This window comes from Tachyglossus aculeatus, chromosome 4 (assembly GCF_015852505.1).
Source record: "Tachyglossus aculeatus isolate mTacAcu1 chromosome 4, mTacAcu1.pri, whole genome shotgun sequence".
Lineage (NCBI taxonomy): Eukaryota > Metazoa > Chordata > Mammalia > Monotremata > Tachyglossidae > Tachyglossus > Tachyglossus aculeatus.
In genome coordinates, this window is record NC_052069.1 from 16,019,223 (window position 1) to 16,163,401 (window position 144,179).

At 44.7% G+C, this 144,179-nt stretch overlaps 1 protein-coding gene across 3 annotated transcripts; it reads right to left on the reverse strand.

Annotated features, from left to right (window-relative positions):
- Nucleotides 1-5,012: 5,012 nt before the first annotated feature.
- Nucleotides 5,013-81,080, reverse strand: BOD1L1 (biorientation of chromosomes in cell division 1 like 1). 3 transcript variants are annotated; one of them, XM_038745949.1, is made up of 27 exons: nt 80,811-81,080; nt 67,051-67,175; nt 61,614-61,804; nt 58,448-59,065; nt 57,735-57,884; nt 56,534-56,697; nt 55,804-55,918; nt 55,263-55,401; nt 49,296-49,368; nt 42,179-48,371; nt 40,411-40,475; nt 36,687-36,768; nt 32,591-32,628; nt 31,408-31,495; nt 30,988-31,061; nt 28,995-29,079; nt 27,674-27,741; nt 25,851-25,935; nt 24,782-24,855; nt 22,129-22,204; nt 22,018-22,052; nt 18,657-18,702; nt 17,798-17,844; nt 17,589-17,673; nt 16,998-17,163; nt 9,388-9,528; nt 5,013-5,324 (listed from the first exon to the last, which is right to left on the reverse strand). In XM_038745949.1, the coding sequence occupies exons 1-27, from the start codon at nt 81,078-81,080 to the stop codon at nt 5,210-5,212; spliced, it is 9,408 nt and encodes a 3,135-aa protein (XP_038601877.1). In that variant the 3' UTR covers nt 5,013-5,209. The 3 variants fall into 3 exon arrangements, with proteins under 3 accessions (XP_038601877.1, XP_038601878.1, XP_038601876.1); XM_038745950.1 differs by having other exon boundaries at nt 27,695-27,741; nt 32,591-32,631; XM_038745948.1 differs by having other exon boundaries at nt 32,591-32,631.
- Nucleotides 81,081-144,179: the final 63,099 nt, after the last annotated feature.

A 144,179-nucleotide genomic window follows, 5' to 3' on the forward strand; every position in this document is an offset into this window, starting at 1 on the left:
CAAAGCCCTATTGAAGGCTCACCTCCTCCGAGAGGCCTTCCCAGACTAAGCCCCCCCCTTTCCTCAGCTTCCCCTCCCCTCTGCGTCGCCCCAACTCGTTCCCTTTGCCCTACCCACCTCCCTGACGCACAGCATTTGTGTATATTATATGTGTACATACCTATAACTTATGTATATACATATATATGTACTATATATATATGTACATATATATATGTATATATATATATAAAATTCTATTTAGTTATATTGATGCCTGTTTACTTGTTTTGATGCCTGTCTTCTAGACCGTAGACTAGACTGTAGTCTAGTCTTCTCGACTGTAAACCCAGTGTGGGCGGGGATTATCTCTACTGCTGAACTGTACTTCCCAAGCACTTAGTACAGTGCTCTGCACACCGTTATCACAATCAATACGATTGAATGAATGAATTAAAACCCAAGTCCTCTGATCCCCAGGTCCAGGTTCTTTCCACTAAGCCATGCTACTTCTTCAATACTAAGTCCTTGCTCCCTCCCTCCCTCTTGGAGCCCCTTTAGCCCTCACATCTGGTAGACCCCTGCTCTCCCCATCTAAAAATCACATCTCCTCGAGGAATACTAATAATTCATAACAATAATGGTATTTGTTAAGCACTTACTATGTGCCAGGCACTGTACTAAGTGCTGGAGTAGATTCAAGCAAACTGGGTTGGACAGTCCCTGTCCCACACTCATTCAATCGTATTTATTGAGCGCTTACTGTGTGCAGAGCACTGTACTAAGCGCTTATGAGGCTCACAGCCTTAATCCCCATTTTACAGATGAAGTAACTGAGGCCCAGAGGCAAACTGGGTTGGACACAGTCCCTGTCCCACATTCATTCAATCGTATTTATTGAGCACTTACTGTGTGCAGAGCGCTGTACTAAGCGTGCATGAGGCTCACAGCCTTAATCCCCATTTTACAGATGAAGTAACTGAGGCCCAGAGGCAAACTGGGTTGGACACAGTCCCTGTCCCACATTCATTCAATCGCATTTATTGAGCGCTTACTGTGTGCAGAGCACTGTACTAAGCGTGCATGAGGCTCACAGCCTTAGTCCCCATTTTACAGATGAAGTAACTGAGGCCCAGAGGCAAACTGGGTTGGACACAGTCCCTGTCCCACATTCATTCAATCGTATTTATTGAGCACTTCCTGTGTGCAGAGCACTGTACTAAGTACGTATGAGGCTCACAGCCTTAATCCCCATTTTACAGATGAAGTAACTGAGGCCCAGAGGCAAACTGGGTTGGACACAGTCCCTGTCCCACACTCAATCGTATTTATTGAGCGTTTACTGTGTGCAGAGCACTGTACTAAGCGTTTATGAGGCTCACAGCCTTAATCCCCATTTTACAGATGAAGTAACTGAGGCTCAGAGGCAAACTGGGTTGGACACAATCCCTGTCCCACATTCATTCAATCGTATTTATTGAGCGCTTACTGTGTGCAGAGCGCTGTTCTAAGCGCTTATGAGGCTCACAGTCTTAATCCCCATTTTACCGATGAAGTAACTGAGGCCCAGAGGCAAACTGGGTTGGACACAATCCCTTTCCTACATTCATTCAATCGTATTTATTGAGCGCTGTGTAAAGAGCACTGTACTAAGCGCTTATGAGGCTCACAGCCTTAATCCCCATTTTACAGATGAAGTAACTGAGGCCCAGAGGCAAACTGGGCTGGACACAGTCCCTGTCCCACATTCATTCAATCGTATTTACTGAGCGCTGACTGTGTGCAGAGCGCTGTACTTGGCGCTTATGAGGCTCACAGCCTTAATCCCATTTTACAGATGAAGTAACTGAGGCCCAGAGAAATCAATCAATCAATTGTATTTATTGAGCGCTTACTGTGTGCAGAGCACTGTACTAAGCGCTTAAGTGACTTACCCCATCAGGCAGGTGATGGAGCCGGGAATAGAGCCCAGGTCCTCTGACGCCCAGGCCGTGCTCTTCCCATTACGCCACGCTACTCCTCAATTATACTCTGCTGTCCTTGGAGGCTCCTAATCCATCGATTAATCTTTCATTTCCTCACACAATTTTCCCACTGTTCTGCATCAATCTTGTACGGGTCCATACCCCTTTAGCGTGTACCCCAACTCCATCCCCACAACACTCATGTACACATCCTCACTTAATAATAATAATATTAATAATAATAATAATAATAATAATAAGGGTATTTATTAAGCGCTTACTATGTGCCAAGCCCCCTTCTGAGCACTGGTGGGGTACAAGGTTATTCAGGTTGTCTCACAGGGGGCTCACAGTCTTCATCCCCATTTTACAGATGAGGTAACTGAGGCCCACAGAAGTTAAATGACTTGCCCAAAGTCACACAGCTGACATTTGGCGGAGCCGGGATTTGAACCCATGACCTCTGACTTCCAAAGCCCGGGCTCTTCTCCATTGAGCCACACTGCTTCTCATTTAATTTTTAATGACATTTCATAAGTGCTATGTGCCACACACTGTAATCAGGATAATCAGGTTGGACACAGTCCCAGTCCCACCTGGGGCACACGGTTTTCATTCCCATTTTATGGATGAGGCAACTGAGGCACAGAGAAGCAAAGTGACTCGCCCAAGGCCACAGAGCAGACACACGATGGAGTGGGATTAAAATGCAGGCTCGGTGACTGCCATGCCCGCGTTCTTTCCACTAGGCCGGGCGGCTTCTCAATTATACTCTGCTCTCCTTGTAATCTACTGCTTCAGGAGAAGCAGCGTGGCTCAGTGGAAAGAGGGCAGGCTTTGGAGTCAGAGGTCATGGGTTCGAATCCCGGCTCCGCCAACTGTCAGCTGTGTGACTTTGGGCAAGTCACGTCACTTCTCCGGGCCTCAGTTCCCTCATCTGTAAAATGGGGATGAAGCCTGTGAGCCCCCGGTGGGACAACCTGATTAACCTTGTACCCCGCCAGCGCTCAGAACAAGGCTTGGCACATAGTAAGTGCTTAATAAATGCCATCATTATCATTATTATTAATTGTATTCTCCCAAGCATTCAATACCCGTGCTCTGTGCGCAGTGAGTGCTCGATACTACTGACTTGTCAATCGGGTATTTTAGGAATGGATACTTGAGTAAGAATTACGATTTTTAAAGATGTACTGACCAAACTGTCTGCAGAAACATTTTGTGAAGTATCTGGTCACAGATAAATAATCTGCAGCTATCTGTTTCTAATCTAGTCTCATGTGCTTGGTTATGTACCCCAACACTTGGCACATAGTAAGTGCTTAATACATACTGTAAGTATTATTAATAATAATGATGTTACTATTTGTGGTATTTGTTAAGCGCTTACTTTGTGCCAGGCACTGTAGTGGACACAAGCAAATCATGTTGCCAACTTGTACTTCCCAAGCGCTTAGTACAGTGCTCTGCACACAGTAAGCGCTCAATAAATACGATTGATGATGATGATGATGATGATGGACACAGTCTCAGTCCCCATCTTACAGCTGAGAAATGAATAATAATAATAATAATAATGGTATTTAAGAGCTTACTATGTACCAAGCACTGTTCTAAGTGCTGGGGTAGATACAAGTTAATCAGGTTGTCTCACATGGAGATCCCAGTTTTAATCCCCATTGTAAAGATGAGGTAACTGAGGCACAGAGAAGTTAAGCGGCTTGCCCAAGGTCACACGGCAGACGAGTGGCAGAGCCGGGATTAGAACCCATGACCTTCTAACTCCCAAGCCCGTGCTCTATCTGCTACGCCAAAACGTTATCTGCCATACGAAACCACCAACTGAAGGCCAAAAAATGGAAAGACGCTGCTGCTGAGAGGCATTTGAATAACCGAAAAATACAAGAAATCTTACAAAGCAAGTGTTGGGAAACATTTTATAATTTATATAGAAATCTCAGTAAGAAACCATGTAAAATGACAGAAATATCCACCTTACAGTAAGAGTCGTCCCCCCCCCCCCCCAAAATCAAACACAGAATGTAAATTTTAATTATAAAACACAGGAATATGAACAAAACAGATTCAAATCATCTCAGATTATTTGGCAACTGATCGCATCATTGCAAGAGACAAATTCGATCATAAGAACGGTTTAATCTTATGAAAAACTAAGCTTGGACATTTTGCTCTTTATGGGAATTAAAACATGGTTAGAAAAAAAAAAAAAAAAAGACCGGCGTTAGCACCAGTTCCATCTTTGAAATACCTGTGTAGAAAACGTAACCTAAAATGCTGAAGCTATACAAATCTGAGAAGAAATGGTTTTAACGCCCAATGGATCGCTCTTCTTTGAAAAGGACAAATACTGAAAGAACAATTAAGTAAATTTCAACCTAACAGCTAGCAGGAGGCCAAACGTCCACTAGAGAAGTTTTTGCCCGAAGTGAGTTGAGTCAGCTAACTAAACTAGGAACTATTTCTTTTTCTGAGGTTGGTAATAAAGTTACAGATGCAAATATAACCTAAAAACAAGTTACATGTTTCATTTAATATAGTCACAACTGTGAACAGAAAAGAAACGGAATTCCTTTCTTTAGCTAATCTACTCTACTGGAATACATGCGAAAGAGCTCCTCCTGCCAGATCAGATTCGGAGAATTTTCAAGACGGACGGAATCCTGGAAATTATTCCCTACTGATGACTGCATAGCATTTAAAACCATTTTCATAAAAAAAAAAAAAAATAGACTGAGATATATAGTAAAGGTCACAGATAAGTCCTCTGTAAAATAAATAAAGTGTCCATCATCGATTAGCATCATACACAGAGTAAAATACAACCTATTTTTACATGTTTATATACTGTACAAAGATTATCAATTTAGGCCCCTTGATGCCCTGTGGCCCGGAAGCTTTTGCCTTAGCGATGTGTCACATTGGGAAATCCCAATTTTGAGGGTTAAAATATACAACTACTTTGTTTAATTCTGGTACAAAGTAAACTTACTTGTTTTATCTGAAATAAATGTACACGATATCCCATATAAACAATACTATATAAAGCTGTTTAAGACACAAAAAGAAAAAGCTTGCCTTTATTAACTTGAGCACATGCGCATCCCTTTTCTTTAAAAAAAAAAAACAAAAAACGAGGAACAAAAAAATAAACAAAAAACAAAAAAAAAAGCAAGCCTATGACCAGAGAGACTCCTCCCATGGCAACTCCACCATTTTTCGAACCAGGGGAGAACGGGTGCTGGGCTTTACCGCCTGGCTTTTTTCCCTGGGGTTTCGTCACCCTTCTGCTGGCCTCTGGTGCGGATGGCTGGCGGGCTGGGCTCTCGTTTGCGTTTGGAGGGGGACAGCTGTGCCTTTGGCCTGGAGGACAAACAGAAGAAAAATGCCTTTAAGAATTACGATCACATCTGTTGATCGCTCATTTACTCATTCATTCATTCAGTCGCATTTATTGAGCGCTTAAACACCATTATTATTATTATTGTGTGCAGAGCACTGTACTAGGCGTTTGGAAAGTACAGTTCGGCAACAAAGAGAGACCACCCCTACCCAACACTGGGCTCACGGTCTAGAAGGGGGGAGGTGGACAACAAAACAAAACAAGTAGACAGGCATTGATATAAATAAACAGAATTATAAGATATATACACATCATTAATAAAATAAATAGAATAACAAATAGGTACAAATATACACAAGTGCTGTGGGGCGGGGAAGGGGGTTGAGCGGAGGGAGGGAGTAGGGGCGATGGGGTGGAGGAGGAGGAGAGGAAAAGGGGGCTCGTTGTGGGATATAAGCGGCACAGGTCCTCTGCTCCATCTCGAGCGGTAAACCAGTTCTCTTGTTCTGTCCTGACAGAGGCTGGGGGAAACTTTGAAAACCACTTTGGTAACATGTTTATCAGTCAGTTGCACTTATTGAGTGCTTAATGTGTGCACAGCACTGTCCTAAGTGCTTGGGAGAGTACAATGTAACAATGAACAGACATATTCCCTGACTACAATGAGCTTACAGTCTAGAGGGGGAGACAGACATGAATATAAATAAATGACAGATATGGGCATAAGTGCTGTGGGGCTGGCGGGGGGAGATGACTAAAGGGAGCAAGTCAAGGCAACGTAGAAGGGAGTGGGAGAAGAGGAAAGGAGGTCTTAGTCAGGGAAGGCCTCTTGGAGGAGATGGGCCTTTGATAAGGCTTTGAATGGGGGGAGGCTAAGTGTCTGTCGGACATGAGGAGGGAGGGCGTTCCAGGCCAGAGGCAGGATGTGGGCGAGAGGTTGGCAGCAAAGCAGACGAAATGGAGGTACAGTGAGGTTAGAGTTAGTGGAGCGAAGTGTGCCGGCTGGGTTGGTTGGCAATGTCAAATGTAATCTGCCTGAAAAGACTTGATTCATATTTACAGTTGGTTTTCCTGGCGTTCGGTAGAGTATAACAGAATCAAGAGGGTAGTGAATTCACTTTGAGCAATGAGCAATATCAATCAAGGGTAATTACTGAGTGTTTCTTGTGGGCGGTGCACTGTACAAAGTACTTGGGGGAGTACAACACAGTAGAATTGGCAGACAAGATCCAGGCAAGGAGCTGGAGGTGCCTATCTGTAGTGTGTCCAAAACTCCAAAGAGAAAATTGGACAAGAATGCAGAGGCCAAACGGAAGCCATTTTTTATCTGTTAGCCTTCCAGACGATGGCTCTAAGATTTGTTCTTTGCACCATATTCTACCCAGTGTTCCTTACCAGGTCTAACCAAGAGGCACCCCAAGAAAGAAGCACCTTCAGTGTCTCCTTTCCTTCCCCATCTGCTCAGTTTTCAATTCTTTAATTTTCACTATATTTCTAGTCAGATTCATGACTTCCACGTGTGATTTGATTCTGTTAAATAAGATGCTACAATGCACACCCTTCTTTTCTGAAGTCTCACATTTCTTCCTGCTTCTGGACATTGCTATTTGGATATATCGCTGATGCCTCAAACTTAACCAGTCTAAATCAAACTCCTCATCTTCCCACCCAAACCCTGTCCTCTCAAACACTTTCCTGTCACTGTTGACACCACCACATCCTCCCACTACTAAACCTGCAACCGTGGCATCATTCTTGACTCATCTCTGGTCACAGTCAATCCGTCACTAAATCCTGTCGATCCACGACATCATAAAAATCTGCCCTTTCCTCTCCACCCAAATTGCTACCATGTTAACCCAAGCACTGATCCTATCCTGCCTTGATTACTTTATCAGCCTTCTTGCTGACCTCCCTGCCTCTCCTTAGTCCAGTCCACACTTCACTCTGCTACCCAGCTGATTTTTCTACAAGAACATTCAGTCTGTTTCCCTGCTCCTCAAGAACCTCCAGTGGTTGCCCATCCACCTCTGCATCAAACAGAAACGCCTCACCATCAGCTCTAAAGCACTCAATCCCCTTGCCCCCCTTACCTCACCGCGCTGCTCTCGTATTTCAACCCAGCCTGCACACTTCATTCCTCTAACGCCAACCTACTCACTGTACCTCCACCTCATCTACCTCATCACCGCCCTCTGACCCATGTCCTGCCTCTGGCCTGGAATGCCTCCCTCTTCATATCCTACAATGACTCTCCCCACCTTCAAAGCCTCCTTAAAAACACATCACCACCAAGAGGCCTTCCCTAAGCCCTCATTTCCTCTTCTCCCACTCCCTTGAGCATTACCCTTGCACTTGGATTTGTTCTTTTTACACCCCCACCTCGGCCCCCCAGAACTTACGTACATGTCCATAATTACTTATATGAATGCCTGTCTCTGCCCCTAGACTGTAAGCTTATTGTGGGCAGGAAACTTGTCTACCAACTCTGTTAGAGTGTATTCTCCCAAGCCCTTCATAAATACATTGATTGATCTCTCTCATTCAATCTGCATATTCAGGCAATTGCCAAATTATCGATTGTCATCATCATCGGGTTTACTAAGAGCTTACTGTGTGCACAGCACCGTACTAAGCCCTTGGGAGTACAATACAAAAGAGTTCGCTGCCCACAATGACCATACAGTCTAGAGGAATTATCCAAACTGCTATCACACCTCGTCCAAGCACTCGTCATATCCTATCTTGACTAGTGCATAAGCTTCTTAGAGCTGACCTATTCCCCTCCCACCGCTTCCCTTTTCAGTCCACACTTCTTTCTGCTGCCTAAATCCTTTATCGAAAAAATCATTTTGCACACACCTCCAATGGCTGCCCATCCATCCTCATGCCAAAAAACCCCTTCACTATGGGCTTTACTTGTACTGATGTTTGTCTCCCCCTCTCTAGTCCGTGAGCCCGTTGTGGGCCGGGATTGTCTCTCTTTATTGCTGTATTGTACTTTCCAAGCGCTTAGTACAGTGCTCTGCACAAAGTAAGCGGTCAATAAATACGATTGAATGAAATGAATGAATACATACGATTGAATTGAAGGAATGAACGAAGGCACTCAATCAGCTATTTCCCTCCTCTCCCACTACAACGCAGCCTGCACACTTTGCTCCTCCAATACGACCTAATTAGGCTGACTTGATCTTGTCTCTTTCTCACCAATGACCCTCTTGTTCATTCCCTCCCTCCTGCTTGGAATTCTCTCCCTCAATAACCGGGAGACTATCTCTCATTAAAAAGCCCGACTGAAATCACACCTCCACCAGGAAGCCTTTCTGAATTTCCTCACCCTACCTGCCCTCCCTTCTGTGTCACTGCAGCATGGGCTAGTAAAGTCAGGAGACCTGAGTTCTACTCCTGACTCTGCAACCCGGGGCAATTCATTTCAGTGTTCCTTGCCTTAGTTTCCTCATCTGTAAAATGAGAATTCAATGTGTTTTCCCTCCTACTCAGACTGTGAGCCCCGTGTGACAGAGGGTCTGTTTCTCACTGAATTATCTACTTTAGCGCTTTGTATAGTGTTTGGTACATAGTAAGCATTTAATACCACAGTCATTATTATTACTGCTAATAATAATTAGACTAAACACTATTCTTTCCACATTAGTCTCACTCCCTTCAGTACATACTTCAGTTGCCCAGAATACTTGCCCCAACCTCGTAGCACTTATATATATATACATTTATCCAAATACTCCGCTGTTTTCCCTACCCGTAGTAGATTCTAATGTGGCTTCGCAACTAGACTGAAGCTCATTGAGAGCACTCATTCATTCATTCAATTGTATTTATTCAGCGCTGTGTACAAAGCACTGTACTAAGCGCTTACTGAGCAAGCACTCAGCCCAGTGCTCTTCACAGTAAGCACTCAATAAACGCCAATGACTGATTAATTTGTAAGGTAACAAGCACAGTAAAAGGCTGAAAAGCTCCTAAATTCATTCAAGAAGACAGCATTTGCACAGAAAAATGAATACTCTTAATGGAAACAGAAGTCAAATATAAGATGTGCCCATTAATTTTGAGACTTACCTTCCTAATGGGGGAGATTTACTAACTTTTTCGGTGGTCGACAGCTTCTCTTTTGATAATTTTTGGCGATTTCGCGGAGACGCTGTTTCTGGGCTACTAAGTTTAGAAGCTGCACGTGTAGTTGGTTTGCTTGGCTGCTTTCTGAAATAAATTTAAAATAAAAATTGAATGCAGTGTGTGTACTGGAGGCATACCATTTACTTATTATTCCAGGGAATTGCTAACCATTCTAACAATAAAAAACTCTCGCCGACAGCCTTATTTAAAATCCCTAAATGGGTCTGGAGAATTCTGTAATAATTAGGAGCTGACAGACGCATGAGAAGTAACAGCATGTATCTTTACAGGAAAACATCAGGCCAGGAAAATTTGATCATTTTCGTAGAATTACAAAATCAGATAAAATGAAATAATAATAATAATAATAATAATAATGATAACAATGATGGCATTTATTAAGTGCTTACTATGTTCTAAGCGCTGGGGAGGTTACAAGGTGATCAGGTTGTCCCATGGGGGGCTCACAGTCTTCATCCCCATTTTACAGATGAGGTAACTGAGGCACAGAGAAGTGACTTGCCCAAAGTCACACAGCTGACAATTGGCGGAGCCGGGATTTGAACCCATGACCTCTGACTTCAAAGCCCATCCTCTTTCCACTGAGCCATGCTGCTTCTCACTGAGCCACGCTGCTTAATTTGATGCCAAGCAGAATCACTAGTGATTTTCATAGACTTAACAAAAATCAGATTTTTAAGAGTCAAATGAGTTCAGGCATGGTCACAGACTAAAAGACATGAAGGTTCTCAGCAGCGTGGTTCAGTGGAAAGAGCCCGGGCTTTGGAGTCAGAGGTCATGGGTTCGAATCCCAACTCCACCATGTCTGCTGTGTGATCGTGGGCAAGTCACTTAACTTCTCTGGGCCTCAGTTACCTCATCTGGAAAATGGGGATTAAGACTGTGCGCCCCACGTGGGACAACCTGATCACCCTGTATCCTCCCCAGCACTTGGAACGGTGCCTTGCACATAGTAAGTGCTTAACAAATGCCAATTATTATTATTATTATCAAATCCAATGTGCGCTCTGTGGCTTGATTTTACATCTTCAGACGAAAGGCAGTACCAAAGCCCACACACAAATTACCAGTTTCTAATATTTAAAATGCAATTTTGAAAAATCATGGGTGGGGGAGGGAGGCTTGAGGTGGGAATGGTCCTGGGAGTTGAGACATGGATTCAAATCCTGCTCTGCCACTTGCCTGTTGTGTGACCTTGGGTGAGTCACTAAAGCTCCATGAGGATTAAACACCGGTACTCCCTCCCTTCTAAACTGTGAGTCCTATGTGGTTCGAGACCTGTGTACACACTAATTATAATAATAGTAACAATAATGGTTTTTGGTAAGCGCTTACTGTGTGCCAGGCACTGTACTAGACACTGGGGGGGAGAAGCAGCGTGGCTTAATGGAAAGAGCACGGGCTTGGGAGTCAGAGGTCATGGGTTCTAATCCTGGCTCTGCCACTTGTCAGCTGTGTGACTTTAGGCAAGTCACTTAACTTCTCTGGGCCTCAGTTCCCTCATCTGTAAAATGGGGATGAAGACTGTGAGCCCCACATGGGACAACCTGATTACCTTGAATCTACCCCAGTGCTTAGAACAGTGCATGGCACATAGTAAGCGCTTAATACCATCATTATTATTATTACTATTACAAGCAAATTGGGTTGGACACATTTCCTGTCTCACCTGGGGCTCCCAGTCACAATCCCCGTTTTACAGACGAGGTAAATGAGGCACAGAGAATAATAATAATGATGATGGCATTTGTTAAGCGCTTACTATGTGCAAAGCACTGTTCTAAGCGCTGGGAAACATACAGGGTAATCAGGGTGTCCCATGTAGGGCTCACAGGCTTCATCCCCATTTTACAGATGAAGGAACTGAGGCCCAGAGAACTTAAGTGGCTTGCCCAAAGTCACACGGCTGACAAGTGGCAGAAGTGGTATTAGAACCCATGACCTCTGACTCCCAAGCCCGGGCTCTCTCCACTAAGCCACGCTGCTTCTCCAAGTGAAGTGACTTGCCCAAGGTCACACAGCAGACAAGGGGCAGAGCCGGGATTAGAACCCACAACCTTCTGACTCCCAGGCTCTATCCTTATCTTGTATCTACCCCAGCACTTAAGCACAGTCCTTAGAACTCCATAAGCGCTTAATTAATGTCATGATCATTACTGGTTTTACAGGCATAAATGACAAGTTGACATGAAGGATGAATGATGGGGGAAATAAAATTGGCTACGTATAAGAACAGCTGAAAACAATCTCAGAGACAAAACGACATCTGCCTCAGTTTGCTATCTCTCCGGCTGCATAAACAGGGAGGGTAGGACACGCAGGAACAGCAACCGCTGGTCCCATCTTCTATTAGACGATTCCAATTAGTTCTGGGGATAACATTCCCTCAACAGAATCGACTGCAGCTGGAACACTCTGCCACAGGGAATTAGAATTAAATTTGGCTCAGTTCCCATTCTCAGGGTTTTAAAAAGGTAGCAGGATTACACCAACATCCAACCATCAAGTAGACAGGAGAGACAAGAATCAGAGACAAGAATAAAGACTGAGAAATTATTGCAGAATCACAAGGACAAACACCCACACACATTCATACTAACCCACCCGCATCTACGTGAAACTAGTGGGGCCTGACATTCCAAGACAGTCAACGGACTGAAAAATTAATGGAGTTACAGCCCCACTGGATACAAAGAGAGGATATGTTTGTACATATTTTTTACTCTATTTATTTTATTTGTACATATCTATTCTATTTATTTTGTTAGCATGTTTGGTTTTGTTCTCTGTCTCCCCCTTTTAGACTGTGAGCCCACTGTTGGGTAGGGACTGTCTCTATATGTTGCCAATTTGTACTTCCCAAGCGCTTAGTACAGTGCTCTGCACATAGTAAGCGCTCAATAAATACGATTGATGAAAGAGAGGACCCATAGCTTGCCTGCTGTGAAGATTTCTCAGGCTAGGCCGGCACATGATGCTCTAAGTGTTGATATTTGAAGAGGAAATATTATTATTATTATGAATAATGGTATTTGCCAAGTGCTCACTCTATGCCATGCACTATATTAAGCACTGGGGCAGATAAAAGTTAACCAGGTTGGACACAGTCCATATCTCACCTGGGGCTCACAGTCTTAATCTCCATTTTACTGTCTCTCCCTTCTAGACTGTAAGCCCGTTGCTGGGTAGGGATTGTCTCTATCTGTTGCTGAACTGTACTTTCCAAGCGCTTAGTACAGTGCTCTGCACACAGAGAAGCAGAGAAGAGAAGCAGCGTGGCTTAGTGGAAAGAGCCCAGGCTTTGGAGTCAGAGGTCATGGGTTCGAATCTGGACTCCACCACTTGTCAGCTGTGTGACTTTGGGCAAATCACTTATCTTCTCTGTGCCTCAGTTACTTCATCTGGAAAATGGGGACTAAGACTGTGAGCCCCACGTGGGACAATCTGATAACCTTGTATCTAAACCGGCACTTAGAACAGTGCTTTGCACATAGTAAGCGCTTAACAAATACCATCATTATTATTATTAAATACGACTGAATGAATGAACGAATTTTACAGATGAGGTAACTGAGGCCCAGAGGAGTGAACTCACTTGCCCAAGGTTACAGGGCAGACAATTGGTGGAGGCAGGATTAGAACCCAGGTCTTCTGACTCCCAGCCTTCTGCTCTTTCCACTAGGCCTCACTGCTTCTCTCAAGCAATAAAGGAGTATTGGGGGGAATGACTGGAACGCTCAGTCTGCTGTGTTAGCCTGGGAAGGCCCAGTGAAAGAAGAGACTTTTGAAGAGGAGGGATGAAGTCTGATGGAGAATGGGAAGGAAGGGAAGGTCCTGGGATGGTGAAGCTTGGTTAGCGTGGCTAGTACAGAAGGCTAGGAAAGAAATGAAGGAAGAGAGGAAGGTGGTGGGAAGCTTGGAAGCCCAACTTTGGGTTCTGATTTGATCCAATTGGCACCTGGACTGACTGAGGACCTCTGGGCAGACAGGACTACAAGTAGGTTGATCTGATCTTGGCAGTTTTGTATTTCCTCCTGCCTTTATGGCATCTCTCGATGGATGCCCCGCCAAACAGAACTCCTTACCTTCCCATTCAAACCCTGTCCTACCCTTCCATTTCCCATCACTATAAGCAACACCATTAAAGCCCACAACTTCGGCATTATCCTCAACTCATTTCTCTCAGGCAATCAGCATATTCAACCTGTCACCAAATCCTGTCTATTTCACTTTGCGACCCGTTCCTCTCCATCCAAACTGCTCCGATGCTGAGCCAAGCCCTCATCCTACGATTCCGCCTTGACTACTGCATCCGCCTCTTCGCTGACCTCCCTGCCTCCTGTCTCTCCACACACCAGTACACATTTCATTCTGCTGTCCAGGTCATTTTTCCTAAGAAAACATTCAGTTCACGTCTCCCCACTCAAGAACCGCCCGTGGTTGCCCATCCACCTCTGCTTCAAACAGAAAATCCTTACCATTGGTATTAAAGCATTTAATCCACTAATCCCGTCCTACCTCACCCAGCCTTGCTCACTAAGCCCTGATCTCATTTATCTCACCGTCAACCCCTTTCTCACATCTCCCCTCTGATCAGGAACCCCCTCCTCCTTCCATATATGCCAGGCTCCCACTCTCCCCAACTTGAAAGCCTAAGATCACATCTCCTCCAAGAGGTCTTCCTCAATTAAACCCTCTTTTAATAATAAGAATTATGGTATTTGTTAAGCGCTTACTACGTGCCGGGCACTGTACTAAACACTGGGGTGGAACAAGCAAATTGGGTTGGACACAGTCCATGTCCCCTGTGGGGCTCACAGACTCAATCCCCATTTCACGGATAAAGAACTGAGGCCCAGAGAAGTGAAGTGACTTGCCCAAGGTCCCACAGCAGACAAATGGCGGAGGCAGGATTAGAACCCATGACCTTCTGTCTCCCAGGCTCGTGCTTTACCCACTATGCCACGCTGCCTAGTTCCCTCTCCCTTCTGCGTCACCTATGCTCTTGGATCTGTGACCTTTGGGCATTTGATCCAGTGCTTAGAACAGTGTTTTGCACATAGTAAGCGCTTAACAAATACCATCATTATTATTTGATATATATATATCAAATATATATATCAGATATATATATACATATATACATACCTGTATATAAGTACATATGTTTGTACATATTTATTACTCTATTTATTTATTTATTTTCCTTGTACATATCTATTCTATTTATTTTATTTTGTTAGTATGTTTGGTTTTGTTCTCTGTCTCCCCCTTGTAGACTGTGAGCCCACTGTTGGGTAGGGACTGTATATGTTGCCAACTTGTACTTCCCAAGCGCTTAGTACAGTGCTCTGCACACAGTAAGCGCTCAATAAATATGATTGATTGATTTGATAATCACTTCATCCTCAACCCCACAATACTTATGTACGTATCTATATATAATATATTTCATATATTTATATTAACGTTTTCTGCCCCTCTAGACTGTAAGCACCGTTGTGGGCAAGAAATGTATCTGAACACTGTATTGTACTCTTTCAAGCACTTAATATAGTGCTCTGTGCATACCAACTGCTCAATAAATACCACTGATGATGATGGTAATGATGAAGAAGAAGAAGTCCTCCCCAGTTCAGCTCTCCTTCCTGAACTCCCGTTCCCCTCTGTGTTGTCTATGAACCTTTGGTTACTTGGAATTCATCCCACCTTCAGCCTCACAGCTCTTATGCACACACCATAATTTCTATTACTACCTCCCTCCTCCTCTAGACTGCAAGCTCACTGTGGGAAGGGAATATGTCTGCCAATTCTGTTGTATGTACTCTCTATAGCACTTAGTAGATTGATCTGCTACAAGCAAGCACTCAAGTTCCATGGATCGACTGATTAAGATGACTCTGCTGCAAGTAAGACAGGCCATGGTTGGCAGAGGCTGGCCATCAGGAGAACAGTGAAAACGTCGCTGAAGTGGCTCAGGGTGAGTTTGTTAGGGTCGAGAGCACGGCACTAGTTGTTTCGGTCTGAAGAAGGGCAGATATTACTGAGAAAAGACAAGCCGGACCAAGAGAAGGATTGTTGAAAGGGGGTCAGGGATGGGGAAAAGGCAGCACTCAACAAATGTGAGTTCACCAGGTCATGAGTGAACAAAAAATCGAAAGGACAAGCCTTCTGGTTGTTTGGGTTATCGGCTTATTCACTTTAGTTTGTCGACTGCCTTCTCGTGATTTCTCTGCTCCTCAGTGATGTGTATTCTAATCATACATGGGTGGAAATGGGCAGCCTACTTTTCTACCCCTGATTTTTCACTCAGGGAAAGGCTGAGGGAAGACAAGAGCGTTCACTGTGCCCCTAGACTGAAGAAGGCCCATCCCAAGAGTACACAGAGGGGCAAGGGCCCAGTGCTTCTGTGGACACCACTGAGCAAGTTAGTTGCTGCCACTCTCCTCCCTCCCCTTGTTGCCGTTTTTAGCCTCACACGCTCAAATGGCTGCTTCCCCTCTGCTTCAAACGTGCCAATCCCCACATCCCCCCCAAAACAAAAAAGCTCCAATCCTGGTGCTATACTCTAGAAACTCCTTATCGGTATTAAGGCTCTCAATCAGCTCTCTCCCTCCTTCTTTTTCTCGCTGCTCTCCTACTACAACCCAGTCTGAACACTTGGCTCCTTTAATGCCACCCGACTCACTGTACCGTGAGCTTGTCTATCTCACCACCAACCCTTTGCCCACGTCCTCCCTCTGGCCTGTAACTCCCTCCTCCTTCATTTCCAACAGCCCACCTCTTCCACCTTCAAAACCCTCCTAAAAAAAAAAAATAAATCACATCTCCTCCAAGAAACCCTCCCTGACTAAGCCCTCATTTCCCTTACACACCCTCTCCTCTGCCTCATCTACCAACTTGGTTCTACACCCCTTACGGACTTTGATATATGTTGCCAACTTGTACTTCCCAAGCGCTTAGTAGAGTGCTCTGCACACAGTAAGCGCTCAATACGACTGAATGATACTCCCCCCAGACCCACAGAACTTACGAACACATCCTTGTACTACACATCCTTACACTCTACTTCTTCCATCTGTAATTTATTTTAACGTCTGCCTCTCCTTGCAGATCATAAACTCCCTGTGGGCAGGGATCGTGTCTATGAACTCTCCTGCACTGTACTTTTCCAGGGGGCTTAGTACAATGCTCTGCACACAGTAAGCGCTCAGTAAACGCCACTAATTGGTTGATGGATTTATGAAGAAAGAACAACATGCTCATTTCTAGATGTTTCAGCTTCAGGTAGATAGTGGAGAGGCCGGTGGGACATCCAAGTGGGACTATACGAATGAATAAATGACTAGCACGAGATGGATCAGAGGTGAACCCCAAACTGCTCAAGGGATGAAAAATAGGATCTGAGAGCAAAAGACTTTAAGGTTTCTCACAGAGAGTTAAAAGGCCAGTTCTCCACCAAGGATAATACAAGTGGAAATAGACATATGCTACAGCCTATGGAAGGTCTGGGATTTTCAAAGCCTTTTTACCTTTGAGCTTCTAATCTTGAAGCTGATCTAGTTGTGGCTCTTAAATGCTTTTCATCATCCTCTTCGTCCTCTTCCTCTTCTTCTTCCTCTTCGGACTCTGGCTCTTTCTTGTCTTCCACTGTCTCAGACACTGACTTTTGGCGTTTTCTTTCTGGCTCTGATGTTTCTGTCGTATAAAATCTACCATGAGCATTGCACATTTCCCAAAGATCCCTCCAAACTCATTCAGTTTGGAGAACTCAAAACTGGCCTGCAGCTAGATTAAGTAGTTCTCAGCTTCCTTTATGTTTCAGCACTTGCAATCCACGTTTGTTTAACTTCATTTTTCAAACACATTTAGTACAGTTTATTCATATGGGTCACAGCCAGAATTCAGAAAAATTCACTTGGACTCAGAACAACATCTGGTATATATCACTTTTGACATGATACTGTAGCAATCTTCACATATTTACGGAAAAATATTACTACTTGTAATCTAGTTTTCTTGTCTCAATGAAAGAAAAACAAAATAAAGCTGATCGTATAAGAGTATGCTATGAAAATGTCAACAATTTTCAGTTCATTACAATCAGTTTCTGGGATGCATACCGGTTTCCTCTGACAGAGTGAAAGAACGTTTAGGCTTTCTTCCTCTCCGGCGCACCGTCACGACGGTCTTGTCTTCCCCGTCATCCTAGGTATAATTAAATTAAACAAAACTAAAGCGGGTGGGCACATATATATGAAAAAGAGATTTGTTTTTCTGTTTACTGGGTTGAGAGTTTTAAGGAAAACTGAAGAAAAAAAATGTGACTTACAGTGGCCAGGTTTCTTTCTTGAAGGTTTATTTCTTTATGAGAATCACCTTTAGGAAATGGGAAAGGAAGGAATTACTGCATTAACGATTTAGTAAAGGACGAGCAAATGCAACATAGGAGTAATTTAAAATGGCAATAAACCGAATCTAATTAAAGCAATATTATGACTTTTTTGTCCAGAAAAGATAATTCTAATGAAAAAAAAAAAAATCATCCTCTGGCTTCCTTCCTCCTCACTCTCTACATTAAGTTCAAAATACCTTAGGTTTCAAGCTTGTCCTATAGATGTTCCTTTCAGATATTCCCTTCCTCTCTCACCAATTCCCACTATATCCCCAATTCTCCCATCGATTCCCTTGGTTCCTTTCTCCTGCTAGCAATTCCAGAGAGAATGGAGGAGAGCACAAACTCAAGTCTGGAACTGTTTCCTGCATCTCATTTACTCCCTTCATTCAATACCTACCTCTTCAATGAAGCCTATCTCTACTAACTGGGAAGGTTGGACAGGGGGGATAGCCTCTTCTAAGTCTAACTGAAAAAAAAAATGCCCAAAGAAATAGGACCTGTCACAAACTAGGTCACAGCAGCAGAAACTAGGTATGAATAGGTTAAAAATCTACAGCAAAGTGGGAAAATGTAACCAGAGAGGAATACGTGTAAAGTGTAAATTTTGCTTACAGCAGAAGGGGTGACATCAGACAGCATTCCCTCAGTTGTTTGTGTTAGCAATCTTGTGATGAGAATTACACTTTTATCTACCCTTTTCATTACAGTAGAAGAACATCTTTCCTGGAATCCCAACCGCCCCTGTTCCCAAATTACATTTGTATTAGGGCAGAGGAATACTGCAGGAACCTACCTGTGGCGGTTATCTTCCCTTTACCACCAGATGGAGATTGTTGGGTCTACATTGAAAAAAAGAAAATTTGAACTAGAACATTCTACCAAAATTCCATGCCCAGGGAAGAGGTAAATCCGATGAAGGTTTTAGATACTCTAACGTGAATGTTCTCTTGTAAAATGAAATATGCAAGAAGCAAATTTTTCATACCAAATTTTTTAGCTGAACACCTCTACCCGACAGAAGTGCATCCACTTTTTGTTCATAAATAGACAGACTGGGTTAAATAATTTAGAGAAACAAGAGAAATGTAACTGCCAAGGTAATCGAGTTAACTTCATAGCCCGGAAGGTCATAGCTGTAGCTCATCAAATTTTTGAAGTTCAACCTCTAGACACCTGGAGGCAATGTGAAAGCCTTGGCTCAGACCTGAGAGACTGTGGCAGTCAGAGTAAGTTGTGGGTGGAAGTGTAGGGAAAGAGGGAAAATGTTTCTTGGAAATTAGCGTTTGCCCTTATTAACCAATGTTTGATGATAAGGGCCGTCTCACTTGTAATGGTGATGGTCTTTGGACCTCCACTAGAAAGCAATCTCCTTGAGGGCTGGGATCGTGTCTACTAACTCTTTTAAGCTTTCTGTCCAGCGTAGTACAGTGTTCTGCACAGAGTAAGTGATCTATAAATATGATTGTGCCTGTGCTCGCTTGCCCATTTCATCTGGTGGAGCTTCGGCAGCTGAGTTTTACACAACTAAACCTCCTCCTCATTATCATCATCGGTATTTACTGAGTGCTTACTACGTGTAGAACACAGTACTGAGTGCTTTCGATCTCCCTCCGTCATCTTCCCTCCTTGTCTGGGTGCTTGTTTATTCAAATTATGCCAACCTGTTTTAGTTAGGCCCTTGGGTATGAAATTACTGTGGCAAAAAAAAAAAAATTGAGAAAATACACCCTAATCAAGCTATTACAGCTCCAAAGTTTCCCCTCAAACCAAAAACACTTGTTCAGACTCCTTTCCTGCCCCTCAAAGTCACCCGCAGCTCCTGCTTCACTTCAACTTTGTTGAAACTCTGCAGTGGCAGCAACTTTTAGATAAGTCTTTATGGCAACATCTATTAATGATGTGAATATATCTATAATTCTATTTATTTATGTTGATGCTATCGGTGCCTGCCAACTTGTTTTAGTTTGTCGTCTGTCTCCCCGCTTCTAGACCGTGAGCCCGTTGTTGGGTAGGGATTGTCTCTATCTGTTGCCGAGTTCTACTTTCCAAGCGCTTAGTACAGTGCTCTGCGCACAGTACGCGCTCAATAAATACGACTGAATGAATGAACTTCTGAAGCTGCCAAACTCAACACAGAATCAGTGGCCTCTGTTGAGGGCTTACTGTGTGCAGAGCACTCCATTAAGCAGTTGAGAGTGTGCAAGAATAATGATAGCATTTGTTAAGTGCTCACTATGTGCCAGGCACTGTTCTAAGTGCCGGGGTAGATACAAGGTTGGACACAGTCCCTGTCCCAGTCTTAAACCCCATTTTACAGATGAGGTAACTCGAGCATACAAAAGTTAAGTGACTTGTCCAAGGTCACACAGCAGATGAGTGGCGGAGGTGGGATTAGAACCCATGACCTTCTAACTCCCCGGTTCACGCTCTATCCACTAGGCCATGCTGCCTCTCTACAGCAGAGATGGTAGGCACGATTCCTGCCCTCAAGGCACTTACAGTCTAGTGTGAGAGGCAGACAGCATAATAAGAGCCTGGGCTTTGGAGTCAGAGGTCATGGGCTCAAAACCCGGCTCCACCACTTGCCAGCCGTGTGACTTTGGGCAAGTCACTTAACTTCTCTGTGCCTCAGTTACCTCATCTGTAAAATGGGGATGAAGACTGTGAGCCCCACGTGGGACAACCTGATCACCTTGTATCCTCCCCAGTGCTTAAGAACAGTGCTTTGTACATAGTAAGCGCTTAATAAATGCCATTAAAAAAAATATGTACATAAGTGCTGTGGGGGTGGGAAGAGGCAATGCCAAAGGGAAGGCCTCTTGGAGGAGATATGATTTTAGGAGGGCTTTGAAGATGAGGAGAGTGGCGGGCTGTCACACATGAAGGAGGAGGGAGATCCAGGCCAGAGAGAGGGGTTGATGAAGAGATGGGCGAGATCAAGGTACAGTCAGATGGCCGGCATTAGGAGAGCGAAATCAGAAGTCAGGGTGCTGAGTTGGAGTAGGAAATCGGCAGCTAAGATTGGAGGGGGCGAGGTGAATGAGTGCTTTAAAGCCAATGGTAAGGAGTTTCTAGAAAGTGGATGGGCAACCACTGGAGGTTCTTGAGGAGTCAGGAGACAAGGACTGAATATTTTTTGAAGAAGATTCATCTGGGCAGCAGGGTGAAGAAAGGACTGTAAATGGGAGTAAGGAACTAAGGACTTGTTTTGTTTTGCTGTCCGTCTCCCCCCTTCTAGACTGTCAGCCCGTTGTTGGGTAGGATTGTCTCTATCTGTTGCCCAACTGTACTTCCCAAGAGCTTAGTACAGTGTTCTGTACACAGTAAGTGCTCAGTAAATATGACTGAAAGAATGTGGGAACAGACTGGAGGCAGGGAGCTCCCAAGCTGTCTCTCCAACAAAAAAGATGTGGTTCACCAACTTTTGGGTGAGAGCTGCATGCATCTAAATGGGTTCCTTATTCATTCATTCATTCAATCGTATTTACTGAGCGCTTACTGTGTGCAGAACACTGTACTGAGTGCTTGGGAAGCCCAAGTTGGCAACATACAGAGACGGTCCCTACCCAACAAGGGGCTCACAGTCTAGAAGGGGGAGACAGACAACAAAACACGTGGACAGGTGTCAAGTTGTCTTACTTCATGCCTCCTCAACAAGATAAATGACAAATGGACTGGAACACGGTGTTATAATAATGATAATTATGGTATTTGTTAAGCGCTTGACTATGTGCCAGGCACTGTACTACATGGATACAAGCAGATCAGACTGGACAGAGTCCCTGTCCCACATGGGGCTCACAGTCTCGATCCCCATTTTACAGCTGAGGTAACTGAGGCCTAGAGAAGTGAGTGACTTGCCCAAGGTCACACAGCAGACAAGTGGTGGAGCCGGGATCTGAACCCATGACCTTCTGACTGCAAAGGCCCGTGCTCTATCCACTACGCCATGCTGCTTCTCTTATACAGTGATAAAGTTACACGTTATGTAAGTTATATAAGATATATAAGTTACATAACTTATATAGTTATATAGCTATAGTGAGTTCCCATTGCAGAGGATTAGTTTCACTGATTTCTGCAGGGATTTTACCTGGCAAATTCAAAGACAAATAACGTTAGCTACCTGAAGAAAATATTTTTGAAACACTTACATTTACAACAGCTGCCTCTGTTTTTGAGTCCTCTTCTAAAAGAAAAAATAATTAACTTAGAAAACCAATTTTAACATTCCTTTGTTGGATCTGAAAATACAGTCTACTTACTAGTTTTCAGGGCATCTTCGAGGGGATACTTGCGAGGTCTTCCTCTTTTCCTTTTAACTACAACAGGCTGATCTTCCTAAAAAAAAGTACAAGAAAAAAAGAGCTCCTAAAAGCTACCCAAATCAGAAATATACTAATTTAAGAAAATGATACATCAAAATTCCTTTTATTTATCATCATCATCATCATCAATCGTATTTATTGAGCACTTACTATGTGCAGAGCACTGTACTAAGCGCTTGGGAAGTACAAATTGGCTATGTAGGTCAAATGTGAGACTTCACTGAATATTTAGAGAAAACTCCTTTTTCAGTTGCCTTTAGGCTGATGGCCTTTGATTAAAACCAATCAGATTTCTTGCAATTTTGGACTTGGATGCTAATCAGTGTGGTGGGGATGAACCTCCCATGTTTTGACTCTGGTCAATCTTTCAGGTCTATGCACCACTGGTAACTGAGAACACCTACCTCTAGACTGCAAGCTCACTGTGGGGAGGGAATGTGTCTGTTTACTGTTATATCTTACTCTCCTAAGTGCTCATTACAGTGCTCTGTGCACAGTAAGCGCTCAATTAATGCCTGGCGCAGAGTAAGCGCTTAAATACCATTATTATTAGTAAACACGGTTGGATGAATGAACAACCAGAACACAACAGGTTCCACAATCAATCGACGCTCTGTAATATATATAATAATATGATGGCATTTATTAAGCACTTACTATGTGCAAAGCACTGTTCTAAGTGCTGGGAAGGATGCAAGGTGATCAGGTTGTCCCACATGGGGCTCACAGTCTTAATCCCCATTTTACAGATGAGGGAACTGAGGCCCACAGAAGTTAAGTGACTTGCCCAAAGTCACACAGCTGACAAGTGGTGGAGACGGGATTTGAACCCATGACCTGACTCCAAAGCCCGTGCTCTTTCCACTGAGCCACGCTGTACTGAGTGATTAGTGCATGGAGAGCACTGAAACTTAAGCCCTGGGGGAAAGTCCAATACAACGGAGTTGCTAGACCTGATTCTCGCCCACGAGCAGTTTTGTATCCAGGTGATCACCTCAGGTTTAAGCTCCTTGAAGAAATGGTTGCACTGTGAATCGCTATTCCCATTTGCCCTCCTGTGCTTTCCTCTATTCCCAGCGGTTTTCCTGTTCCCCTGCCTTGCCTCATCACCTCTTGGCAATTCAGTAATTTTTAACTGACCACAGTGTTCTATTTATTTTGTTAATAATGTGCATCTAGCTTTATTTCTGTTTATTCTGATGGCTTGACACCTGTCCACGTGTTTTGTTTTGTTGTCTGTCTCCCCCTTCTAGACTGTGAGCCCGCTGTTGGGTAGGGACCGTCTCTATATGTTGCCAACTTGTACTTCCCAAGCGCTTAGTACAGTGCTCTGCACGCAATAAGCACTCAATAAATGCGACTCAATGAATGAATGTCAAATGCAGTTGGTGCAAATGTGACTGCCCTTTCCCTTCCTGCTTTGTACCCCAAACTCCCTGCCCCAAAGCTCGGGAACAGAGATGGGGTCTGAGGGGTGGGTGTTGCTGTCAGTCACCCCCTCTGCTCAATCAATCAATCAGTCGTATTTATTGAGCGCTTACTGTGTGCACAGCACAATCCACTCTGTCCCTGTTCCCTGTCCTGTTCTGTGGCTCTGGGGTGGGGAGGTGGGAGTCTAAGTAGGAAGGAAGGGGCGGCGGCTACAATCAGTTTCTGGCAGCGGCCGTGTTCAGTCGGCTGAAGCAGTCGCTGGCAGCATTATGGTTAATGTAAAACAAGCAAAAAATTTTACTGGAGTAAGGGGTGAAAAATAGGGAACTACAGGTCAGAGGGGGTCAGGTTTGGGATGAGGGAAGGCTTGACTGATTATCGGACAAGGTAGGAAGGCGGGGCAAACGTGAGGAGGTAAATCAGCCAACAGTGCAAGATGTAACCCTGGGTTGCATGTATTGCGGAGTGGTTATTACCCCGGGGATGCCTGTCCTAACTCTGTCCAAATTTATATTTTTTAATTATGTACTAATCTCGAATTTATTTATATTAATGTCTATCTCCCCCTCTAGGCGGTAAGCTCGTTGTGGGCAGGGAATGTTCATTCATTCATTCAATCGTATTTATTGAGCGCTTACTGTGTGCAGAGCACTGTACTAAGTGCTTGGGAAGTACAAATCGGCAACATATAGAGACGGTCCCTACCCAACAGCGGGCTCACAGTCTAGAAGGGGGAGACAGACCACGAAACAAAACATGTAGACAGGTGTCAAAATCATCAGAACAAACGTAATTACAGCTATGTGTGTTAAACTGTATCTGTTTATTGTTATACTGTACTCTCCCAAGCGTTTAGTACAGTGCTCTGCACACAGTTAGCATTCAATTAACGACAACTGAATGAATGAATAATTTTAAACATCAGAAGCAGAAGCACTGTTTTCTCTGGAAGCCTTCACTTCTGGAATTTGTTGATTAATTTGGTTCAGCAGAACCAAAGCTTGCTTAATTTCAGATTACGGTAAATGCTCTTAGTTTGACATATTCAATAGCTTTTTTTGCTCTAATACTTGGAGGGTGGTACGCTTGAAGGCAAAATTAAAAAAATCCGAATATGAGGGATTCATTCTAATAATCAAGGAAGGGCAACTGTACTTGCCTCTAGCACTTTTACACTGGTGTCTTCACTCTGCGCGGCTTTTTCACCAGTAGATTCCATGACGATAGACTCACCTGTAGAAATACACAACTTGGAGTTATTACTTCAGTACAAAGCATAACTTGATTTGACTGTTAACCAAAATTAGCCCTCACACTTGGTACTCGCTTCAGCATGTTATGTAAGAAATATTCTGGGGCCTGATTACACCTAAAATCCTATTTCTTCACTGAGACATCTACACTTTAATTAGTGTGATTTTATTTCAAGATGATTTTGTATCAGCACCACTTAGGAGTAGTTTGGATTCTAATATAAAACAATTAAAGCAATCTCAAGAGCACTGGAGCTCATGTATGAGTGACACCGTGGGAGGAAGCAGTATGGCCTAGTGGACAGACCATGGGCTTGGGAGTCATAAAGACCTGGGTTCTAATTCCAGCTCCACCATTCAGCTGCTGTGTGACCCTGGATGAGTCATTTAACTTCTCTGTGCCTCAGTTACCTCATCTGTAAAATGAGGATTAAGACTGTGAACCCTACTTGGGACATGGACTCTGTCCAACAGGATTTGCTTGTATCTACTCCAGCACTGAGTATAGTGCCTGGCACACAGTAAGCGCTTAAATACCGATAAAACACACACACACATATATATATAGATATAGATATATATAGATATATATATGTATATATTTATACACACACACTTATATGTATTTATATATAAATTTGTATGTGTATATATATATTTGACTGTTAACCAAAATTATATATATATAGTACAGTACTCTACACACAGTAAGTGCTCAATAAATATGACTGAATAAATATATTAAACCTCTCTATTAAAGAGAATATGAATATGTTAAACCTCTCTCTATATATAGTACAGTGCTCTGCACACAGTTAAGTGCTCAATAAATACGACTGAATGAATATATTAAACCTATTAAAATTTAGGTAGTTCAGAACGGTGATAAACTGAATAGCTACGGATTGTCCAAGAACCTTTGTTTTCTTAAATTAATTCAAGAATTTAAGACAGAGATAAACATATTCAGCTTACCTTTATCTGCTACAATTTCTGAAACAGTGCTACTTTTCTTTACACTTTCCTGGGAGATTTCTTCTGTACTTTCATAATGCCCTTCCTGTTCAGAGTTGAAAAGAAGGAATGAGAACGCACATTTTTAAAAGTGGGTCACATAACAATTTAGTTACTTCAATTTTTTTTCCCCTCTGTTTTGTGATTCCATTTTGGAAAATTTCAAAGCGCTTTTCTTTCTCCTCCATTTTTGTGTTATATCAATCACATTAATGAGAGTACACAAAACCCAGCTGTAATTTCTGTGAGCAAGAAGTTAAAGTGCCTAGACCTGGGTTCCAATCTCAGCTCTGCCACTTGCCTGCTGTGTGACCTTGGGAAAGTCACTTAACTTCTTGGTGTCTCAGTTTCCTCATCTGTAAAACAGGGATTAAATACCTGTTCTCCCTCCTATTTAGACTGTGAGCCTCATGTGGGATAGGAGCAGTATCTGATCTGCTTATCTTGGCTCTACCCCAGTGATTAGTGAAGTGGTTGGCACAAAGCAAGAGATTAAATATCACAATTATTATTACTATTATCGCTAACTACCATGTGAGCAAAATTTGCCTGAAATGGTGCACTAAGATAAACCAGGCAGCAAAGCAGTATAAAATCAATCAATCAATCGCATTTATTGAGCGCTTACTGTGTGCAGAGCACTGTACTAAGCGCTTGGGAAGTACAAGTTGGCAACATAAAGAGACGGTCCCTACCCAATAGTGGGCTCACAGTCTAGAAGTCACAGTCTATGCCATGCTTTACTAGTATTCACTCATTCAATCACATTTATTTAGTGCTTACTGTGTACGCAGAGCACTGTACTAAGAGCTTGGGACAGTACAATATAACAGTAAACAGACATATTCCCTGTCCACAATGAGCTTACAGTTTGGGGGAGGAGGGGAAACAGATAAAAGTACAAATAAATAAATTAAAGGCATAATAATGATTGCATTTGTTAAGTGCTTACTATGTGCAAAGCACTATTCTAAGCCCTGGGGAGGATACAAGGTGATCAGGTTGTCCCACGTGGGGCTCACAGTCTTAAACCCCATTTTACAGATGAGGTAACTGAGGCACAGAGAAGTGAAGTGACTTGCCCAAGGTCACACAGCTGACAACTGGCGGAGCTGGGATTTGAACCCATGACCTCTGACTCCCAAGCCTGTGCTTTTTCCATTGAGCCACGCTGCTTCGACATGGACATGGATGTAAATGCTGCGGGGCTGGGAGGGGGGAAGAACAGGGGAGAAAGTCAGGGCGACACTAAACGGAGTGGAAGAAGAAGAAAAGGGGGGGCTCAGTCTAGGAAGGCCTCTTGGAGGAGATGTGCCTTCAAGAAGGCTTTCAAGGGAGGGAGAGTAATTGTCTGTGGGATTTCAGGAGGGAGGGTGCTCCAGGCCACAGGCAGGATATGGGCCAGGGGTCGGCGGCCAGGCAGGCGAGATGGAGGCACAATGGGAAGGTTAGCACCAGAGGAACCAAGTGCGCGCTCTGGGTTGCTGAAGGAAGGTAGACAATGACATAGTTGGAAACGAGAGAAAAGAGGCAGGTGGTATGGTTTTGAACCACCAACAATTGTTTCAGTATGGGGATGGTTTCAGCATATGATAAAGTAGCAGGGTGGTTTCAGGTCTTCCGGAAAAGGAGTGGGAGGGTGTTTCACCACATTCTGCCTCTCTCCAAGAACTAAATGGAACTCAGCCTTCATTCATTTATCCTGGAGAAGAAATATTCAGGGGTCACAACGATGGCCCCGAGGCAACCCAAGTGGGGGAAAATAGGCAGTGCGTAGAGAATACCTGTAAAACTGGTGGGCTTACTTCAGAGCACTGACTTTGTCTATCTTCTCTCCTTGAGTCCGGGACATCTGCAAGAAAGTTGGTAGATAATGAGCCCCACCTTCCATCTGGACTCATTTTCCCATTAGCCTGCGTTGACCCGGCCAGCTACCAATACACACTGGAGCCCGGCAGGTGTTCTTGGCCTCCTCTCCATTTGAGGAGTCTAGAGGTGGTCACAGATGGGCACGGGTGGACAAGGAGCCAGAGAGGGTGTACAGACCTTCCTTATCATCATCAATCGTATTTATTGAGCGCTTACTGTGTGCAGAGCACTGTACTAAGCACTTGGGAAGTACAAGTTGGTAACACAAAGAGACAGTCCCTACCCAACAGTGGGCTCACAGTCTATCGTGCAAGTGTCCTTTGGCTGTCTTTGCCTAGGTACAGGGGTTCCTCTGAGCTGAGAAAATATGAAGCTGCGAATTCTGTTGTGGGCCACTCTCACAAAACCAAGAGTTTGGTACCAGCAGATTCTCCGCTCACTCCTGGGTGAATCTAGGAGAGGTGGGAACGCAGGTAGGGGTGCAGGAGGCTCGACAGCCGTGGGGGTGACAGGGGAGGTGAAATGGCCAGGAGGAGGAAGCATCTGCTGGGCCTAGGCCATCCCAGGGGACAGGTCTGGCAGGAATTATGAAAACTCCTGCCTAATTTGGGTGGCCAAGGCTGCAGCGGCTACCGAGGTGGCTACCCTGGCAACTGCTTGTTTGCCAGTAGGCACTCATGCTGAGGTCACTATGACAATGAGTAGGTTTTATATGTAAGATTTTTGCAGGCACTTGGCAATGCATTGTGCCCCCACCAGCCATTCCGCTTGTTATCCTCCGCACCCTAGCAGGAAAGAGAACAGGAGTGGTGCTGCACAAACCCCAGGCACGACAATCCATTTCTTTCACGGGTTCTCCAAGTCTTTGAGACTGGTCTGAGCCTCACCCATTCTTTATTCCCCCATATCCCTAGTTCAGGTCTCTGCATATAGAATGCTGCTCGGTAAATAATACTGATGATAACAGATGAAGGACTGTCACCAGCAAAACAAAGTTAGGGGCTAGCAATTGCATGCATTACCATCATGGTTATCTCGCTGTCACTGTTAACGAAAAATCATTGGCTACAGCATGTGGGCTTGATTTTTCCATATCCCCTTCCTTTAAAATTCTTTTCCAGTTACCGAGACACAACTGCTGAATTTGACATGTGAATCGGGAAAGGGATTTCTTTAAACAAACAAAAAAACCTAAAAACTAAGAGGCAAACAGTCCACGGCAGTAATTTCAATTACCAAAATCATTCTCATCAGAGAGGGTGTGCTTTTTTCTTTTTCGTTCAGGTGGCTGACTTTCTTCTTCCTGGGAGGAGATTTCTACCTGTAATTCACAGAAGAAAAGGAAAGACAGAGATGGAGTACAGAAGGCTATACTAGACATATCCAAAAGAAAGACAGCTTCAAAAATGATTTTAAGTATAGCTGTGAATAATAATAACAATTATAATAATGGCATTTGTTAAGCACTATGTGTCAGCCACTGTTGTAAGTGCTGAGGTAGATACAAGATAATCGGGTTGGGCACGGTCCCTGTCCTACGTGGGCCTCAGTCTCAATCCTCATTTTATAGATGAAGGAACAGAGGCCCAGAGGAGTTAAGTGACTTGCCCAAGGTCGCACAGCAGACAAATGGCAGAGCCAGGACCAGAACCCACATTCATCTGACACGCAGGCCCGTGCTCTTTCCAATGGGCCCTGCTGCTTCTACCAGTAACACTGTGCCACAATTCCTCCCTTGGGCCTGGAACTCTCTTCCCCTTCATGTCTGGCAGACCATCACCCTCCCTATTTCCAAACCCTCCTCAAATCCCACCTCCTCCAAGAGGCCTTTCTTGATTAAGTCCTTATTTCCCTTAGCTGCCCGCCCCTCTGTGTCGACTCTGAACTCCACTGTGTACCCCTTAAACACCCTGATGCTCAATCCAGCCCCACGGTACATAGGAATGTGTGCTTAAACTCTAGTATTCCCTGATCTGTAATTCATTTTAATGTCTGTCTTCCCCTGTAGACTTTTTTTTCACTATCAATCAATCAATCAATCGTATTTATTGAGCACCTATTGTGTGCAGAGCACTGTACTAAGTGCTTGGGAAGTACAAGTTGGCAACATATAGAGACAGTCCCTACCCAACAGTGGGCTCACAGTCTAAAAGGGGGAGACAGAGAACAAAACCAAACATACTAACAAAATACAATAAATAGAATAGATATGTACAGGTAAAATAAATAAATAGAGTAATAAATATGTACAAACATATATACATATATCACTAGACTGCCAGTTCCTTGTGGGCAAGGACGATATCTACCATCTTATTATTAAATGCATTAATAGAGCGCTTACTGTGTGCAAAGCGCTGTACTAAGCACTGCGGAGAGTACAATATAACATCAAACACAATCACTGCCCATAACGAGCTCACAGGCTAGAGCTCTACTGTAGAGAAGCAGCCTGGCCTACTGGATAGAGCATGGGCCCGGGAGTCAGAAGGACCTGAGTTCTAATCCCGGCTCCGCTACTTGTCTGCTGCGTGACCTTGGGCAAGTCACTTCACTTCTCTGGGCCTCAGTTCCCTCATCTGTAAAATAGGGATTGAGACTGTGAGCCCCAAGTGGGACAGGGACTGTGTCCAACCCGATCTGCTTGTATCCACCCCAGCGCTTAGTAAAGTGCCTAGCACATTTAAGTGCTTAACAAATACCACTATTATCATTATTATTATTGTTATTGCTGTACTCTCCCGAGTGCTTAAGAACAGTTCTCTGGACACAGTAAGCACTCAATATACAACACTGATTGACTGATTAGATCAGACTGTATCTGAACGATGTACCTATATTACAGTTTCACTTTGCTCCTGAAATGGATCTGTGTATTACATGAAAAAGAGCCGAATGGTTTTGGGTCCAGAGAACATAGTTCAGTTTCCCAAATTTTTTTCTTTCTTATTTTTTTAAAGACAGATATTTTTCATTGCACCTGCCGATCATGCTTTTAAACATTAGATCCTTTTCCTAGGTGTGCAAATGAATATATTGATGTGTGGATGGATGGTTGCTAAAATAGCTGGCTTGCGAAAATAGTCTATATAAGGACACGACAGAAACTACAGAGCAGATCTGTCAGCATCTACGTCATTTCGTTTTAAAATAAGAAATCTGGTCTCTATCAACAGTTAGTCAATTTTTGTTTGTGAGGCTCAAAATTTCAATTCGAATGCAAACCTACCTCTTCAAGTTTTCTTTTAGGAGTGGGGCATCTCACAGCTTCCTGGATGTGAGCTTTACTGCAAGGCACATATTCTGAAACATGAATAGATAGAAATGACCAATTACTACATTTTGAAAAATATTTTATTTGGTGGGTAAAAATGCTTAAGGAGAGGTAGATAATGTAGAATGAATGTACACTAAAATCAAGTGAAGTTTCATCGAGGCAGAGAATCCAGGCATTTTGGGCATGTTGCATGGGGTAATGATTAAAGCTGTGAAGTGTAAAGTTCATGGACAGGAAATTCAGAGAATATAATTCTAAGAAATTTTAAGGGTTATTGGCCCGAAATAGATCCAGTTCACTTAAAAGAATTACAGTGTTGCTTTAACCTAGACTTTAATGACCTATACAGAAAGCATTACAAAACATAATTACCTTTGACATCTTGTGAGCTTTCTAGAGATTTGGCTTTTTCCTTGCAACTGTGAGTTTCTTCATTTGTTTGTGGGTCTAAGGTTTTAGCCTAAATTAAAATAAAAGCATGACAGAAACTGATCACAAAGCATTTATAGGCAAAAGAGAAAAACACCTGGCATAACTGTTGGTTGCTTAATGAATACTAACAGGCTAATTGGGCCCCAAGCCTCTTTTACCTCTTTCGACTCGATAAGGCTCTCTGTTGAGGAGAAATGGATCATTACTCTAGAGCATTTCTTCACAATAATCAGAGCAAAAAATGATGTAGAATATGGAGCTTTCCTGAGGTCCCTGGATATCTACCCCAGTTTTCCCTTTATCATCCTACACCCTTGAGGTTCTGCCTCACATCTGAGATTCCTCCTTTTGCAGATCTTATGTCAAAACAACCCTATGACCAATCAATTTCTGTGATTTCTTGCGCTCTAAGATCACCTCTGCAACAAAAAGACAAAAGTTGTGGCAATTTTTTTAGCCAGGAAAGGAGATGCTCAGAGAAAAGGGCAGTTGGAGATGGTGACAGTGGGGGTGGGATTCAGAACTTCATTCACAAAGGCGGATTATGAAACGCTGTGCAAATTGGTCACGGGGAGAGGGAGGAGTGAAGGGAAGGTGCAGGAGAAATGCTAGCCTAGTGCATTTCCAATACTTCAAAAATCTATTTTCATCATCAAAGTTTTAATTCTCAAACTTTCATGTGTCCTTTTACAATGCTCTATATCACACCCCAATTTACAATCTTACTGGTGGTAATAAACATTTCAGATTTTATCAAAGGTATCAAAAGGGCAACAACATTCTCTTGACTGGTGGACATATTACTTTTTGCTCAGTTTGATGTCTCAGAAGGCCCAATTAGTCAAAACAAGAGTCAAAGTCTTTCAAAAGAGACTGAAAAATGGAGCCAAGCCAAAGGCATAGAGTGCGCAATTCAAAAGGGTTTCTCGGGTCAATAAATACTTCAGGTGACTAAGTTTCCCCACAGAACATGCAAATTTCAATCTGAACTTGAATGTGAATGTGACCAAAACCTAACTTATTTCTACAATATAAAAGGTGATGCAAAAGTAAGCAACCTTGCCCCTTCCCACAGACTTTAATTCTAAATACCTCCAGATGCAAACACACAAAATGATCTTACATTTGATTCTTTTGCCGCAGCTGGATTCTTCCCTGGTTCTACTGTGTTAAAACACAAACACACAAACAAAAACAAAATTAAATAAGGAAACCTAGCATCATCTCAACCCTTGGAGGTGAACCAAGCCTCAAAGGATTCTGGGTCATAAAGCATATATATGCTGCAATATAATGTGTGTGGAGGGGTGATACTGCAGGGGTGATAACATATATGGTATAGATGCTACAGCCCACAGTGAAGACTGGTAACTTATGATGTCTATTTTTAATGCAAATATCTTAAATAGCAACTTAAGAATTCCACATTCTACATTCGCAGTCACTCCCCACTAATATTCAGAAGACCACCTTTCTCCCCATCTTTGAAGCCCTCCTAAAATCATAACTTCAACAAGAAGCCTTACCTAGGTTCTCATTTCTCCTAATCGCTCTTCCTTGTATGTTACCTACGTACCTGGATCTGCATCTTCTAATCACTTCCTCAGCTACTCCAACCCCAAGCCCATAATGCTGACGGACACATCTTTATACTCTCCCATTTCCCCTATTAGTACATTATTTTAATATTCATTCATTCAATCGTATTTATTGAGCGCTTACTGTGTGCGGAGCACTGTACTAAGCGCTTGGGAAGTACAAGTTGGCAATGTACAGAGACGGTCCCTACCCAACAGTGGGCTCACAGTCTAGAAGGGGGAGACAGAGAACAAAACAGATTAACAAAATAAAATAAATAGAATAAATTTATATTAATATCTGTCTTTTCCTCTAGATTGCAAACATGTTGTGGGCAAGGAACGTGTCTATCAACTCTACTGTATAATACACTGCTCAGTGCCCACAAAGTGCTCAATACCGTTGATGGAATGAAGGATTTTACACTAAGAATAAGACTTTGCTTTCACACCTTTACCCTTTGATTTGCTATTTTTCAACTGGAAAAGTGCAATCAGTTCTTTCTTAATATGGAGCATTGTTAATGGAATTAGGAACTATATTCCTTTGATATAGTATCTGGCTAGAAAGAGAATGACTTCAGGAGAAACAGTTATGTTCATGTGTGCACCAGTAATTAAGGTGTGTTTTCTATAACGTAAGGTTTCTCTCAGTCAAAAACATAACCCCCACACTATAGAAGAATTTGTACCACCACTTAGTTTATATTTTAAGAATCTTATACTACCAGGCTTGCTAGTCATACTTGACAGTGACCAAAAATGCATAGTTATTTTAGATATCTTCCTTTTTGCATGAAGATTTCATCTAAGCAACAGGTATTAAAATCCCACAATGTGTACTAACTTTCTCATCTGTCGCTTACTTTATATACTGAAAGAGTTGAATCAACTCAGCCTTAGATAGTTCTAAAGTTCATTTCAAAAACTGAAAAGTTCCAAGCGTTTTGAAAAGCCAGGACTTGAAAATGCCAGGATTGCGAGTCATGCAATGAATCCTCAGGCAGTGCCAATTCCTTCTTCTTGTGATTGATTACTAAGCAACCACTGTGCCAAATGTTGAGGAAATTACAAGAAAACCAGGCCTTGATCCCTAGTCAACAAGTGGTGGTGGGCAATACACAAGCAACACAATAAAATCAAGTTAAAATTCAATGATAAAATAATTAGAGGACTCAAAAGTTCCTCAGATCATTTCTTGTGACATAAATTTTAACAGTTATCAAAATTGTTCAGTAACTACCCTACTGTCTTGTAATGACCCACTGATGAGCAAATGAAGGAAAAGTACAAAGGAATGGGTAACATTAACCTAAAGGGTGAAGTTCATTCATTCATTCATTCAATCGTATTTATTGAGCGCTTACTGTGTGCAGAGCACTGTACTAAGCGCTTGGGAAGTACAAGTTTGCAACATAAGTTAATTTTTATTTTAACATCAGACATTACTGAAAAAATGAATACTTGGCTCAGATCTGCTTTCAAGTCCATGTCCTCATCACCTTTCGAAATTCAAGGGTAGCTGTGAGCCTGGGTACTTGGAGAGGATAAAAACTAAACTTAAGTATTTAAAGCGGTACAACGATTAGGTTATACAAAAAAACCCTTCAGATTTTAAGTTGATGCTCTTGGGCTCGCTTTTACCCCTCAATCAATAATATTTATTGAGTGTTTACTATGTACAGAGCACTGGACTAAGCACTTGGGAGAATTTAAAGCAACAGAGTTGGCAGACACATTCCCTGCCCACAAGCAGCTAACAGTCTGGAGATGAATTTTATCCCAACAGATAAAATTCAAAGAGAGCTAAATCCCTCAATGCCAGGATTTTATCTACAAAAGGTATACAGTATGGGTTACAACGAAATTCTCCATTTTGAGCTGGTGGGTATACTTTCAGGGGCAAAAATGTAGTCAACTTCACTCAACTTCCCAGTTTCTGCTGAAACTGAACAACTGATGGAACAGAAATGGCATTTTACCTGAGTGAATCTTTGCCACTGAGATCATGACCTCTTTTCATTTTCCTCAGATTATCACGCCATCGCATTAAAACATGCAGAGGAGAAGGTTCATTCGTAACACCATTCTTTCAGATGAACTGCATCTGTCCCGTAACATCTCAGCTCTCAATTACCAGGTGGTAAATACTGCAAATGGCTTAGGCTTAGCAGCTTGGCCTAGTGGATACAGCCCGGGCTTGGGAGCCAGAAGGACCTGGGTTCTAAACCCCGGTTCTGCCACTTGTCTGCTGTGTGACCTTGAGCAAGTCACTTCGTTTCTCCGTGCCTCAGTTACCTCATCTGTAAAATGGGGATTAAGACTGGGAGCCCCACGTGGGACAGCGACTGCTGTCCAACCCGACTTGCTCGTATCCACCTCAGCTCTTAGTACAGTGCCTGGCACGTACTAAGCGCTTAACAAACACCACAATTATTATATTACTTCATAGTAAGTGTAGGCAAATTCCTTTAAATTCGTGAATCCAGAAAGTTAATAAATATAGCACTTGAACTATTTAAAGGTATTTATTGAGCACTTGCTGTGTGCTCAGCACTCGTGCTCGGCAAATACAGTGAAAGACAAATATAGTGGTTCCAGACACAAAAGTGTTTACAATCTGAAGGGTTGAAGCCTACTTTCTTGATGGGAAAATTCGGGAATTTAAAAATGACTGAACAATAACAAAAAAAGGAGTACTTCGGAAATTCTAAAGAGAATTTCCACCTAAAAATATTCCATGCTTAATGCAACAGAATCATATTAGTCTTTCTAGATATAGGCTGAAGGGAAGCAGCATGGCCTAGTGGCTTGGGAATCAGAAGACCTGGGTTCTAACCACGGCTCCACGACTTGCTTGCTAGGAAATCTTGGCCAAGTCACTTCACTTCTCTGTACCTGTTTCCTTGTCTGTTCTTCTCTTACTTAGACTGAGCTTAGTATAAGGATTGCCCCCTAATTATCACTTATCAAATAACATTATTATTGCTATGGTATTTTTCCTCTTCACAGATGATGCTGTCAACAGTGTTGCTTCTCTCATGACTAAGTTTATCCAACAGGATTTTTCAATGCTGAATAGCCCCTTTTCTGCATTTAACAAAGAAACTGGTCTGAATATTTGAAAATCCTGAGAGCCGCTAACTCTATTAAAGGAATAAAGTTATAATTTTGGTCTAATCTGTTTATCAATTCCTCTTTCTCGATGTGATTCAAAAGAGGGAATTTTATTCAGGAAAGTGCTCAATTAATTTACAGCAAAGGCATCAACTCTGCTCAACTTTTATGCAAGGAATAGTATCATCTTCTATTCCCAATTTTAGAAAGTGACTCTCATCAAATATTTAAGCATTGATAAGTACCATGCTCTCTACGTAGTAAATGATCAATAAATACTATTGGTCAGGGACACTGTTTGGCTATTTGGAAGCATCACACTCAAACCCAAAACAAGAGAGCCTGTGAGAGTCAGAAACAGAATAAGGTTGTAAAATTCTAGGAGCACACAGTTTTCTCATGAAGTATTTGAAATGGGAGTGAACAATATATAGTTTTCAGGAGAATGGCTTCCACAAAAAAGGAGGCGTGCATCAAAAGATGAATCACCCACAAAATGCTCCCAAAGGTTTACAGCAAGATTACCTAGTCCATTCCCTCCATTTCCACAGAGATCTTCTGGTGGTTCTTCAAAATGGTCTTCCTCCTTTCCTGAAGGCACCGGTGACTAGAGCCAGAGAATAAAAACATACAATGCATCTGATCTTCACAAATGGAATTCAGCCGTCTCAATGCAAACAGAAATAGCAAATAATTTCTTCACAGAGCATAAAATAATAATAATAATAATAATGGCATTTGTTAAGCGCTTACTATGTGCAAAGCACTGTTCTAAGCACTGGGGAAGATACAATGTGATCAAGTTGTCCCACGTGGGGCTCACAGTCTTAATCCCCATTTTTACAGATGAGGTAACTGAGGCTCAGAGAAGTTAAGTGACTTGCCCAAGGTCACACAGCAGACTTGTGGTGGAGCCAGGATTCAAACTCATGACCTCTGACTCCAAAGCCCGGGCTCTTTCCACTAAGCCACGCTGCTTCTCTAAAAGAGAAGAGCCCATTTGCCAAAAACAGGGCAAAAAATCACTATCATTAATGCTATTCCAGTCCCTATAATATGAATTTATAATGACCACCATTACCTGTTAATTATCAAAAGGTAATTTTCCCAAGTTCCTTGTCTAGGCGCTAGCTTTGGGGTTCTTTGCTCAGGCTCATTGCAAGGATGGCTGACTGATCCTACAAGCTTGTCCTCTAGACTGTACGCTCGCTGTGGGCAGGGAAAGTTTATACCAACTCTGGCTTACTGTTAGGTTGTACTCTCCCAAGGGCTCAGTACAGTGCTGTGCATATAATAAACAATAAATATGGTTGATTAGAATGCGTCTGCTAATTCTGTTGCATTGTAATAATAATAAGAGGAGCAGCGTAGCTCAGTGGAAAGAGCCTGGGCTTTGGAGTCAGATGTCATGGGTTCAAATCTTGACTCTGCTGTCAGCTGTATATGACTTTGGGCAAGTCACTTAACTTCTCTGGGCCTCAGGTACCTCATCTGTAAAATGGGGATTAAGACTGTGAGCCCTCCACTGGACAACCTGATCACCTTGTACCTCCCCAGCACTAGAACAGTGCTTGGCACATAGTAAGCACTCAAATGCCATTATTATTATTATTATTATTAATGATGGTATTTATTGAGCACTTACTATGTGCTAAGCACTGTTCTAAGCGTTGATCCCAAGTGCTTCATACAGTGCTCTGCACATAGTAAGCACTCAATAAATACCATTGATTGGAGCCGCCTGAAGACTTTAGGCTGTCAGTCCACACAGCATTTAGTGAGTGACTAGGACTTGACTTGGTACTTTTAACAACTGACGAGATGTTATTTTCTTTATTCTCTACATTGAAAAACTCAAAAATTGCTAGAAAATGGGTTTTCTCAATTATTTGAGATCTGGAGGGAGGAAATGGTTTAGTTTAAAAAGTAGAATTACCAGATCTATAAAGCTTACTGAACATTTTTTTTTTCTAAAGTGAAAACTTTGAGTAGTATAATACAGCATGGGAATCTTTCCCAGTTAAAGACTGTGAACCTACTGTCATTCCTTGATTTGACAGTGGCTACGTTCCCTTCACTGCAGACAACACCACTACTGGCCCTATCTCACAAGCCCATAACTTTGGCGTTATTCTTGACTCATCTCTCTCACTCCACCCACGTAATCATCATCATCATCAATCGTATTTATTGAGCGCTTACTGTGTGCAGAGCACTGTACTAAGCGCTTGGGAAGTACAAATTGGCAACATATAGAGACAGTCCCTACCCAACAGCGGTAATCAATCTGTCACCAAATCCTGCTGGTTCTATCTTCACGACACTGCTAAAATCTGCCCTTTCCTCTCCATCCGAACGGCTACCAGGCTGATCCTGACGAGCTTACAGTCTAGGGCTTACTAGCTTACTCTGCTCTGCTGCACAAATCGTTTACCCACAAAAAATTCAGTTTACTTTTCCCCCACTCCTCAAGAACCTCCGAAGGCTGGCCATCCACCTTCGCCTCGAACAGAAACTCCTTACCGTTGGCTTTAAAGCACTGAGTCAGCTTGGCCCCACCCCACCTCATCTCACTAATCCACTACTACTACTACTACTACTAATAATGATGGCATTTGTTAACCGCTTACTATGTGCACAGCACTGTTCTAAGCGCTGGGGGGAATACAAGGTGATCAAGTTGTCCCACGGGGGGCTCACAGTCTTAAACCCCATTTTACAGATGAGGTAACTGAGGCTCAGAGAAGTTAAGTGACTTGCCCAAGGTCACACAGCCGACTACAGCTCAGCCTGCACATTCTGCTCCTCAAGCGCCAGTTTACTCACTGTGTCCTGACCTCATCTCTCCTAGCCCGGAACTCTCTCCCCCTCCACATACGACAGACCACTACTATCTTCACCCTCAAAGCATTACTAAGGTCCCATCTCCTCCAAGATGCATTCCCTGAAGCCACCCTCTTTTCCTTGGGTTCGCTCTCCCTTCTGCACCCTCTGTACGCTTCAATCTGTGACCTTTGGACATTTGATCTTTGCCCTACCCCTAACCCCACAGCAAAGAACAGAACATAGTAAGTGCTTAACAAATACCATCATTATTACGTACATATCTTTAAATTACATTTATAAATTACTTCTTCATATTAATGTCTGCCTCCCCATCTACACTGTACGCTCATTCATTCAATCAAATTTATTGAGCACTTACTGTGTGCGGAGCACTGTACTGAGCGCTTGGAAAGTGCAATTCATCAAGAAAGAGAGCAGCGTGGCTCAGTGGAAAGAGCGCAGGCTTGGGAGTCAGAGGTCATGGGTTCTAATTCTGGCTCCTCCACTTGTCAGCTGTGTGACTTTGGGCAAGTCACTTCACTTCTCTGGGCCTCGATTACTTCATCCATAAAATGGGGATTAAGACTGTGAGCCCCATGTGGTACAACCTGATTACTCTGTATCTACCCCAGTGCTTGGAACATAGTAGGCGCTTAACAAATACCGTTATTATTATTATTGATAATAATAATCCCTGCCCACACCGGGTTTACAGTCTATTACGGGGGAGACAGACATCAAAACAAGTAAACAGGCACTAGTATGAATAAATACAATTATATATACACACATCAAAACATTATGGGCTTATCATGGGCGGGGAATGTGTCAGCTAATTCTGTTTTATTGTACTCTCCTAAGCATTTACTATAGTGCTCTGCACATAGTAAGTGCTCAATAAAGACGACTGACTGATGGATTGGTACTGCTATCAGTGCCATCTATGAAGGGTAATACCTACCCCCTAACTGGGTATTGAATATTGATGTTCCTATCAATCAATCATATTTATTGAGCGCTTACTGTGTGCAGAGCACTGTACTAAGCGCTTGGGAAGTACAAGTTGGCAACATATAGAGACAGTCCCTACCCAACAGTGGGCTCACAGTCTAAAAGGGGGAGACAGACAAGGAAACCAAACATACTAACAAAATAAAATAAATAGAATAGATATGTACAAGTAAAATAAATAGAGTAATAAATATGTACAAACATATATAACAAATCCTTTTTAAAATTAACTGAGAGAACACAGTGTAAAGTGAAATGTCATAAAATTTCACCTCAGTCTACTGAATTCCTATGAAATATTGTGGAGTGCAATGACTTCTCAAATATAGCAGAGATCGGTGCGATATTGTCTAAATTTCAAAGTATCACAAGGTAAAACAGAACTTTCACGATTTTCAATTTAGAACTATACCTCAGTTTTCAAATTAGTTTTCAGTTCCAATTCCTCCAAACCTTCTGGGAGAGTTTCTTCATTGCCTAACAAAATCCAAAACATTAAAACGATTAAGGAATTTACTTCTGTAATACGTCTTATAGTAAATAAAAGCAGAAGAGTGAAATTAACAGGAAGCAAAACATTGTTGAAGATTTTCATTTCTCTATCTATGAAAATTCTATGTAAAAAAAATTTTGTGAAAGGAACTGGATAAGAGACTATGAAATTATTCAACTTATTTTTCTGATGAAGTTTTATTTAATGATTGCGCAGCTCACCGCATAGCAGCAATTCATCTTTTTAACTGTAAAACTGATCATGTGATGACTTACAGCTTCAAAATATCACTGATTTATAAACTAGCTCACTCATGACTGTCTGGTTCATTATTTTAAATGCCATTTTGGCTTTTGTCGAGAACAGCTGAAATCTGCACCTGAAATGGTAAACTTTTGGTCCAGGGTTTTTAGAGTTCTCTGACAGTATTGCCACCTGTGCTTGGATCATTAACTTAGAAGGCTGTCTGTTTTTCTATTTGATTCACTTCTTTTTCTTTTTAAATCCTGTATGGTTGCTATGATTTAGCATATGTTTGTCTATTGGGGAGAATCCCAAGAAGTCCTTTAGATTTAGCAGAATTATCTCCTTCCTTACCCCACAACCTATAATAGAGCTACTTCGTGTTTATCCAAGGACCTCCTAAGGCCTCTGTTATGTAGCCAAATGACATCCCTTCCTAGAGGATCTGCAAGGCCTCCATGAGCGAGGGTTCAAATCGAAGGTTTTCGTCCCGGACAGCGACAGAGGAGCAAAGGGCAGATTAGAAATGACAAAACTGTTTACACAGGAGCAAAAATATGGGGCGGAAGGTCTCCTCCTATCTGCCTCTGGGACTGATCAACCCTGCCTAACTTTTGGGTAAGGGAGTAAGAGAGATAGCAACCCATCGATGACTCTTGGCCTGGAATCTCCAATTAATTAATTAATTAATTATTAATTCATGCTCTTCCAATTCAATCCAAATGCAGGGTGAGAATCCTTCTGACATATCTCTGTCACAACAGGAGGGTACAGCTGTGCTTAGAACAGTGCTTGGCACATAGTAAGTGCTTAACAATTACCATCATCATCACTGTGTACTCATTCCTGTTCGGGCAGCTCAATCAATCAACGGTATTTACTGAGCACTTACTACATGCAGAGCACTGAACTCAGCACTTGGCAGAATAATGTACAATGGAATCGGTAGATGTTTTCCCTGCTTGCAAGGTGGGTTTTTTAAATTCACAATCCAGTTGAGTCACTATCCCCAAGTCAATAAGCCATCTTGCTGCATTGCCAAGCAAACCTCCCATTTCCTTCATCTCAGTAAAGGTACTCTCCTGCTAGACTGTCACGGGGAGGGAACACACCTTAACAACTCTGCTGTACTGTACTCTCCCAAGAGCTTAGTACAGTGCTCTGTACACAGTAAAAGCTCAATAAATGCTATGGACTGATTAACTGACTGATTACAAGAACAACAGCATGTTCCCCTGGGGAGGATATGGGCACCAGGGATTTGAGAAGCCAGGATTCTAGTCCTTTGTGACCTTGGCAATGTCACCCGATCCCTGTGGATCTATTTCATCTATAAAAGAGAGATCATATTTGCTTCCTACTAACGTGAAAATGAAGGCATGAGATAATATATATCAAACCACTTTATGTTTTTAGGAAGCTGATTTTCCAAATATTCTCTCACCTGCACTACACACAGTGTTTTCAGAAGAAACGTTAATGACTGGGCCTCCTTCCACGCCAACTGATTTCTTTGTGTCATCACTATTCCGTGGTCCACCAGTACGAGAGTCACTCTTTTCTACTGTAGCTTCAAAAATTAAGTTTTCATTATGATCACTATTTACAGTCACCTCGGTCTCACATTCAGAAGTTAATAAAGGTGGTTCATCACCCCCCGGAGGGGTCCTACTTCTCGAAGTGTCGATTTTGGGCCCTGAACCACTAGTACGCTTTTCATCTTTGCTGCTTAAGTTTTCGTCACGCCACGTTTCTTCACAGACAATACCTGAAAGTTCTAGCGAAATTACTTTGGCAACTTGTGCATCGGCGGCTTTGTCTTCAGCGGAACCCGCGGCTGCAGAGTGGCAAACAGTAAGCACGGAGTCACTCTTTAAATTCCCAGAGATTTCCTCTGAACCACTCAATAGTGCCAGCCTGTTTTCCGCTGCTTCAGAACCCGCGGCCGACTCGAGCCTCCCTGAACTACTCGTCTTATCGCCCTCTTTTTTCTCCCCTTCTTCCCCGGGGTCACTTGTGGGCCCTACATTTACGATACCCGATGAGTTATCATTTTCTCCTCTGCTTGAAAACGGTGCGGTTTTCGAAATGTCTTCAGTCAGCAGACCGCTTTCATCTTTTCCTTCTGAACTTGCGACAGCCATTTGAGCCTTCTCTCCTGCTAGCGTATTGGTTGAAGGGCCCTCATTTTCTTCTTCAAGACTTGCTGAGATCTCAGAACCTCCTCCTCCGTCATCTGTAACTGAGCCGGCAGAGTTACGCTCTTCGTTCACGACAATTACACTGGGCATGGGGATGTCGCAGGTGCCCCCTTTCCCGGCAGAGATCGTGGCCCCTTCGTCTTTCTCTCCGGCACCTACTCCCACGAGCTGGATATTTTTGCGCCTGTCTACGCTGGGCAAGACCAGCGTGCCTTCTTCAGTTGTACTTGTGGAGATGATGGAGGCATCACTGATTTCTTCCATTCTTGTAGCGGCAAGGGGGGGTTCACTCTGTGGCAAAGCGCCCGTCACGATTACCTCACAGTCCCCAGTGGTGCTTGTAGAGATCATGGCGGTGTCATTTGTTTCTTCCCCATTGGTGGCAGAGAGGTGACCTTCACCCCGCGGGATGGCACTAGATACTGGGCCTTCACAATCTCCCATGGAACTTGTGGGGATCACAGAACTCCCACCTTTCTCTCCCCTTCCAGTGGCACGGTACTCCTCTTTTCCCTCACCGACCTCACTGGACACCGGAGCCTCACATTCTTCCACTATACTCGTGGAGATGAGGGCACATTCATCTTTTTCTTCTTTACTGGTGGAAGCAAGTTGACTTTGCAGTTCTGTGACTGCACTAGACATCGGTGCTTCGTAATCTTCAGCCTCTACAGAGAGGGTGTCTCCTTTTACTTCTTCTGTCGTTGCAACCGGAGGTGGCATCTCCTTGTTCTCTAGAGCCGCGCTGGACATAGGCGCCTCAAACTCTTCTACGATGCTGGTGGAAATCATAGCACATTCATCCTTTTCGTTTCCAGCGACACCGAGTTGCGCCTCGGCTTCGGTCGCCGCGCTGGGCGTGGGAGCCTCAAATGCTTCAATTTCTAGAGAAATCATGGGATCTTCGCCACCTCCTTCGGCTCTATCACCACCGCCCTGACCGTCTTTCGCTTCTCCGGCGGAACTCAGCGGAGGGACACGGTATCCGTCCACTGTGCTGGTGGAAATCATCAGACCGTTTCCTTTGCTTTCTTTCCCAGGACCACTTTCAGGGGCTGCAGTGGCCAGGAGACTGCCACCTCCCTCATTTTCTACGGAAGTTATTGCCTGCTCGTCTTCTTTCCCACCTGCTGGAACGAGTGGGACTTGATCTTCTGGGGCCGCCTCAGACCGAAGGACATCGTCATCTTCCCTTGTGCCAGTAGAAATCGTAGCATCTTCCTCTTTCTCTTCAGGAGAGAGCTGACTGTCGCTTTTGTCCGTAGCCGCGCTAGTCATTGGACCTCCGTTCTCTTCCAGATCTGCAAGGATCGCCACCTCTTCTGGCTTTTCTGAAACTGCCATCAGGGCACTCTCCACTGACGCGCTGGTCACGCTGCTTTCGACAACCTCTTTCGCACTCGAGCAGATCGCTCCGTCCCCGACTTCTTTCTCCTCCCCGCTCATGCTATCGACGCTATCACTTCCGTTGGTATTTAGGCCCGCCTCAGATTCCACGGGCTCCGCGGCGGTACAGACCAAACTTTCGTCGTCTTCGGCACTTAGGCAAGCTAGCGCACCTTCGCCCTCTTCTATTCCCGTGCAAGTCGAAGCACTTCCGATTTCATTTCCTCTCCCGGTACTCGATACCATGCCCTCATCTTCCTCGTCCTCTTCTTTGGCACCGGTGCTGGTCACAATGCCCTCGTCGTCACAGGGCCCGACGGTGCTCAGAGACAGATTGGTGATGTCTTTGACTACCGTACTGTCCATTGGGCTCTCACCATTTTCCTCCGGTTCGGAGGATATGGCAAAACCTTCTCTGCTCTCTTCTGATCCCGTACAGCTGGTTGTCCCCTCCCCTTCTTCTTCCATTATGCCAGTGCTGGTCACGGCACTTTCGCCTTCTGCCCCGTCATTTGTGGAATCTTCACCTTCTTGGTTGGAACTCGGACCCATTATGGAGTCATCGCCAACCACCGCAATACTGGCGCCGGTGACACTGTCCTCTCCCTGGGCATCCGCTCCAGTCACCGAACAGATGGCAAAATTACCACTCCTCTCTTCCGCACCCGTACAAGTCACGGCACCTTCCGTTTCTTTCTTCTGGCTGGTTCTAGGTATGCTTCTCTGACATCCATCTGCATCTTCGCTGCTCAAGGATCCCTCTAGGACCTCGGTCCCGGCACTTGTTACAGCCCCATCGCTTTCTACTTCGCTTACACAAGTGACGGTACCGACTACTCCTGAATCTCTGCTTGAAGAGCCCTCACATTTTTCCTCAGATCCCGCACTAGTTACGGCGTCGTCCTTTTCTTCGGTTCCTGCGCTATTTACATTTTCCACGGTGTGGACGCTGACGGCATCTTTACCGCTTTCTTCGGTATTGGTCATGGTACACTCCCCGCTTCCACCTTCCTTGGTACTAGTGAGCAAGGTTTCGCTTTCAGCACATCCTTCGGTGACCCCACCCCCTTCCTCAGCTGCCGCAACAATGGTAGAGTCGTCGGCTTCTGCTCTGGTGCCCGTATGCCCGAGTTGGGCACACGCGCCGGTCGTGAAGCCTTCGTCTGCTTCTATGCTTGTGCACGATAGGGATACTTCACGTTCTTCTGTGACAGTGGAACTTGTGGTTGCATCACTTGACTTAATTGCGCATGTCGTAAGAGACTCATCTTTCCCTTCCGTACTGGTGGCGACGCTAGCAATGCTTGCTTTTTCTTCTGAACTAGTGCCTATTGAGGTGTTGCCGGCCGTCTGCTCTCTGGACTGAATCACAGGGACTCCACCACGTCCTGCGCTGGTGCCTACCTCACTGTTTTCATTCCCTTTCTCGATTCCAGCTCTCAGGTTTCCAGCTTCTTCTGTTTCCGTGACGGTGTTCCGTACGGCTTTTTTGGGAACTTCAAGGCGGCTGGCCTCTTTTTCGGTGCTGGTGCCTATCGCGGACCCTGTGTCACCTTCTTCTTCCTTTTGCTCGGCATCTACATTAGCCCTCGTACCTTGCTCGACACTGACTCCTGGAACGCTGACATCTTTTGCTTTCTTATCCAATTCCATCAAGACAAATTCTTTAGGGCCCATATTCTCATCTTTGGCAACAGTGTCGGTCATTAAGTTAGCCTCACCTCTTCTTTGATCACAATCCTGAAGACTTCTTACAGCAGCAAGGCTTTCTTTTGCTGGCTTGGCCGTTATGATTCTCTTCCTGTTTTCTTCTCTGTTGCTACTCGTCTGAGTGACTTTATGTTCTTTAATATCGGAGCTCGTCCTGGGGCTCTCAGAGAGGTCTGAGCCTGAGGGGTGGGAAGTCTTGCTTTCCAAAGCAGTTTTACCCTCCGTCAAGCAAGGCTTATCTAAATGACGAGAGTCTTTCTGAGGTACATTACCCTCACAGGCCATGGATTCAGAGGAATTTGTATTTATGGAATGCTTAAGGGCATCTCCTCCTTGACTGGAAGAACCTGACAGGGACACGTTCTCTTCACTGGAAATGGCAATGTTTTTCAAATTTTTCTGAGTTCTGGCATTTTCTGATGGGATATTAAGTAAACTTCTCTTACTAGTGTCACAGCTTAGATTAATTTGAAAAGCCCCTTGCTGAATGGATTCTTTCTCCTTTTTAGACACCGGGACATTAGGTTCCTTAATGGGAACATTTTTATGTTCAGCATTCTTTTCAGAATTACTTTCAGTTCTAAAATGACATTCTGGTTTACAGGCAGAATCTAATACTTGAAAGTCACCTGGATTACTCCTCAACTCACTCCGGGAAATTTGGAAAGACGTTTTTAATTTCGTAGTACTTTCAGAGTCAACGTCTGGCTTTGGATCACTATTGCTTTTATCTTGGGTTCTAGAAGATGCAAGCGTATTTTCAAAGACTTGTTCCGAATCAACTTCCATTGGCTCTTGGTCAGGAACTGACGAATTCTCGACTCCCTTTCGCTGTCTCTGGGTAAGAGGAGTCTGAGCTGTCAGCATGGAACTTGTTGCTAACTTGTCCTCGGTTTTAATCATTTCTTGTGATGATGGGCTTCCCCTTCGATTTTCACATAACCGCTTGCTTGACTTCTTTTCCATAACTACACTGTTCCCCTTCACTTTTTCATGGCTACTGTCTATCTCTTTACTATCTTTTTCTTCTGATTTGATATTTTCTTCCTTCCTCTTTATTTCCTTACCACTATGCTTTGAACTTCTGCTCTTATGACAGTCTACTGACAACTTCCTCTCCAGTTTGGAAAGGCTGACATCTTTGTCACTCTTGTGTTTTTCTTTGACAAGTGTCTTTTCTCCCGCTGGAAGTTTAACTCGGTAACTGGAATCCTTTTGTGAACCTGAGCAAGAGTTGCTTTCAAGTTCAGATGTTTCAACACTGGTCTCTTCAGAAGACTTTTCTTCATTTTTGGGTTTGCGTGGTTTATCTGCGTCACTTTCTTCAGTGTTCTTTTCCCGGTCAGACTTCTGAGAAGCCTCCTGTTTTGTGGCACTTTCCTGTACTTCTGCATCACCAGCTCTCGACGGCTTGCTGTGACTTTTTGATTTAGATTTTAATACAGATTTCTCTTCCAATAAGCTCTTTGTTCTTCGTCTGTCTCTGTGAACGTTATCTTCTGCCTTGAGATGCTCTGAATTAGTTGATTCTGCATCACACTTATCGTCTGAATAACTTTCACTCCTTCTCTGGGAGGTGTAACTGTGCTGCTTTGAACCTTGAGAGTCTCTCTGAACTTTAGAATCACTCGACCTTCTCGACTTGTGTTCTGATCTGGCCTTTTCAACCGAAAGATGCCTATCTTTCTTGCTATTTTCTTTACGTAGACTTTCTTCAGTTTTCAGAGTGTTTTCAGAAACAGTTTTTCCGTCTTTGGTAGGTAGTGATATTTTCTTTTCATTCCTATGTTTACTTTTCTTGTCAGCTTTGTCATCTGAAGAAACTTTAATCTGTTGACTTTGCTTCTGACCACTCTCATCGGCTTTCGAGTTTCTCTCGGAAGAATGGAGTTCGGTTTCATCCCCTATTTTATGTACACTGTCTCCCTTATATTTATGCTTTGTTGATAATTTATCTTCTGAAAGAGTTCTCTCTTTTTCAGATTTCTCTCTGTATGATCTCACCTCTTTCTTGGGAACGCTTCGTAAATGCATTTCTGAATCATTGTTGTCTTTTTTGGGATGCTTCTCATTTTTAAGTATACTTTTTGGCTTCTGTGTCTCTTCAGTACTGATCTCCGGCTTTTCCATTTGCCTCTTTGCTTCCTTTGTTTCAGGGTCTGGCTGTGCTCCTTCTAAGGAAGTAGATGCTCGTCTTTTATGCTCTCTTTCCATTTTTGATTCACTTCTGTTTTCATCGGTTGTGTGAAGTGATTCCGAAAGTCTTCGAGCAGGTTTACTGGGTTCGCTTTTTGCATGGATGTGTTTTGGTTCCTTTGAGGTGGGTAGTTTTTCACAATGCTGTAAGAAAAGCAGACAGTTTGCTAAATTAGATATGCTAATAGCAGTCACTTGGCATCCTGGTTTGCTCACTATTCTGAATCTTTCAGTTAGATTATCAATATTGTTTTTTTTTGATTCAGTAACATAATGTGCAGTTCCATGATTAATTAAATTTCCACATTTTTGCAATTCAAATCCTGGGTGTTTCCATTTCTACAACTACAGCTAATAACTTTTTCTCTCTCTGTAATTACTGTCAGTATTTCTTACAAGAATCCAGAATTTCATTTCTAAAATAACAAATACAATAAAAATATTTAACTGTATATTTATTTTTTAGGAAATTAAATAATGATGTTTTTAATGTCTTATTGAATTTAGGGCATATTTTAACATGCTGGGCATAAGCTTTTATTTCTTTTTATTCCAAGAGTGCACGGTCAACAGTTCAATCTTTTCTGATGAACAACAGTTAAAATTTAACTTATTTTTGAACATTACTTATTAATGTACATAAATATGATTAAAGTGAAAGGTAGCAGAAACGAAATAGGGAAAAGAAAACATAAGTCATCTAATCCCTCCTCTACTATTTGCCTGCTGGGTGACTTCGGACAAGTCACCTCAACTCTCTGCGCCTCAGTTTCCTCATCTGTAAAATGGTTATTCAATACCTGTTCTTTCGTCCCCCCTTGTCTGTAAACCCCAGGTGGGATAAACACTGTGATTGACTGGATTGTGTTATATCTACAACCCAGCTTTTAGTACAGTGAGTGGTACAAAGAAAGAGCTTAAATACCACGGTTATCACAATGAATCCAAATTCAGTGAAACTTTAACTTGAGATTCCTTTTATATATGGAGGGGAAGTCATAGCTTAGAGTATGCTAAGGAACATGAACGTAATTATAACACTGATATTAAGATCATATTTCAACACACCTCATTTATTTTCAGTGCTTCTTTGGACTCTTCTTCAGAATGGTATTTCTTTTTACAACTTTCTTCAACATGCCTAGGAAGATTTCAAATAAGGGAAAAAATGTAGTATCAATACAGTCTCAGTTAAACTATGACTCACAGACGAGCAATTTTTCCCTGGGAAATTCATGCCCCGATATTCTAGTACTCTATATGTATCTAGGTTAAAGTATATGGGTGTTTTCAGTTGAAGGAAGGCAAGTACAGTGCTCTGCACACAGTAAGCACTCAATAAATACGACTGAATGAATATAAATGCATTCATTTATTCATAAATTCATTCATTAATTCAATCTTATTTATTGAGCGCTTACTGTGTGCATAGCACTTGGAAAGTACAATTTGGCAACAGATAGAGAAAGTCCCTACCCAACAACGGGCTCACAGTCTACAGGTGGGAGACAGACAACAAAACAAGTAGACAGGTGTCAATACCATCAAAATAGATAAACAGAATTACTTGGTCTCAGGAACAGATGAGCACATAACCCTAAGAGTTTGATGTCAATGCTAAGGACGTTATCAAAATGCTTGGAAAAATTATACCACGGTCAAAGGCTATATCCTAATATGCCTGGATCTAGGGAAATATTTTTTCTCAAAGACTACGCAGTCGAAAGTCCAGCTCCTGATAACCTTACCATCTACTACATTAAACTGAAACCATCAGGTCCGAACTCCCCAAAATGTCCTCTTCACGACTCCAGTTCCTGCCCCTTAATATCCATTCTCTCGTTCCTAGCCATCTCTCAAGAGATCTTCTGCATCATTCTGAAATCTACCCCCTACCTGAGCCTCAATCCACCCTTCTTCCCTCCTTGATCACCATCTTTAACCACTCTCTCCCTAGTGGTCCCCAAATCTACCTCTTCCCTTCTTTGCAATCCCATATTTTCTCCTGCCTTCAGAATGTGTCTACTTGGATGTCCCACCTTAATAATAGTGATGGCATTTGTTAAGTGCTTACTATGTGCAAAGCACTGTTCTAAGCACTGGGGAGGATACAAGGTGATCAGATTGTCCCACTGAGGGCTCACAGTCTTCATCCCCATTTTACAGATGAGGGACCTGAGGCCCAGAGAAGTGAAGTGACTTGCCCAGGCACATGGCTGACAATTGGCAGAGCTGGGATTTGAACCCATGACCTCTGACTCCCAACCCCGTGCTCTTTCCATTGAGCTGTGCTGCACCGTCATTCCAACATGTCCACAAGTGAACTCATCTTCCTCACAACTTTCCCATCACTGGACACCATGACAGTTGTCTGACAAATCCCCAACCTGGGCAGGATCCTTGACCCATCAGTCTCCTTTAACCTGCATATTCGGTTGGTCACCCAAATCCTCGGTCTACCTTCATAACACGTCCAGAATCCAAATTGCTACCATGCTGGTTCTGGTCCACACATTTGTCTAGACTTCTAGACTGTGAGCCCACTGTTGGGTAGGGACTGTCTCTATATGCTGCCAACTTGTACTTCCCAAGCGCTTAGTACAGTGCTCTGAACACAGTAAGTGCTCAATAAATACGACTGAATTTGTCAAACCCTGCCCCAATTACTCCTCGCTCATCTCCCTACATCTCTACTTCACTTGACTCAGTCGCCCGGATAGTTTTTCACAAAACTGTTCTTTGCACATCTTCCAACTAAGCCCTCAAAAACATCCAATGTCTGCCCATCCATCTCCACACCAAGCAGAAACTTCTCAACATCAGTTTTAAGGCACTCAGTCAGTTCTCTTCAAACTACTTCTCCTCATTTCTCTCCCACTACTACAATCCAGCCCACACACCTGTCTCCTTCAACCATCATCCATGGTACTTACTGAGTGCTTACAGTGTTCTTAGCACTTGGGAGGGTATAATCTAACAGAGTCAGAAGACACATCCCCTACCCATCAGGAGCTTACAGTCTAGTGGGGAAGACAGACATCAATATCAATAAAAGACATATACATATGTACTGTGGGGCTGAGTGTGAGGTGAATATCAAGTGCTAAAAGGGTACAGGTGAAAGTGCACAGGCGATGCAGATCAGAGAAGGAGTATGGGAAATGAGCACTTAGTTCCCTAACTGTTGTATTGTACCCTTCCAAGTGCCTTAGTTCAGTGCTCTACATACTGTAAGCACTCAGTAAGTACAATTGCTTGATTAGATGGGGAAAGCTTCTTGGAGATGTGATTTTAATAGGGATATGAAGGTGAGGAGAGTGGTTGTCTGTTGCAGATGAAGGGAAAACTGTTGCTTGTTCCTCCAGACTAAGCTCATTGTGGAAAGGGAACATGTCTGCCAACTCTGTTATACTGTCCTCTCAAGCACTTAGTACAGTGCTATGCACACAGTAAGTGCTCAATAAATGTGATCGATTGATACACTGAGTTCCAGGCCAAAGGGAGGACATCTCCCAAGCACTCAGTACTGTTCAACACTTAGTGAGTACTCAAAAAATAGCATAGGTTCACTAATTTTCCAGTATAATGTCTTTGATTCTCATTCCCATTTTCCTTTTGCGACTGTCTGATGGTAATGTTCGGTTAGCTCCATAAAATTGCTAGATAATAAGAATATATCACTATATAACACCTGCTCTCCTTCACTTTACACTGAGTACCCTAGGTGGGACAGGAACTGTGTCCAAATTGATTAACTTGTACCTACACCAGTGCTTTGTAAAGTGGTTGGCCCGTACTAAGTGCTTAACAATTACCATTATTTTGCACTTCCAAACCGAAACAGTAAAATACCCCAAATCTTATCCAATTGCAGCTATGTTGTGGTACTGCTTCTCTCTTCAAATTTGTCTGTTACATGATGGCATCACTACACATTTTAAAATGCAATATATATTATGACTACATTACTAGAGCACCTAAAATATGCTAGTGCAGTATGGAATAAGATGAATCCATACCTTTATTTACTGCTGCTGTCACACGACAAGGTTTACGGCACGGAGGGAGCAGCTTTTAGAATGATGAGGTAACTGAGACCACTGTGACTTAAAACTGGGGACTCTGAACATCCCTGAGTATTGAGGAGCCAGAAGCTCTACTTTTTCAGTGGCGGTGCTCTCTTGCACCTTGTGTGTACTTATCACTGTCCTTGTCTCTGTTTTGGCCTATTTCTGTTTTTTCACTTCATTTTTCCTTATGAAACAACTGCCAACACCTCTTCCCACTTATTCTTAGACTGTGAGCCCCTTGGGGGCCAGAGACCATATGTCTGTACACTCTGTACTGCGATTTTGTCTATATCTCCTCCAACCTCTCACCCACATCCTGCCTCTGGCCTGAACGCCCTCCCTCTTCATATCTGACAGACAATGACTCTCCTCATCTTCAAAGCCTTAGTGAAGGTACATCTCCTCCAAGAGGCCTTCCCCGACTAAGCCCTCCTTTCCTTTTCTCCCATTCCCTTCTGCGTCACCCTAATTTGATCCCTTTATTCATGCCCCCCCCTGCCTTTAATCTTACTGAGGAGTGGGGAAACATGGCCTGAACATTGTTGTACAAAAATGATAGAGTCGGCAGAGTAAAGTAAGGACTGGAGTGGGGAAAGACAGGAGGCAAGGACGTCAGCAAGAAGACTGATGGGGAACTGAAGCAGGACAGAATAAGTGCTTGGATTAATGTAGTAGCACTTTGGACGGAAAGGAAAGGGCAGATTTTTAGTGATGTTGTGAAGGCTGAACTGACAGGAGTTAGTAAAAGATTGAATATGTGAGTTGAATAAGAGAGATAAGTGAAGGATAACACCAAGGACACGGGCCCGTGAGACGGGGAAAATCAAACAGGGGGGATGGGTTTGGGTGGGAACAGCCTTTAGACAGGTTTCGTTTGAGGTGTTGGTGGGACATCCAAGTAGAGATGCCTTGAAAGCAGGAGGAAATATTAGACTGCAGAGAGGGAGAAAGATCAGGGCTGGAGATGTAGATCTGGATATCATCCACATAGGGTGGCAGTTGAAACACGGGGGGGGGGTGGTGAATGAGTTCTTCAAAGGAGTGGGTGTGGATGGAGAACAGAAGGGGGCCCAGAACTGAACCCTGAGGGACCCCCACAGTTAAGGAGTGGGAGGCAGAAGCGGAGCCCGCGAAAAAGGCCGAGATTGAACGGCCAGAGAGCTAGAAGGAGAACTAGAAGAGGACGGTGTAAGTGAAACCACAGTTGGATAATGTTTACTGGAGAAGGGGGTATTGAAAGCAGCTGAGAGGTTGAGGAGGATTTAGGTGGAGTAGAGGCCACTGGATCTGGCAAGAAGAAGAACATCTGTGATCTTTGAGAGGGCGGTTTCTTTGGACAGAAAGGGATGGAAGCCAGATTGGAAGGGGTCAAGGAGGGAATTGGAGGAGAGAAATTTAGAGAGGAGGTATAGACAGGTAGCTCAAGGAGCTTGGAGAGGAAAGGTAGGAGGGAGAGGGAGAAATAACTGGAGGGAGCCGTGGGGTCAAGGGAGGGTTTTTTTAAGGATACGGGAGACATGAGCATGTTTGAAAGCAGTAGGGAAGGAACCACTGGAGAGTGAACAGTTGATGAGGGCCGCCAGCAAGCGAAGCAGGGTGAGGGCAAGTGCTTTGATATGGAGTGAAGGGATGAGGTGAAGCAGCGTGGCTCAGTGGAAAGAGCACGGGCTTTGGAGTCAGAGGTCATGGGTTCAAATCCCGGCTCTGCCAATTGTCAGCTGTGTGACTCTGGGCAAGTCACTTAACTTCTCTGGGCCTCAGTTACCTCATCTGTAAAATGGGGATTAAGACTGTGAGCTCCCCATGGGACAACCTGATCACCTTGTAACCTCCCCAGCACTTAGAACAGCGCTTTGCACATAGTAAGAGCTTAATAAATGCCATTATTATTATGAGGTAGGTGGAGGGGGGTGGATTTTGAGAGATGGCAGGAGATCTCCTCCTGGGATACTGTTAGGAAAGATGAGAGAGCTTACGAAGGGTCAGGAGGAGGGAGGTGCTAGAGAGGGAGATTAAAGGGAGCTCACACCTGATAGTTTCCATTTCCTCAATAAAGTAGGTGGTCGAGTCAGTAGGAACAAGAGATGGGGGAGGTGCAGGGGCTTGCAGGAAGGGTTTAAATATCTGGAACAACTGGCCAAGGCAATGGGCATGGGCGTCAATAAGGATGGAGAAATACTGTTGCCAGGCAGAGTTAAAGCAGGCATGGATGACCTTAGGTGGACGAGGCTGGCCTGCTATCTAGATTTCTGGGAGTGGCGTTCTACAGCTCGTGTGCAGGAGAGAAAGCAGCAGGCTGTGGAGGTGATCCAGGGCTGTGGGTTAGTGGCATGAGACTTACATGGGATAGGGGAGCGAGTGAGTTGAGTTCAGTAGAGAGGGTGGGGCTGAGGTCGTCAAGGGAAAGTAGTTTGGGTATGGAGACTAAATGGGGCACTGTCAAAAGATTGGAGGTCTCTGTGGGGGAACAGGACAGATGTGTAAGGGAGAAGGTATTCGGGAGAGAAGGTGGGTACTCCTCTCGGGTCTCGTCAGGGACCTAGGATGAAAAAGGCTGTGGGTCAAGCGTAAACAGCGGTGAGGAGGCGACCGCCCCCACCTCCCTCATGAAGGCTGTAAGCTCACTGTGGCCACCATCCCCACCTTCTCCACAGAGGCGACCACCCCGACTCCACCATGGGGGCCACCCTACGTTCCCCACGGCGGCCCCGTCCCCCAGAGCTGGCATCTAGGCACAACGGGCATTCAATAAACACTAGTGAACATACGAAGAGTGCAGTTCTAAGACTCCTCAGACGACACAGAAGAGCATAAAATTAAAAATATTGAAAGGAATTTCACCATTAAAGTACCTTGCAATCTATATTCCAGTTAATTTGTTTTACATGCTTATTGATGCTTTAAAGGGGTAGGAAGTATTTACGAAGGAAAAACTACTATTACTTAGCTTAAATCAAACACTTACCTTGAATCTTTTTTTCGTTTTTTGCTCAAGGCTACTTTTTTTTCTAAAACCCTTCGCTCTTTAAGCACTTCTTTAGTTCTCGTAGCTTTCGGTTCCAGCAGTTTTCTAGAGGACTCTTCCAAATCCACATTGTTTTTGCCTAGGGTGAGGCAACACATGCTTCAGAACAGAATGTTTTTGATTCCTTCACCTTTTAGAAACATTCATCTTAAGCATGGAATTACAGAATGTCTACAACTAATACTACTGAGCTCCAATTCAGTACGTAAACTCATAGATATCTTGTTAGATTCTGGTTTCAATTCGAAACCATCAAATTTTCCAAATATTAACAAATAAGTTAATACTTAAATGCGAGATTTACAGCAAAAAAAAAATATATTTCCACACAACCACCTTGGACTCAATTCCCATTTAGCATGGTAACAGAAACAATAAACACACATCTCCGTAATACTGAAGGGGCAAGCCGACTGGTTTACCTTTTTCCGACATAATTTCCAAGAAATGACTTTTTTAAAAAATTTAACATCTTTAATACCTTGACTTTTGTTTTTCAAAGATTTGCTTTTATCTGCCGCTTTCTGTTTACGTTTTTCTTCAAGTTTCTCTCTGTTAACCTGCCTCCTTAGAAGTCGTTCTTCTTTCTCTCTGGCCTAAAAACACAAAATATTTACAAACATCTTGCAATTCTTCAAGTACAAAGTGGCTGAATGTAAAATAAGGGATCTGCTTTTAATTAGAATTGGACAAAGATTTTTAAAAAATAATTGGAGGAAAAAAAACAAGGCACTGTTCTTTGTCTCTATGGGTTACTTTTAAGAGAAGCAGCATGGCTCAGAGAAGCAGTGTTGCTCAGTGGAAAGAGCACGGGCTTTGGAATCAGAGGTCATGGGTTCAAATTCCGGCTCCACCAATTGTCAGCTGTGTGGCTTTGGGCAAGTCACTTACCTTCTCTGTGCCTCAGTTACCTCATATGTAAAATGGGGATTAAGACTGTGAGCCCGCCGTGGGACAACCTGATCACCTTGTAACCTCCCCAGCGCTTAGAACAGTTCTTCGGAAGTAGTAAGCGCTTAACAGACATCATCATTATTATTATTTTTAAAAATGACTATATATTCTTACAGTTGCATTCTTTCTGAAAGTAGGATACCATTTAATTCAAAGGGGTAAAAACTGAATACGTAACTCTGTTAAAACAGAAATGAAGGATTGCTAAACCCAAGATTTACCAACTAAACAGTAACTGTAAATGAAATCCCACTTACAATCGATTGGCGATGTTGTTCTACAGTCAACTCATCGTCAGAATCACTGTAATACTTGGAATAGAGATAAGGTTTGTGGACATAAGCATGCCGCACATTTTTTGCTTTCCCTTCACTGGGTTCAACAGTTTGAGGTTTTGACTTTTGAGTGTCCTCCTCTTCATCTAGAAGTCAAGAAAAAGTAGAGCGCTTCTGTAAATTAACTTTAAACATCAACAACTTTAACATAAATCTAGAGGCAGCGTGGCCCAATGGAAAGAGCATGGGCCTGGGAAACTCACTGGGTGACCTTGGGCAAGTCACTTCACTCTCTGCGCCTCAGTTACCTCATCTGTAAAATGGAGATTAAGACCGTGAGCCCCATGCGGGGCAGGGACTGGACCCAACCTCATTATCTTGTATCTAACCCCAGCACTCAGTACAATGTCTGGCACATAGTAAATACAAAACAGATACCATAAAAAAAAAAAGAAGTGTCAGTCACCTTCCCGCTCCCCCGACAAAACAGAAATCTCACGGTTTATAAAAACAAATGCTTTCTTTGGTACAAGATATGCAGGATTTAAAAAATGATCACTTTATTTCTTTCATAGCCTGCAGTAAGATGGGACTGTTGAAAGGAAAGGAAGGAAGCCATTATGCAAACATAATTCTTTCTATCACTACTCCATCACGCAGAAAACGCCTTCTGCCTCTCAGTGGGCAGAATCTGTGGCCTCTCAGTACTCCACAGCTCTAGGAATATCTTTGACCAAGACCTGAGATCCCAACCTCTCCTTCAGATACAGGGTAAATGCTGGGTTGTAGGATGAATTCCTGCTATAGGGCTAAGTGAGGAGGATGAAAGTCTAAAAAGCTATAGGAAGGAATTGAAAGAGACTGAGAACAGTCAAAGAAGTAGCTGAAGGTGGCAAAATTTCTCCCCTCTTTGCTAGTTCTTCTTTACCCCCACCTTCTCTGTATTTACTCACTTTCACTGCCTCCTTTTTTCTTTCATCATTCTTCCTTTCCTCTTTCTTCTGTTCTTCCACCTCTAAGTCTTCTGGGGATGATTCGCCCTAATTACATTTACATTTTTTAACCTATGCCCTCTTGTTAAACACTCAGGATATGATTTAATTGCATATAAAAACATATGATTTATGAGGCAAAAACTTCACAGCATAGATATTAATTGAATAGTTTTTAAAATTTTTTTTACCATCTGATGTGATCTCTCCTTCTTCAGTACTTTCTGAAACTACAAATTCCTCTTCACTCTCTTCATCAAACGATGAGAGGTCACTTGTATGGACAGAGCTAACAGTGATATCTGTGAGTCCATCCATATCTGAGTCGATCGAAGAAAAGTCTTCAAAAAACAAATTACAGGAAATAAATAACCTTGACACACAAAGAATACGCAGAACTTGTCTTCCAATCACATTTTTGATTTGTTTTAAACCTAGAATGTCTGTTTGGAAAGGCAATTTTAACTACTACAACAACCTTATCACTGAACAGGAAACTGGTAATGTTACAGGTTGCAAGGTAAGAAAGGATTGCGCCCTAATTTGTAAACTGAATAAAATCTCATGCATTAAAAACATGAGGACTGGAAAAGTAGGCTTGAATAAAAATAACTTTTTTCAAACACAGAACCACCTTCCAAACACCTAGTTTACTTACAAAAGAGCTGTTACTTTCAATTATGTACTGTTGTGAACATTGTGGAGGAGAAATAAGAAACATCAAATAAACACTTTTTACATTAGTTGGGTAAGAACAAAATATCGGTTTTTAGGGCTGGGAGGTCCAGGAGCTCTCTCACGTACCGAACTAACTGGTAATGAAGCAGAATTCTATCATATAGACAAACTATCTCATTTTCCTGCAAATTGTTAGTGTTGGGGAGGGGGAAGAATTTTTAAATACCTTCTTTTGTTCCTTCAATTGTCCTAGATTTATTACTGTTCTTCTCAGAAGGCAACTGCTTCACAGAGTCTGCCTCCCGGTCTTTCAATTGCTTGTCATCTTTGGCTCTTTGTAAGTCCTCATTCCTTTTTGAATGATCAGATTTCTTCTCAGTCTTTTCCTTCTTGTCTTTCTTCCTCTCTGCTTTTTCGCTACTGTCTGATTTCTTTTCACTTTTGTCCACTGGTTTAGTTTTTTGGTCATTGCTTTCCTGTATGTTATTATCTTTAGTTGGCAAAACCAAATTGCCACTGTCTTTTGCGGTAGTCTTGACTTCTTCAACTGCATTAGGGATTTCTCCGATGTCTTCTGATTTAGGAACCGGTTCAGGACCTTCACCTAAGAGATCAGAAATGGGTTTTTCTTTGTCAGACACATCTTCTGAATTCCGGTCTCTCTCGCTAGCGTCGATACTTTGTTGAGACATGAGTCTTTTTGCTACTCTTTCAGCATTCTTGGGATTTGGGGTTTCCGTTGAAGCCCTGGCAGCACTCGCTTCTTGATTGAGAGAAGTGATGGTTTCCAAAATGGACATTGCATCGTTAGCTACGTTAGCACTGGGGCCGGCAGCAGAAACGCCTTAAAAAGAAAGAAAAGTTTATGAACCAGTTGCCTTGTCGGCATCAACAGGTGCAATGATTTCACTCTGAATCCAAAGGAACCAAAAATATATATATATATATTCATGTGTAACCCAATTCTCTCCCCTAAGGCAATTTACATCGTTTTATTTCATTTGATCCTCAGTGACTGCCTTATGGGAGCCTTTTAGACTGTGAGCCCACTGCTGGGTAGGGACTGTCTCTATATGTTACCAACTTGTACTTCCCAAGCGCTTAGTACAGTGCTCTGCACACAGTAAGCGCTCAATAAATACAATTGATGATGATGATGATGATGGGAGAGATGCCAGAGGGAAGAAGCACGGCCTAGTGGAAAAAGCACGGGTAATCCTGGCTCGGCAACTTGTCTTCTATGTGACCTTGGGTAAGTCACTTCACTTCTCTGTGCCTCAGTTACCTCCTCTGTAAAATGGGGCTTAAGACTATGAGCCCTATGTGGGACAGGGACTGTTTCCAACCCGATTAGCTGGCCTCTTCCCCAGCCCTCAGAACAGTGCTTGACACAAGGTGGTTAGTGTCTCTCTTTTCTAGTGCGATCCTAGGCCTCCAATGGGTGTGGGAACGGCCTTGACACCCCTTCCCTTCACTTTGGCGTGATCCTAGGCTCCCCGCTTGTCGGGAGGAGGGGGAGCGGAGACCCTCTCCTTGGCTTGGCCCTTGGCCTCTGGCTTGCCGAGGGGGCACGATCCTAGGCCTCTGGGTGGGGGCCGACGGGCTCAACTTCCATTCCTTCTGGCGTGGTCCCAAGGACCCCCGCGATTCAGCAACCCTTCCGTTTTGGGTGAGGGGCTGGAGGGGCTGCCCCACTTCAGACCTCTGGCGCCGCTGCTACTTCTCACAGTCCTGTTGCCATCACTGCCTTCTTGGAGAAATTATTTTAAGAAATGATTTCTATTATTTTCAATAAAGAAGAGTACATAACAAATAGTAACATATACCATTCAAATACTTTCACCGAATCACTGTGCTGGGTCAGTTCTTGAGAGACTATCTGACCCCAGGTGAGTGACTAAATCGTCTAAATGAGACTCCTCTTCTGCAGCTCTCCACAACTTCCTCAGGTAACCGGAGGATGATATATTAAGGACAGGCAAAACTTTTTCTTTGTGTGTAATCCAATTCTCTCCCCTAAGGCACGTGAAATCATTTTCTTTCGTTTGATCCTCAGTGATTGCCTTATAAAAAGCTTTTATGTATTTGCCTTTTTGGGTTAAACGACTCAATTCTTTTAACCAGCTTTCAGAGGACCTATTTTCCAACCAGTCATTTCCGTTTTTATTCCCTGAATCCTCTACAGTTTAGAGCGGAGATTGTGTCTACCCACTGCACTGTACTTTGCGAAGTGTTTAGTACAGTCCTTGGCACCAAGTGCTCAGTAAGTACTATTGACTGATTCTCCATAACGCTTTTGAAATGCAATGAACAAACCAAGCACAATCTCCTGTTAGAATGAAAGCTCCTTTGGCACAGTGAACATGTCACTTGACTTTGTCCCTTCCACGTGCCTAGCACAGTGCACTGCACTGAGTGAGCACTCAAATGCTGCTACTAATGATGGTATTAATTACGAATTTATTACATGCCGTGTGCTGTGCTGGGGCAGAGATGAGCATTTACTACATGTCACGCACTGTGCTAAATGTTGGGGTACACAGAAAATAATCAGGTTGGACACGGCTCTCATGGGACTCAAAGTCAATCAATCAATCAACGGTATTTAATGAGCACTTACTTCTGCACAGCACTGAACTCAGCACTTGGGAGAGAACAATACCACAGAGTTGGTAGCCGCATTCCCTGGCCACGTGAGTTTACAGTTTCAGAGGGAGGGATGATAGGTACCTTTTATCCCCATTTTACAGGTAAGGAAACGGAGGTGGAGGGAGGGTAAATGATTTGCCCAAGGTCACAGAGCGGACAAGTGATGGATCCAGGATTAGAACTGCGTCTCCTGACTCCCAGCCCTGTGGCCTTTCCACTAAATTGGGCTGTCTCCCCAGCAGTGGCTCTTGGATGATGTACTCCTCCTGTTAACACTTTTAAGAATCATCCCGGCTTTTCAAATGACGACGCTATACCGGTTACAGGTGCGCCTTTTGATCTGTGATGTCCAAATCCTATCCTGCTTAAATTTGGTCTACCTAATCCTTCCTATTCCTATATTTCTGTTCTTTGTCCTACCTTGTCCTTGCTTCTGCGGAATTTCACTCTGATTTTGTAGGTTCGTTTTCAAAATGTACTATCTTTCACAGTGTAAACAACATAGCCAACTAATGCCCGCCTCAAGTTTGATGAGCTTCCTCATATGTGAAGGTACTGAACGGCACCATTCATTCTCCTGATGGACACCATTCAATACAGACCCTTCCTTTCTCCATTAGATTACGATCGATTAGGTCAACTAGGAACAGAATGTCAACCGGTGCCTGAAGACAGATGGGTCTGTGAAAACAACACTCGCGCTGCATGCTTGGGCTCACCAGAGAATTGAGACAGTAACTCACCTTGCGTGGTGATGGAAGAATCTGGTCTCTCCTCATCTGGAACTGTATTGGCACTCGCTTCCTCTTTGTGATTTAACGTGGCCAAAAACTCGTGAACAGCCTTTTCGACTTGAGGTCTGAACGTGTGGTTGATCTTTGGATCCACAACCTGAGATATGATTCGGTCAATACCGGACTCTAACATTCCTGACCTGAAATACAGAATGATTGAAACAAAAGATAAAAAAGTTGCTTTCCTAGGTCAGTCTGAGTCATTTCAATGACCGCATTCAGTCATAAGCCTTTTTCCAAACACAAATTCTCCTCTGTTGAATATGATTAGACCTTATCCAGATCATTGATGGAATTTCATCTTAAACTCCCTGGCATCAATTCATTCGAATTATTAAGCACTTACTGCATGCAGAGCACTGTACTAAGTGCTTGGGAAAAGACAGTACAGCAATAAAGAGTGACAGTCCCTGCCCACAATGAGCTCTAGAGTCTGTAATTTTACACTATTGTTTCTTATCCTGTATTCTCCAGCAGTCATTTTTCATCAATCTAGACTACCCCCGCACCACGGGCCAGCAAACATCCCATGTGCCATCTGAATCTCCGGGAGGGACCTGTCACAGGGAGGGGAAACAGGGAGCTGCAAACCATCTGAGGAGGACATACTGAAATATTACAGAGGTCAACTGCTCTTCTCTGGATTTCATATATTTCCCAACTCTGGATACGTCAGTCAGTCAATCAATCTCATTTATTAAGCGCTTCCTCTGTGCCAAGCACTATATGTATATATATATATATATATATATATAAAACCACAGTCCCTGCGCACAAAGAGATTGCAGTCTGGGGGGAGATGGGTATTAATATAAATAAAGGAATTACAGATACCTACCTAAGGGCTGTGGGGCTGGGAGCAGGGATGGATCAAGGGAGCAAGTCAGGGCGATGCAGAAGGAAGTGGAAGAAAAGGAAAAGCGGGAAAGGCCTCTTGGAGAAGATGAGCCTTCAATAAGGCTTTGAAGGGCGGGGGAGAGTAACTGTCTGTCGGAGGGGGAAGGGCCTTCCAGGCTAGAGGCAGGACGTGGGTGAGAGGTTGGCAGCGAGGTAGACGAGATCGAGGTTCAGTGAGAAGGTTGGCATTAGAACAGCCAAGTGGGCAGGATGGGTTGTAGCAGGAAAGTAGCCAAGTGAGGTAGGAGGGGGCAAGGTGATTGAGTGCTTTAAAGTCCACGGTGAGGAGCTTCTGTTTGATGCAGAGGTGGATAGGCAACCACTGGAGGTTCTCGAGAAGTGGGGAAACACAGAGTGAACGCTTTTTGCAGAAAAATGATCCGCACAGCAGAGGGAGGTATGGACTGGGGTGGGGAGAGACAGGAGGCTGAAAAGTCAGCAAAGGAGGCTGATGCAGTAATCAGGGCAGAACAGGATAAGTGACCGGATTAACGTGGTAATGCTAATGGAGTAATGCTGAATATGCTAAATTTGCAAGCAGGGGCTGCAGCTTCCAAATTGCACAGGGAAACTGAAGAACTCGTCCAGAAAGTTTAAGGAAAATCAAGCAAAATGAAATCTCTATGCAACCCGGAATTAAACTTAAGGTTCCCGGCTTCCTTTTAGCTGCTCTCCAAATTAGATCATCTATATTTATATGAAAAAAGGTCAGTTGGAGATTTTAGGCAAAGCATAGCCGCTTATCTTTCTGGGATGGTTTGAAGGTAAGTCTGCCTAGAGACAGGATCCCTCCAGTCCTAAGAGTCTCGTTTATGTGGGTCAGTCACAGGGAAAAATGAGGGAACAGATCATGAAGTAGGTTACCTGCTTCTCAAAGGGAATAAAACCCAAAATACTAAATTCTGCAGCTTTTAATTTATGTATTGAAGCTAAAAGACAGAATGTAGCATATGGAAAAAGAAAAGAGGGCTCTCTGAAGACTCACTCCAACTATTTTGATTCAAGATGCAATCAAAAAGGTATGGCGTTAACATTCTCAAACACGTTCACTCCGCTTCTCCAAACATCTCTCCCTTCAATTCTGCCCATTCTCACACATGTTAATCAGTCAGCTCAATCAATGGGAGTTATTGAGTGCTTGCTGGGTGAGGGGAACTTTACTAAGGGCTTGGTAGAGTATAAAACAACAGAGGAGCTAAAGATGTTCTCTGCCCACCAGGAATTTCCAATCTAGAGGAGACATTCCAAATAAACTACGGAGATGTACATAAGTGCCGAGGGGCTAAGCGTGGGGTGACTATCAAGTATTTTAAGGGTACAGATACGGGTGAATACGTGACGCAGAAGGGAGAGGGAGTGGAGAAAACGAAGGCTTAGTCGGGGAAGGTCTCTTGGAGATGTGATCTCAGTAGGTTTGGAAGGTGGGGAGAATGGTGGTCGGCTGTATAATGGAGGGGGAGGGAGTTCCAAGCTAGAGGGAGGATGTGGGCAAGGAGTGAAGGGGAGAGGGGCCTCGGCCAAACGCTCTTGGGGAGAACGATGACAGACCAAAGGATCGGGCGGCCAACCTGGCTCTTAGAGAGACCGGTTCGTAGGGCCAGTCCCGGTCACTCTCCAAGAAACCAAGGGGGCATTTTCTACTACTGACTTTCCGATCTGAGAGATGACCTTCTCAGTGTTTGGAGCAGAGTGGCTAAGTGGAAAGGGCATGGGGCTTGGGAGTCACAGGTTGTGAGTTCTAATCCCAGCCCTGCCACCTATCAGTTGTGTGACTTTGGGCAAATCATTTCACGTCTCTGTGCCTCAGTTACCCCACCTGGAAAATGGGGATGAAGACTGTGAGCTCCACGTGGGACAACCTCCATCCATACTTATGCTGCTGCCCAGATACGCTCTGGGCATGTTACTCTCCTCCTCAAAAATCTCCAGTGGCTACCAATCAATCTGCGCATCAGGCAGAAACTCCTCACCCTCGGCTTCAAGGCTGTCCATCACCTCGCCCCCTCCTACCTCACCTCCCTTCTCTCCTTCTACAGCCCACCCCGTACCCTCCGCTCCTCTGCCGCTAATCTCCTCACCGTGCCTCGTTCTCGCCTGTCCCACCATCGACCCCCGGCCCACGTCATCCCCCTGGCCTGGAATGCCCTCCCTCTGCCCATCCGCCAAGCTAGCTCTCTTCCTCCCTTCAAGGCCCTACTGAGAGCTCACCTCCTCCAGGAGGCCTTCCCAGACTAAGCCCCTTCCTTCCTCTCCCCCTCGTCCCCCTCTCCATCCCCCCATCTTACCTCCTTCCCTTCCCCACAGCACCTGTATATATGTATATATGTTTGTACATATTTATTACTCTATTTATTTATTTTACTTGTACATATCTATTCTATTTATTTTATTTTGTTAGTATGTTTGGTTTTGTTCTCTGTCTCCCCCTTTTAGACTGTGAGCCCACTGTTGGGTAGGGACTGTCTCTATATGTTGCCAACTTGTACTTCCCAAGTGCTTAGTACAGTGCTCTGCACACAATAACCGCTCAATAAATACGACTGATTGATTGATAGTACCTCCCCCAGCGCCTAGAAGAGTGCTTGGCACAGACTAAGCACTTAACACCATCATTCACTCATTCATCTGAATACTCAATCCTGCTCTCTTGCAGTCCCAGTGGGATGAAGAGAGATTCCTGAAGTTGAACGGGGATGGGTCGCTGTAAGCGAGGACCCAGACTGACAGTCTGTCCCTTGACTCGCTGCGTTGCCCGAGAATTACTGGTTTCTCCCTTATTCAAAGACGGGATAGAGACCCGGTTAATTTGAAACAGAACATGAAGGAAGATGCTCCTTTTTTCCTCTGGAAAAATATTTACGTTCAAGTTCACTTAGCTGTCACGTGTCCAGAGGTTACGCTATAGCCAGTGATTTATTTTTTTTTTCAACCATAATGGGCTGGATATACCTGTTTGAGGTCAGCTAGAAGAGTTACTTCCTGAAAGAGCATGAATTTCTGAGTTTTCTAAAGTTTTTCCAACTCCCCTCCTTCAAACTGCCTATGTGAAGGAATCAGGAACGACAGACTAGCTTTAGTTGCGAGCCTTCTGTCAGTCGTATTTATTGACTGCTTACTGTGAGCAGAGCGCTTACTACATGCTTGGTAGACTACGATATATACACATACATTCCCTGCCCACAACGAGGAACCTACACAAAGGCACTGACAGTGCTGGTGGTTTGGGGCAGTACCACTCAGGGATGCGAAACCCTGTGAAGGGAATGCCAAGTTTTTTTACCCGCATGCGTTCTGTGTCCACGACCAGACAGGTAGTTAATAATAATAATAATAATAATGATAATAACAATAATAATAATGATAATGTAACTGAGGTAGTTGCCTTAGTAGCTGCTGCGGTCTCATTTCCAGAGCTGGGTTCTTTCCACTGGACCAGCAGCCAAGTCACTGGCTATGACCCTGCTAAATATTTCGAGATATGCCACTCGCCCTACCTTCAAAGTGCTATTAAAATCACATCTGCTCCAAGAGGCCTTTCCCGACTAAAGTCCTCATTTCCCCCTCTCTCTCTCCCTTCTGCCTCACCCTTGCACTTGGATTTCACTCGATATTCACTCCAACTTCAGCCCCACAGCACTTAAGCAGCGTGGCTCAGTGGAAAGAGCACGGGCTTTGGAGTCAGAGGTCATGGGTTCAAATCCCGGATCCGCCAATTGTCAGCTGTGTGACCTTGGGCAAGTCACTTAACTTCTCTGCTTTGCACATAGTAAGCGCTTAACAAACACCATCATTATTATTCTCTGGGACTCAGTTACCTCATCTGTAAAATGGGGATTAAGACTGTGAGCCCCTCGTGGGACAACTGATCACCCTGTAACCTCCCCAGCGCATAGAACGGTGCTTTGCACATAGTAAGCGCTAAATAAATGCCATCATTATTATTATTATACATCCATAATTTATTTCAACGTTTATCTCCCCCACTAGACCATAAGCTCCTTGTGGACGGGGAACATGTTTAGTGACTCGATCGTACTCCCTAGCCCTCAATTCAGTATTCTGCACATAGTATGCCCTCAATAAATACCCCTGACAGATTGATTGTATACCTATTAAAACACCAAGGCACTGATATGACAGTGTGCTGAGCTCTTTTTTTCTAAGTGGAGCAAAAGGTAGCAGGCAAGATCTCATTTCTTGAGGTGATTACCAGGACCTGACAAAGAAAAGCAAACTGTTTGGCCTAGGAGAACTGAAAAAAAAAAAAAAAACAGAAAAAAAAAACAGAACTTCAAAATGAATGTAGAGCAGGGTTAAAAATAGACGTCATCATATGATACTGGCACACAAAACTTGATGAAATGCTAATATCAACGGATTAAAAAAATCCTTTTTTCCTGATACAAGAGTAACTACTTGCAAGTAAAAATAGGGTTCTGGCATTTTTTTTTTACGAGTTCTTTTATTATTTTAAAATCCTATGACTTACTTGAGGACTTGTTGTCTAATATTGTTGCGTAACTGGTTTTTGTTGAGGTGAGGACTCCACGTGTGAGTCGCTAAGTGATTTGAAACGAAGTTGTCCACACGTTGTCTCAGATTTTGATAGGCTGGCTACAAGAAAATGGCAAGGATTAAATAAATCTCCAACTCATCATGCATTATATTTGATGCCCTCAGGAATTTACCCCTTTTAACAGCTAATATTTCTTGAGCTGTAAGTGCAAGGTGCCAAATTTTCCCTCTATGTTAAACATTCATTCATTCAATCGTATTTATTGAGCGCTGTGTGCACAGCACTGTACTAAGCGCTTGGGAATTACAAGTCGGCAACATATAGAGACGGTCCCTACCCAACAACGGGCTCACAGTCTGGAAGGGGAAGACAGACAACAAAACAAAACATGTGGACAGGTGTCAAGTCATCAAAATAAACAGAAAAGGCTAGAAGCACATCATTAACAAAATAAATAGAATAGTAAATATATACAAGTAAAATAAATAGAGTAATAAATCTGTACAAACATATATACAGGTGCTGTGGGGAGGGGAAGGAGGTAGGGCTGGGGGGATGGGGAGGAGGAAACAAAAGTCTTCCATTCAGCATCATTTTTTTTCCATAATAGCACTCAACGGGTGCTCTCCATTTAGCCATTAAACCTCCTGAAATTTTAACTGCCTTTCGGCTAAATCATTCCACTGCCTAACCATTTTGAAATCAGAATGACGATATTGTAGCACGTAACTTTATGAAGTCAGATGCTACATCCCCTTCAATCTCCTGGTCCGGTTGGATGCCCGATTACTCCTCGTAGCCAAGAACAAAGCCTCAGAGTCATTTAGGATTCCACTTTTCTTGCACCTGCGCCAGTTACTGGCCCTGCCGATTCTTTCCCCGTGAGAATTTTGAAGTTTCCCTCTCCCTTTCCATGATTCCTAGCTCACCCACAGAACCATACGCCTGCTCTGGTCATTTGCTAACCTCTCCCAACACTCCCTATTTTGAATAAAGTCCATGTATTTCAAACCCGAAGGAAAAGTATTTGATTGCTGTTAGAACCTACCTACTCAATCTCTTTAATGACGATTCATTCATTCATTCAATCGTATTTATTGAGCGCTTACTGTGTGCAGAGCACTGTACCTAAGCGCTTGGGAAGTACAAATCGGCAACACATAGAGACGGTCCCTACCCAACAACGGGCTCACAGTCTAGAAGGGGGAGACGGACGACAAAACAAAACAAGTAGACAGGTGTCAATACTATCAGAATGAATAGAATTATAGCTAGTACACATCATTGATAAAATAAACAGAGTAATAAATACGTACAGATCTATACAACTGCTGTGGGGAGGGGAAGAGGGTAGGGCGGAGGGAGGGGGGCGATGGGGAGGGGAGGAGGAGAGGAAAAAGGGGGGCTCAGTCTGGGAAGGCCTCTTGGAGGAGGTGAGCTCTCAGTAGGACTTTGAAGGGAGGAAGAGAGCTAGTTTGGCGGATGTGTGGAGGGAGGGCATTCCAGGCCAGAGGTAGGGCATGGGCCGGGGGTCGACGGTGAGACAGGTGAGAATGAGGCCCGGTGAGGAGGTTAGCGGTAGCAGAGGAGCGGAGGTGCGGGCTGGGCTGGAGAAGGAGAGAAGGGAGGTGAGGTAGGAGGGGGCGAGTGGGTGGACAGCCTTGAAGTTGAGAGTGAGGAGTTTTTGCTTGATTCGAAGGTTGATGGGCAACCACTGGAGATTTTTGAGGAGGGGAGTGACATGCCCAGAGCATTTCTGTAGAAAGACAATCAGGTCAGCAGAGTGAAGTATAGACTGAAGCGGGGAGAGACAGGAGGATGGGAGATCAGAGAGGAGGCTGATGCAGTGACGACGCACTACTACAATAAAAAGGGCCTTTATACAGCACTGTGTGCCAAGCACTAGAGTACCTTCCCTCCCTCCCTCCCGCCCCTCAAGACTGTGAGGTCGCTGTGGGCAGGGAATGTCACTGTTTATTGTTGTGTTTTCCCCTGTAGTGCTCTGCATATAGTAAGTGTTTAATAATAACAGCACTTACTATGTGCAATCAATCGTATTTATTGAGCGCTTACTGTGTGCAAAGCACCGTTCTAAACACTGGGGAGGTTACAAGGGGATCAGGTTGTCCCATGGGGGGCTCACAGTCTCAATCCTCATTTTGCAGATGAGGAAACAGACCCAGACTGGCTCAGTGACCTGTCCAAGGTCACGCAGCAGATCGAATGGCAATGCTGGGCCTAGAACACAGTTCTCTAGACTCCGGTCTGGGCTCTTTCCATTAGGCCAGTTGGCTCCCCTTTTACCGGGTTACACATAAATCACATATCCACCATTTACCCATCCCAAACTCCTCTTACTGTTGGCAGGGAAGGTGTCTGCACTCACCCAAGAGCTTAGTCCGGTGTTCTGCACCCAGTAAGCGCTCAATAAATTCGACCGAATGATTGAATGCTTTACATTCTTCAGACAGACACCTTTGTTTTAGGCAATTACCGTTTGCTTTTATCTTCTTCACAGTACTCTGTGAACAGTAAGCGCTCAATAAATTCGACTGAATTGAATGCTTTACCTTCTTTTCATGCACTCGTTCAATGGTATTTATTGAGGGCTTACTGTGTGCAGAGCACTGTACTAAACGCTCGGGAAGTACAAATCGGCAGCAGAGAGAGACGGTCCCTACCCAACAACGGGCTCACGGTCTAGAAGGGGGAGACAGACAACCAAAGAAAACAAGTAGACAGGTGGACAGATACCTTTGTTTTAGGCAATAACCTTTTTCTTTTATCCTCTTCAACTCTTCAAACCCCCGCCTCCCACCCTTACAATGCTTTCTTTCTTTTATTTACCACTCTATGTCTACAGGTAATTTGGCCTCACACTGCTCCATCATCATCATCATCATCAACAATCGTATTTATTGAGCACTTACTATGTGCAGAGCACTGTACTAAGCGCTTGGGAAGTACAAATTGGCAACATATAGAGACAGTCGCTACCCAACAGTGGGCTCACAGTCTAAAAGGGGGAGACAGAGAACAAAACCAAACGTACTAACAAAATAAAATAAATAGAATAGATATGTACAAGTAAAATAGAGTAATAAATATGTACAAACATATATACATATATACAACATACATACATATATACAGTATGCTCCATCAGTAAGCCTTCCAACCCTCCCCCGAGGCCAAGAGCTACCCTGAGTTGCTCTCTCAGGAGGATCCCAAAATGGACAGAGTCAGCGACGGCAGCACGCGTCTGACCCACCGTTCCTCTCTGTGATACTCCCAAGCCCGTAACCGGGGTATCATCCTTGGCTGCTCCTCGTCTTTCGAGCTGTGGCCACCTTCTCTCTGCCTCCAAATCCTGCCTGATCTCCCTCCACAACGTTTCCAGGATCGGCCCCTGCCTCTCAACCCAGGCGCCGGCTACGACGCCGGCCCAGGCACTTCAACCAACCGACGGTATTTATTGAGCGTTTCTTAATGTGTTCAGAACGCCGCTGTGCTAAGGGCTTGGGAGTGTACCCTCAAATAGAGTTGGTAGACGTGATCCCTGCCCACAACATCCCGGCGTGATTACTTTATCGGCCTCCTCCTCGCTCGTCTGCCCGTCTCCAGTTCACACATCCTTCGCTGCTGGCCGGCTCATTGCTCTGAAGTCTCCCGACTTCTCTCTTCCTCCTATTTATCTACTCATCTCCGCTTGAGCCCGGCTTATTCTCTTCCTCTCTCTCCAGCCACCTACTCCCTGCGTCTCTTTCTCGTCTCTCCCACCCTCGGCTTCTCGCTCATGAACTTGCCGTTGCCTGGAACTTCCTCCGTTTCACATCCGACGGATCGCAGCTCTCCGTGTCTTCAGAGCCCTTCTGAAATCTCACCTTCAGGAAGCCCTGCCTGATTAATTTCTAATCGTCTCACTCTAGAGCCCCTCAACTGCCACTTAAACCCTTCTGCACCGCCTAAGGAACTAAGTATTTACAACCCGACCCCCATAACACTTTGGTGCACATCCTATATACTCTATTAATAACCCGAGGGCCTACCTGCCCCACTAGAATGGAAGTTCCCTGAGGGCAGGGATCCTGGCTACTAATAATGCTACTCAATAAAGACTGCTGTTGGACTGAGTGGGCCAAATTTTAACTGTACCCCCTTTGGGCGGGGATCAGGTATAATTCTACGTTCTGCACAATGCCTGGCAAATTATCAGCACTCTGTGAATATTTAAAAACACAAATGGCCAAGATTCCGGTAACTGGCAGACGCAACCATCCTCTTACTCTCAACTGGACACTCCACATATTCATTCAATTGTATTTACTGAATGCTTACTGCGTGCAGAGCACTGTACTAAGCGCTTGGAAAGTACAATTCAGCGACAGATGTGGTACACACAGTAATGCCCTCCCTCCCCACATCCACCAAGCTAGCTCTCTTCCTCCCTTCAAGGCCCTACTGAGAGCTCACCTCCTCCAGGAGGCCTTCCCACACTGAGCCCCCTCCTTCCTCTCCCCCTCGTCCCCCTCTCCATCCCTCCCGCCTTACCTCCTTCCCTTCCCCACAGCACCTGTATATACGTATATATGTTTGTACATATTTATTACTCTATTTATTTATTTTACTTGTACATAATGTACTTGTACTTGTACATTCGACTTATTTTATTTTGTTAACATGCTTTGTTTTGTTCTCTGTCTCCCCCTTCTAGAGTGTGAGCCCACTGTTGGGCAGGGATTGTCTTTATATGTTGCCAACTTGTACTTCCCAAGCGCTTAGTACAGAAAGCGCTCAATAAATACAATCGAATGAATGAATGAATACTAAAGCCCTTGGAGAGGAAAACCTACTGCCTTGAAGCGGTGTTTTTTGGGGGGAGAGGGCAGCGGAGCTGTTGATCCTCACGAGCACCTACCTCCTCTAAAGACCCAGTGATTCGAATCAACTTTATGATCTAGAGTCTGGGCCGCCTGAGGCAGACCAGAAATCACATCAAAGGACCACTTATTAAACACCCTTCTGGATTTCCCCTGGCCAGGAGAGTCTGTGGCCTTAGGGTCGTTCCTTGGCCCTAAAGCGGCAGATGCCAGTGGCTACTGGCTAACGCCTGGCCCTCCTGCTTCAGGTTGTGTGTTCTTGCTCCTCACCCTCTCCCTCAAAACCTCCTGCCCCCCACCCAGTGACCGTCCCCTCTCACCCCCCACCCCAACCCCTGGCGACAGCCTCCCTCCTCCCAGAGGATGCAGCGTGGCTCAGTGGCCAGAGCCCGGACTTGGGAGGCAGAGGTCACGGGTTCGAGTCCCAGCACCACCACTTATCAGCTGTATGATTGGAAAAGCCACTTCACGTTCTCTGTGCCTCAGTTCCCTCATCTGTAAAATGGGGATGAAGACTGTGAGCCCCATGTGGGACAACCTGATCACCCTGTATCACCCGCCCAGTGCCTAGAATGGTGCTTGGCACATAATAATAGCAAAACAATTAGGCATCAAGAGCATCAATATAAATAAATATAATTATAGATAATATCAGTAATCATGATATTTGTTAACCACTTACTATGTGCGAAGCACTGTTCTAAGTGCTGGGGTTGAAACAAGGCAATCAGGTTCTCCCACGTGGGGCTCACAGTCTTAAACCCCATTTTACAGATGAGTAACTGAGGCACAGAGAAGTTGCCCAAAATCACACAGCTGATAAGTGGCAGAGCTGGTATTAGAACCCATGACCTCTGACTCCCAAGCCCACGCTCTTTCCACTAAGCCATGATGCTTCTCTGTGTATTATTATCATTATTATTACAAGTAATAATAATGATCGCATTTGTTAAGTGCATAGTATGTGCCAAGCACTGTTCTAAGCACTCATTAATAAAATAAATAGAATAATAATATGTACATATAGACACAAGTGCTGTGGGGCGGGGAAGGGGGTGGAGCAGAGGGAGGGAGTCAGGGCGATGGGGAGGGGAGGAAGAGCAGAGGAAAAGGGGGGCTCAGTCGGGGAAGGCCTCCCGGAGGAGGTGAGCTTTTGGTAGGGCTTTGAAGCGGGGAAGTTGGCTAGTTTGGCGGATGTTTGGAGGGAGGGCGTTCCAGGCCAGTGGTAGGACATGGGCCGGGGGTCGACGGTGGGACAGGAGAGAACAAGGACCAGTGAGAAAGTTGTTCTTTCTCTATTATCCTCCCAACAGGTCTATTGTTCTCCCTCCTACTTAGACTGTGATCCCACAGCCCCCCCGCTTCTAGACTGTGAGCCCACTGTTGGGTAGGGACCCTCTCTATATGTTGCCAACTTGTACTTCCCAAGCGCTCAGTACAGTGCTCTGCACACAGTAAGAGCTCAATAAATACGACTGAATGAATGAAATGATCATAATGATAATAATAATGTTGGTATTTGTTAAGCACTTACGATATGCCAAGCACTGTTCTAAGCGCTGGGGAAGATACCAGGTCATCAGGTTGTCCCACGTGGGGCTCACAGTCTTCATCCCCATTTTCCAGATGAGGGAACTGAGGCCCAGAGAAGTGAAGTGACTTGCCCAAAGTCACACAGCTGACAAGTGGCGGAGCTGGGATTAGAACCCGTGACCTCTGACTCCCAAGCCCGGGCTCTTTCCACTGAGCCACGCTGCTTCCCTAGTAAACGCTTAACAAATACCATCATTACTCTTCTACACTGTGAGCCCGTTGTTGGGTAGGGACCGCCTCTACGTGTTGCCGATCTGTGCTCTCCCCAGCGCTTAATCCAGTGCTCTGCACACAGTACGCGCTCAATAAATGACAATGACTGACTGACTGACTCCTCACCCTGGGCTTCAAGGCTGTCCATCCCCTCGCCCCCTCCTACCTCACCTCCCTTCTCCTCTTCTCCATCCCAGCCCGCACCCTCCGCTCCTCTGCCGCTCATCTCCTCACCGTACCTCGTTCTCGCCTGTCCCGCCGTCGACCCCCGGCCCACGTCATCCCCCTGGCCTGGAATGCCCTCCCTCTGCCCATCCACCAAGCTAGCTCTCTTCCTCCCTTCAAGGCCCTACCGAGAGCTCACCTCCTCCAGGAGGCCTTCCCAGACTGAGCCCCTTCCTTCCTCTCCCCCTCGTCCCCCTCTCCATCCCCCCATTTTACCTCCTTCCCTTCCCCACAGCACCTGTATATATGTTTGTACATATTTACTACTCTATTTATTTTACCTGTACATATCTATTCTATTTATTTTATTTTGTTAGTACGTTTGGTTTTGTTCTCTGTCTCCCCCTTCTAGACTGTGAGCCCACTGTTGGGTAGGGACTGTCTCTATATGTTGCCAACTTGTACTTCCAAGCGCTTAGTACAGTGCTCTGCACACAGTAAGCGCTCAATAAATACGATTGATGATGATGACTGAATGCCTAGTGGAGGTAGGCCGGGCCTGGCGGCCACAAGGCCCCGGGACTGAATCCCAGCTCTGCCACCTTTCTGTTGCGTGAGCTCGGGTAAGTGGCTTCCCTTGTGAGGACCTCAGTCCTCCTGCTCGCCCGGCGTAGGAGCGGGCCCGTGCCCGGCACAATACCCTTACAGGCACCAAAGCGCTTAGAACACTGCCTGGTTCCGTAGTAGGCGCTTAGCAGATACCCCAATTATTACGATCCTCATCTCCCTCGGGCCGGCGACCAGCCGCTCTTCCTCTGAGCCACCGGAGCGGCAGGCCCAGCTGGTGTTCTCTCCCCCAACCCCGCCGCCCACAGCCCCCTCGTCACATTCATTCATTCAATCATATTTATTGAGCGCTTAATGCGTGCAGAGCACTGTCCTAAGCGCTTGGGAAGTACAAGTTGGGAACATATAGAGACGGTCCCTACCCAATAGTTGGCTCACAGTCTAGAAGGGGGAGACGGACAACAAAACTAAACATATTAACAAAATAAAATAAATAGAACAAATATGTACAAGTAAAATAAATACACAGAGTAATACGTACAAACATATATACAGGTGCTGTGGGGAGGGGACAGACGTAAGGCGGGGGGAGAGGAAGGAGGGGGCTCAGTCTGGGAAGGCCTCCTGGAGGAGGTGAGCTCTCAGTAGAGCTTTGAAGGGAGGAAGAGAGCTAACTGAGCGCTTACTGTGTGCACAGCACTGTACTAAGCGCTTGGGAAGTCCAAGCTGGCAACATCTAGAGACGGTCCCTACCCAACAGCGGGCTCACAGTCTAGAAGGGGGAGACAGACAACACGACAAAACATATTAACCAAATAAAATAAGTAGAATAAATATGTACAGGTAAAATAGAGTACTAAATACGTACAAACATACATACATTCATTCAATCAATCGTATTTGTTGAGCGCTTACTGTGTGCAGAGCAATTCTGGACTGTGAGCCCGCTGTTGGGTAGGGACCGCCTCTATACGTTGCCACCTTGTACTTCCCAAGTGCTTAATACAGTGCTCTGCACACAGTAAGCGCTCAATAAATACGATTGAATGAATGAATGAATAGTAAGCGCTTGGGAAGTCCAAGTCAGCAACATATAGAGACGGTCCCTACCCAACAGCGGGCTCACAGTCTAGCAGGGGGAGCCGGACGACAAGAAAACATATAAACCAAATAAAATAAATAGAATAAATATGTACAGGTAAAATAAACAAACCTATATACATATGTACATTCATTCAATCGTATTTGTTGAGCGCTTACTGTGTGCAGAGCACTGTACTAAGCGCTTGGGAAGTCCAAGTTGGCAACATCTAGAGACGGTCCCTACCCAAGAGCGGGCTCACAGTCTAGAAGGGGGAGACAGACAACAAAACATAGTAACAGAATAAACTAAATAGAATATGTAATAGAGTAATAAATCTGTACAAAAATATATGCAGTCATTCAATCGTATTTGTTGAGTGCTTACTGTGTGCAGAGAGGCAGTGTGGCTCAGTGGAAAGAGCCTGGGCTTTGGAGTCAGAGGTCATGGGTTCAAATCCCAGCTTTGCCCATTGTCAGCTGTGTGACTTTGGGCCAGTCACTTCACTTCTCTGGGCCTCAGTTACCTCATCTGGGAAATGGGAATTAAGACTCTGAGCCCCATGTGGGACATCCCCCCCATCCCCCCCCAACCTTACCTCCTTCCCCTCCCCACAGCACCTGTATAGATGTATATATGTTTGAACATATTTATTACTCTATTTTATTTGTACATATTTATTCTATTTATTTTGTTAATATGTTTTGTTCTAGACTGTGAGCCCACTGTTGGGCAGGGACCTTCTCTATATGTTGCCAACTTGTACTTCCCAAGCGCTTAGTCCAGGGCTCTGCACACAGCAAGCGCTCAATCACTACGATTGAATGAATGAGTGCCCACTGTTGGGTAGGGACCGTCTCTATATGTTGCCAACTTGGACTTCCCAAGCCCTTAGTACAGTGCTCTGCACACAGTAAGTGCTCAACCAGCGTGGCTCAGTGGAAAGAGCACGGGCTTTGGAGCCAGAGGTCATGGGTTCGAATCCTGGCTCCGCCACAGGTCTGCTCTGTGACCTCGGGCAAGTCACTTAACTTCTCTGAGCCTCAGTTCCCTCAGATGTAAAATGGGGATTAAGACTGTGAGCCCCACATGGGACAACCAGATCTCCTTGTATCCCCCCAGCGCTTAGAACAGCGCTTTACACATAGTAAGCGCTTAACAAATGCCATCATTATAACTATGATTATAAATACGATTGAATGAATGAATGAATTCTGATCTTCTTGTAATCTCCCCAGTGCTTAGAACAGTGCTTTGCACATAGTAAGCGCTTAACAGATGCCATCATTATTATTATGATTATAAATCAATCAATCAATCGTATTTATTGAGTGCTTACTGTGTGCAGAGCACTGTACTGAGCTCTTGGGAAGTCCAAGTTGGCAACACATAGAGACGGTCCCTACCCAAAAGTGGGCTCACTGTCTAGAAGGGGGAGACAGAGAACAAAACCAAACATATTAACAAAATAAAATAAATAGAATAGATATGGACAAGTAAAATAGAGTAATAAATACGTACAAACATATATACATATATACAGGTGCTGTGGGGAAGGGAAGAAGGTAAGGTGGGGGTAATGGAGAGGGGGAGGAGGGGGAGAGGAAGGAGGGGGCTCAGTGTGGGAAGGCCTCCTGGAGGAGGTGAGCTCTCAGTAGGGCCTTGAAGGGAGGAAGAGAGCTAGCTTGGCGGATGGGCGGAGGGAGGGTATTCCAGGCCAGGGGTCGATGGTGGGACAGGCGAGAATAAATACAATTGAATGAATGAATCCTGATCACCTTGCAATCTCCCCAGCGCTTCGAACAGTGCTCTGCACATAGTAAGCGCTTAATAAATGCCATTATTATTATTAGCAGTAAGTGCTTGGGAAGTACAAGTTGGGAACCCATAGGATGGATAGGAGTGACTGTGAGCCGGCTGTTGGGCAGGGACCGTCTGTATATGTTTCCAACTTGGACTTCCCAAGCGCTTAGAACAGTGCTCTGCACACAGTAAGTGCTTAGTATGTACAAGCTTACTTGTACATATCTATTCTTCTTTTTTATTTTGATAATATGCTTTGTTTTGTTGTCTGTCTCCCCCTTCTAGACCGTGAGCCCACTGTTGGGTAGGGACTGTTTCTCTATGTTGCCAACTTGTACTTCCCAAGCGCTTAGCACAGTGCTCTACACACAGTAAGCGCTTAATAAACGCCATTATTATTAGTAGTAGTAGTAGTAGTCAGCGCTTGGGAAGTCCAAGTTGGGAACCTACAGGATGGATAGGACTCCCTTGGTGACCTCATTCTCCCTTGGTGACCTCATTCGCTCCCACGGCTTCAACTATCATCTCTACGCTGATGACACCCAGATCTACATCTCTGCCCCCGCTCTCTCCCCCTCCCTCCAGGCTCGCATCTCCTCCTGCCTTCAGGACATCTCCATCTGGATGTCCGCCCGCCACCTAAAGCTCAACATGTCGAAGACTGAACTCCTTGTCTTCCCTCCCAAACCTTGTCCTCTCCCTGACTTTCCCATCTCTGTTGACGGCACTACCATCCTTCCCGTCTCACAAGCCCGCAACCTTGGTGTCATCCTCGACTCTGCTCTCTCATTCACCCCTCACATCCAAGCCGTCACCAAAACCTGCCGGTCTCAGCTCCGCAACATTGCCAAGATCCGCCCTTTCCTCTCCATCCAAACCGCTACCCTGCTCATTCAAGCTCTCATCCTATCCCGTCTGGACTACTGCACTAGCCTTCTCTCTGATCTCCCATCCTCGTGTCTCTCTCCACTTCAATCCATACTTCATGCTGCTGCCCGGATTATCTTTGTCCAGAAACGCTCTGGACATATTACTCCCCTCCTCAAAAACCTCCAATGGCTACCGATCAATCTGCGCATCAGGCAGAAACTCCTCACCCTGGGCTTCAAGGCTCTCCATCACCTCGCCCCCTCCTACCTCACCTCCCTTCTCTCCTTCTCCAGCCCAGCCCGCACCCTCCGCTCCTCCACCGCTAATCTCCTCACCGTACCTCGCTCTCGCCTGTCCCGCCATCGACCCCCGGCCCACGTCATCCCCCGGGCCTGGAATGCCCTCCCTCTGCCCATCCGCCAAGCTAGCTCTCTTCCTCCCTTCAAGGCCCTGCTGAGAGCTCACCTCCTCCAGGAGGCCTTCCCAGACTGAGCCCCTTCTTTCCTCTCCCCCTCGTCCCCCTCTCCATCCCCCCATCTTACCTCCTTCCCTTCCCCACAGCACCTGTATATATGTATATATGGTTGTACATATTTATTACTCTATTTATTTATTTATTTATTTATTTATTTTACTTGTACATTTCTATCCTACTTATTTTATTTTGTTGGTATGTTTGGTTCTGTTCTCTGTCTCCCCCTTTTAGACTGTGAGCCCACTGTTGGGTAGGGACTGTCTCTATGTGATGCCAATTTGTACTTCCCAAGCGCTTAGTACAGTGCTCTGCACATAGTAAGCGCTCAATAAATACGATTGATTGATTGATTGATTGACTGACTGTGAGCCCGCTGTCGGGCAGGGACCGTCTGTAGACGTTGCCAACTTGGGCTTCCCAAGCGCTTAGAACAGTGCTCTGCACACAGTAAGCGCTTAATAAATGCTGTTATTATTAGTAGTAGCAGTAGTAGCAGTCAGCGCTTGGGAAGTCCAAGTTGGGAACCTGCAGGATGGACAGGACTGACTGTGACCCCTCTGTCAGGCAGGGACCGTCTGTAGACGTTGCCAACTTGGGCTTCCCAAGCGCTTAAAACAGTGCTCTGCACACAGCAAGTGCTTCATAAATGCCATTATTATCATTAGTATTAGTAGTAGTAGTAGTAGTAGTAAGTGCTTGGGAAGTCCCAGTTGGGAACCTACAGGATGGATAGGACTGACTGTGAGCCCGCTGTTGGGCAGGGACCGTCTCTCTATGTTGCCATGAACTTCCCAAGCGCTTAAAACAGTGCTCTGCACGCAGTAAGCGCTTAATAAATGCCATTATTATTATTATTATTATTAGTAGTAGTAGTAGTAGTAGTAGTAGTAGTAGCAGTCAGCGCTTGGGATGTCCAAGTTGGGAACCTACAGGATGGATAGGACTGACTGTGAGCCCGCTGTTGGGCAGGGACCGTCTCTCTATGTTGCCATGAACTTCCCAAGCGCTTAAAACAGTGCTCTGCACGCAGTAAGCGTTTAATAAATGCCATTATTATTATTATTATTATTATTAGTAGTAGTAGTAGTAGTAGTAGTCAGCGCTTGGGATGTCCCAGTTGGGAACCTACAGGATGGATAGGACTGACTGTGAGCCCGCTGTTGGGCAGGGACCGTCTCTCTATGTTGCCATGAACTTCCCAAGCGCTTAAAACAGTGCTCTGCACGCAGTAAGCGTTTAATAAATGCCATTATTATTATTATTAGTAGTAGTAGTAGTAGCAGTAGTCAGCGCTTGGGATGTCCCAGTTGGGAACCTACAGGATGGACAGGACTGACTGTGAGCCCGCTGTCGGGCAGGGACCGTCTCTCTATGTTGCCATGAACTTCCCAAGTGCTTAAAACAGTGCTCTGCACGCAGCAAGCGTTTAATAAATGCCATTATTATTATTATTATTATTATTAGTAGTAGTAGTCAGCGCTTGGGATGTCCCAGTTGGGAACCTACAGGATGGATAGGACTGACTGTGAGCCCGCTGTTGGGCAGGGACCGTCTCTCTATGTTGCCATGAACTTCCCAAGCGCTTAAAACAGTGCTCTGCACACAGTAAGCGCTTAATAAATGCCATTATTATTATTATTATTATTATTAGTAGTAGTAGTAGTAGTAGTCGGCGCTTGGGATGTCCCAGTTGGGAACCTACAGGATGGACAGGACTGACTGTGAGCCCGCTGTTGGGCAGGGACCGTCTCTCGATGTTGCCATGAACTTCCCAAGCGCTTAAAACAGTGCTCTGCACATAGTAAGTGCTTCACAAATGCCCTTACTATTATTATTATTAGTAATAGTAGTAGTAGTAGCAGTCGGCGCTTGGGATGTCCAAGTTGGGAAGCTACAGGCTGGACGGGACTGACGGTGAGCCCGCTGTGGGGCAGGGACCGCCCCTAGGCGTTGCCAACTTGGGGTCCCCAAGCGGTCGGTACGGTGGGCTGAAAAAAATCAATGAAAAGTCAATAAATCCGACTGACTGAGTGAGAGGACGGACAGACGGCCGGACTATCCGGCGGGCGGGCGGGCGGCCACCCACCTTGGTGTCCACGTCGGCCAGGCAGTCTCGGCGGAACTGGTCGAACAGGCCTTGGCTCTTCAGGTGGTTGACGATCATGGCCACCAGCTGGGGGTCTCCCCCTCCCCCTCCTCCCCCTCCTCCTTCGGCCGGGGGCGGCTGAGGCGGCGGGGGCGGCTGAGGCGGCAGGGGCGGCTGAGACGGAGGAGGGGGAGGCGGCGGGGGCGGCGGAGGCGGCGGGGGCGGCGGCGGCGGCGGCGGCGGCGGCTGGGCCTGCGAGTTGGTGGCCATGGCCGCCGCGCCTCAGCGCGCCTCAGCTCAGCGCGCCTCAGCTCAGCGCGCCTCGCCTCAGCCGGCCTCGGCTGGCCCACACCGACGGGCTGCTGGGAGCGGGCGGGCGGGCGGGCGGGCGCGCGCCCCGGAACAGGAAGCCCGACGGGCGGGCGGGCGGGCGGGCGGGAGGACGGAGATAGGGAGAGAGGGAGAGAGAGGCAGAGCCGAGCGAGACGGACGGCCCCGCCGCCCATCGCCCCCTAGCGGCCCCTCGCCCCCACGACCGCCCCGCGCCGGGCCTGCCCGCGGGGGCGAGGGGGGAGGAGCGCCCCCTAGCGGACCCCCGCCGCTGCTCCAGGCGAGCCGGCCCGGGTACCACCGCCGCCACCACCACCAGCATCACCACCATCATCAAAACATGTGTTAAGCGCTTACTAGGTGCCAACCACTCTTCTAAGCGCTGGGGGATACAATAATAATAATAATAATAATAATAATGATAACAACATTTGTTAAGCGCTTACTAGGTGCCAAGCACTCTTCTAAGCGCTGGGATATAATAATAATAATAATAATAATAATAATAATGATAATAATAGTAATAATGGCACTTGTTAAGCGCTTACTATGTGCCAAGCACTCTTCTAAGCGCTGGGGGATACAAAATAATAATAATAATAATAATAATAATAATAATAATAATAATAATAAAATAATAATAATAATAGCATTTGTTAAGCGCTTACTAGGTGCCAAGCACTCTTCTAAGCGCTGGGATATAATAATAATAATAATAATAATAATAATAATGATAATAATAATAATAATAATAATGGCATTTGTTAAGCGCTTACTATGTGCCAAGCACTCTTCTAAGAGCTGGGAGATACATAATAATAATAATAATAATAATAATAATAATAATAATAATAATAATCAATAATGATAATAATAGCATTTGTTAAGCGCTTACTAGGTGCCAAGCACTCTTCTAAGCGCTGGGGGATATAATAATAATAATAATAATAATAATAATGATAATAATGATAATAATAATAATAATAATAATGGCATTTGTTAAGCGCTTACTATGTGCCAAGCACTCTTCTAAGAGCTGGGAGATACATAATAATAATAATAATAATAATAATAATAATAATAATAATTATAATAGCATTTGTTAAGCGCTTACTAGGTGCCAAGCACTCTTCTAAGCGCTGGGGGATATAATAATAATAATAATAATAATAATGATAATAATAATAATAATAATAATAATGGCATTTGTTAAGCGCTTACTATGTGCCAAACACTCTTCTAAGCGCTGGGGGTTATAATAATAATAATAATGATAATAATAATAATAATGATGATGATAATGGCATTTGTTAAGCGCTTACTATGTGCCAAACACTCTTCTAAGCGCTGGGGGTTATAATAATAATAATAATAATAATTATAATAATGATGATGATAATGGCATTTGTTAAGCGCTTACTGTGTGCCAAGCACTCTTCTAAGCGCTGGGGGATATAATAATAATAATAATAATAATAATAATGATGATGATGATAATGGCATTTGTTAAGCGCTTACTATGTGCCAAGCACTCATCTAAGCGCTGGGGGATATAATAATATTAATGATAATGATAATAATGATAATAATAATGGCATTTGTTAAGCGCTTACTATGTGCCAAGCACTCTTCTAAACGCTGGGGAATATAATAATAATGATAATAATAATAACGTTTGTTAAGCACTTGCTAGGTGCCAAGCACTGTTCTAAACGCTGGGGGATACAATAATAATAATAATATTTGTTAAGCGCTTACTAGGTGCCAAGCACTGCTCTAAGCGCTGGGGGATATAATAATAATAATAATAATAATATTTGTTAAGCGCTTACTACGTGCCAAGCACTGTTCTAAGCGCTGGGGGATACAATGATAATACTACTAATAATAATGATAGCATTTGTTAAGCACTTTTACTATGTGCCAAGCACTCTTCTAAGCGCTGGGGGATACAGTAGTGATAATAATATTTGTTAAGCACTTACTATGTGCCAAACACTGTTCTAAGCGCTGGGGGATACAATACTAATACTACTACTACTAATAATAGCATTTGTTAAGCGCTAACTATGTGCCAAGCACTCTTCTAAGCGCTGGGGGATATAATAATAATAATAGCATTTGTTAAGCGCTAACTATGTGCCAAGCACTGCTCTAAGCGCTGGGGAATACAATAATAATAATAATAATAATAATAACAATAATAATAATAATAATAATAATAATTGTTAAGCGCTTACTATGTGCCAAGCACTGCTCTAAGCGCTGGGGGATACAATAATAATAATAATAATAATAATAATAATAATAATATTTGTTAAGCACTTACTATGTGCCAAGCACTGTTCTAAGCACTGGGGGATACAATACTAATACTACTAATAATAATGATAGCATTTGTTAAGCACTTACTATGTGCCAAGCACTGTTCTAAGCGCTGGGGGATACAATAGTGATAATAATATTTGTTAAGCACTTACTATGCACCAAGCACTGTTCTAAGCACAGGGGGATACAACAACAACAACAGTAATAATAATGATAATAATAATAATAACATTTGTTAATCGCTTACTATATGCCAAGCACTGTTGCTTGGTATTTGCCAAGCACTGTTCTGAGGGCTGGGGGGCGGGGGGGGAATATAACAAAAATGTTAAAATAATAATAATAATAATAATAACAATAATGATAATGGCATTTGTTAAGCGCTTACTATGTGTGAAGCACTGTCGCTTACTAGGTGGCAAGCACTGTTCTAGGCGCTGAAGGGGATACAATAATAATAATAAAAATGGCATTTGTTAAGCGCTTATTACTTGACGATCCCTGTTCTAAGCGCTGGGGGGATATAATAATAATAATAATAATAACAATAACAATGATAATAATAATAATAATAATAATGATAATGGCATTTGTTAAGTGCTTACTATATGTGAAGCACTGTCGCTTACTAGGTGGCAAGCACCGTTCTAGGCACTGAAGGGGATACAATAATAATAATAAAAATGGCATTTGTTAAGCGCTTATTATTTGACGATCCCTGTTCTAAGCGCTGGGGGGATATAATAATAATAATAACAATAACAATAATAATAATAATAATGACACTTGTTAAGTGCTTACTATGTGCCAAGCACTGTTCTAGCACTGGGGGGGAGGAATACAATAATAATAATAATTATAATTATGGCATTTGTTAAGCGCTCACTATGTGCCAAGCACTGTACTAGCACTGGGGGGGAGGAATACAATAATAATAATAATTATAATTATAATTATGGCATTTGTTAAGCGCTTACTATGTGCCAAGCACTGTTCTAGTGCTGCGGGGGGCGGGGGGGATACAATAATAATAATGGCATTTGTTAAGTGCTTACGATGTGCTGAGCCCTGTTCTAAGCGCTGGGGGAGATACAACGAAATCAGGTTGCCCCACGTGGGGCTCACAGTCTTCATCCCCATTTTCCAGATGAGGTCACTGAGGCCCAGAGAAGTGAAGTGCCTTGCCCAAAGTCACACAGCAGACAAGTGGCCGAGTTGGGATTAGAACCCATGTCCTCTGACTCCAAAGCCCGGGCTCTTTCCACCGAGCCATGCTGCTTCTCTAAGGGAATCAGGTGGTCCCACGTGGGACTCACAGTCTTCATCCCCATTTTACAGATGAGATCACTGAGGCACAGAGAAGTCAAGGGACTTGTCCAAGGTCACACAGCAAAGTGGTGGGGTCGGGATTAGAACCCGTGACCGCTGGCTCCCAAGCCCGTGCTCTCTTCACTAAACCACACGGCTTCTCTGATGACGTTCATGGTTTGTGTCAAGCGCTATGTGCCAAGCCTTGTTCTAAGTGCTGGGGGAGATTCAAGATGGTCAGGAGGTCCCACGTGGGGCTCACGGTCTTCACCCCCATTTTACAGATGAGGTGACCGAGGCCCAGAGAAGTGAAGAATAAACAATAAATAACGGTGGTATTTGTTAAGCGCTGACTATGTGCCCGAGCACTGTTCTAAGCGCTGAGGGAGATACAAGGTCATCAGTTTGTCCCACGTGGGGCTCACGGTCTTCATCCCCATCTTACAGATGAGGTGACTGAGGCCCAGAGAAGTGAAGAATAAACAATAAATAACGGTGGTATTTGTTAAGCGCTGACTATATGCTGAGCACTGTTCTAAGTCCTGGGGGAGATACAAGGTCATCAGTTTGCCCCACGTGGGGCTCTCGGTCTTCATCCCCATCTTACAGATGAGGTGACTGAGGCCCAGAGAAGTGAATGATAAACTACAAATAATGGTGGTATTTGTTAAGCGCTGACTATATGCCGAGCACTGTTCTAAGCGCTGGGGGAGATACAAGGTCATCAGTTTGTCCCACGTGGGGCTCACGGTTTCCATCCCCATCTTACAGATGAGGTGACTGAGGCCCAGAGAAGTGAAGAATAAACAATAAATAATGGTGGTATTTGTTAAGCGCTGACTATATGCTGAGCACTGTTCTAAGCGCTGGGGGAGATACAAGGTCATCAGTTTGCCCCACGTGGGGCTCACGGTCTTCATCCCCATCTTACAGATGAGGTGACTGAGGCCCAGAGAAGTGAATAATAAACTACAAATAATGGTGGTATTTGTTAAGCGCTATGTGCCCGAGCACTGTTCTAAGCGCTGGGGGAGATACAACGTCATCAGTTTGTCCCACGTGGGGCTCACGGTTTCCATCCCCATCTTACAGATGAGATGACCGAGGCCCAGAGAAGTGAATAATAAACAATAAATAATGGTGGTATTTGTTAAGCGCTGACTATACGCTGAGCACTGTTCTAAGCGCTGGGAGAGGCAAGGGCATCAGTTTGTCCCACGTGGGGCTCACGGTCTTCATCCCCATCTTACAGATGAGGTGACCGAGGCCCAGAGAAGTGAATAATAAACTACAAATAATGGTGGTATTTGTTAAGCGCTATGTGCCTGAGCACTGTTCTAAGTGCTAGGGGAGATACAAGGTCATCAGTTTGTCCCACGTGGGGCTCACGGTCTTCATCCCCATCTTACAGATGAGGTGACTGAGGCCCAGAGAAGTGAATAATAAACTACAAATAATGGTGGTATTTGTTAAACGCTATGTGCCCGAGCACTGTTCTAAGTTCTGGGGGAGATACAAGGTCATCAGTTTGTCCCACGTGGGGCTCTCAGTCTTCATCCCCATCTTACAGATGAGGTGACTGAGGCCCAGAGAAGTGAATAATAAACAATAAATAACGGTGGTATTTGTTAAGCGCTGACTATACGCTGAGCACTGTTCTAAGCACTGGGGGAGATACAAGGTCATCAGTTTGTCCCACATGGGGCTCACGGTCTTCATCCCCATCAATCAATCAATCAATCAATCATATTTATTGAGCGCTTACTGTGTGCAGAGCACTGTACTAAGCGCTTGGGAAGTACAAGTTGGCAACATATAGAGACAGTCCCTACCCAACAGGCCCAGAGAAGGTAAGTGACTTGCCCAAAGTCACACAGCAGACAAGAGGCGGAGGTGGGATTAGAACCCACGACCTCTGACTCTCAAGCCAGGGCTCTTTCCACTGAGCCACGTTGCTTCTAATAACGATGCTATATGTTAAGCGCTTACTATGTGGTGTACACAAGCAAATCGGGTTGGACACAGTCCCTGTCCCACGTGGGGCTCACAGTCTCAATCCCCATTTTACAGATGAGGGAACTGAGGCACAGAGACGTGAAGTGATTCGCCCAAGGTCACACAGCAAGCGAGTGGCGGAGTTGGGATCAGAACCCATAATAATAATAATAATAATAATGGCATTTGTTAAGCGCTTACTATGTGCAAAGCACTGTTCTAAGCGCTGGTCATGACCTTCGATGACAACGGCGATAATAATAATAATCATAATAGCAATACTGATGATGATGATGATAACTTGGATCATTGTTTAGCACTTACTGTGTGCTAACCGCTGTTCGTGCTGGAGTAGATTTAAAATAATCAATCAATCAATCAATCAATCGTATTTATTGAGCGCTTACTATGTGCAGAGCACTGTACTAAGCGCTTAAAATAATAAAATAAGCGCTTTAAATAATTTAAAATAATCAGATTGGACACAGTCTCCGTCCCACATGGGGATCACAATCCTAATCCTCCGCATTAGGGTCCAACCTAATTGGCTTGCATCCACCCAGTGCTTAGAACAGTGCTTGACACATAATAAGCGCTTAAAAAATACTTTAATCATTATTATTATTATTATTAGAGAAGCAGCGTGGCTCAGCGGAACGAGCCCGGGCTTTGGAGTCGGAGGTCACAGGTTCAAATCCCGACTCCGCCAATTGTCAGCTGTGTGACTTGGGCTGAGTCACTTAACTTCTCTGGGCCTCAGTTCCCTCATCTGTAAAACGGGGATTATTCATTCATTCAATCGTATTTATTGAGCGCTTTCTGTGTGCAGAGCACTGTACTAAGCGCTTGGAAAGTACAATTTGGCAACAGATAGAGACAACCCCTAAAACAATGGGCTCGCGGGAGACAGACAACAAAACAAAACAAGTAGACGGGCATCAATAGACTAAGCGCTTGGGCTGGTAGACACGTTCCCTGTCCACAGCAAGCCTACAGACTAGAGGGACAGACATTAGTACAAATAAATTACAGATTCATTCATTCAATCGTATTTATTGAGCGCTTACTGTGGATTAAGACTGTGAGCCCCCCGTGGGACAACCTGATCACCTTGTAACCTCCCCAGTGCTTAGAACAGTGGTCATGGGTTCAAATCCCGGCTCTGCCAACTGTCGGCTGTGTGACTTTGGGCAAGTCACATAACTTCTCTGGGCCTCAGCTACCTCATCTGTTAAATGGGGATTGAGACTGTGAGCCCCCCGTGGGACAACCTGATCACCTTGTAACCTCCCCAGTGCTTAGAACAGTGGTCATGGGTTCAAATCCCGACTCTGCCAACTGTCGGCTGTGTGACTTTGGGCAAGTCACTTAACTTCTCCGGGCCTCAGCTACCTCATCTGTTAAATGGGGATTGAGACTGTGAGCCCCCCGTGGGACAACCCGATCACCTTGTAACCTCCCCAGCGCCTAGAACAGTGCTTTGCACATAGTAAACGCTTAATAAATGCCATTAAAAAAAACAGTGCTTGGCACATAGCATTTAATAAATGCCATTACTATTATTATTATTATTATTCTTATTATTGCAGACGAGGTAACTGAGGCACCAAGGAGTGAAGTGACTTGTTCAGCAGATATGTGGCAAAGCCAGAATTAATCTCCACGTCCTTTAAATCCCAGATCTGTGCTCTTTCCACTAGATCTTGCTACAAGATGATGATGATGATGATGATGATGATGATGATGATGACGACGATGATGATGATGATGATGATGATGATGGTTACCCTTCTCCTCCTCAGGCTTGAGTCCTGGGTCAGAGAGGCGAGCGCTGCCTGGAGTCTAAACCCAGAAAGGTGAGAAGCAGCGGGGCTCAGTGGAGAGAGCCCGGGCTTGGGAGTCAGAGGTCGTGGGTTCTAATCCCGCCTCCGCCACTCGTCAGCTGTGTGACTCCGGGCCGGTCACTTCGCTTCTCTGGGCCTCAGCTCCCTCATCTGTCAAATGGGGCTGGAGACTGTGAGCCCCCTGTGGGACAACCTTGATCACCTTGTAACCTCCCCAGCGCTTAGAACAGTGCTTGGCACATAGTAAGCGCTTAATAAATGCCATTATTATTATTATTATTATTATTATTATTTTCTGGGCCTCAGCTCCCTCATCTGTCAAATGGGGATGGAGCCTGTGAGCCCCCCGTGGGACAACCTTGATCACCTTGTAACCTCCCCAGCGCTTAGAACAGTGCTTGGCACATAGTAAGCACTTAATAAATGCCATTATTATTATTATTATTATTATTATTATTATTATTATTCTCTGGGCCTCAGCTCCCTCATCTGTCAAATGGGGCTGGAGACTGTGAGCCCCCCCGTGGGACAACCTTGATCACCTTGTAACCTCCCCAGCGCTCAGAACAGTGCTTGACACATAGTAAGCGCTTAATAAATGCCATCATTATTATTATTCTCTGGGCCTCAGTTCCCTCATCTGTCAAATGGGGCTGGAGACTGTGAGCCCCCCGTGGGACAACCTTGATCACCTTGTAACCTCCCCAGCGCTTAGAACAGTGCTTGGCACATAGTAAGTGCTTAATAAATGCCATTATTGTTATTATTCTCTGGGCCTCAGTTCCCTCATCTGTCAAATGGGGCTGGAGACTGTGAGCCCCCCCCGTGGGACAACCTTGATCACCTTGTAACCTCCCCAGCGCTTAGAACAGTGCTTGGCACATAGTAAGTGCTTAATAAATGCCATTATTGTTATTATTCTCTGGGCCTCAGTTCCCTCATCTGTCAAATGGGGCTGGAGACTGTGAGCCCCCCCGTGGGACAACCTTGATCACCTTGTAACCTCCCCAGCGCTTAGAACAGTGCTTGACACATAGTAAGCGCTTAATAAATGCCATCATTATTATTATTCTCTGGGCCTCAACTCCCTCATCTGTCAAATGGGGCTGGAGACTGTTGAGCCCCACGTGGGACAACCTGAATGCCATGTATCTACCCTGGTGCTTAAAACAGTGCCTGGCACGTAGTAAGCGCTTAACAAACGTCATCGTCATTACTATTAGTAGTAGGTGCTTAACAAATGCCATCACTATTATTATTAGTATTATATTATAATACTATATAATAGTATTAGTATTATTATTCATTTTCTCATTGTTCCTTCCCCTCCATGGCTCCAAACCATGGTCTGGCTTGGGCTCTGCTGACCTGAGAGGAGGGAGATTCTGACTTCTTGTCCTCCCCGCCATTCCTGGCGGCCCGACAGTGCAGAGAGGGGGTCTTTCCCCAGCCCCCGGGCCCCATGGCTCTAAGATGGCAGATGGGGCCACTGAGGCCGACATCAACTGACCGTTGGAGGAGGGACTGAGGGCCACGAACGGAGACCGTTGGAGAACAAGGGATGCCAACTTGGCGCTCGCCCGCCAGTCAGAGGCCCCGGCACCTGACGGACAGCGCGGGGCCCAGTGAGGGTCCGCTCCTGCGGGAGCATAGCAATAATAATAATAATAACGATGGTCTTTGTTAAGCGCTTACTATGTGCAAAGCACTGTTCTAAGCACTGGGGAGGTTACAGGGTGATCAGGTTGGCCCACGGGGGGGCTCACAGTTTTAATCCCCATTTTACAGATGAGGGAACTGAGGCACAGAGAAGTGAAGTGACTTGCCCAAAGTCACCCAGCTGGCAGCTGGCGGAGCTGGGATTTGAACCCATGACCTCTGACTCCAAAGCCCGGGCTCTTTCCACTGAGCCACGCTGCTTCTCCTAAGCATCTTCGGGCGGGCCGAGGGGAGCTGCCTGGGAAGCCAGGGGTGGGCCTAAATAATAATAATAACAATGGCATTTATTAGCGCTTACAATGTGCAAAGCACTGTTCTAAGCGCTGGGGAGGTTACAAAGTGATCAGGTTGTCTGACCCATGGGGCGGGGGCTCACAGTCTTGATCCCCATTTTACAGATGCGGTAACTGAGGCACAGAGAAGTTAAGTGACTTGCCCAAAGTCACCCAGCTGGCAGCTGGCAGAGCCGGGATTTGAATCCCTGACCTCTGACTCCAAAGCCCGGGCTCTTTCCACTGAGCCACACTGCTTCTCCTGAGCATCTTCGGGAGGGCCGAAGGGAGCTGCCTGGGAAGCCAGGGGTGGGTCTAAATAATAATAATAATAATAATGGCATTTATTAAGCGCTTACTATGTGCAAAGCACTGTTCTAAGCGCTGGGAAGGTTACAAAGTGATCAGGTTGTCTGTCCCACGGGGCGGGGGCTCACAGTCTTGATCCCCATTTTACAGATCAGGTAACTGAGGCACAGAGAAGTTAAGCAACTTGCCCAAAGTGACACAGCTGACAATTGGCAGAGCCAGAATTTGAACCCATGACCTCTGACTCCAAAGCCCGGGCTCTTTCCACTGAGCCAAGCTGCTTCTCTAAAGGTGGTGTTGAAACACCAGCCGTGTAAGTGGCCGGCGCTCAGTATGTAGGCCGCTCCTTCGCGGACCGCTCTGTGCGCTGAGCTCTCCAGGGAGGGAGGGGGATTAAAGGTGCCTGATAATAATAACAATAATAATAATAATAATAATAATAATAATAATAATAATGACAATTTTGGTATATGTTAAGCGCTTACTATGTGCCAAGCACTGTTCTAAGCACTGGGGTAGTTACAAAGTAAACAGGTTGTCCCACATGGGGCTCACAGTCTTAAGCAGCGTGGCTCAGTGGAAAGAACCCGGGCTTTGGAGTCAGAGGTCATGGGTTCAAATCCCTGCTCCGCCAATTGTCAGCTGTGTGACTCTGGGCAAGTCACTTAACTTCTCTGGGCCTCAGTGACCTCGTCTGGAAAATGGGGATTAAGACTGTGAGCCCCACAGGTGGGACAACCTGATCACCTTGTAACCTCCCCAGTGCTTAGAACAGTGCTTTGCACATAGTAAGTGCTAAATAAATGCCATTATTATCATTAAGCCCCATTTTCCAGATGAGGTGACTGAGGCACAGAGAAGTTAAGCAACTTGCCCAAAATCACACAGCTGATAAGTGGTGGAGCAGGGATTAGAACCCATGACCTCTGACTTCCGAGCCCGGGCTCTTTCCACTGAGCCACGCTGCTTCGCACTTGGAGCAAGCAGGGCTGTTCGTCGTCCCTATGCTACCCCTCAGCGGGAGTGGTAGCAATGATGGTTGATTCATTCATTCATTCATTCATTCATTCAATTGTATTTATTGAGCGCTTACTGTGTGCAGAGCACTGTACTAAGCACTTGGGAAGTACAAGTTTGCAACATATAGAGATGGTCCCTACCCAACAGCGGGCTCACAGTCTAGAAGTTGATTATTGTTGTATTTGCTAAGCGCTTACAATGTTCTAAGCATGGGGTAGAGATGATGACGATGATGACGATGGTATTTGTTAAGTGCTTACTACATGCCAAACACTGTTCTAAGCGCTGGGGTAGACTTAAGGTAATTAGGTTGTCCCCCGTGGGCCTCACAGTCTTCATCCTCATTTTACAGATGAGGTAACTGAGGCACAGAGACAAATCAATTAGGTGGAACACAGTCCCACTCCCACAGGGGACTCACAGCCCAAGCGGGGGAGAACGGGTATTGGATCCCCATCTTACAGATGAGGAAACTGAGGCATGAGATGTTAAGTGAACAGCTAAGTGGCAGAGTTGACCTCCTTCTTGCCAAATCCAATGGCTCCTACTCTATCCTAATCCTCCTTGACCTCTCTGCTGCCTTCGACACCGTGGACCACCCCCTTCTCAATCAATCAATCAATCAATCAATCGTATTTATTGAGCGCTTACTATGTGCAGAGCACTGTACTAAGTGCTTGGGAAGTACAAATTGGCAACACATAGAGACAGTCCCTACCCAACAGCGGGCTCACAGTCTAAAAGGGGGAGACAGAGAACAGAACCAAACATACCAACAAAATAAAATAAATAGGATAGAAATGTACAAGCAAAATAAATAAATAAATAAATAAATAAATAAATAGAGTAATAAATATGTACAACCATATATACATATATACAGGTGCTGTGGGGAAGGGAAGGAGGTAAGATGGGGGGATGGAGAGGGGGACGAGGGGGAGAGGAAGGAAGGGGCTCATTCTGGGAAGGCCTCCTGGAGGAGGTGAGCTCTCAGAAGGGCCTTGAAGGGAGGAAGAGAGCTAGCTTGGCGGAGGGGCAGAGGGAGGGCATTCCAGGCCCGGGGGATGACGTGGGCCGGGGGTCGATGGCGGGACAGGCGAGAACGAAGTACAGTGAGGAGATTAGCGGAGGTTGTGTTCTCCTCAACACGCTATCCAACCTTGGCTTCGCAGACTCCATCCTCTCCTGGTTCTCCTCTTATCTCTCCGCCGTTCATTCTCAGTCTGCTTTGCGGTCTCCTCCGCCCCCTCCCATCCCCTTACTGTAGGGGTTCCTCAAGGATCAGTTCTCTGTCCCCTTCCGTTCTCCATCTACACTCACTCCCTTGGTGAACTCATTCGCTCCCACGGCTTCAACTATCATCTCTACGCTGATGACACCCAAGTCTACATCTCTGCCCCTGCTCTCTTTCCCTCCCTCCAGGCTTGTATCTTCTCCTGCCTTCAGGACATCTCCATCTGGATGTCAACCCACCATCTAAAACGCAATATGTCCAAGACTGAACTCCTTATCTTCCCTCCCAAACCCTGCCCTCTCCCTGACTTTCCCACCACTGTAGATGGCACTACCATCCTTCCCGTCTCACAAGTCCGCAACCTTGGGGTCATCCTCGACTCTGCTCTCTCATTCACCCCATACATCCAATCCGTCACCAAAACCCGCCGGTCTCATTTTCACAACATCGCCAAGATCCGCCCTTTCCTCTCCAACCAAACTGCTACCTTGCTGGTTCAATTGCTCATCCTATCCCGACTGGATTACTGCATCAGCCTCCTCTCTGATCTCTCATCCTCCTGTCCCTCCCTGCTTCGGTCTATACTTCACTCTGCTGCCCGGATTTTCTTTGAATAGAAATGGTCTGGGCATGTCTCTCCTCTCCTCAAAAATCTCCAGTGGCTGTCTGTCAACCTACGAATCAAGCAAAAACTCCTCACTCTCGGCTTCAAGGCTGTCCATCCCCTCGCCCCCTCTTACCTCACCTCCCTTCTCTCCTTCTCCAGCCCTGCCCACACCCTCTGCTCCCCTGCCGCTAATCTCCTCACTGGGCCTCGTTCTCACCTGTCCCGCCGTCAACCCCCGGCCCACGTCCTCCCCCTGGCCTGGAACGCCCTCCCTCCGCACATCCGCCAAGCTAGCTCTCTTCCTCCCTTCAAAACCCTACTGAGAGCTCACCTCCTCCTGGAGGCCTTCCCAGACTGAGCCCCATTTTTCTTCTCCTCCTCCCCATCCCCCCTGCCCTACCTCCTTCCCCTCCCTACAGCACTTGTATATATTTGTAGAGATTTATTACTCTATTTATTTTACTTGTACATATTTACTATTCTATTTATTTTGTTAATGATGTGCATATAGGTATAATTCTATTTGTTCTGACAATTTTGACACCTGTCTACTTGTTTTCTTTTGTTGTCTGTCTCCCCCTTCTAGATTGTGAGCCCGTTGTTGGGTAGGGACTGTCCCTATAAATTGCCGACTTGTACTTCTCAAGCACTTAGTACAGTGCTCTGTACACAGTAAGCGCTCAATAAATATGATTGAATGAATGAGTGATTGGAACCCAGGTCCCCTAACTCCCGGTTCCGTGTTCTTTCCACTAGGACCCTCTGCTCTTCAGCGATGGGAGAGAGGATGGAGAGGGGAGAGGCGGGGGAAAGGAAGAGGGAGGTGAGAAGGAGAGAGAAGAGAGAGAGGAAGGAGGAGAAGCTGATGGGGAAGGGAGCGGGGAGAACATTGGTGAGGAGAATGGAAGGAAAGAGAAAGGGGGATCATGGGGAGTAGGGAATCTCACTAAACTGTGAGCTCCTTGAGGTCAGAGATTGTGTGCATGAATAATAATCACAGTAACTGTGGTACTTGTTAAGCACTTAGTATATGCCTAGCACTGTACTAAGTGCTGGGGTAGATTAGAAATAATCAGGTCTCTCATGGGGCTCACAGTTCAAGTAAGCAGGAGAAGAGGTATCGAATCAATCAATCAATCAATTGTATTTATTGAGCGCTTACTGTATGCAGAGCACTGTATTAAGCGCTTGGGAAGTACAAGTTGGCAACATATAGAGACAGTCCCTACCCAACAGTGGGCTCACAGTCTAGAAGGGGGAGAATCCCCATTTTGCGGATGAGGGAATGGAGCCACAGAAAAATCGACTGACTTGCCCAAGGTCTCAACGCAGATGAGTGTACCAACTTTGTTGTCCTCTGCCAAGTGCTTACTACAGTGCTCTACTCAATAAATGGCATTTACTGATTGGTTGGAAGAAAGGAAAGAGGGGGAAAGAGATAGGGAAGAGGAGGAGAGGGATAGAAGGAGGTAAGAAGGGGGAAGGAGGTAAGAAGGCCTCTGAGACAACTCTAGTTGGGTGCCCTGCCTCACCTCAAATTTAAAATGTCAATAACAGAACTCCGTATCTTCCCACCTAAATCCTGTCCTTCCGCTGACTTTCCCATCACCGTAGACAGCGCCGCCATCCTTCCTGTCTCCTAAGCCCATAACTGTGGCATTATCCTGCATTCCTCTCCGTCATTCAATCCATATATTCAATCCCTCACTAAATCCTGTGGGTCCCACCTTCACAGCATCGCTAAAATCTGCCCTTTCTTCTCCATCCCAGCTGCTACCACTTTAATATAATCACTGATCCCATCCCACCTGGATTTCAGCATCAGCCTCCTTGCTGACCTCCCAGCCTCCTGTCTCTCCCCACTCCAGTCCATACTTCACTCTGTTTCCTGGGTCATTTTTCTACAGGAACACTCAGGCCATGTTTCCCCACTCAAGAACCTCCAGTGGTTGCCCACGCATTTCCACATCAAACAGAAACTCCTCACCGTCAGCTTTAAAGTACTCCATCACCTTGCTCCCTCCTATCTCACCTTGTTTACTCTCCTACTTCAACCTAGCCCACACATTTCACTCCTCTAATGCTAAACTTCTCACCGTGCCTCTCTCTTGTCAATCTCGCTGACAACCCCTTACCCACATACATCCCACCTCTGTTCTGGAACACCCTCCCTCGCCAAATCAGACAGATCATTCCTCTCTCCACATTCAAAGCTTTAGTGAAAGCACATCTCCTCCAAGAGGCCTTCCCTGATTAGGTCTCCCTTTCCTTTTCTCCCACTCCCTTCTGCATCACCCCGATTTGCTCCTTTGTCCATCCTCCCCTCCCAGCTCAACAGCACTTATTTATTCATTCATTCATTCAATCGTATTTATTGAGCGCTTACTGTGTGCAGAGCACTGTACTATGCGCTTGGGAAGTATAAATTGGCAACATATAGAGACGGTCCCTACCAGGTACCCACCTGCAATTTATTTATTTATACTACTGTCTGTCTCCCCTTCTGGACTGTAAGCTTGTTGTGAGCAGGGAACGGCTCTGTTTATTGTTTTATTGTATTCTCCCAAACGCTTAGTACAGTGCTCTGCACACAGTAAGTGCTCAATAAATATGAATGAATGAATAAAAGGAGGAGGAGAAGGATGAAGAGAGGAGGAGAAGGAAGAGAGGAAGAGGAAGAGGAAGATGTGAAGAGGAAGAGGGGAGGAGGAGGAGGAGGAAGAAGAGGAAGAGGGAAGAAGGAGGAGGAGGAAGAGAAAAGAAAGGGAGGAGGGAGAGAGGAGGAGAAGGAAGAGAGGAGGAGAAGGAAGAGAGGAGGAGGAAGATGGGAAGAGGAGGAGGGGAGAGGGAGGAGGAGGAAAAGGAGGAAGAGGAGGAAGGGGGAGAAGGAGGAGAAGGAGGAAGAGAAAAGAAAGGGAGGAGGGAGAGAGGAGGAGAAAGAAGAGAGGAGTAGGAAGATGTGAAGAGGAAGAGTAGAGAGGGAGGAGGAGGAAAAGGAGGAAGAGGAGGAAGAAGGGAGAAGGAGGAGGAGGAGGAAGAGAAAAGAAAGGGAGGAGGGAGAGAAGAGGAGGAGGAAGATGGTAGGAGGAAGAGGAAAGGGTGGAGAAGAAAGGTGGGGAAGGTGATGATGGAAGGGGGAGGAGGAGGCGGTGGGCTGGTACCAGCAGGCATAGAGAGACCTCGGGGAGAGGGGCAGCGGGGGCCGGGGGTGGGTGGGGGGCAGGCGTGGATCAGGCCGGTGTCAAGGGGCTTCCTAGGACCGGCAGAGGTTAATCGGAGGGGAGGCGGCGCTATGTAGGGTCAGACCTGAAGCCCTCCTCCTACAGCTGGGTGGATTAGATAGGATGGCCAGGCCCAGTGGGAATCCAACCAAAGGCTTCTCCTCCACCAGGTCAGACTAGCAAGGGCCTCCAGTCAGCTTTTGCTTCCTCGTGTCTTGTTACTAGGCGGTTGCAGGGAGAATCCACTGCTTCTTCTTCTTCTTCTTCTTGCTTTGGTTTGCACTGTGTTTGTTAAGCGCTTTTACTCCGCGCCAGGCGCTTTACTAAGTGCTAGGGTAAATACACCCTAATCAGGTCGGACACAGTCCGTGTCCCACCCGGGACTCATGCGTACGTGTTCTGACTTGCTCCCTTCGCTCTTCCCCCCACCCAGCCCCACAGCATTTGTGGATACATCTGTCATTTTATTTATTTGTATTGATGTTTGTCTCCCTGCTTCTAGATGGTAAGCTTGTTGTGGGCAGGGAATGCCACTGTTTATTGTTGTATTGTACTTTTCCAAGGGCTCAGTACAGTGCTCTGCATACAGTAAGAGCTCAGTAAATTTGATAGAATACATGAATGTGTACTTAATAATAATAATAATAATAATGGCATTTATTAAGCTCTTACTATGTGCAAAGCACTGTTCTAAGCACTGGGGAGGTTACAGTGTGACCAGGTTGTCCCACGGGGGGCTCACAGTCAATCCCCATTTTACAGCTGAAGTAACTGAGGCCCAGAGAAGTTAAGTGACTTGCCCAAAGTCACACTGCTGACAATTGGCGGAGCCGGGATTTGAACCCATGACCACTGACTCCAAAGCCCGTGCTCTTTCCACTGAGCCACGCTGCTTCTCTACATTCATTCACTCATTCAATCATATTTATTGAGTGCTTACTGTGTGCAGAGCACTGTACTAAATGCTTGGGAAGTACAAGTTGGCTACATAGAGACGGTCCCTGCCCAACAGCAGGCTCACAGTCTAGAAGGGGGAGACAGACAACAAAACAAAACATATTAACAAAATAAAATAAATAGAATAGTAAATATGTACTAGTAAAATAGAGTAATAAATATATACAAACATATATGCAGGTACTGTGGGGAGGGGAAGGAGGTAGGGTGGGGGGATGGGGAGGGGGAGAGGAAGGAGGGGGCTCAGTCTGGGAAGGTCTCCTGGAGGAGGTGAGCTCTCAGTAGGGCTTTGAAGGGAGGAAGAGAGCTAGCTTGGCGGATGTGCAGAAGGAGGGCATTCCAGGCCCGGGGGATTACGTGGGCCGGGGTTCGACAGTGGGACAGGCAAGAATGAGGCACTGTGAGGAGGTTAGCGGCAGAGGAGCGGAGGGTGCGGGCTGGGCTGTAGAAGGAAAGAAGGGAGGTGAGGTAGGAGGGGGCGAGGTGATGGACAGCCTTGAAGCCGAGAGTGAGGAGTTTTTGCCTGATGTGTAGGTTGATTGGTAGCCACTGGAGATTTTTGAGGAGGGGAGTAACATGCCCAGAGCGTTTCTGCACAAAGATGATCCGGGAAGCAGTGGGAAGTATAGACTGAAGTGGGGAGAGACAGGAGGATGGGAGATCAGAGAGGAGGCTGAGATTGGATAGGAATCCAGTCGGGATAGGATGAGAGATTGAACCTTCAGGGTAGCGGTTTGAATGCAGAGGAAAGGGTGGATCTTGGCGATGTTGCGGAGGTGAGACTGGCAGGTTTTGGTGATGGATTGGATGTGAGGGGTGAACGAGGGAGTGGAGTCGAGGATGACACCAAGGTTGCGGGTTTGTGAGACGGGAAGGATGGTAGTGCCGTCTACAGTGATGGGAAAGTCAGGGAGAGGGCAGGGTTTGGGAGGGAAGATAAGGAGTTCAGTCTTGGACATATTGAGTTTTAAATGGCGGGCAGACAGCCAGATGGAGATGTCTTGAAGGCAGGAGGAGACACGAGCCTGAAGGGGGGGGAGAGAGAGCAGGGGCAGAGATGTAGATTTGGGTGTCATCAGTGTAGAGATGATAGTTGAAGCTGTGGGAACGAATGAGTTCACCAAGGGAGTGAGTGTAGATAGAGAACAGAAGGGGACCAAGAACTGACCCTTGAGGAACCCCCACAGTAAGGGGATGGGGCGGGGAGGAGGAGCCCGCAACTGAGAATGAACGGCTGGAGAGATAAGAGGAGAACCAGGAGAGGACGGAGTCTGTGAAGCCAAGGTTTGATAGCGTGTTGAGGAGAAGAGGGTGGTCCACAGTGTTGAAGGCAGCTGAGAGGTCGAGGAGGATTAGGATAGAGTAGGAGCCGTTGGATTTAGCAAGAAGGAGGTGATTGCTGACCTTTGAGAGGGCAGTTTCTGTGGAATGTAGGGGAGGGAAGCCAGATTGGAGGGGGTCGAGGAGAGAGTTGCGTTGAGGAAATCGAGGCAGCGTGTGTAGATGACTCATTCAAGGAGGTTGGAAAGGAATGGTGGGGGGGGATGGGGCGATAATTATTTTATTTTGTTAGTATGTTTGGTTTTGTCTCCCCCTTTTAGACTGTGAGCACACTGTTGGGTAGGGACTGTCTCTATATGTTGCCAATTTGTACTTCCCAAGCGCTTAGTACAGTGCTCTGCACACAGTAAGCGCTCAATAAATATGATTGATTGATTGATTGATTGATTGATAACTAGAAGGTGAGGTGGGGTCAAGAGAGGGGTTTTTTTAGGATGGGAGAGACATTGGCGTGTTTGAAGGCAGGGGGAAGGAAGCAGTGGAGAGTGAGTGGTTGCAGATGAAAGTTAAGGAGGGGAGGAGGGACGGAGACACAGATTTCATAAGATGAGAGGGAATGGGGTCAGAAGCACAGGTGGCGGGAGTAGAACTTGAGAGGAGGGAGGAGAGCTCCTCTGAGATACTGCTGGGAAGGATGGAGAGTAGCGGAGAGGGTTGAGAGCCGGGGGGGTTGGAGAAGGGGGAGGAGTGACTTTGGGGAGTTCAGACCTGATGGAGTTAATTTTACTAATGAAGTAGGAGGCCAGATCTACATACATGTGTACATGTGTATCAGGTATGGTGTTGAGGGGACAGATCTCACCGAGTTTTAGGCGGGCCATTGGCTCAGGGTAGTCCAGTTTTCAGCTGTTCTTTCCCTTGACAGTGTGGCTTAATAATAATGATGACATTTATTAAGCGCTTACTATGTGCAAAGCACTGTTCCAAGTGTGGCTCAGTAGAAAGAGCACGGGCTTTGGAGTCAGAGGTCATAGGTTCAAATCCTGGCTCCGCCAACTGTCCGCTGTGTGACTTTGGGCAAGTCACTTAACTTCTCTGTGCCTCAGTTACTTTATCTGTAAAATGGGGATTAAAACTGTGAGCCCCCTGTGGGACAACCTGATCACCTTGTAACCCACCAGAGCTTAGAACAGTGCTTTGCACATAGTAAGCGCTTAACAAATACCAATATTATTATTATTATTATTATAGAACATGACAGACTGGGGGCACAGGGGACCTGGGTTCTAATCTTTTTTGTTAATCGGGTTTTTTTAAGCGCTTACTATGTGCCAGGTACTGTCCTAAGCACTGGGGTAGATACAAGCTAATCAAGTTGGACACAGTCCATGTCCCCCATGGGGCTCACAAGAGAAGCAGCGTGGCTTAGTGGCTAGAGCACGGGCTCGGGAGTCAGAGGATGTGGGTTCTAATCCCGGCTCTGCCACCTGTCTGCTCTGTGACCTCACCTGTAAAATGGGGATTAAGACTGTGAGACCAACATGGGAGAATCCGATCACCTTGTATCTACTCCGGCGCTTAGAACAGTGCTTGGCACGTAGTAAGTGCTTAACAAAAACCATCATTATTATTATTATTATTAAATTAGGTTTTAGGGTTGCAAACAAGCACAGTGGGCACTTGGCAGCCACTGCGTCTCGCTTGTTCCCATACTCTTTAATAATTAATAATAATAATAATAATAATAATAATAATGGCATTTATTAAGCGCTTACTATGTGCAAAGCACTGTTCTAAGCACTGGGGAGGTTACAAGGTGATCAGGTTGTCCCATGGGGGGCTCACAGTCTTAATCCCCATTTTACAGACGAGGTAAATGAGGCCCAGAGAAGTTAAGTGACTTGCCCAAAGTCACACAGCTGACAATTTTCAGAGCCGGGATTCAAACCCATGACCTCTGACTCCAAAGTCCATGCTCTTTCCACTGAGCCACGCTGCTCTTTCCACAGCACACTTCCTCCAAGAGGCCTTCCCTGACTATACCGTCATTTCCTCTTCTCCCTGTCCCTTCTGCGCCACCCTCATTTGCTCCCATTAGTCACCATCCATCAGCCCCATAATGCTTATGTATATAGTCACAATGTATTTATTTACCTTCATAATAATAATAATGATAGCATTTATTAAGCACTTATTATGTGCAAAGCACTGTTCTAAGTGCCCTTCTAGACTATAAACTCACTGTGGGCAGGGAATGTGTTTGTTATATTGTACTCTCCCAAATGCTTAGTACAGGGCTCTGCATAAAGTATTCAATAAATGCTACTGCCTGATTCAGTAAGCGCTCAATAAATGCGATTGAATGAATGAATGAATTGGCAGCTTTAAGTCTTGGGTATTTCAAGTGGCAGCCTTCCCGAGGCAAGGGGCAAGAGTTAAAAGAAAACAGATTAGGGGTCCACCAGATCATTTCCAGCCTATAATACTGAAATTCTTTATATTGGCTCGAGAATAATGTCTCCCCTTACTGTGCTTTACGGTGGCATTAAGGAGCAACGATTCTTGAATTTTTTATGTCCAGAGGTAAACAGTGTAGCCTTTAAGCAGAAATGGCTCCCAGAGCCATCCTTTGCTTAATGAGCTTCCAGGGTATTCACAGCTCCCGGGGGAGGGCAAGCCCTGCTTTTATGGGCACAATTTGAAGCACAAATTTCAATGAAGAGACTGAGCAGTAGAATTCTGGAAACAACCCCAGTGGAGAGACCATCTTGGAATTCAAGATGATAACAGTAATAATAATAACGATTGAGGTATTCGTTCGCATTTACTATGTGCCAAGACCTGTACTTAGGGCTGGGGTAGGTACTAGCTAATCAGGTAGGACGTAGTCCGTGTCCCATATGGGGCTCACAGTCTGATGGGGAGGGAGAAGAGGTTTTCAATCCCCATTTTACAGTTGAGGAAACTGAGGCACAGATTAGTTGCCCAAGGTCACACATCAGGCGAGTGGCTGGATTAGAACGCAGGTCCTCTGGATGCCAGGCCTGCGCTCTTTCCACTAGGACATGTTGAATCAGAAACGGGTGGCTCTTTTTGAACAAAGGCACTGGAGCGTTTCTGGTTGAGGACAGAGGTTCGGATGGATCCGGCCCAGGTCCAGGAGGAGAGATTTAAGGGGTTGGTAAGTTTACAGGTCTCTTCCTGTCTCTTTCTGCTGCCCCATTCACCTTTTCTCTCCCTAGTGAATCTCACAGCTCTGCTTTCCTCCACTTGGATGACACACTGAGTCCCTAAGCTGAAATTCTCTTGTCTCCTTCTAAACCCTTCATCTCTGTCAATTACACCACCATTCATTCATTCATCCATCCATCCATCCATCCATCCATTCATCCATCCATCCATCCACCCATTCATTCATTCATTTGTATTTATTGAGCCCTTACTGTATGCAGAGCACTATACTAAGCTCTTGGAAAGAACTAGGTAACAAATAGAGAAAATCCCTACCCAACAATGGGCTCACAGTCTAGAAGGGGAAGACATATAACAAAGCAAAACAAACAAACAAAACCCAAGTAGACAGGCATCAACAGCATCAATATAAATAAATAGGATTATAGATATATACACATCATTAATAAAATAAATAGAATAATAAATATGTACATATCTACACAAGTGCTGTGGGGCGGGGAGGGGCATAGAGCAGAGAGAGGGAGTAAGGACGATGGGGAGGGGAGGAGGATCAGAGGAAAAGGGGGGTTCAGTCTGGGAAGGCCTCCTGGAGGAGGTGAGCTCTCAGTAGGGCTTTGAAGGGAGGAAGAGAGCTAGTTTGGTGCCTGTGAGGAGGGAGGGCATTCTAGGCCAGAGGTAGGAGGTGGGCCAGGGGTTGACAGGGGGACAGGCAAGAATGGGGCCCATTGAGGAGGTTAGTGGCTGCAGAGGAGCAGAGGGTGCGGGCTGGGTTGGAGAAGGAGAGAAGGGAGGTGACGTAGGTGGGGGAGAGGTGGTGGAGTGCTTTGAAGCCAAGAATGAGGAGTTTTTGCTTGATCCCCAACCTCCCTTGCCCCAAAAGCTCACGACACTTGCATCATCCTTTCATTCAATCGTATTTATTGAGCGCTTACTGTGTGCAGAGCTCTGTACTAAGCACTTGGGAGTGTATAATACAACAATACACCTGTCTACTTGTTCTGTTTTGTTGTCTGTCTCCCCCTTCTAGACTGTGAACCCATTGCTGGGTAGGGACCATCTCTGTATGCTGACGATTTGTTCTTTCCAAGCACTTAGTGCAGTGCTCTGTGCACAGTAATCGCTCAATAAATATGTTGAATGAATGAATGAACAATAAACAGATGCATTCAGGACCATGCCTTTCAATTCTGTTACACTGTACTCTGCCAAGCACTTAGGACAGTGCTCTGTACACAGTAAGTGCTCAGTAAGTACCTCTGATTGATTGGTTCACTATCTTAGAAGCAACATGGCTCAGTGGGAAGAGCACGGGCTTTGGAGTCAGAGGTCATGGGTTCAAATCCCAGCTCCGCCAATTGTCAGCTGTGTGACTTTGGGCAAGTCACTTAACTTCTCTGGGCCTCAGTTACCTCATCTGTAAAATGGGGATGAAGATTGTGAGCCCCACATGGGACAACCCGATTGCCTTGTATCCCCCCAGCACTTAAAACAGTGCTCTGCATATAGTAAGTGCTTAACAAATACCATTATTATTATTATTATTATTCAATTGGTTACTAAATCCTATCAATTCTTCCCCCCAAACATCTCCCTCTTCTCCCCTCAAACAATAATGGCTCTGATTCAAGACACACTGTATCGTGAGTGGGGGCCTTATCAATGGTCTCTTTCTAGGCTCTCTCTCTTCCTGAAGCCTCACTCAAAACATGCCTCTCTCCGTTATTCAAAATATCCAGGGGCTGCCCATCACCCTCAGCAGCAAATGAAAACACGTTATTATTCAGGCTCTCCATCAACTTTCTCCATCTACGATTTCTCTGCTCTTCCCAGGTTGACCTCCAAGCTGAACTCTGCTCTCAGGTCTCCCAACCTCCAACTCTTTACTCAAGTTATTTCTCTGGCTTAGGGCTCCCTCTGCTTCTAAATGATATTAATGTCGGTCTCCCCCTCTAGACTGTAAGCTCACTGTGGGCAGGGAATGTGTCTGTTCATTGTTAAATCATACTCTCCCAAGTGCTTAGTAAGGGAAGCAGCGTGGCTCAGTGGAAAGAGCACGGGCTTTGGAGTCAGAGGTCATGGGTTCAAATCCCGGCTCTATCACATGTCTGCTGTGTGACCTTGGGCAAGTCACTTAACTTCTCGGAGCCTCAGTTACCTCATCTGTTAAATGGGGACTAAGACTGTGAGCCCCACATGGGACCATCTGATCACCTTGTATCCCCCCCAGCTCTTAGAACAGTGCTTTGCACATAGTAAGTGCTTAATCAATCAATCAATCAATCAATCAATCATATTTATTGAGCGCTTACTGTGTGCAGAGCACTGTACTAAGTGCTTGGGAAGTACAAGTTGGCAACATATAGAGACAGTCCCTACCCAACAGTGGGCTCACAGTCTAAAAGGGGGAGACAGAGAACAAAACCAAACATACTAACAAAATAAAATAAATAGAATAGATATGTACAAGTAAAATAAATAAATAAATAAATAGGGTAATAAATATGTACAAACATATATACATATATACAGGTGCTGTGGGGAAGGGAAGGAGGTAAGATGAGGAGATGGACAGGGGGACGAGGGGGAGAGGAAGGAAGGGGCTCAGTCTGGGAAGGCCTCCTGGAGGAGGTGAGCTCTCAGTAGGGCTTTGAAGGGAGGAAGAGAGCTAGCTTGGCGGATGGGCAGAGGGAGGGCATTCCAGGCCAGGGGGTTGACGTGGGCCGGGGATCGATAGTGGGACAGGCGAGAACGAGGTACGGTGAGGAGATTAGCAGCAGAGGAGCGGAGGGTGCAGGGTGGGCTGGAGAAGGACAGAAGGGAGGTGAGGTAGGAGGGGGCGAGGTGATGGACAGCCTTGAAGCCCAGGGTGAGGAGTTTCTGCCTGATGCTTAACAAATGCCATTATTATTATCATTATTATTATTATTATTATTATTATTATTATTCTCTGTGCCTCAGTTGCCTCATCTGACTGATGAGGCATCTCACTTCACAGTCAGTAATCTGTGAGCACACGTGGGACAATCTGATTACCTTGTATCTATCCCAGTGCTTAGAACAGTGCTTGACACATAGTAAGCACTTAACAAATACCATTATTGTTATTATTAGTAGTAGTATTCCAGTGATTAGCACACAGTAAGCAATCAGCAAATACGATTGAATGAGTGAATGAATGAGCCTTAAAGCTCTAAAGCTGCCTAAACTCTCACTTCCTCCAGAAAGCTTTCCCTAATTCCCAACATTCCAAGTTGCAGGAACCAAACAGTCGTTCCCATCCTCAGAATTTATGTAAAGGTCTATTCATTACACATTCTAGTATTCATTCAGATTTATTCTGGCGACATCATTCTGGCAAATTCATTTTACTCTTTATCTGATCCTTGTTCTTCCAACTTCTCCACTATCTGAAAATATTTTGTTCGTCTGCCTTTCCTTCTTAGATTTCAGGATACTGTTATTCACTTCTGTTTTTTTTTCTTCCAGGGCTTAGTTCAGTGCATTTCATTTGATAGATGCTCAAAAATTACTGCTGCTACTGCTACTACAACTACTTCAGTGCATTTTATTTGATAGGTGCTCAAAAATTACTGCTGCTACTGCTACTACTACTACAACTACTTCAGTGCATTTTATTCGATAGGTGCTCAAAAATTACTGCTGCTACTGCTACTACTACTACAACTATTTCAGTGCATTTCATTTGATAGGTGCTCAAAAATTACTGCTGCTAATGCTACTGCTACTACAACTACTACTACGCATGGGGCGATTATGTGGGATCAATCAATTACTGGTATTTGCTGAGTACTTATTGGGTGCACAGCACTCTAGTATATGCTTAATAGTAATAATAATGAAAATAATAGCTGTCATATTTATTAAGTGCTTACTATGTGCCAGGCCCTGTACTTGGCTCTGGGATAGATCCAAGATAATTGAGTCAGACATTGTCTCTGTCCCACACAGGGCTCACAGTCTTAATTCCCATCTTACAGATGAGGTACTGAGGCACAGAGAAGTTCTGGCTTGCCCAAAGTCACACAGCTGAAAATTGGCGGAGCCAGGGTTTGAACCCATAACCTCTGATTCCAAAGCCTGGGCTCTTTCCACTGAGCTACAAGCCAATCCAGTTGGACACAGTCCACGTCCCACACAGAGTGGGCATTCTTCATCCCCGTTTTACAGATGAGGCAACTGAGGCACAGCGAAGTGAAGTGGCTTGCCCAAGGCCAGACAGATCTGAAAAGAAGTTGCAGATAGGGGAAATGGTAGAGTATAAGTGCTGTGGGGCTGAGGGTGAGGTAAATAATAATAATAACAATAACAATAATGACATTTATTAAGCACTTACTATGTGCAAAGCACTGTTCTAAGTGCTGGGGAGGTTACAAGGTGATCAGGTTGTCCCACAGGGGGCTTACAGTCTTAATCCCCATTTTCCAGATGAGGGAACTGAGACACAGAGGAGTGAAGTGACTTGCCTAAAGTCACACAGCTGACAAGTGGCGGAGTCAGCATTTGAACCCACGACCTCTGACTCCCAAGCCCTGGTTCTTTCCACTGAGCCACACTGCTTCTCTTTGGGCAAGTCACTTCACTTCTCTGGGCCTCAGTTCCCTCATATGTAAAATGGGGATTAAGACTGTGAACCCCATGTGGAACTGGGACAGTGTCCAACCTGATTTTCTTGTATCCACCCCAGCTGTTAGTACAGTGCCTGGCACATAGTAAGCGCTTAACAGATACCACTAATATTGTCATTATTACTGGGCCACGCTGCTCCTCATTGCAACGATGATTAGAGTAATTATTAGAGTCCCCATAATTTACCATACTGAACTCCCCACCTAATTTCGGGACTTCTCAATTTAACCAGAATAATCACATACTTGCACACTTTTTAGATACAAGTAGGGCTCTTTGGTGGAAAATGAGTTGACATGGCTTTTTTGATTTTGAATTGAAATGGCCGGGGAGTATTTTGCCACAGAGCTGTGTCTATTTGAAATCTTTTCCTATTTGCTCAGAGCCACCACTGCCAGAAGGAATGTCACCAGCAGACAGAATCCCGTCATTTCTTCCCCATATGACAGGCAATAACTTCTGGCCAATAATACACTTCAGTGGCACAAAAGTCACTCTGCCTTGGGCGCCTGGAAACTCTCCTTTTAATGACCCCAGATATCTGTACTCAGTCAATAATAATAATGGTATTTATTAAGCCCTTACTGCATGACAAGCTTTGGGGTAGATCATCCGATCAGAAACAATCCCTGTCCCACATGGGGCTCATCATCTAAGAGGTTGGGAGAACAGGTATCTTGTCCCCATTTTACAGATGAGGAAACTGGAGTCCAGAGAAATTAAAGGGGTTGCCCAAAATTGATCAATCAATCAATAGTATTTATTGAGCACTTACTGTGCACAGAGCACTATACTAAGTGCTTGGGAGAGTGCAATATAACCGAATTGGTAGACAGGTTCCCTGCCCACAATGAGGCCTAGGTTCTAGTCCTGGCTCTGCCATGTGTCTGCTGTGTGACCTTGGGGAAGTTCCTTAATAATAATAATGATAATGATGGCATTTATTAAGCGCTTACTATATGCAAAGCACTGTTCTAAGCACTGGGGTAGATACAAGGTAATCAAGTTGTCCCACGTGGGGCTCACAGACTTAATCCCCATTTTCTGATGAGGTAACTGAGGCACAGAGGAGTTGTGACTTGCCCCAAGTCATACAGCTGACAAGTGGTGGAGCTGGGATTTGAACCCATGACCGCTGACTCCAAAGCCCGGGCTCTTTCCACTGAGCAACGCTGCTTCTCTAACTTTTCTGCATCTCAGTTGCCTCATTTGTAAAATGGGGATTATGGCTGTGAGCCCCAAGTGGAACAACCTGATTATCTCGTATCTACCTCAGTGCTTAGTACAGTGCCTGGCACATAGTAAGCTCTAAACGAATATCATTTTAAAAAATGAGCTAACAGTTTAGAGATCAATTAAGAGGTTGGAATCCTGGACTTCTGACTCTTGGTACCATTCTTTTTCCGCTAGGCCACACTGCCTGCCTGGTTATCGATAGTTCATTCGATCGTATTTATTGAGCGCTTATTGTGTGCAGAGCACTGTACTACCAGCCGCCACTGGTTTCAGGGTTTGTCTTCAGGAGATGTAGAAGGTCAGGGCGGAGGGAGAAAGTAGGGCAAGGCCTTGTCTTCTCAGAGATGTGGTGGCCACAGCTCAAAGAGCATGGCATAGTGGTTAGAACTTGGGTGTGGGAGTGAGAAGGGTTCTAATCCCGGCTCCATCACTAGTCTGCTGTGTGACCTTGGGTGAGTCACTTCACTTCTCTGGGCCTCGGTTACCTCATATGTAAAACGGGAATTGAGACTCTGAGCCCCACATGGGACAGGAACTGTTACCAACTTGATTTACCTGTATCCACCCCTGGGCTTAGTACAGTGCCTGGCACATAGTAAGCGCTTAACAAATATTCATTCATTCACATTCAATCATATTCATTGAGGACTTACTGTGTGCAGAGCACTGTACTAAGTGCTTGCAAAGTACAAATTGTTAACATATAGAGACGGTCCCTACCCAACAATGGGCTCACAGTCTAGAAGGGGGAGACGGACAACAGAACAAAACAAGTAGACAGGCATCAATACCATCAGAATAAATGGAATTATAGCTATAAACACATCATTAATAAAATAAATAGAGTAACAAATATGTACAAATAAAATAAATAGAGTAATAAATATGTACAAATATATACAAGTGCTGTGGGGAAGGGAAAGGGTAGGGCAGAGGGAGGGAGGGGGGATGATGGGGAGGGGAGGAAGAGGAGAAGAGGAAAAGGGGGTGCTCAGTCTGGGAAGGCCTTCTGGAGGAGGTGAGCTCTCAGTAGCACTTTGAAGGGAGGAAGAGAGCTAGCTTGGCGGATGTATGGAGGGAGGGCATTCCAGGCCAGAGGTAGGACGTAGGCCAGGGGTCGATGGTGGGACAGGTGAGAATGAGGCCCAGTGAGGAGGTTAGTGGCAGAGGAGCGGAGGGTGTGGGCTGGGCTGTAGAGGGAGAGAAGGGAGGTGAGGTAGGAGGAGGGCGAGATGATGGACAGCTTTGAAGCCTAGAGTGAGGAGTTTTTGCTTGATATGAAGGTTGATAGGCAACCACTGGAGACTTTTGAGGAGCGGAGTGACATGCCCAGACCGTTTCTGTACAAAAATAATACAGGCAGCAGAGTGAGGTATAGACCGAAGTGGGGAGAGACAGTAGGATGGGCGGTCAGAAAGGAGGCTGATGCAGTAAACCAGTCGGGATAGGATGAGAGATTGAACCAGCAACGTAGCTGTTTGGATGGAGAGGAAAGGGCGGATCTTGGCAATGTTGTGGAGGTGAAACTGGCAGGTTTTGGTGACAGATTGGATTTATGGGGTGAACGAGAGAGCGGAGTCGAGGATGACACCAAGGTTGCGGGCTTGTGAGACGGGAAGGATGGTAGTGCCATCCACAGTGTCGGGAAAGTCAGGGAGGGGACAGGGTTTGGGAGGGAAGATAAGGAGCTCAGTCATGGACATGTTGAGTTTTAGATGGTGGGCAGACATCCAGATGGAGATGTCCTGATGAGCCTGGAGAGAGGGAGAGAGAACAGGGGTGGAGATGTAGATTTCGGTGTCATCAGCATAGAGATGATAGTTCCCAAGCACTTAGTACAGTGCTCTGCACATAGCAAGCTCTCAATAAATACGATGGAATGAATGAATGAATGAATGAATGAATGAATGATAGTTGAAGCTGTGGGAGTGAATGAGTTCACCAAGGGAGTGAGTGTAGATGGAGAATGGAAGAGGACCAAGAACTGACCCTTGAGGAACCCCTACAATAAGGGGATGGGATGGGGAGGAGGAGCCTGCAAAGGAGACTGAAAGTGAACAGCCAGAGAGATAAGAGGAGAACCAGGAGAGGACAGAGTCTGTGAAGCCAAGGTTGGTTAGTGTGTTGAGGAGAAGGGGGTTATCCGCGGTGTCAAAGGCAGCAGAGAGGTTGAGGAGGATTAGGATAGAGTAGGAGCCATTGGATTTGGCAAGAAGGAGGTCATTGGTGACCATTGAGAGGGCAGTTTCGGTGGAGTGTAGGGGACGGAAGCCAGATTTGAGGGGGTCTAGGAGAGAGTTGGAGTAGAATTCAAGGCAGCGTGTTTAGAGACTCATTCTAGGAGTTTAGAAAGGAAGGGTAGGAGAGAGATAGGGAGATAGGGAGATAATAATACTGTGATTATTACTATTATTAGCTCTCTCACCCTGCTCATCCCATCACTTCCATTGCATTCTCTGTCCATCCCCGACGGACCACCGTACCTTTTTTTCATGGGGTCCCAGACAGAAGCTCAAATTTCAAATGAAAAGCAATTTTCATCATTTCATCTCTGCTTTAACTCATTTCAGGTCTGTGGACTTATTGCAGGTTTATGGAAGCAGCAGGGCGTAGTGGATAGAGCATACGCCTGACTGTGAGTCCACTGTTGGGTAGGGACTGTCTCTATATGTTGCCAACTTGTACTTCCCAAGCGCATAGTACAGTGCTCTGGACACAGTAAGCGCTCAATAAATAAGATTGAATGAATGAATGAATGTCAGAAGGTCATGGCCTCCTATCCCAGTTCTGCCATTTGCCTGCTGTGAGACCTTGGGGGAGTTGTTTTACTTCTCTCTGCCTCAGTTACCACCTCGGTAAAATGGGGATTGGGGCTATGAGCCCCACGTGGGACAGGGATTGTGTACAACCCGATTTGCTTGTATCCACCCCAGTGCTTAGCATAGTGCCTGGCCCAAATTAAGCACTTAACAAATACCATCATTATCAATTCTTCTAGACTGTGAGCCCATTGTTGGGTAGGGACCGTCTCTATATGTTTCTGACTTGTACTTCCCAAGCGCTTAGTACAGTGCTCTGCACACAGTAAGCACTCAATAAATAGTATTGAATGAATGAATGATTATTATTATTATTGCCCTCCATGGAAGCATCCTGTTTTCCCAAAGGTCAGTTTTCTTTGTCCACTCTGAAGACTCATGGAACAGAAAAAAAAAGGGAAATGTGGAAAATGGCTAGGAATAAGGTTCTGCCGAGACCTTGCCTAACTGCATATCAAACGGGATTACAGAAAATAAACTCCGGGCTCTTATTACCAAACTTCCTAATGCGTTAATGTTTGACTAGGCAGTTCTGCAGAATTTCCCTTCTCGACATTTTTAGTCCTAAATATTGATGCAGTCTTTTTCTCCATAACTGTGGGATGAATATAAAATAGCAGACATATTTTTGTATATATAAAATATATGTGTGCACACTGTTGGCACAAAACCACAATAAACACAATTTATGGTCTTGAATGATTAAGGTACCTTAATAGTATCACTTCTTGAGTCTGCCTTAATGAGGTAATGTAGGACTTTTTTTCCTTATCCCAGATGCTGTACCATTTGTCTTGAAGACCTAGGGTATTGAATGTTTTTGTTGTTCTTGCCATTTAACATTCATTGGATGTTCAAAATTTTCCAGGGCGCAATGTGAAATTTAAGGCACTTCATCTTTCTCACCAGAGGTACTGGATGTAATCTTTTTTCTCTCCTGATAATTACTTCTCCATTGATTATCTCTACATTGGTAACTTATTCAGTAATTTCATGGCTTAGGGATCTGCAGTTACGATGAAATAATAATAAGCAGCATGGTTTAGTGGAAAAAGCCCAGGCTTGCGAGTCAGAGGACCTGGGTTTTTTTTTAATGGCATCTATTAAGTGCTTACTGTGTGCAAAGCACTGCTCTAAGCGCTGGGGAGGTTACAAGGTGATCAGGTTGTACCATGGGGGGCTCACAGTCTTAATCCCCGTTTTACAGATGAGGTAACTAAGGCACAGAGAAGTTGTGTCTTGCCCAAAGTCACACAGCTGACAACTGGCGGAGGTGGGATTTGAACCCATGACCTCTGACTCCAAAGCCCGTGCTCTTTCCACTGAGCCACACTGCTTCTCGTTCTAATCTCAGCTTTGTCATGTCTGCTGTAGGACCTTGGGCAGGTCACCTAACTTCTCTGTGCCTCATTGCTTCATCTGTAAAATGGGGATTAAGATTGTGAGCCCCATGTGGGACAGGGATTGTGTCCAACTTGATTAACTTGTATCTATCCCAGTGCTTAGTACAGTGCCTGGCACAGAGTAAGCACTTAATAATAATAATGATAATAGGAATAATAATAATGATAAAGGGATTAAAACTAAGAGTCCTCTGTGGGACATGGACTGTGTCTAAACTGATGAGCTTGTATCTACTCCAGCACTTAGGACAGTGCCTGCACATAGCAAGGGCTTAACAAATACCATTAAAAAAATGTGGAATTTGTTAAGCTCTTACTATGTGCCAAGCACTTTATTGCATGCTATGGTAGATAATAGATAATCAGATTGGATGCAGTCCCTGTCCCAAGTGGGGCTCATCATCATCATCATCATCATCAATCGTATTTATTGAGCGCTTACTATGTGCAGAGCACTGTACTAAGCGCTTGGGAAGTACAGATTGGCAGCATATAGAGACAGTCCCTACCCAACAGTGGGCTCACAGTCTAAAAGGGGAAGACAGAGAACAAAACCAAACATACTAACAAAATAAAATAAATAGAATAGATATGTACAAGTAAAATAAATAAATAAATAAATAGAGTAATAAATATGTACCAACATATATACATATATACAGGTGCTGTGGGGAAGGGAAGGAGGTACAAAGGGGGGATGGAGTGGGGGATGAGGGGGAGAGGAAGGAAGGGGCTCAGTCTGGGAAGGCCTCCTGGAGGAGGTGAGCTCTCAGCAGGGCCTTGAAAGGAGGAAGAGAGCTAGCTTGGCGGATGGGCAGAGGGAGGGCATTCCAGGCCAGGGGGATGACGTGGGCCGGGGGTCGATGGCGGGACAGGCGAGAACGAGGTACGGTGAGGAGATTAGCGGCGGAGGAGAGGAGGGTGTGGGCTGGGCTGTAGAAGGACTCGGGGTCTAAGTAAGAGGGAGAAAAGAAATTGAATCCCCATTTTACAGATGAGGAAATGGATGAGGCCCAGAGAAGCTAAGTGATTTATCCAAGACCATACAGCAGACAAATGGCAGAGTCAAGATTAGAATCCAGGGCCCCTGACTTTCCAGGACCATGCCCTCCCACCTGGCCACTCTGCTTCCTAAAGGAAAGAAGTCTCTTTCTTAAATGTACTCTCCCAAGGGCATAATATAGCATTCAGGCCATACTGGTGCTCAAAAAATGCTATTCATTAGTCGATTGAAAGTAAGATTTCTAGACTGTGAGCCATTGTTGGGTAAGGACTGTCTCTATGTGTTGCCGATTTGTACTTTCCAAGTGCTCAGTACAGTGCTCTGCACACAGTAAGCGCTCAATAAATAGGATTGAATGAATGAATCTGTGGTGGAATATTAGACAGCAGGGTCCAGGTGGTCTAGAGCTTCTTGGGTGAGTCACCCATCCAATTTCATCTCTGCACCCTAAAGAAGTTATGCACTGTACTAAGCGCTTGGGAAAGTACAATACAACAATAAACAGTGACATTCTCTGCCCACAGTGAGCTTACAGTCTTGGGGGGGCAGGGGGGGAAAACAGACATGAATACAAATAAATAATGTTACAGATATGTACACATAAGTGCTGTGGGGCAGGGAAGGGGAAGGAGCAAAGGGAGCAAGTTTCCCCCTTCTAGACTGTGAGCCCACTGTTGGGTAGGGACTATCTCTATATGTTGCCAACTTGTACTTCCCAAGCACTTAGTACAGTGCTCTGCACACAGTAAGTGCTCAATAAATATGATTGATTGATTAATTGATTGACACGGTAAGCGCTCAGTCAATACGGTTGAATAAATTGAATGAATGTACTGGACTCTTTCCCATAAAACCATGTAAAGGTAGCCCTCTCTCCTAACCTTCCCCTTAAGGACAAGAGAGGTTGAGGGGAACAGAATGATAGTAACAGTATTTGTTTAGGGCTTACTATGTTGTGCTAAGCACTGTATTAAGTACTGGGGAAGATGATGTAAGTAGGACGGACACCGTCCCTGTCCACAGTCTCTGGGGAAGAAAAGCAGGTATCTTTTCTCCTTTTTATAGATGAGGGAACTGACAGCCAGAGAAGCCAAGTGACTTAACCAAAGTCACACAGCAGGCAAGAGGCTCGGTCGGATTCAACACCCTCCTCTCGACTCTCTGACCTGTGCTTGTTCCCGCTGGAAATCCGGGTTGGATTCAACACCCTCCTCTCTTGACTCTCTGACCTGTGCTTGTTCCCGTGGGAAATCCGGTCAGGCCACGACAAGGATCCCCCAGCAGTCAATCAGTCAACGGTATTTATAGAGCGCTCCCGTAAGCAGACCTCTCTACTAACCATGGGGGACAGTACAATGTAACACTCTAACAGTCACATTCCCTGCCCACATGAGCTTACAGTCTGGAGGGTACAGCGGTAAGGTCCTTCGTGGTAGAGCTGCAGAAAAAAAGTTGAAAAGTAGATTTAGTCTAGAGAGGGCATACAGGGAAACTGGGAAGATGGAGGGGTAAATTTGGGGTACAAGGAGAGGGGACCCTTATCACAATTTTTTGTTCAGGGCTAAGCACTGTACTAAGTACTGGGGTAGATAGGAGTTACCTTAGGAAACTCATGGGAATGGTGACCTCTGGCTAATAATAATAATAGTATTTGTCAAGTGCTTACTATGTGCCAAGCACTGTTTTAAGCGCTGTCCTCTCCCCCTCGTCCCCCTCTAAATCCCCCCATCTTACCTCCTTTTCTTCCGCACTGCACCTGTATATATGTATATATGTTTGTACATATTTTTTACTCTATTTATTTATTTATTTATTTTATTTGTACATATCTATTCTATTTATTTTATTTTGTTAGTATGTTTGGTTTTGTTCTCTGTCTCCCCCTTTTCGACTGTGAGCCCACTGTTGGGTAGGGACTGTCTCTATATGTTGCCAATTTGGACTTCCCAAGCGCTTAGTACAGTGCTCTGCACATAGTAAGCGCTCAATAAATACGATTGATGATGATGATACAAGGTAATCAGGTTGTCCCATGTTGGCCTCACAGTCTTAATCATCATTTCCCAGATGAGGTAACTGAGGCAACAGAGAAGTGAAGTGACTTGTCCAAAGTCACATAGCTGGTAAGTGGCGGTGGCGGGATTAGAACCCATGACCCCTGACTCGCCAACCCGTGCCCTTTCCACTAAGCCACGTTGCTTCCCTAAGGAAGGAGAGGCAGCATGATCTCGTAGAAAGAGCACAGGCTTGGGAGTCAGGAGATCTGGCTGCTAATTTTGTCTCCACCACTGGTCTGCTGGGTGACCTTGGGCATGTTGCTTAACTTCTCTGAGCCTCAGTTTCCTCATCTGTAAAGGGGGATTGCATACCTGTTCTTCTTCCCCCTTACAATGAGTGCCCTTTCGAATGGGGAATGTGTTGGATAGTCTTGCATTTTATCTACCCCAATGCTTGATGCAGTGTTTGGTATGTAGTAAAATAATAATCATAATAAATCATACTTGTTTAGCGCTTACTATGTGCCAAGCACTGTTCTAAGTGCTGGGTAGATGCAGGTTAATCAGGTTGGATACAGACCCTGTCCCACATGGGGCTCACACTTTTAATCCCCATTTTACAGATGAGGAAACTGAAGCACAAAGAAGTGAAGTCATTTGCCCAAAGTCATGCAGCAGACGAGTGGCGGAGCCGGGATTAGAACTCAGGTCCTTCTGATTCCCAGGCCCGTACTCAATTCACTAAGCCACGCTCCTTCTCTAGCTTAATAAATACCAAAATTTTTATTATTTTTTTGAGATGATAGGCCTACTTCCTTGGTGGCTTTGTGGAAGTGTGTATCCAACCTGCTTATTTTGAATCGTAGATTGTAGATTGTAAGGTCGTTGTGAATGGTAACCTGCCTGCTAACTCTGTTGTATTGGGTTCTCCCAAGTGCTTAATACAGTGCTCTGTAAATACCACTGATTGACTGATGGATTGATCTACCCTAGGCCTTAGTACAGTGTCTGGTACATAGTAAGCACTTAAGTACTATAAAAAAAGTGTGATTGAATCTGTAATCAATTCAAGAGGAAGTAATTTCTGCCTGATATTGCCGTGGAATCCTTCAGTGATATCTGGGAATTTTTTGGTGGCTGTTCCGGAGAAGCAGCGTGGCTCGGTGGAAGGAGCATGGGCTTGGGAGCAGAGGTCATGGGTTCTAATCCTGGCTCCGCCACTTATCTATCGGCTTTGTGACTTTGGGCAAGTCACTTAACGTCTCTGTGCCTCAGTTACCTCATCTGTAAAATGGGAATTAAGACTGTGAGCCCCACGTGGGACAACCTCATCACCTTGTATCCCCCTCCCACCACTTAGAACAGTGCTTTGCACATAGTAATCTCTTAACGAATACCATTATTATTATTATTATTATTATTATTATTAATGGTCCAGATTCCCCAGAGGGCTTACTTGTGGAGACTGAGAGAACAGAAAATGGTGCCCAAGTTCTCAAAGTGTGGCCTAGTGAAGTGTGCACTGAACTGGAAACTGGGAGAGCAACATTTTAGTCCCGGCTCTGCTTCTTTCCAGCTTCATCTCCTTAGACAAGTCACTTAACTTCTCCGTGCCTCAGTTTCCTCATCTGTAAAATAGGGGTAAAATGTCCATTCTCCCTCTCGTACTGTGAGCCCCATGAGAGACAGGGACCGTTCAATCTGATTATCTCTCGTCTACCGGTGCTTGTCACATAATAAATGCCTAATAAGTACCACCATTATAATTATTATTAAAGATGGGGCTTGTAAATCAGGGAGTGGAATGAAGAAGGAAAAAATCAGAGGACTTAATGCAAATGATTTGCTTTAACGGCAATTGAGAGATCATGTTCTGAAGAGTTGATTGCATAACTTCAAGTAGTTTGGAGGAGGGTGTAATTTAATTTAGTAGTCCGCACCTACAGTCGATAATTTAGTCTCTCCCTGACCTTGGCAATATCACCAGGATAATATCTCCTCAAGAATGAACTCTTTACCTGTCTTCATTACTTGGAGCACGAACCTGATTCCGATCAACAGCTGGCAAGCTGAAGCTGTTAAAAAAAAAAAGATTTGCTGACATTTATTCTAACCAATCCATGAACACATCCCCTCGCCCTTCCGTGAGAGGTGTGTGGGTGTTTGCGTTTCTTTGCCCTTTCAAAGAACACTAAAGCTGGGAAGCAACAGACTCTTAGGCATTTCTGTATGTTTAATAGCATCTCAGTGGCACTGGACTCTCAGTCTTCTGCCCATATCATCTTCTGACGTTCAACGAAATTGTAAACACCTTCTCTGCGCCCAGGAAGCCCTCGATGAATACCGATTAATTGATTGACTGACAGTCCGGGACAAAAGTTCTGCAAAGGATGTTGAGGCAACAGATGTTATAAGAAGTTGGAAATTGGAAATAAGAAGCAGCATGGTCTAGTGGATAGAGCATGTGCTTGGGTGTCATATATGTATATATGTTTGTACATATTTATTACTCTATTTATTTATTTTACTTGTACATATCTATTCTATTTATTTTATTTTGTTAGTATGTTTGGTTTTGTTCTCTGTCTACCCCTTTTAGACTGTGAGCCCACTGTTGGGTAGGGATTGTCTCTATATGTTGCCAATTTGTACTTCCCAAGCGCTTAGTACAGTGCTCTGCATATAGTAAGTGCTCAATAAATACGATTGATGATGATTGATGATGTGAGCCCATTGTAGGCAGGGATTGTCGCTCTTTAATAAGGCATTGTACTTTCCAAGTGCTTAGCACAGTGCTCTGCACACAATAAGCACTCAATAAATAGGACTGAATGAATGAATGAATGAATGAATAACCTGGGTTCTAATCCCCGCTCTCGTAATTGTGCTGTTGTGTGACCTTGGACAAATAACTTATCTGTGTCTCAGTTACCTCACCTGTAAAATTGAGATTAAGACTCTGAGCCTCACGTGGGACATGGACTATGTCCAACCTGATTAGCTTGTATCTATTCCAGTGCTTAGTACAGTGCCTGGCACATATTAAGTGCTTAACAAATACCATAAAAATAACCCAGCAGGAGAACCAGAATAAATTGACCAGGTTCAGGCAATTTTGTTAACGTTGGTTGTGAATCCAATCTGTTGTTGACTGCTGTACTCAGACTTGGAAAGGAAGCCACATAATCAAATTCAGATTTTTAGAGTTCATGCTTTGAAATGGTGTTCGCATTTCATTTGTCTCCGACAAAGGAAATGCAGTGTGCTTCTTTTTATTGTGGAGGGAGGTAACAATAATAATAATAATAATGGCATTTGTTAAGCGCTTACTATGTGCAAAGCACTATTCTAAGCGCTGGGGAAGATACAAGGTGATCAGGTTGTCCCATGTGGGGCTCACAGTTTTAATCCCCATTTTCCAGATGAGGTAACTGAGGCACAGAGAAGTTAAGTGACTTGCCCAAAGTCACACAGCTTGACAAGCGGCGGAGCTGGGATTTGAACCCATGACCTCTGACTCTCAAGCCCGGGCTCTTTCCACTGAGCCATGCTGGTATTTTGTTAAGCACTAACTGTGTGTCAAACACCATTCTAAGCCCTGGGGTAGGTACGTGTTAAATTGGACACAGTCTCTGTCTCACATGGGACTCACAGTCCAAGTAGGAGGGAGAACAGGGATTTAATCCCTGTCTTGCAGTTGAGAGAACTGAGGCTCAGGGAAGTGAAATTCATTCGTTCATTCATTCAATCGTATTTATTGAGCGCTTACTGTGTGCAGAGCACTGTTCTAAGCGCTTAGGAAGTACACATTGGCAACATATAGAGATGATCCCTACCCAACAACGGGCTCACAGTCTAGAAGGGGGAGACAGATAACAAAACAAAATATATTAACAAAATAAAATAAATAGAATAGTAAATATGTACAAGTAAAATAGAGTAATAAATCTGTACAAACATATATACAGGTGCTGTGGGGAGGGGAAGGAGGTAGGGTAGGGGGGATGGGGAGGAGGAGAGGAAGGAGGGGGCTCAGTCTGGGAAGGCCTCCTGGAGGAGGTGAGCTCCCAGTAGGGCTTTGAAGGGAGGAAAAGAGCTAGCTTGGCGGATGTATGGACGGAGGGCATTCCAGGCCAGAGGGAGGACGTGGTCTGGGGGTCGTTGGCGGGACAGGCGAGAACGAGGCCCAATGGGGAGGTTAGCGGCAGAGGAGCGGAGGGTGTGGGCTGGGCTGGAGAAGGAGAGAAGGGAGGGTGAAATGACTTGCCCAAGGTCACAAGCAATGACAGGAGCAGGGATTAGAACCCAGGCCCTTCTGACACCCAGGCTCATTGCCTATCCACTAGACCACCCTGCTTCTCATTTCCAGTTGCCAGTTTCTTATGCCACCTATTGCTTCCACAGCCCTTGCTGAACTTTGGCCCCAGACTTTCAGTCAATCAGTCTATATTTAAATCGATGCAAATGAAGTATGCCTGGCAATCTAGGGTTCATCCCCTCCTCAGGTAACCCTTTTTGCCTTTTTCCTAAACATAGTTGCAAGACTGAACAGAACTGTGGAAAGAGCCCGTCCGGACTTTGGAGTCAGAGGTCATGGGTTCAAATCCCGGCTCTGCCACTTGTCAGCTGTGTGACTCTGGGCAAGTCACTTCACTTCTCTGTGCCTCAGTTCTCTCATCTGTAAAATGGGGATTAAGACTGTGAGCCCCCTGTGGGACAACCTGATCGCCTTGTATCTCTCCCAGTGCTTAGAACATAGTAGGCGCTTAATAAACGCCATTATTATTATTATTATTATTGCTTGCCCACATCTGTTATGGACATTTTCCAAGAATGCTATCAGTGCCTGTCTACTTGTTTTGCTTTGTTTTGTTGTCCGTCTCCCCCCTTCTAGACTGTGAACCGGTTGTGGGATAGGGATTGCCTCTGTTGCCCAATTGTACTCTCCAAGCGCTTAGTACAGTGCTCTGCACACAGTAAACGCTCAATCCAGATGACTGAGTGAATGAATAAACAAATAAAGAGCAAGGGCTTATTTGATTATGTTGCCGATTTGTACTTTCCAAGCGCTTAGTACAGTGCTGTGCACACAGTAAGCGCTCAATAAATACAATTGGATGAAGAAAGATCCTTTTCAAGTTTAGAGTGCTATTTTCTATCTGGGCAGCAGATGGCAATATTTTCCTGTTTTTCTCCCTATGTATATATAAATAAATATATATGTATATTTATTTATATACATATATAAATATATATATAATATATATATTATATATTAGCAAAGTTTTTGCAAGACAGCGCTAACAATTCTTTTAGCCAATCTCTGTACATAATGTGCAATATGCCTTCTAACATCAAACTAGGGTCTCTTTCACCTTAGATCGTTTTTATAAGGCATTCTTAGAAGAAAGGTAGTGGCATTTTTAAAACGTGTTTAGCTTGTTGGCACCGAACCAAGGTCCTGGACCACCTTATTTTGACCATCTTCCCATCACTTCCGACCCCAGGGTACGCCCCAGAGAATCAAGACATAATAATGCGCTTAGTACAGTGCTCCGCACACAGTAAGTGCCTAATAAATACGATTGAATGAGTGAATGAAAGACATGGCATAGTGGATAGAGCCCGGGCTTAGGAGTCAGAAGGTCATGGGTTCTAGTCTCGGGTCTGCCCCATGTCTTCTGTGTGACCTTGGGCAAGTCACTTTACTTCTCTAGGCCTCAGTTACCTCATCTGGAAAATGGGGATTAAGACTGTGAGCCCCACTTGGGACAACCTGACTACCTTGTATCTACCCCAGTGCTTAGAACAGTAGTGCTTGGCACATAGTAAGCGCTTAACAAATACACCAACAGTAATAATAATAATAATAATAATAATAATAATAATAATAATAATAATAATAATAATAATAATAAAGGAAAGAGAGCAGGACTGAGAGGCAGGACATGTAGATTTAGATCCCAGTGCTGCCACTGGTCCATTGTGACAATGTGGGCCTCAGATTCCTCATCTGTATAATGGGGATAAGGTAGTAGTAGTATTAGTAGGTCTAGTGGATAGAACCTGGGCCTGGGAATAAGAAGGACTAGCTCTGCCACTCATGTATATATGTTTGTACGTATCTACTTCTCTATTTATTTATTTATTTTATTTGTACATATTTATTCTATTTATTTTATTTTGTTAATATGTTTGGTTTTGTTGTCTGTCTCCCCCTTCTAGACTGTGAGCCCGCATTTGGGTAGGGACTGTCTCTGTATGTTGCCAACTTGTACTTCCCAAGCACTTAGTACAGTGCTCTGCACACAGTAAGCGCTCAATAAATACGATTGAATGAATGCTGCGTGACCATGGGCTAGCCACTTCACTTCTCTGGGCCTCAGTTACCTCAACTATAAAATGGGGATTGAGCCTGTGAGCTCCATGTGGGGCAGGGACTGTGTCCAACCTGATTATTTAGTAACTACTCTAAGGCTTGGTTCAGTGCCTGACACATAATAAATGCTTAATTTATTAAGCAGTAACTGTGGAGAGAGTTCTGTAGTAAGTGCTCTCATAGTCAATGTATAAGTGGGGAGAAAGGAGTGGAGACATATTCATTCATTCATTCAATCATATTTATTGAGCACTTACTGTGTGCTGAGCACTGTAATAATAATGATAATAATGTTGGTATTTGTTAAGTGCTTACTATGTGCCAAGCACTGTTCGAAGCACTGGGGGATACAAGGTAATCAGGTTTGTCCCACGTGGGGTTCACAGTCTTCAGCCCCATTTTCCAGATGAGGAAACTGAGGCACAGAGAAGTGAAGTGACTTGCCCAAAGTCACACAGCTGACAAGTGGAGAAGCTGGGATTAGAACCCATGACCTCTGACTCCCAAGCCTGGGCTCTTGCCACTGAGCCACGTTGCTACTAAGTGCTTGGGAAGTACAAATCAACAACATATAGAGACGGTCCCTTCCCAACAACGGGCTCATCAGGAAAGGTGAAGCATTAAAATACGACAAAGACAGAATCACAAAATAATCAGTAGGCAGTTGTGGCGAGAGAAACAGAATTTCAGCTCCTTGGGGATCAGTGCACAACCATAGCCACAGTGACCATAATAATAATAATAATAACTGTGGTATTTGTTAAACGCTTACTATGTCACCCCAATCCTCAAGAAACTCCAGTGGTTACCCATCCACCTCTGCATCAGAAAAGAACGCCTCACCATTGGGCTCGTCCCCCTCTCCATCCTCTCGTCTTACCTCCTTCCCTTCCCCACAGCACCTGTATATATGTATGTATGTTTGTACAGATTTATTACTCTATTTATTTATTTATTTATTTTACTTGTACATATCTATTCATTTTATTTTGTTAATATGTTTGGTTTTGTTCTCTGTCTCCCCCTTCTAGACTGTGAGCCCACTGTTGGGTAGGGACTGTCTCTATATGTTGCCAACTTGTACTTCCCAAGCGCTTAGTACAGTGCTCTGCACATAGTAAGTGCTTAATAAATACGATTGATTGATTGATTGATTTAAAGCCCTCCATCACCTTGCTTTCTCCTACCTCACCTTCCTATTCTCCTACTACAACCCAGTCCTCACTCCTCTAATGCTAACCTTCTCACTTTACCTTGATCAGTGCTTTGCACATAGTAAGTGCTTAACAAATGCCATTATTATTATTATTGCCCATCTACCTCTGTCCGGGAACACCCTCCCTCCCCTTATCCGGTAGACAATTCCTCTCTCCCCCTTCGAAGCTCACTGAAGACACATCTCCTCCATGAGGCCTTCCCTGACTAAGCCCTCCTTTCCTCTTTTCCCTTCCCCTTCTGCATCATCCTGACTTGCTCCCTTCATTCATCCTTCCCTCCAGCCCCACAGCACTTATGTACATAGCTGTCATTTATTTATATTAATATCTGTCTCCCCGTTTAGACTGTAAGCTCGCTGTTGGCAGGGAATGTGTCTATTATTATATTGTACTTTCCCAAGTGCTAAGCCCAGTCCTCTGCCTACAGTACGTGCTCAATAAATACGATTGAATAAAAGTACAATGAGCTTACAGTCTATAAGGGGAGATAGACATTAATACAAATCGACGAATTATAAATATGTACATAAGTACTGTGGGAGGGGTGAAGGAAGGGCACAAATCCAAGTTTGAGGGTGACACAGAAGGGAGTGGGAGAAGAGGAAATGTGGACTTAGCCAGGGAAGCCTTCTTGGAGGAGATATGCTTTTAATAAGACTCTGAAGGTAGGGAAGAGTGATCATTTCATTTTATAATAATATTTTATTCTTAACTCCAATCGTAAGAACAAAAAGTGCACAATTATGCATTTTTGAATCGAAGGTCTCGATTTCAGGTCATTAGGGATTCAAACCTCCATCCATTTGGGCTTTTGAAAAAATCTAAATAATACAGATGAGATTCATTCTCTCGCCCCTGGCCTTGGATATCATTTTATTTATAGTATTTGTTGGAACTAGGCCTCCGGGTCTAAGCGAGAAATGTAAATCTTGCATCGTTCATGTTCCACCTAAGCTTGTTCTCACCCAGTTCAATATAATGATTCCTTAAGATAGGATTGCCCAGTAACGCAGTCGAGGTCCAAAAGACCTTGAACTCTCAAGAAGAAGTTGAAGAACCAGCTGAGCAAGAAACAGTGACACCTTGCTGGTTTCCTCCTTTGCCAAGTATCCAGTTTCCTTCGCTGTCTATCTCCACGTCGAGGCCACCTACCCAGGCCTTGGCCTAAAATGAAGATCAATCGATCAATCAATTGTTTTTTATTATTAAAAATAATAATGATGATATTTGTTAAGCGCTTACTATATGCAAAGCACTGTTCTAAGTGCTGGGGAGGTTACAAGGTGATCAGGTTGTCCCACAGGGGGCTCACAGTTTTAATCCCCATTTTCCAGATGAGGTTACTGAGGCACAGAGAAGTTAAGTGGCTTGCCCAAAGTCACACAGCTTGACAAGCGGCGGAGCTGGGATTTGAACCCATGACCTCTGACTCCCAAGCCCGGGCTCTTTCCACTGAGCCATGCTGGTATTTTGTTAAGCATTAACTGTGTGTCAAACACCATTGTAAGCGCTGGGGTAGGTACGTGTTAAATTGGACACAGTCTCTGTCCCACATGGGACTCACAGTCCAAGTAGGAGTGAGAACAGGGATTTAATCCCTGTCTTGCAGTTGAGAAAACTGAGGCTCAGGGAAGTGAAATTCATTCATTCATTCAATTGTATTTATTGAGTGCTTATTGTGTGCAGAGCACTGTTCTATGCGCTTAGGAAGTACACGTTGGCAACATATAGAGATGGTCCCTACCCAACAACAGGCTCACAGTCTAGAAGGGGGAGACAGATAACAAAACAAAATATATTAACAAAATAAAATAAATAGAATAGTAAATATGTACAAGTAAAATAAATAGAGTAATAAACCAGGTTTCCTCCTTTGCCAAGTATCCAGTTTCCTTCGCTGTCTATCTCCACGTCGAGGCCACCTACCCAGGCCTTGGCCTAAAATGAAGATCAATCAATCAATCAATTGTTTTTTACTATTAAAAATAATAATGATGGTATTTGTTAAGCGCTTACTATATGCAAAGCACTGTTCTAAGTGCTGGGGAGGTTACAAGGTGATCAGGTTGTCCCACAGGGGGCTCACAGTTTTAATCCCCATTTTCCAGACGAGGTTTACTGAGGCACAGAGAAGTTAAGTGACTTGCATGCTCACTGTGTGCAGAGCACTCTACTAAGCTTTTGGGAAAGTGCCATTCAACAGAGTTGGTAATCATTCATTCATTCATTCAATCGTATTTATTGAGCGCCTACTGTGTGCAGGGCACTGTACTAAGTGCTTGGGAAGTATAAGTTGGCAATACATAAAGACAGTCCCTACCCAACAACGGGCTCACAGTCTAGAAGGGGGAGACAGACAACAAAACAAAACATGTAGGCAGGTGTCAAAGTCGTCCCTGCCCACAATGAGCCATTGTGTCCTTCCTTGAGTCCTTCCTTTACTCCGTTGCCTAGATCGGTTTTCTAGAAAAAGTTCAGTCCACGTCTCCTTGCTCCTCAAAACCCTCCAGTGGTTGCCCGCCTGCAGAAACTACTTACCATTGATCTCCTCCTGCTGCAACTCAATCCACACGGTTTGCTCCTCTATTGCCAACCTACTCCTTCTGATTTGATCTCGTCTATCCTGCTACATCCCCTTACCAAGCTCCTCCCCCTAGAATGGAACTCTTTTCCCCTTCTTGCCTGATGGATCACTGCTCTCTCCTCCTTCAAAGCCCTCCTAAAATCGCAATCTCCAAGAGACCTTTCCTAAACCCTAATTTCCTCCACACACTCTCCCCTCTGTGTTGTTGGGTAGGGACCATCTCTATATGCTAATAATAATAATGGCATTTATTAAGCGCTTACTATGTGCAAAGCACTGTTCTAAGCACTGGGGAGGTTATAAGGTGATCACGTTGTCCAACCTAGGGCTCACAGTCTTAATCCCCATTTTACACATGAGGTAACTGAGGCACAGAGAAGTGAAGTGACTTGCCCAAAGTCACACAGCTGACAAGTGGCGGAGCCGGGATTTGAACCCATGTCCTCTGACTTCAAAACCTGGGCTCTTTCCATTGAGCCACCTGCTTCTCTGTGAGCTCTTCTAGATTGTGAGCCCGCTGTTGGGTAGGGACTGTCTCTATATGTTACCGACTTGTACTTCCCAAGCGCTTAGTACAGTGCTCTGCACACAGCAAATGCTCAATAAATACAAATGATTGGTTCTCTGCCTACTTGTAGTTCCCAAGTGCTTAGTACAGTGCTCTGCACACAGTAAGCGCTCAAAAAATACTATTGAATGAATGAATGAATAGAGATGCAGCATGGCATAGTGGATAGAACATGGGCCTGGGAGACAGGTCATGGGTCATATATGACAGGTCATATATGACAGGAGACAGGTCATATATATGTATATATGTATATATGTATATACGTTTGTACATATTTTTTACTCTATTTATTTATTTATTTATTTATTTATTTATTTGTACATATCTATTCTATTTATTTTATTTTGTTAGTATGTTTGGTTTTGTTCTCCGTCTCCCCCTTTTAGACTGTGAGCCCACTGTTGGGTAGGGACTGTCTCTGTATGTTGCCAATTTGTACTTCCTAAGCGCTTAGAACAGTGCTCTGCACATAGTAAGCGCTCAATAAATACGATTGATGATGATGATGATGATGATGATGGGTTCTAATCCCAGCTCTGCTATTTGTCTGCTGTGTGAACCTGGGCGTGTCATTTCACTTCTCTGTGCCTCAGTTTGTAAAATCTCAGTGCCCCATTTGTAAAATGGGGATTGAGACTGTGAGCCCCACGTGGGACGGGGACTGTATCCAACCCGATTTGCTTGTATCCACCGCAGTGCTTAGTACGGTGGCTAGCACACAGTAAGAGCTTAATAAATACCACCATTATTATGATTAACTACATACTTGGAACTGCAACCCTTAAGTATGTGATGCCAATTTGTACTTCCCAAGAGCTTAGTACAGTGCTCTGCACATAGTAAGCGCTCAATAAATACGATTGATTGATTAAGCACTTGATATTCACCCACCCTCAACTTTACAGCACTTACTGATCTATCCTTACACTCTTACATTTATATCTTTACATTTTCCCTTCTGTAATTTATTTTTATGTCTGTCTCCCCACATAGACTGCAAGCTCCCTGTGGGCTGGAACTTTGTCTACTGACTCTATCGCATTGTACTTTCCCAAGCTCTTACTGAAGTGCACAGTAAGCGCTCAATAAATACCAATTGATTGATTGAAGTAAGACAGATGGAGAGTTAGGTTAGTCTTAAGTAATTATGCTATTTGAGTTTGTCTCCATAGTCAAGTTTTAAAAGGAGCAAAGAGGAAACATTTGGGGGAGGGAAAAAATACCACCCACCAGATCTTCTTCTTTGCTGCGTTGGAGCCACACACAAGCCTGAAGTTATTTTCCAGATAAAATGTTGTAGCAGTTTCCTGCCATGGAATGTGACATTAAATACAAGAGGTCGGTGGCTAGCTTGGGAAAATTTGATCAGGCTGATTAGAAAATAAACTGTTAAGTAATTACATTGATGCTTATCAGTAAGCAAGAACAAACACAAGTGTTTAAGATCAGCAGGGTTATAGGGTGAAATATGAGCAGAGATAGCCCACTTCCTTGGTATAAATTTAGTTCTGGAGATTTATAATCTATAGGGAATAGGTATTAGGAGAAGGAAAACCACTGAACTGCAATGGACCAGTTTATCAGATCGAAAGTAGTTCATAAAACACACGATTCTTTGCATCACTGGCATTTATTAAAAAAAATCGACTTGTGCTTTGCAGTAGCTTTCTCTCATTCCTTCTCGTATTCTCTGGTTCGTTTAATCACTCCCCTCATCAAGCGGCAGTTCTGGAACTGCTTTTGAGTTGGCAGAATGCATTTTACCAAGTTAATATTGTACTGAACCTTCTAGGCTCATCTCTGCCTACAGGTGGAAGAACATGATTCTGGGATAAAACGTCTCCGGAAGATCCCGAAACCCCGGAGAACCAACACTGTGATGAGTTGGATATTAAAAAAAAAAAAAAAGCAGAGACAAGCAGACTTGATTTCCCTTGGAATTTAACTAAATCTAAACTTAAAAGAAAAGTAGAATTTGGGGAGGAAGAAAAGCGATATTAGGGATTTTGCAAAATGTTTGAAAAAGATCTTGGCTGAATATTGAATATGATGGTATTCACACATCTCTGTTGGAGACCTAATTGGAATAGTCTGTGTGTCTTTCAAACGGAGATACAGGGAGAGATTACAATCTGCTGTGTAACCCTGGACAAGTCACTTCACTTCCCTGGGCCTCAGTTACATCGTCGGGAAAATGGGGATGAAATCCTCCTCCCACCGAATTATACTGTGGGCCCCATGTGAATCAGGGTTCAGGGACTGTGTCCAACCTGAGAAGCAGCATGGCTCAGTGGAAAGAGCACGGGCTTGGGAGTCGGAGGTCATGGGTTCAAATCCTGGCTCTGCCAATTGTCAGCTGTGTGACTTTGGGCGAGTCACTTAACTTCTCTGGGCCTCAGTTACCTCATCTGTAAAATGGGGATTGACTGTGAACCCCCCGGGGGACAACCTGATCACCTTGTAAGCTCCCTAGCGCTTAGAACAGTGCTTTGCACATAGTAAGTGCTTAATAAATGCCATCATTATTACCCCAGTGCTTAGTACAATTCTTGGCACATAGTAAGTGCTTAACAAATATGATAATAGTAATAATGACAACAACAATAATAATAATAATAGAAGATGCTTTAATAGTGGAGATGTTTGAAGGAAGATGATTAACATCATCAGTTGCTCAGCTTTGTAAATACACCCAGCTTTCCTATTAAATGGGGGTTGTGTGCTTCTTACACATTCAGGAGAGCTCACCGTGTAGTGCTCCCTGGCACATACACAATTATTTCTTCTAACATAATAATAACAATGTTATCATTAAGTGCTTACTATGTGCCAGACACTACACTAAGCACTGGGGTGGATACAAGGAAATCAGTTTGGACACTGACCCTGTCCCGCATGGGACTCATAGTCTCAATCAGCATGGGTCAGTGGTAAGAGCACAGGCTTTGGAGTCAGAGGTCATGGGTTCAAATCCCGGCTCTGCCAAGTGTCAGCTGTGTGACTTTGGGCAAGTCTCTGTGCCTCAGTTCCCTCACCTGTAAAATGGGGATTAAGACTGTGAGCCCCCCATGGGATAACCTGATCACCTTGTAACCTCCCCAGTGCTTAGAACAGTGCTTGGCACATAGTAAGTGCTTAATAAATGCCATCATTATTATTATTATTAATCCCCATTTTTCAGATGAGGTAACTGAGGCATAGAGAAGTGAAGAGATCTGCCCATGGTCACACAGCATACAAGTGGTGGAGCTGGAATTAGAACCCGTGACCTCTTGATTCCCAGGCAGGTGATCTATCCACTACACCATGCTGCTTCCCTGACATCACTTTTTGCTCTGTTCAGGCAGGCTAGTATTGTCAGAAGAATGTTTCCTGATTCTATTATAGTCTAGCCAAAGCACATAGCGAAACCCTGCGTGCTGGCAGAACTAAGTGCGCTGTCTTTTTCTAGTTTTTGTTGGTCATCCTCAAGTGACCAGCCATTCAAAGCTTAGAGGGAAAGTACTCCTTCAGACCACCTGTGCCGTTGTCTTGGTAGGTCAGCCTGCCTTGTCTAATTAGAAGATTTTGTTCCGTCCTTTCTATTTGCCTTCCCCTCCTGTTGCCTTTCCTCGCTATTTTATAAAGCTTCTTGTGGACAGGGAATGTGTTTTTTAGATAATAATAATAATAATGATGGCATTTATTAAGCACTTACTATGTGCAAAGCACTGTTCTAAGTGCTGGGGAGGTTACAAGGTCATCAGGTTGTCCCACGGGGGGGGCTCACAGTCTTAATCCCCCTTTTATTCATTCACTCATTCATTCAGTTGTATTTATTGAGCACTTACTGTGTGCACAGCACTGTACTAAGTGCTTGGGAAGTCCAAGTTGGCAACATATAGAGACGGCCCCTACCCAACAGTGGGCTCACAGTCTAGAAGGGGGAGACAGAGAACAAAACAAAACATATTAACAAAATAAAATAAATGGAATCAATATGTACAAATAAAATAAATAAATAAATAGAGTAATAAATACATACAAACATATATACATATATACAGGTGCTGTGGGGAGGGGAAGGAGGTAAGGCTGGGGGGATGGAGAAGGGGAGGAGGGGGAGAGGCAGGAGGGGGCTCAGTCTGAGGGATGAGGGAACTGAGGCACAGAGAAGTTAAGTGACTTGCCCAAAGTCACACAGCTGACAATTGGCGGAGCTGAAATTTGAACCCATGACCTCTGACTCCAAAGCCCAGGCTCTTTCTACTGAGCCACGCTGCTTCTCTCATGGTATTATGGTATTTGTTATTTGGTATTTGGTAATAATAATAATAATGATGACGGCATTTGTTAAGCGCTTACTATGTGCAAAGCACTGTTCTAAGTGCTGGGGAGGATACAAAGTGATGAGGTTGTTCCACGTGGGGTTCATAGTCTTAATCCCCATTTTACAGATGAGGTACCTGAGGCACAGAGAAGTTAAGTGACTTGCCCAAAGTCACGCAGCAGACACGCGGCAGAGTCAGGATTTGAACCCATGACCTCTGACTCCCAAGTCTGTGCTCTTTCCTCTAAGCCACGTTGGCATTTTTTCATGGTATTTGTTACATGCTTACTACGTGCCAGACACTGTAATAGGTCCTGGGACAGATACAGTCCATGTCCCACAGATGAGGGAATTGAGGCCCAGAAATGTGAAGTGCCTTGCCCGAGGTCACACAGCAAACAAGTGGCAGAGAGCAGCAGCGTGGCTTAGGCTTAGTGGAAAGAGCACGGGCTTGCGAGTCAGAGGACATGGGTTCTACTAATCCTGGTTCTGCCACTTGTCTGCTGTGTGACCTTGGGCAAGTCACACAACTTTTCTGTGCCTCAGTTACCTCATCTGTAAAATGGGGATTAAGACAATGAGCCCCACCTGGGGCAACCTGATTACCCTGTATCTACCCCCGCACTTAGAACAGTACTTGGTAAATTGTAAGTGCTTAACAGATGCCATAACTATTATTATCATCATCATCAATCATATTTATTGAGTGCTTACTATGTGCAGAGCACTGTACTAAGCACTTGGGAAGTACAAATTGGCAACATATAGAGACAGTCCCTACCCAACAGTGGGCTCACAGTCTAAAAGGGGAAGACAGAGAACAAAACCAAACATACTAACAAAATAAAATAAATAGAATAGATATGTACAAGTAAAATAAATAAATAAATAAATAGAGTAATAAATATGTACAAACATATATACATATATACAGGTGCTGTGGGGAAGGGAAGGAGGTAAGAAGGGGGGGATGGAGGGGGGATGAGGGGGAGAGGAAGGAAGGGGCTCAGTTTGGGAAGGCCTCCTGGAGGAGGTGAGCTCTCAATAGGGCTCTCAATTCTCAATTATTAATGAGGATTAGAACCCAGATCCTTCTGACTCTCAGGCCCGTGCTCTATCCACTAGGCCATCTTGCTTCTCTATGTGTTTACCAACTCACTGACATTTCTTGCCCAGAACTCTCTCTTTTGTCATATCCCAGACTGAGCCCCCTTTTCCCTTTCCTCCTCCCCATCCCCCCCGCCCTACCTCCTTCCCCTCCCCACAGCACCTGTATATATTTTGTACAGATTTATTACTCCATTAATTTTACTTGTACATATTTACTATTCTGTTTATTTTGTTAATGATGTGCATTTAGCTTTTATTCTATTTCTATTCTATTCTATTGACACCTGTCCACACGTTTTGTTTCGTTGTCTGTCTCCCCCTTCTAGACTGCGAGCCCGTTGTTGGGTAGGGACCGTCTCTATATGTTGCCAACTTGTACTTCCCAAGCGTTTAGTACAGTGCTCTGCACATAGTAAGCTCTCAATAAATATGATTGAATGAATGAATGAATGAATGAACTCTGTTTGTGTTGTACTCTCCCAAGCTTTTAGTACAGTGCTCTGCCAACAATAGTTGCCTAGTAAATACTACAGATTAATGGATTAAAGATTCCAGGAACTAGGCAACACTTGGGAAGTATCCTGGCCCAGTGGATGGGCCGAGGAACCAGAAGGTTATGGGTTCTAATTCCAGCTATGCCACTTGTCGGCTGTGTGGCCTTGGGTAAGACACTTAACTTCTCTGGGCTTCAGTTCCCTCATCCATAAAATGGGGATTAAGACTCTGAACCCAATGTGGGACAGGAATTGTGTCTAGTCAGACTATCTTGTATCTACCCCAGGAACATAGTAAGTGCTTAACAAATACCATTATTATTATTACTATTATTAAAAAGGGGCCAGCCTGGGCTGGGCTCAGTGGAAAGAGCACGGGCTTGGGAGTCAGAGGTCATGGGTTCAAATTCCGGCTCTGCCACTTGTCAGCTGTGTGATTTTGGGCAAGTCACTTAACGTCTCTGTGCCCCAATTACCTCATGTGTAAAATGGGGATTAAGATTGAGAGCCCCACGTGGGACAACCTGATCACCCTGTATCCCCCCAGCACTTAGAACAGTGCTTTACACCTAGTAAGTGCTTAACAAATACCATTATCATTATTATTATTATTATTATTTTTATTATTATTATTGGATCAGGGGCCAGTTGGCAGGAAGTGGTGTCATGGTGTCTCTCCTGGATTTCATGCATGCTGACCTGGGGCTCTCCTCTCAACCAGGTCTCTCAATCAACCAATCAATGCTATTTTTGAGTGCTTACTATGTGCAGAGCACTGTATTAAACACTTAGACTCTGTTTCCCCTAATTTATCTTAATGTCTACCTCCGCCTTGAAGACTGTAAGATCCTTGTTGGCAGGGATTGTGTCTACCAACTCTATTATTGTGTATTTTCCCCAGTGCTTTGCCCATAGTAAGCGCTTAATAAATATCATTGATTGATTGACTGGGGGTGTAGACATGATCCCTGACTCCAAGGCTCTAGAGAAGCAGCATGGCTCAGTGGAAAAAGCCTGGGCTTTGGAGTCAGAGGTCATGGGTTCTAATCCTGGCTCTGCCAATTGTCAGCTGTGTGACTTTGGGCAGGTCACTTAACTTCTCTTTGCCTCGGTTACCTCATCTGTAAAATGGGGATTAAGACTGTGAGCCCCCCGTGGGACAACCTGATCACCTTGTAACCTCCCCAGTGCTTAGAACAGTGCTTTGCACATAGTAAGCACTTAATAAATGCCACCATTATTATTAAGGAGCTTTTGGATGAGAAGAAGAGACAGACATTATGCTAGATTATGGGTAGCAACTATATTTAAAGATATGCACATAAGTGATATGGGGGTGGGGGTTGAGGCAAGTACCTAAGTGAGTTCCTTGTTGGCAGAGAATGTGTTAATTGTTACATTGTACTCTCCCAAGTGCTTAAGTGTTTTGCACACAGTAAGCAGACAATAAATACCACCGAATAAAGGAATGAATGGTTGGGGGAAATGACTCAAGTGTACAGGTGGCACATTAAGAAGGGAAAGTAGTGTGGGGGGAATTGAAGATTAGTTAGGGAAGGCTTCCTGGAGGAGATGAGATTTTAGAAGCAGCATGGCGTAGTGGATGCAGCATGGGCCACGGGGTCAGAAGGCCACGGGTTCTAATCCCAGGTCTGCTGTGTGATGTTGGGGAAGTCAATTCACTTCTCTGTGCTTCAGTTACCTCTTCTGTAAAATGGGGATTGAGACTGTGACAGGGAGACGCAGTCCCCTCGGGGGACAGGGACTGTGTCCAGCCCGATTTACTTGGATCTACCCCAGCACTTAGTACAGTGCCTGGAACATAGTAAGTGCTTAACAAATACCGTAATTATTATGATTTGAAAATGGAGAGAGTTTGTTGTGAAGGGGGTGGGAGTTTGAGCAGGAGTGAGGGTTTGAGCAAAAGAAAGATGGGTACAGAGATGAGAGCAAGGCACAGTCAATCAAACAATCAATCCATCATTAGTACTGTTTGAGCGCTGACTGTGAGCCCGTTGTTGGATAGGGACTGTCTCTATAGGTTGCCATCTTGTACTTCCCAATCGCTTAGTACAGTGCTCTGCACACAGTAAACGCTCAATAAATACGATTGAATGAGTGATTGAGAGCACCATATAACAGATTTGGTAGACATGGTCCCTACCCACAAGGAGCTTTCAGTCTAGAGGAGGAAAGAGACATGACTATAAATAAATTATAGCTAAGTATGTAAGTGTTGTGGGGCTGAAGGAGGGGCGAATAAAGGCACAAATCCAAGTGCAAGGGTGATGCAGAAGAGAGTGGGAGAAGAGGAAATGAGGGCTTAGCTGGAAAAGGCCTCTTGGCAGAGATTTGAAGGCAAGAAGAGTGATTGTCTGTCAGATGTGAAGGGGGAGGCAGGACACAGGCAAAGGATCAGCGTGAGGTGGATGAGAGCAAGGTGAAGTGAGTAGGTTGGTGTTAGAGGAGTGAAGTATGTGGAGCAGGTTGGAGGAGGAAATCAGCGAGGTTAAATAGGAGGGGGTGAGGTGATTGAGTGATTGGTAGGGAGTTTGTTTGATGTAGAGGTGGACAGGCTACCAGTGGAGGTTCTTGAGGGGTGGAAAGACATGGGCTGAACTTTTTTGAGAAAAATGATCCAGGCAACAGAGTGAAGTATGGACTGGAGTGGGTAGAGACAGGAGGCCGGGAGGTCAACCAGGAGGCTGACGCAGTAGTCAAAGTAGAATAAGGTAAGAGGAAAGGGAGGGTTTCAGCAATGTCGTGAACGTAGACTTGGTGACAGATTGACTCTGCAGGCTCACTGAGGGAGATGACCAAGTGAGTTGGTTGCCACTAGAGAAATGAAGTGTTTGGGCTGGGGTGTAGTGAGAGACTTTTAAAGTCTCTCTCAAAGTTTCAGTCACTTTTAAAGCCGACGGTGAGGAGTTTCGGCTTGATGCAGTGATGGATGGGCAACCACCTCTACTAGATGGATGCCCTCAGCTCCTCTTAGGAAAACTATTGAGGGGATCCTAGTGATTGAAGCTTGGGCAGTGTGGAAGGGACAAGACTAAGGAGGAAGGGGGAGTTAAGATAATGTGAGGTCGTGGAGAGGGCTGGGTGGTATGTGGGGCTGGCTCTCTTCATGCTCACCCCTCTCCATTCTCGCTACTGGTATCTTTATCAAGCACTTACTATGTGGTCAACACTGAACTAGCCTAGTACTGCACTGATCTAGAGAAGCATCATCATCATCATCATCATCAATCGTATTTATTGAGCGCTTACTGTGTGCAGAGCACTGTACTAAGCACTTGGGAAGTACAAGTTGGCAACATATAGAGACAGTCCCTACCCAACAGTGGGCTCACAGTCTAAAAGGGGGAGACAGAACAAAACCAAACATAGTAACAAAATAAAATAAATAGAATAGATATGTACAAGTAAAATAAATAAATTGAGTAACAAATACGTACAAACATATATACAGGTGCAGTGGGGAAGGGAAGGAGGTAAGATGGGGGGGATGGAGGGGGGACGAGGGGGAAAGGAAGGAAGGGGCTCAGTCTGGGAAGGCCTCCTGGAGGAGGTGAGCTCTCAGTAGGGCCTTGAAGGGAGGAAGAGAGCTAGCTTGGCGGATTGGCAGAGGGAGGGCATTCCAGGCCCGGGGGATGACGTGGGCCGGGGGTCGATGGCGGGACAGGCGAGAGCGAGGTACGGTGAGGAGATTAGCAGCAGAGGAGCGGAGGGTGCGGGCTGGGCTGGAGAAGGAGAGAAGGGAGGTGAGGTAGGAGGGGGCAAGGTGATGGACAGCCTTGAAGCCCAGGCTCAGTGGAAAGAGCACAGGCTTTGGAGTCAGAGGTCATGGGTTCAAATCCTGGCTCTGCCAATTGTCAGCTGTGTGACTTGCCCAAAGTCACTTCTCTGGGCCTCAGTAACCTCATCTGCAAAATGGGGATGAAAACTGTGAGTCCACCGTGGGACAACCTGATCACCTTGTAACCTCCCCAGTGCTTAGAACAGTGCTTTGCAAATAGTAAGCGCTTAATAAATGCCATTATTATTATTATCACATTTTTCAAGTCTTTACTTTAGAATTTCAGCCTTGGAGCTTGAAACTGGTGCAACTGTTGCAATCTCAGGCTTCTCCAAAGAACAGAGCAACACTCTTTAAAAGCCAATTTAATTAAAATCGTGACACTGTTAATGTCAAATATATCATTTGTTTTGACCCTGACAAATTAATGCGTTCAAATGGAAAAAGATATTTACGGCAAGTGCCAAGTTTGATTTTCTCTAAGAAATTTATGACTTCAAAGTGAAGAGAAAATTATGACTTCAAATTTTTTTTCTTTCAAAAAAGTGATTACTTTGTGAGTATGTACCGGATGATACTAAGACTAACCCACTGAAAGCCAGAGTAAATTGGCACCAATTGTCCACTGAAAGTACCGTTAGATTTTCTACTTTATTTTTTTTTACATAATTTGAATCCTAACAATGTTTAAACTAAAACTGATGCCATTGCGTGGGTTCGAATCCCTCTCCATCACTTGTCAGCCGTGTGACCTTGGGCAAGCCACTTGACTTCTCTGTGCCTCAGTTACCTCATCTGTAAAATGGGGATTAAGACTGTGAGCCCCACGTGGGACAATCTGATCACCTTGTATTCTTCCAGTGCTTAGAACAGTGCTTGGCACATACTAAGCGCTTAACAAATACCACCATTATCATTGCAATATTCCAACTTTTCCTTCTTACTCCTATCTGAAATTTGTTTTCTTGTTTGGTCTCCCTGCTATGTTAAAGACTCCCTGAGGATAGGGAACATAACTACTCATTCTGTTCTTCTCTCAAGCGCATAGTGCAGGGTTCTGTGCACATTGGGAACTTCAAAATACTACTGATGTACAGAAAATTTAGTGTTTTCAAGTAAGAGGTTACCCAGTTTTGATGATGGAGAGGGGAATAATTTATGTTTAGGGAAAAAAATGCAGGTTCAGCACAGGCTTGATAATAGCCTCCTCAATAATAATCAAAATTATGGCACTTATTTTGTTTGAAAAGAGTAGGGACAAGGGTTAAAAGAGAGAACAGTGCCAGATCAGGCAAACACTAAGCATCATAACAACCAAGGGGCAGCCATTTCGTTTGCACAATGTGGCCAGTACTAAGAGTCCTGCAATGGTCTTTTCAGCCACAGATGTACTTGTGGGCAAACTTCACCTTCAGTGGTGACTTTTTTGAATGATAATAATAATAAAAATAATAATTATGGTATTTTTTATTAGCGCTAAGTGCTAAGCTTACACCGTACTAAGTGCTGGAGTAGATACAAGCAAATCTGGATGGACACAGTCCCTGTCCCACATGGGGCTCAGTGTCTTAATCTCCATTTTACAGATGAGGTAACTGAGGTACAGAGAAATGAAGAGTTTGCCCAGTGTCACACAGCAGACAAGTGGCAGAGCTAGGATTAGAACGGAGGTCCTTCTGACTCTGAGGTCCCCGCTCTATCCACTGGCCATGAAGGACAGGTGTTTGGGTGATTTTCTCAAGAGCTTCACAACTCTGGGGGGTGTTGTGTCTTCCACCTTAGTCTCCCCACCCCAACCCCGCCATGGTCACCATCTTTCGGGATTAGAGAGAGGAGGCTCTGGGGGCTTTGTGATACCACCTCCAACACCGCCACTCCTTCCAGCGGGCAGAGAGAAGGTGTGTGGGGTGGCCATGGGATGCTCTGCACATAGTAAGCGTTCAATAAATATCACTGATTAATTGATCATGGCCTCCTCTTCCTGGCTCTGCTCCCTTGTCACAAAGCCAGCGACTAACATAGTCGAAAACACCATGACAATGGATGAGGCACCAAGCTTAGGTGGCCACTTATTAGGTTATCTTGAAAAATGTTGCTTGATAAATAGGTCATACCTGAAAAATGACACAAATCCTTCATGGAACTCAGTTTTCTAGACCCAGCTCCTTCCTTGTTCTGTTGTGTCACTAAATCTCTTGGGGCCTCAGTTTCCTTATCTTTAAATGAGGATCAGTTTCCATTCTCCTTACTTCTGAAAATATGAACTCATGGTTCTGAGCCAGTTATCTCATATCCATCATGGTGTTTAGCACAGTGCTTGGCTAATAGTAAGTGCTTAATAAATAATAATAATAATGATAGCATTTATTAAGCACTTACTATGTGCAAAGCACTGTTCTAAGCACTGGGGAGGTTACAAGGTGATGAGGTTGTCCCATGGGGGGCTCATAGTCTTCATCTCCATTTTACATATGAGGAAACTGAGGCCCAAATCACACAGCTGACAAATGGCAGAGCTGAGATCTGAACCCATGACCTCTGACTCCAAAGCCCTTGCTCTTTCCACTGAGCCACGCTGCTTCTCTTATTTGAGTTTCAGTAGTATATTGCTGAGTTCAATACTCCTTCACAGGTCAGGTTTCCTCATTAAATATCTGTTCTCCCGTCTACTGGTAGCGAGCCCCCAGTTTGTACCAACCAGGATCCGCCTGGACTGGGGGAGCCTCAGTGATTCATGGTACAGTTCAAACCATGCCTCTGATCACCAAGGTAAAGTTTTTTACTTAGTTTTACCTGTATGCAAGGGAGTGACACATCCACACACTCACTCACTCCACCAAAGGTCTTATACCCCTCTGTGGTCAAAGGAGCCCATTCTGCCAGTGCTTCTTTCTGCTTCCAAGTGCCGCTGCCGTTGCTTTGTTGCATACTCCTGCCCCTCGGGGTGTCTCTGTGCTGCCTTCAAGTGCCCCCCTGTGATTCAAAATAGTCACTTTTATCTGTCTTAGAAGTCACATCTGTGGTTCTACCTGGCAGTTATTGCTTGGTCCAAGCCCATTACCGGGTAGAACAGGGAGATAAAGTCTTGCCCCCCCTCCCTGTCCCATCCCCACAGGTGGATCACCTGTCCTCAAGTAAAGCCATCAGAGCCTTCCTCAGTCTCTTCCTTGCTGTTCATGTGATCACAAACAGTCACTAGAAAGGCAGCTTGTGGGCTCACCATGCTACTTAAACTGTGAGTCCCATGGGGGACAGGGACCGTGTCTGATCCAATTAACTTTTTCTACCTCAGCACCTAGAAGAATGCTGAAAACATAGCAAGTGATTAAAAATGCCATAAAAATGGTGGCATTGGTGGGGGTTGGGGCCACGAGAGGAGGGAATCCTGTAGTGTCCAAAGAGTGCTAGGTACTATACAGAAAATAGCAAAATAAAAGTTCCCATTCTCAGGAACTAAGAATTGTTATTATTTTCCAGACTCACCTTGCTCATACTATCCCATCCTCTGCCTTGGACACTTTCCCAATTGCGTAGCTATTTTGGCCCATACGGAAAGTAGAAATATGATCAAAAGGGAGCAAAGGAAGAATAGGATGCCTAGTTCTGCTCCTTTCTAGAACTTGAAAGACTATTCCAGGCTCTTGAAGGACTATAGTTCCCAGACTCCTCTTGGAAATTGGACTCTTCCCTGAAGAGTTTGCTCCGGCCAGTAGGAGCTTGGGTGGTGGGTACTCAGTCAATAAACAAATCAGAGTTTTTAAATCCAAGAGAGGAGAGGCTGAACTGTTAGAATGTATTGCATCTTTCTTAACTTATACTCTCTCTGAGTTTAAATAGAAATCCTTTGTCTATGCTTCCTGTGGGTGAATCGAGAATGTGTGGCACAACTATGAATTTTTCCAGGTTCCTTCACCTGATTAAGATCAATCTCCTTTCACCAAACACCACTTGTAGGGTGGAACTGTGATTTCTGAGATTTTGAGATTTTTGAAGCAAAAGAAGCAGCCCGGCTTAGTGGAAAGAGCATGGGCTTGGGAATCGGAGGTCGTGGGTTCTAATCCTGGCTTTGCCATTTATCAGCTGTGTGACTTTGGGCAAGTCACTTCACTTCTCTGAGCCTTAGTTACCATCTGTAAAATGAGGATTAAGACTGTGAGCCCCATGTGGGACAACCTGATTATCTTGTGTCTACCCTAGTGCTTAGAACGGTGCTTGGCACACAGTAAGCGCTTAACAAATACCATCATCATTATTATTATCTACTCCAGTGCTTAGAACAGTGCCTGTCACAGAGTAAGTACTCAGCAAACATCACAGTTATCTGCACTTAGAACAGTGCTTGGCACATAGTAAGTGCTTAGCAAACACCATAATTATTATTATTTTTAAAAAATATAATCTACCACCAATACACTTCCCCTGAAGTGTGGATGGCAAAGAGCCAAATATGTGGTGGTGGAGATGGGAGGGAGGTGCTCACCCTCTCCCACATCTCATTTTTGGCTTTTGGCCACCTGCAATTTGCCCGTGTAATTGATGGCTTTTTGTCTGTCTGTGAGGAGCTAAGTAGCTCAGGAGCAGGGTTGGAATAAAACCCCAGATTTTGCCTTCCTTTTTTTTCTCTCAGCCCTCACTCATCAATCAATTAGGGGTATTTATTGAGAGCTTACTCTCTGCAGAGCATGATACTACTACTACTACTAATAATAAAGGCATTTGTTAAGTGCTTACTATGTGCAAAGCACTGTTCTAAGCGCTGGGGAGGTTGCAAGGTGATCAGGTTATCCCACGGGGGACTTGCAGTCTTCATCCCCATTTTACTGATGAGGTAACTGAGGCCCAGGGAAGTTGTGACTTGCCCAACATCACACAGCTAACAATTGGCTGAGTCGGGATTTGAACCCATGACCTCTGACTCCAAAGTCCATGCTCTTTCCACTGAGCCACTTGGGAGAGTCTAATACAACAGAGTTGGTGCAACCATTCCCTGCTTACAAAGAACTTACACTAATCCTTTTCCTTTGTTCTCTCTGGCTTCAGAGTAAGTGGAAGGGGATAGAGGAAGGCCATAGTTTGTTTTTTTTAATGGTTATCACAGCACCATGGTTTAAAAGCAGCATGACATAGCGAAAAGAGCTTGGGCCTGGAAGTCAGAAGGACCTGGGTTCTAATCCCACCTCTGCCACTTGTCTGCTGTGTGACTTTGGGCAAGTCACCTCACTTCTCTGGGACTCAGTTCTCTCATCTGTAGAAATGGCGATTAAGACTGTGAGCCCCAACTGGGACAGGGACTGTGTCTAATCCGATATAGTTTGTATCTACCCCAGCCCTTAGTGCAGTGTCTGGTACAGAGTAAATGTTTTAGCAAATATCATTAAAAAAAAAATATAGACAGATGCATTCTTTGTCCTGGGTCCTTGGCTGTGGAATTTCCTCATATAGAATAATCTTTTGGCCAGCTCTCCATCACCCTAGTGAAGGACCATGGCAAATATGTGGGTAATAATGGCAAAATAAACAAAAAATGGACTTACATAGCATGTTTTAATTGCATATTATAAATTTCTCATTCATTCATTCAATCATATTTATTGAGCACTTACTGTGTGCAGAGCACTGTACTAAGCGCTTGGGAAGTACAAGTTGGATCTATATCAATGTCTGTCTCACTACGGTCAGGGAACATGTTTGCTAATTCTGTTGTATTGAGCATTCCCAAGAGCTTAGTACAGTACTCTGCACCTAGGAAGCGCTCAATAAATACCATTGATTGATCGATTGATGTTTCTCCAAAGAAACCCCCTAGCTTTCATGGATGTTCATTTCTTTTTTTGTTCCTTATCACCTCTCTGGGAGGCTGTGAGCAGCAAGTATTGTTACCTTCATCTTGCTAACCAAGTCACATGGTTATTCAGGGTTAGGGCTCATTCCAAAAGCCACATTACCTCATTTCTAGGCTGTCTCGCACGATAATCTGAATTGCCATAACATAGCCTCAGTTTTCCATTTTGCTGTAGATTTGGACTCTCAGCCTGAGGATGTTCAGATTAAAAAAATGATTAAAGACAATAAAAGTGATGAATCTTTACCCCAGTGTACATGAGATTCTTGCCCAGGACTCCTAGAATTTCAGTAGTTCTTTACAATATTTCACATGTTAAACCAATGCTCTCTCACCATGTGGAGGGGTGTGGAAAAGAACAGCCAAATGCAGGTGTTGCCGTCTGCCTCCACGCGTCCAGCGCAGTGGGGAGACGGGCACTCGCAATGGAAGAACGCAGGCCAGGCGAGTCTCAAGGTGGACAAGGAGACTGTTTATTGGGTTAAGCAGCAAGAACTGGGCTGCTGATCCTCCGGAGGAAAAGTCACGGAGTCTGTCTCCTGGTTCTCGGTCAGCTCCTGAAGTACGCAGGGTGAGGGAGAATGCACTGTAGAAAGGATGCGGCGTATGTTCTTTGTAGGTATCCAGATCGGGAGGTCCTCTGTTTCTGGAAAGACACAAGCATACCGTCGGCTCCATGTTAATAAGGGATCTGGCTCTCGCCACTGGCACGTGAGAGGGTCCTTCCATTTTACTCTTTCGGGGTGTTTTTTAGTGTCCCTGCCACCCCATTTTTCAGCAGGGGTGAGACCTTTGTTATCCATAGTTAAAAAATTAAGGGTATATATGGCAGATTGTAATTGTCTATGGGGAGAGGTCAGTTCATCTCCCCCTTTTTGTTTTTCCAAAAAGGCTTTAAGCCAAAGATGACGATTTTCGACAATGGCTTGACCCGTGGGATTGTATGGAATACCCGTAACAAGGCGGATAGCAAAAGTATTACAGAAAGACCGGAACGCCTTAGAAGTGTATGCGGGGCCATTGTCGGTTTTCAAGGTAAGGGCGCACCCAGTTTAATTCCCCCAGTAATTTTTGGAAATCATTAAGGGTTTTTAATTTTGAAACATCCAAGGTAGGGGTCACAGGGGACACTGTCCGATCTGTCAAAATATGTCCCAGATAGGTGATCGGGGGCTTTGTCTGGACTTTCTCGGGTGCAACCTGCAGCCCTCCAGATTCTAGAGCCGCCAGAAGAGCAGGCCGTAAGGTGTGTAGTTGGACTGCGGTGGCGCAAGCACATAATATGTCATCCATATAGTGAATAATATATGCCTCAGGATGCTTGACGCGGAGCGGCGCTATCAGAAGCGCAACGTAAGTCTGGCACATTGTGGGGCTATTTTTCATTTCCTGGGGGAGGACCGTCCAATGATATCGTGCAGTAGGTTGAGTCCTGTTAGCCACAGGGAATTGCGAGTGCCCGTCTCCCCATCTCCCCACTGTGCTGGATGCGTGGAGGAACATGGCAACATGTAGGGGAATGGCTCCTGGAGTTAGAGCATTAGTGCTGAAGGTTTCTGATGACAAAAGAATCACTAGGACATCTTGTGAGCTAGACAGACTCAGATAGAATCCTGAAAATAACTGGCTAACAGGAGCAGAAGAGATAATAACAATAACAATAATAATAATAATATTTGTTAAATGCTTACTATGTGCCAGCACTATTCTAAGTGCTGGGGTAGATACAAGATAATTGGGTTGGGCACAGTCCCTGTCCCACATGGGGCTTAAAGTTTTAATCCCCATGTTACAGATGAGGGAACTGAGGCAATGAGAAGTTAAAGAGCTTTCCCAAGTCACACAGCAGATAAGTGGCAGAGCTGGGATTAGAACCCCTGACTTTGTGATTTCCAGGCCCCGGCTCTATTCATTCATTCAATCGTATTTATTGAGCACTTACTGTTTGCAGAGCACTGTACTAAGCTCTTGGGAAGTACAAGTAGGCCATGCTGTGGTTACCAAGGAGTCTTCCCTAGCAACTACCTGATAGCCTATGGTACTACATGCCAGCCTCAGCAAAGTGCTGCAGTCAACTGGACCATCAATTAATCAGTAAATCAATCAATGGTATTTATTGACCATTTACTGTGTACAGACCACTGTACTAAGCCCTATGGGAAGGTACAATCCCTTTAAACCTTGGTCACAGGGAACTTACAGACTACACACAAATGGTTTATGTGTCTATTTCTTGTGTGTACTGCACCGTGTGCTGCACCCTTGTTGCCTATTTGCTCGTGTATGTCGTGCTCTGGCTGGAAAATGACTGGCAGGCCTGGGAGAGCATGAAAAATGCT

Coding starts and splice junctions, on each gene's coding strand:
- BOD1L1 (XM_038745948.1), bottom strand. CDS start 81,080: ATGGCCACCAACTCGCAGGCCCAGCCGCCGCCGCCGCCGCCGCCGCCG. Junction 31,496..32,590: donor CTGCGGCAAAAGAATCAAAT/GTAAGATCATTT, acceptor ATTTTAATTTAG/GCTAAAACCTTAGACCCACA. Junction 17,674..17,797: donor AAGAAAGAAACCTGGCCACT/GTAAGTCACATT, acceptor AATTATACCTAG/GATGACGGGGAAGACAAGAC.